General features: G+C 43.0%; 1 protein-coding gene and 1 long non-coding RNA gene across 12 annotated transcripts; one reads left to right on the top strand and one right to left on the bottom strand.

Annotated features, from left to right (window-relative positions):
* The first annotated feature begins 11,221 nt into the window (after positions 1–11,221).
* On the top strand, positions 11,222–125,125 carry PPP3CB (protein phosphatase 3 catalytic subunit beta). Of its 11 annotated transcripts, none has more exons than XM_084841395.1 (14): positions 35,997–36,071; positions 58,620–58,820; positions 61,447–61,571; positions 62,617–62,741; positions 69,061–69,172; positions 77,042–77,187; positions 79,624–79,763; positions 79,846–79,923; positions 80,022–80,116; positions 97,775–97,900; positions 98,906–98,983; positions 112,187–112,271; positions 113,974–114,071; positions 122,877–125,125. In XM_084841395.1, the coding sequence occupies exons 4-14, from the start codon at positions 62,652–62,654 to the stop codon at positions 123,053–123,055; spliced, it is 1,227 nt and encodes a 408-aa protein (XP_084697521.1). In that variant the 5' UTR covers positions 35,997–36,071; positions 58,620–58,820; positions 61,447–61,571; positions 62,617–62,651; the 3' UTR covers positions 123,056–125,125. The 11 variants fall into 11 exon arrangements, with proteins under 11 accessions (XP_084697513.1, XP_084697515.1, XP_084697512.1 ...); XM_084841393.1 differs by lacking the exon at positions 35,997–36,071 and adding an exon at positions 50,531–53,292; XM_084841387.1 differs by lacking the exons at positions 35,997–36,071; positions 61,447–61,571 and adding an exon at positions 11,222–11,487.
* Positions 13,365–36,044, bottom strand: LOC146350532 (uncharacterized). The gene is made up of 3 exons (XR_014788768.1): positions 35,619–36,044; positions 34,224–35,166; positions 13,365–29,822 (listed from the first exon to the last, which is right to left on the bottom strand). It is a non-coding gene; the product is annotated as an uncharacterized LOC146350532 (long non-coding RNA).
* Positions 125,126–129,262: the final 4,137 nt, after the last annotated feature.

Here is a 129,262-nt window from a genome sequence, read left to right as displayed (position 1 = left end):
CAAGAGGCAAAGAAAAAAAACATTTGTAGAAAAGAAGCGTGGCCATAGTTGCCCCCAGGGTAAATTAAAAGCAGCTGATTGTGCCTGGAGCTTATTACCTGGGGTAAAGTAGCCACAATAATGTAATAGTTCTTTAAGATGAAGAAAATGTAACTAGAAGGAAAAGAAGAGCCTATCCCAAATGTGTGTCATTGGGACTAGTGTAAGGCAGAAAGGTTTAAGTAAGTGAGTTTAACTTAAAAAAGACAAAGAGACAAGGCTGGTGCATGGAGCAGAAAGTTTTATATAAAAAGTTTGAAACATGATCTGCAATACAGGCAAATCAGCAAAAAGAAAGCAAAAGAAAGAGAAAAAAATTGTCTTCCCATACTAATGAATAAAAGTGTTATCAAGCACTTTGGGAAGCGAAGTTGTTTACAGGAAGCTGTGCCTGAGAACCAAACACTTCTAGCCTATGCTGAAAATGCTTGCTAGTGTTGTGTTGCCTCATAGGTAACATGTATGGTATAAAACCCATTTAGCCCAATAGTTCGTGGTTCAGAGAAGCTGTCTGATCCAACCATTAAGTACGCCTGTGTGCTGTAAGTTACCCAATAAAGTCTCCTTGTAAATAACCCCCCCCCCCCCCGCTGGAATCCCAAAACACAAGTGGGGCTAGAGCGCTTCACCCAGTATCAAACCCTGCTGTTAGAAGCCATGAAAGCAGGTATGAAGAAGTCAATTAATATGACCAAAGTGTCTAAAGTGCTGCAAGGTGCCACCGAGGCCCCAGAGCGTACTTGGAGCGTGTTTCAAATGCCTATCGCCAGTACACCCCCCTCGACCCAGAGGCCCAAGAAGACGTGGACGAAAGAAGAAAAGAAGACCCGGCAGAGGCAGAAGATTCTTAAAAAAGAACCAGTGTGCCCAGTGTGAACAAGATAGACATTAGTGGCATGAATGCCCAAATAAAATAAATCAAATACACAAAGGAGAAAACCAAAGGGGCCAGAATGGGCGAAGAGGGAGACAGCTTGAGAGGGGCCGTGACATTGACTGTGAGGGGCCGTGACATTGACTTCATGATTGACACTGGAGTGGCATCAAGAGCAAGCAAACGTTAGCCTTAAACAAGAAGTCCAAACACTGAGCAAAGTTCTTCAAGCCCAGCGTCGCTTTGTCTTAGAAAATAAGCCATTCCCATCACAGAAGTTCATCCTTTCCAACCAAGAGTTAAAGTATGAGTTAAAGAGGGAAAAATAACCCTTTGACTCCCAGATGGAGAGGACTGAAAACTGTCATACTTTCCACCCCCTATGAAAGCAGCTGGAGTTAAACCCTGGATACATTGGACATGAGTCAAGAAAGCGAGAGGGGGAAAGTAGACTGTAAACAGAAATCCTGAAAATCCTTTAAAAATCATTCTAAAAAAGCAGTAAGAAGACTCAAGCTAGACCTTACTGTGGACACACCTGGAGACTGTCCCCCTGCGTACGGTCAGACCTGCAACTGGAGAATTGAATAAGGGGACTAGACCCTACTGCAGCTTGCCAGGTAAATAGCTGCCCAGCGTACGGTCAGATCCCAAAGAAGTTCAAACATGCGTGTTGTAGTGTTAGTAGTGTTGTATTGTGTCTCCTTAATAAGGTGCAAAAAGGGGGGCCAGCCCCTGAAAGGGAAAGTTTGTCCCAGCGATTTGCTGATAATTACTGGCTTCACCTGGCTAACATCACGAGAGTAAAACATTTTTGTTTGCCAAGAGGTATACCTGCAAACAGGCTTATTAGCTCTTGCCTAATACCTGTCTGTAGACATCCTAGGAAAATTCAAGAAGATACCATGTTAAGAGTTTATGGTGTAAGTTTAACTTATTCCCAAAATGCTAATTGGGGCATGGTTGCAAAGATCCTACCCCCTACAGAGTTCACTCTACGCACCCCCATCATTGCTGAAACAAATGCTACGTGTGCACGAATGCTTGATTGTCAAAAATTTTCCAGAAAATATAAAAATATCCCTGGCCCCCTTCCACTGTAATAAAATTCAAAACATATCTTTTAATGATGCCCACATACTTTTGCCTCATGGATGGTTTTAGACATGTAGTTCCCGCACTTGGTCATTCATTCCTGCCAACTTGTCTGATAACCACCCATGTTGCCTCAGCCGCCAATTGAACTGGTGCCAATTCTTCCCCTGTAGCCCGAGAAAATCCGTCGACGGCAGCCTCGAGCACTCCAACTAACTAAAAATTGTAATAGTCATGTGCAGTTATATTCTGACTCAGAAAAATTGGCCTTAACAATGTCACTGGTTGGGGTTCCAGGTTTAGCCTTGGCTAATAGTCTGGAGATCAACCGGTTAGCTTGCAGCTTAGCCAAAAGCATAAATGCCACCTCACGAGCATTGTCATTGTTAAATAAAGAGTTGCGTGATCTAAGAGGTGCAGTTCTAGAAAATAGAGCTGGTATAGATTACCTCTTCCTTCTTCATCATTTAAGTTGTGAGACACACCAAAAGCTCTGTTGTTTTAACTTAACTGATAATGGAAATGCTGTAGATGAACAGATCAACAAGCTGCACAATATAGTAGCTGACAAAACAATAAGACAAAACAATTAGCTCAATTAGTTAACCCCTTGGCTTCCAGATCTTAGCTGGCTTAAAAGCATTGTTCATCCTAATTCTACCAGTGTTGTTCATAGAGATACTGTTATGTCTCTGCGTTCCTTGTCTTATGTGCTGTTTAACCAATCTGTTTTATGTCTCAGCTAGTAAAACTGCTGCCCTCTACGCTCTAATAGCCCAACAAGAGGCTAAGTAATATGTATGTCACAAAAAGCTTTGTATAGTTATCAGAAATGCTATAATTGTAATGAAATTATGCATTTAAGGGGGGAATGTAGCAGCCATATCGGGGGTCAGACTAAGTAGCCTCATGCAGTCTCATGCTTCATGTTCTTGCTGAGCTTTTTCTCCCTTCAATATATTGTTGTAAGCTGACGAGACACAGGAATTCCTTATCTTGTCAAAGGTCATACAATTGTATATCTTGTTCTCTGCTGTTCTCTTCTGTTCTCTCCTTATCATGGCTACCCTATAACCCAGTTCTTGTATTATAAACAATGGTGCTAAGAGAAGAAATGTTGAGGACTGCAACCCCACGCGGGAGGGGGAGGAGGAGCCGTTTCATATGTGTCACAATGTCTATAAAAACAATGTGCTGATGTATTTCGGGGCTTCTGGCTCTTTGGAAATGATTCCAGCGCGTTAAATAAAGAATCTCTTTTTCCTTCACTCCGTGGTCTCTCTGACTCTGGGTTCTGCAACAGATCCAGCTTCAGCACTGCAGTGGGCCTTGTAGCTTATAGCCAGGATTTGCTGAGAAGCATCCTGGAAGGGTTTGATTTGATGAGAAGCAGCCTGGAATTAGGGATGGGGGAGAATTTCTCCCCGAAACTTCGGGGAGCCGAGTGCCAACGTGTTCGGCCCCCCGAAGTAGTTTCGGGGAGAAATTCTCTGCACCCCCCCGCCCCCCGCACCCCCCCGGGACGGGACTTACCTTTCCCGAATGTCCCTCCCAGCGGCGGGTCCCGGCGGCGGTTCGTCAGGTCTTCGACAGGGGCAGAGGCGGCAGCCGGTCTTTCGACCGGCTTCCGCCGCCACCACCATTCCAATAAAAGTAAAAAAAAAAAAAACGCCCCCGTGATAGGCTACGTGATGATTAACATAGCCTATCACGGCTAGATTTGCAAAGTCAGCCATGATAGGCTACGTAAATCGTCACGTAGCCTATCACGGGTGACTTAAAAAAAAAAAAAAAGCGCGTATGGCTAATGACGGCCCCCATAGGGAGCCGCCATTCGCGTTCCTTATTTGGTCGCTGTAGTCTACGTAAATCTTTACGTAGACTACGGCGAAAATAAAGGCAACGCAAATAGCGTTGCCCTTATTTTCGCCGTAGTCTACGTAAAGATTTACGTAGACTACAGCGACCAAATAAGGAACGCGAATGGCAGCTCCCTATGGGGGCCACCATTTGCGTAAGCGCTTTTTTTTTTTTTTTTTAAGTCACCCGTGATAGGCTACGTGACAATTAACGCAGCCTATCACGGCTGACTTTGCAGATCTAGCCGTGATAGGCTACGTTAATCGTCACGTAGCCTATCACGGGGGCGTTTTTTGTTTTTTTTTTAACTTTTTATTTCACGGCCGGGCAAGGCGAGGCGCCTCCTCCCCGGCCTGAATTTCGGCCGGGCGAGGCGGGAAGCCTCCCCCGCGGCCTGAATTTCGGCCGGGCGAGGCAGGAAGCCTCCCCCCCCCAGCCTGAACTTCGGGGGGAGCAGCAAAGCGCCTCCCCCCCACCGCGAAGCAAGCTGCGAGACCAGGTAAGTGGCTTTCATGCACTCCTACCTGGAATGGAGCCATTCAGGCTCCAGAAGGTCAGAACCTGTGTGTGCTTCTCTATGCCAGTGTTCTTAGCTGGGGGGGGGGGCACTTTTCCAGGAGTGTTAAGCATGTTGCTTACCTTCAAATAAAAATGCAGACATCCAATAAAATATAGCATTTATTAATGCATTTACCATTTTGGAAGGTATTTTTAAGCATTAGAAGGTATTTTCATTTCTAAATTTAAGGATTAAATTACTATGGTTATTTCCATTATTAATTTTATGTATCAGTACAATACTTAATCGCTGTCATCCAGATCATCACGTGTAATTCCACTGCTGCATTCACCTTGGCAAGTGCAGAATGTTGTACACTTCACTGGACTTTACTGGACCCACATGCGCTGCCACCTTTGGTGCATAGATATCTGATGAGATTCTGTACCATGCTAGGCACTGGAGGAGTATCTCGTGGCAGTCTGCAGGGTGTGTACTCCTCTGTTGTGGGGGACAGAATCTCCTACCCCAAATCCAGAGGGCCCATGGGAGGCGAACCAATCAGACGGGCAGTCTTCCATGGCGCTGTTCGGAGCGTGCTCGTTCATAGTGTAGCTGCAGTGCCCCAGGCGTTGGAGGCAACTTTATGCAGTGTTGGCGTGTTTGCTACTGTTTCGCTGGCCATATGCTTCTTCCACAAATGAGCACACAAGCCTTCCGTTAAGCTCTCCCCTCAGCTGCGTAGCTCAGCAACAAAGGTGTCACACTGTTTCATTACAGTTGTTTCTTCTGAAGTGGGGTCACCAACAGCTTTAAGCATCCCTTTAAACTTTTGGAGAACATTCAGCATGTGGCCTTTATGAATTCCAGCAAGAGATGAGGTTGTGTCAAAATCAGAGTGTGGGCAGGTAGCATAGCTGTTACATATAGGTTGTGAGCTGCATCATTTCTGTTAATTACTGATTTGGACCCACAACATTCTTCCATTGTAATCGGTGTTAATATGCGTTGGGTATACACATGGTATGCCAGCAGCAGCAAGACTTCAGTGTCATCACACTTTACTCGTATCGGACGATCTGGGGCATTTGCCGCCTCCCACGCAGCTATATACACTAGGGATGTCGGAGAATTTCTCCACGAATCTCCGGGAGGCCGAATGCCAATGCATTCGGCCCCCCGAAACTGGTGGAGAAACGGTCCGCCACCCCCCCACCCCCCCCCCGGGATGGGACTTACCTTCGTCAAATGTCCCTGGCGGCGGCAGCTCCCGGCGGCGGTTTGGCGCCATTTCCAAGTGTAAAAAACAAAACAAAACAACAAAAGTGATAGGCTACGTAAAGGTTTACGTAGCCTATCACGGCTAGATTTTCAAAAAACACCGTGATAAGCTACGTAAATGTTTACGTAGCCTATCACGGCTGACTTTGGGGGGGGGAAAGCGTGTACGCAAATGGCGGTGCCCATGGGAGCCGCCATTTGCGTACGCGCTTTTTTTTCCCCCCAAAGTCAGCCGTGATAGGCTACGTAAACATTTATGTAGCCTATCATGGCTGACTGCAGGGACGCAAACAGCGATGGCTACAGCCGCCGCCATTTGCGACCCGGCAGGAGAAGAGGATTCGTGGCCGGAGGGCCGGGGCGCCTCCCCCCTGGCCAGAATTTCGGCAGGGAAGGATGGGGCGCCTCCCCCCCGCCTAGAATTTCGGGGGGAGGAACGGAGCGCCTCCCCCCCACCGCGAAGCAAGCTGCGGGGCCAGGTAAGGGACTTTCGTCCATCCCTAATATACACAATATTTAAGTCAGCTTCTTCATGTGTTGTTGATGGGCCTAATAACTCAACAATATCTTCCACTGGTGATGGCTCTGGACCAATTAAAATCAGTCTGTGGTTTTGTTGACATCAACATTCATTACTGCATCAACAATCAATGTAACCAATTGTGTTTTTGTCTTCGTAGAGTTCAGTACCACTTCTCTTTTTGGTAGTGGAGAAGCCAGAGTGAGTCAGTGGTGCCTGGAATTTGCTCCCTGTCGTTTCTTTCATGTAGGAGCTTTGATACTGTTCTCAGAGTATTTGTCAAACATTACATGCATGATGGGAGTTTGTTTCAGTTCTTGTTCTACCATTGTTTTGCATGTACTCACGGACATTTGCACAGTAGCTGGCTGCGCTGGCCACAACACACACCAGAGCATGGCACAGCCATCAAGAATAACTGTGTGGGGTAGAAGATGGATTGTTTGAGCTCTTCTCATGACAGCAACTTTTCCTGTGAGCACATTCTTAGGTGTCTGCCACATATCACCATCTTCAATGAAGAGAGCAGTAGGCATTGGGGCAAGTTCATGACTAAGTACATTGTCCACGTTGATGTCTCGAGATGATGTGAGCAATCCCATTGTATGAGTATAAATCAGAGTATGATCCACAACCGTTCACGACTACCTGCTGCACCTAGCTTCACGGATTTGGTGACTGCTGTTATAGTTTTAATTTGGGGGGTAATAGTTCCATGAAAACCAGAGGGCCAAGTTGCTCACAACTTCACTGTACTGACTACTCCCAACAGCAACTGCGTCACGCACATTTAATGAGCAATCTTTCAGAATTTGGCCACTGACTATATTTATTACATCGTTCATTGGGTGAGTGCTGTCATGAAGTGAATCGATACACATTGTTAAATAAACCCAGATGTTCATGTGAACTGCACAGTGGAATGCAATCTGATATGTGGAAGATACGTGATACCTTCATTGCGATAGGTCACAACATTCTCAACATTCCCTCCCTTCGTGTCTTCCAGATCTTTCAAAATCTGTCCAAAAATGTGTTGTGACAGAGCCCAAACAGTCAAAGTCTTTGGTTTCAGAGTGAATCCAATTATGCCTCCAGGGCCAGGGCCATTTCACATGTATGTTGTCTCAATAAACTGATCAGCCCATTCCAAATACCTTTCTTGTGCCAGACTGTGTTCACCTGCCATGAATTTTATAAACAGCTCTCAGTCAAGTTTTTGCATAGTTTTCAAGTAGTAGGACCCATACTGTGCATACCTGAAGGAAATCATAATATTATATTTGTATAAGAACTATCATCAAAATTATATAACAGTGTAAAAACCTTATATGATGTGAATATTGTAAAATTTCCACAAGGTTTAAATGTGATATTAAAATCAAGGTTTAAAATCAAGGTTTAAATGTAATGTGACATTTCCCCAAGGTTTACGGAGTGGCACTCTTCAGAGTCAGAGTCAGCACCTCAAACTATATAAGAAAAGTCAAAAGACATTCCATATGATGAAAAGCAAGGTTCAGCCTGCTCTCCCCTGAACTAGAAGGCAAATTAATGAGGCTAAAAGAAAAGTAACTTGCCCAATAACCTAAGTACAAGGCAGAGGTGGGGTAAGAGCCTCAAATGCTAAATCACATATTTGCCCCCACAAAACGCAACAAAATATGTTTCCCAGAGCCAAACTGGTGATGCTCAAAGAGAATGAAACACACCTGCACATGTGCACACACGCAAACAGCTAGCTCGTATCGTATATAAAACTAATAATTCCTATTAAATACAATGAACTCTAGTCAATCTTAAACATTGCATGCATACTTCATGACAACCCCAATTCCTAGAAAATATAGGAAATCGGTTTTTTTTACATGAGGTAAAAAAGTGCATGAGGTTTAATAGAGGCCAACGCTACTCCAAAGAGCCAAGCCAAGACAGATATCATCATACATACTAACAGCCATCTCAGTTATCTGAATGCCAATCTTTATGTAGCCAAAATGGTACCTCAAAATTTGTAGAAATACAAAATCATTAGAACCCCCCTCCCTCGCCCCAAGACAGCTCAATATGAATTGAGCATGGAATGCTGACTGAATGTTGTGGGGGAAATGGAAACTGATGTGGGAAGGGGAATTGGATACAGTATCTTGAACAGCATTTTGTTGCCCATCCCACTTGCAGGATAGAATTCTGGGCTGTGGGAGTTCTATTTCCCCTTCATGTGCTTGAATCAGCCTTCATTTAGAACCCCTGAACTTGTGTGTGAAAATGAGACAAATAGCTTATAACAGAATGGAAGTGTGTGGGAGTTTAAAAGAGGGAGGATTGAACTGGTATCAAAGAACATATGTATGCTTGTAGAATATAAACTGTTCCAGTAATATAAAGATACTTGAGCCTGACTGATGAATGGGTTCTTCCACACTACTCACAACACTGAGATGCGATGCCCAAATAATCTAATCCCTGATTGCTAGAAAAGTGTGCAAAAGGGACAATCAACGCCTGGGCCATAAAGTCACCCTCAAAATAGAGGATAATGCTAGCACTCTAGCTCAGAGCAAGTCAATCCATACATAGGATGTAACTTTGATTATCAGGTTCATTTTACCTTCATGCGTCTGAGTCAGCTTTGAAATGGGAGAAGCAACAGACTAGTATTTACATTTATACTTGTAAAATGCAACCTGATTATTAGTATACACTTACTCATCAAAACTGTTGGGGTAGTTCTCCACCAGCTAGCAATCTGGAGATTGGTACAGACACAAGTCAAGACAACTGTATTACTGGAAAAAACTAAATATAGGAGGTTGGATCCATATTTAGGCATGTGCAACTGGGCTGGTGGAAGCAGACTTCCCCACCCCTCCTCCCCATGACAGCTCCACCAGCCCCCTGAAAATGGTACACAGAGGGTCAGGGGACCCTGCTGAACAGGGTGAGCTTTGGGGCAGGATCCCCCCAAACAGGAAGGAGGCATCTTCAACAAAAGACAGATCCTAGACCCAACCCAGGATATTTATATGACTCTCCCATGAAACAGAATGTATTACAAGTACCCCCAAAATGATTATAGTACTTGCATACTAGCTAGAAGCTGAGATTTAACATATATGTAGTCCAAGACATGCTGGACTACATGCTGGGCTGAAAGCAAGAGTTTTTATGGTTAAAGGTCAAACATTTATCACAATAGAGATACAGAACAATCATGAAAGGCACACATGGGATGCAATGTGTGGTTGTAGGAGTTTTGTTCTCCTTTATATACTTGAATCAGCATCAGACTAGGAAGGGGAATTTTCAGTGGCAACCAGAAAAGTCTTTGTACTTGCAGAAGGCAAACTAAATTTACTAGTATATCTAGGGAGCAATCCTATGGCCACTAGACAGTGGCTAGACAGCCATAGGATATCTGGTTTTCCGGGAACCGACCTCAGAGCCTGCACTCTGAGGTCAGTTCCCAGAGAACTGACCTCCCCCTACTTCCATGCTGTCTCCGAGGCAGCACGGAACAGCCCCATCCTCCGCGCTTGCAAGAGGAGTGCAGAGCGGCCAAAAAGGGGCGTTCTGGGGAGGGCGGAAATGCCTGTATGACGCATCCAGTGTGTCGTACAGCAGCCTCCTCCCCTGCTCAGCCCTCCTATGGCTAGACAGCCACAATCAGCTGTCTAGCCGAAAACGCAGGGCAGGAGAAGCGCAGAGGGAACAATCCCCTCCATGCTTCTTCTGCCCTGCATTGGATAGGCAGTCACCTCTGAGTTCGGAGGCACCTGCCTATCTGAATGGGATTGCGCCCGTATGTGCCTATCTCTGTCAAAGCAGGTGGAATACATTATTATGTGGTCTGAAGTTTGTTTCCCAACAGATTCTTCTGCTGAATTTCTTTGGGATTTCACCTAGGCCAAGGATGTGCAGCATACGGATTTCATAGCCCGAAGTCCAGATTAATATTTTTTTAAAGTACGTGTCTAGTCTTGTAAAAGTAAATTTAAAGGTATTTCCAAAGAAGTACAGCAACTGTAAAAGCAAAAGAAGGCAAACAAAGGTAACTTATCTGTCAATGACTCCCAGGTACATCTATCAAGATTTTTTAATGGACTAGTTATAAAAGGCACATGAAAATTACATATAATTAAAAATGCTAATTTGCTGTTGCATTCTCTATGTGGTGGACAACCTATGGCCCTCAGCCCAATGTTCAACCTGCTCTGGATATAGTTGCATTTCCCCATAGAGGATCACGTTTGCAGCTTGGGGTGTGTGTCTGTTAGATGTGGCCCTGCCTCTTGATGCTCACATAGTATCTGTGGCATGAAGCATTTTTTACCGGTTGAGGCTAGTATGGCAGCTGTGACCCCTCTGGAGCAGAGACATGGACATCCATGCCCTGCTCCTATCCAGATTAGACACCTCCAGTGCATTGGAAATGGAACTGCCTTTTGAAGAGAAATTGGAAAGAATCTTATGACACCTTGAAGACTAACAGCTTATCTTGGCATAAGCTTTCATGGACACTGTCCACTTCATCAGATAACGTCCATGAAAGCTTATGCCAAAATAAATGCACTCGTCTTTAAGGTGTGTCGAAGAAAACTTCACAGCTTATTCTGAGCATTTACATCTTTATTCAAAGAAAACAAAAGACAATATAGCAAAACCACTTTTCAGATGACATTGAAACTTGGGGCTTGAAATTTTCCCCTTTTACCCCAATACTTCCTTTCACCCAGACACTTAGTTTGCTTGCTTTTGTTGAGTGCACTTTGGCACATGTGATAGAACCGAAGAGGCACCATCTTAAAGTATTGGCAGCCATCTGAGGCAGCCTCCTACAGTGGAAAGTCCCAGAGGAAGATAGTCTTATCAACTGCCTTGTTGACACCAACAGCAACGGTCTGTTTCATATCAGGTACAGCCAGAGGAGCCCCCCGCCCCTTGAGTAGCCGCCACTCCTGCAGCTGGTTAGAACCAGTTCCAGCTAGATTGCTTCCTGCCCAGCTTGCAAGGACAGGTCAGCCATAGAGACATGCCAACTACGCATGCTTAATGAAGTTCATGAATATTATGTGGCCCACCCCGCATAGCTAATGAGGTCATTATACTGAATGTATATAAGCTGTACCAAAAACATCTAGGGTGTGGTTCTCCTTTGTGGCGTTAGCCGCAAGAATCCACCCGAACAGCCCTGTTTGTCTCCTGCCAAATAAAACTGCGTTGGACTCAATCTCAGAGTTCTGTGTGTCTCTAAGGGGATACTGGCATACCCCTCCTAGAGGGAATGAACTTAAGCATAATTTGTGCAACACATGCAAGGTTAGTGAAGCGTGGGGTGAGAGCAAATGTGGGCCTAGTTAATGGCTCTTGGAATGTTCTTCCACAATTCCCTCCTTTTAGCCAAGCATCTCAGAAAAGTATGCTCCAGCCATTGTTTCAAACTCTGATGCTCATAAGCTTTTGCACTTCAGCTTCTTTTTCTTGGCTGTTTTCTAATTCTTTTATTGCTACTAGCTTTATTTGCACAGATTATACAGATTTACCAGTATTTCTAAGACAGAGCTTTAAAGAACATAAGTACATCTACACATGCTCAGAGATTAAAACTACACAGCAACAGCATAAGCAAAGGAAGTGTGAAAGTAGGCCTGACTAGGCCTTGTAAGTAGTTTGGTTCAGGCGAGGTGCCTGATGGGACCAAGTGTGTGTGTCTGACCATGAGAAGGTAATTGCAACTTGCTCATAAGCAAGAAATTCCTGTACACCAAAGTAACTCATCCCTAAAACAGGCTGCTGTGCTGATAAGACCGTTGCTGAGTACTAATTGGTTTCTAAGCACGTGTAGTGTTTTCTTTGTTCTCCAACTTTCAGTGTGTATAAATGGATCCTGTTTCTTTCATTTGGGAGAGACACAGTTTCATCTGTCTCTCTCATGGCCCTGATGTGCTTTAATACATTTCTGACAGTTCAACCTAAACTACTTAGGATATTTCCTTAACAATTTGGTGCCATGACTCAGATCCCAAATGCTGAGAATTGAACCAATTTGGACAGCCATTCACTGAACGTCCCAGAAGCGCACAACAAGGTAAGAGACTCTTTGAAATCTCTAAGTCTGGGTCTCAGTGTGAGGCTGCCCATGGGATGATTCTCCCTTGGTTGACTGGATACCGCGTTTAAAGAGACAGTAATTTAAGCACTTAGTAAGTTTATGTTTTGTTTTGGGGGGGTTACAGAGGTCCGTGGGATATGGCATCAGGTGAATGGGAGTTGCCTTGTGCGAATTGAGGAAAAAAGGAGCAGGGCAAATTATAGTCGCTGGAATGTTGTATGAGTGAGTTTTCCTTCTTCCCTCCATGGTATGTGCTGGCCAACAAGGCACGGACCTCCTGAATAAATAATTCCTAAATGAACAGAGATTACAGTGAATGACCCAACCTTTCCTTCACTCCCTGCCATGGTATGAGCTCCCTAAACCATGAGTCACTGATTGTTCCTCCAATTCAGTAGGAGTCAGCCTCTGACTGTACTTCGGAATTTGGCAGTGCCTTTCGTTTCTCGCAACCTGTGGAGACGTCCTGATTGTTTTCCTGTGTGTGTGCTCCTGTGTGAATTGAGGATGGGGCTGGATTCTTCCAAAGAAATTCCATAGCCCCCAAAAGGACGCCTTCAATGTACATGTACAGGAATTATGGACCTAAGACTTGCAAGTTTTGGACAAATGGAAATTGAACTTGACCTGTCTAAACAATTTCCCTTGGTTGGGATCTTTGATTTGGACAGAATTGTACATTTAAAGGGAGCCTTGGAATCTCGAGGTCCAAGGTGGCACAGGGTCAATGAGAATGCATTCTTTGATTGGTATGTTCAGACGTCAAAAAAAAGTCACCTAAGTCCCGGGGAGTGGAGTCTTAAGGAATCCCAAGAAAAACTGAAAGACCAGGTCAAATTTTGAAACATCAGAGAACAGCCACAGAAATTTAGAGAAGAATTACAAACACTTGTTAAAATCCTAACTGGGCTAGCATGAACCAACTCATGTGAATTATTTTGCCCCAAGAAGTGTGCACTAGATTAAAAGAACAAGCAAACTGGCCAAACCAAGAACCAGCTGATCTTAATACTTTAGACCAAGTGCGCATCAGATGCTGCAGAAAACTGATTAGGCTAAAAAAAAAAAAAAAGATAATCAATTGTATGCAAAACAAAAGTGAGACTACAGCAGACTACATGGATTGTCTAAAGACATTTTTGAAAAAATATTCCAGCATTGCTGCCACTTTTCTGTAGCCAAGTTGAGCATTAGAAAAATAAGTGTCCCCACCAGCCTGGCCAGCTGATGGAAACACTTCACGCCTCCAAGCGGCTTCCCCTTCCTCCCCCTCCTTCTCAGGACTTCTGGGACAGCCGAGAGGTTTGTAACTTTTTCTTTCTATTGACCAGAGACCTTTTGTGTAAACTTAGTTGTACTTGTACTATCTTTGCTCCTGGACAGAGTATATTCAGATATTCCTGAGCCACTTCCCTGGTCTTCCGAAGCTGAATCTGCTTCCACTGATCCAAAACAAGCACTGCTCTAAAACAACTTGGGCTCTTTTGTTATATAAAAAAATTCTTGTGCTCTTGGTGTGTTTACCTAAAAACATAGAAATAAGAACTAACTAGTAACACACTACAGTATTTTCCTTGATTCTGCTGTTGCTGCCCTCCTTGTTCAAGCCTCTGAAAATATTGTTAAAATTCTCCTTTAACTCTTTGTGTACCTCGCTCAGTAGCAGCTCTTCTACTTAAAACAAAGACTGAGCACCTACCTCAATCACACCTCTTCAGATATGAAATTTTGCTTCTATCAGTCATATTACTCTATACTCTAAATCCTGCTTCTTTGCTACCTACCTGATCCTTCTGAAAGTATGATTGTTTAGAACTGGCTGAGCACCTTGCAAAGCCATGTCCAGACTTATCAGATGAGCCAATGATTTAGAACAGAACAAATTATTTTGCCTAACTGTACTTCTGCTCAAGTGGCAGAACTTTTTGCCCTCTCTAGGGCTACTGCCTTATTCCTTTCAGCGATGGGCCAGTCTCCCATGGCAACTTTTGAAGATGTTGTACAACTTCAAAATCAGGCCCAAATGTTGAAAAAGTGGAGACTGGCTGGTTGTTCTCAGTACACTGACCATTTGTGGCGCTCCCTGGACGGCCACCTGGTAGCACCCATGGTCCTTCTTCCCCACCTTGTAGTAGCAGATAAGAAGGATGGAGTCGATTGAGTCAATCCCCTAAGAGGTGAAGGTGCCACAATGATTTAGATCAAGCAAGTTGCAAAAATGTGATAATGCATTCAATGTACTCAGTAACTTCGTTTTTGCTTTTAGAGAAAATGTCTTATATCTGTGTTTGTGGCTATTGTTTTTGCCATGTGGGAGTGGGAGCTTTTTAGTCCTCTTAGTCATCAAATGCCTAGCCCTTAGGTCTGCTAGACAGATTGTCCTATATGCCACCTAAAAGCTACAGCAGCAGCAGCTTCTCCCATGTAAAAATCAAGATGCAATGACTATGTGTGACCGGCAGTGGACAGTGAGTGTTGGCTGAGGATCATCTGTATGGTCGCATATTAGCTAGTGTGTTTGAACATGTATTGTAGCTTAGGCTCAACCTCCTGTGTGTAGCAGTACATGTTACTTCACAAAGAAAATGCAAGCTAAACTGAATGTTTGTTGAAGGATGCTGCATGTGCTAGAATGATGCTGTCGAGATGAGAATGAGATTTTAAAGTGGTCTAAGTAAGCGTAAACTTTTATTGAAAGTCATCGGTGAGATATATTTGTTGTTGTTGTTCAGTCGTTAAGCCATGTCCGACTCTTCGTGACCCCATGGACCATAGCACACCAGGCCTTCCAGGCCTCCGCTCTCTCCCGGAGTGTGCACAAGTTCATATTCATTGCATCGCTGATGCTATCTAGCTGTCAAGGGCTCCTTGGAGGCCTCTCTCAGTCTAATCCAGTAGCTAAGTCCAGACACAGACAAAGGGATTCCTTTCAAAGCTTTATTCTTCTTTTACAACTTAACAACTCTACCGTTTGCAACTAGATCTGAGCAGCACAGTACCTATGCCCTAAGATGGAACAGTTGGTCCCCGTTTGAAAGGGAATTACTGGCAGACCCCTGAACTTAAGGACTAGGGAGAATCCCTCCCCTTTTCCCTTGGATCCTCTGGGTGCAGCCGTTGTTTGCGTGCCAACCGGGCACTACGCCTCCTTTCTGCGCCCTCCATTTGGCGCCGCTCTCTGCGTCGGCGTCGCGTGTCCACCAAGTCTGCTATCTGCGCTCTGTCACTCCTGGGACTGCTATCTAAGCTAGGAATGCTGGTGGGAGGAATCTCCGTCAGCTGTTGGCCCTGGAAAAGAGGAGCGACTGCTCTCCCAGGAGCGACTGCTCTTCCTCAGAATCAGAACTACTTTGGGATTCTATGGGCTCAGTGTCCACCCTGACACTAGCCATCACATCCTCTGCCGTCCCCTTCTCCTTTTGCCTTCAATCTTTCCCAACATCAGGGTCTTTTCCAGGGAGTTTTCTCTTCGCATTAAGTGGCCGAAATATTTGAGCTTCATCTTCATCTGTCCTTCCAATGAGCAGTCAGGGTTGATTTCCTTTAGGATTGACTGATTTGACCTCCTTGCAAACCAGGGAACTTGAAGCAGTCTTCTCCAGCACCACAGTTCGAAAGCATCGATTCTTCAGCGCTCAGCCTTCCTTATAGTCCAGCTCTCACAGCCATACGTTGCTACTGGGAAAACCATAGTTCTGATTATACGAATCTTTGTCGACAAGGCGATGTCTCTGCTTCTTACTATGCTGTCTAGGTTTGCCATAGCTTTCCTCCCAAGTGTCTTTTAATTTCATGGCTACACTCACCGTCTGCGGTGATCTTGGAGCCCAAGAAAATAAAATCTGTCACTGTTTCCATTTCTTCCCCTTCTATATGCCAGGAAGTGATGGGGCCAGATGCCATGATCTTCGTTTTTTTAATGTTGAGTTTCAAACCAGCTTTTGCACTCTCCTCTTTCACTCTCAACAAGAGGCTCTTTAGATCTTCTTCGCTTTCTGCCATTAGGGTGGTATCATCTGCGTATCTGAGGTTGTTGATAATTCTCCCGGCAATCTTAATTCCGACCTGTGATTCATCCAACCCGGCATTTCTCATTATGTACTCTGCATATAAGTTAAATAAGCAGGGCGGCGATACGCAGCCTTGTCGTACTCCTTTTCCAATTTGGAACCAATTGGTTGTTCCATGTCCGGTTCTTACTGTTGCTTCTTGACCCTCTTACAGGTTTCTCAGGAGACAGGTAAGGTGGTCTGGTATGCCCATCTCTTTAAGAATTTGCCACAGTTCGTTGTCATCCACACAATCAAAGGCTTTAGCGTAGTCGATGAAGCAGAAATAGACGTTTTTCTGGAATTCTCTTGCTTTCTCCATGATCCAGCGAATGTTGGCGATTTGATCTCTAGTTCCTCTGCCTCTTCGAAACCCAGCTTGTACTTCCGGTAGTTCTCGGTTCGCATACTGCTGAAGCCTAGCTTGTAGGATTTTGAGCATCACCTTGCTGGCATGTGAAATGAGCACAATTGTGCGGTAGTTTGAACACTCTTTGGCGTTGCCCTTCTTTGGAATTGGAATGTAAACTGACCTTTTCCAGTCTTGTGGCCACTGTTGAGTGTTCCAAATTTGTTGGCATATTGGGTGCAGCTCTTTAACAACATCATCTTTTAGGATTTTAAATAGCTCAACTGGAATACTGTCATCTCCGCTAGCTTTGTTGTTAGTAATGCTTCCTAAGGCCCACTTGACTTCACTCTCTAGGATGTCCGGCTCAAGTTCAGTGACCGCACTATCATGGCTATCAGGGACATTCAGATCTTTCCTGTATAGTTCTTCTGTGTATTCTTTCCACCTCTTCTTCATCTCATCTGCTTCTGTTAGGTCCTGCCTTCCTTGTCCTTTATCATGCCCGTCTTTGCACAAAATGTTCCCTTGATATCTCCGATTTTCTTGAAGAGATCTCTAGTCTTTCCCATTCTGTTGTTTTCCTCGATTTTTTTTTTGCATTGTTCATTTAAGAAGGCCTTCTTGCCTCTCCTTGCTATTCTCAGGAAATCTGCATTCAGTTGGGTATATCTTCCCCTTTCTCCCTTGCTTTTCGCTTCCCTTCTTTCCTCAGCTACTTGTAAAGCCTCGTCAGACTGCCACTTTGCTTTCTTGCATTTCTTTTTCTTTGGGATGGATTGAGTTGCTGCCTCCTGAACAATGTTACGGACCTCCGTCCATAGTTCCTCAAGCACTCTGTCTATCAGGTCTAATCCCTTAAATCTATTCATCACCTCCACTGTATTTCATAAGGGATATGATTTAGGTCATACCTGAATGGTTTAGTGGTTTTCCCTATGTTTGTCAATTTAAGCCGAAATTTTGCAGTAAGAAGCTCATGATCTGAGCCACAGTCAGCTCCAGGTCTTGTTTTTACTGACTGTATGGAGCTTCTCCATCTTTGGCTTCAAAATACATAATCAATCTGATTTCGATATTGACCATCTGGTGATGTCCATGTGTAGAGTCGCGTCTTGTGCTGTTGGAAAAGAGAGTTTGCTATGATCAGCGTGTTCTCTTGGCAAAACTCTATTAGCCTTTGTTCTGCTTCATTTTGTACACCAAGGCCATGCTTGCCTGTTATCCCGGTGATTTCTTGACTTCCTACTTTGGCATTCCAATCCCCTATGATGAAGAGGATATCTTTTTTTGGTGTTAGTTCTAGAAGGTGTTGTAGGTCTTCATAGAACCAATCAACCTCAGCTACTTCAGCCTCAGTGGTTGGGGCATAGACTTGAATTGCTGTGATGTTGAATGGTTTGCCTTGGATTCATACTGAGATCATTCTATTGTTTTTGAGATTGTACCCCAGTACTGCTTTTCCCACCCTTTTGTTTTCTATGAGCGCTACTCCATTTCTTCTAAGGGATTCTTGCCCACAGTAGTAGATATGATGGTCACCTGAATTAAATTCACCCATGCCTGTCTGTTTTAGTTCGCTGATTCCCAAGATGTTGATGTTCAATCTTGCCATCTCATGTTTGACCACCTCCAGCTTACCTTGATTTATTGATCTTACATTCCAGGTTCCTAAACAATATTGTTGTTTACAGCATTGGACTTTCTTTTCACCACCAGACACATCCACAGCTGAGTGTCCTTTTGGCTTTGGCCGAGCCGCTTCACTCTTTCTGGCGCTACTTGGAAATTCCCTCTGTTCTTCCCCAGTAGTATACTGGACACCTTCCAACCTAAGGGGCTCATCTTCCAGCGTCATATCTTTTAGCCTTGTGATACGTTCCATGGGGTTTTCTTGGCAAGAATACTGGAGCGGGTTGCCATTTCCTTCTCCAGTGGACCACATTTTGTCAGAACTCTCCACCATAATCTGTCCGTCTTGGGTGGTCCTGCATGGCATAGCTTATGGCTTCACTGAGTTACGCAAGCCCCTTCGCCACAACAAGGCAGTGATCCATGAAGGGTATACTGTCGAGATGAGAATGAGATTTTAAAGTGGTCTAAGTAAGCATAAACTTTTATTGAAAGTCACCGGTGAGATATATTTGTACACTGAGGTAACAGTGGATTTGAAATCCTATGTGTTGTGCATTGTCCCATTGTTGTGTTAGTTGTTATTTTCTTGCTTTGTCTTTTTGCTTTGTATGTAGTCTAGCAAGCTTAATGATAAATAATTTGTTTTAATTGTTTAATAAACAACTGCATATAGAATCTGTGAAAATTCAAGGAGAGAGTGTATTAGATTTAGTTTCAGAAGACTGGCAAGCAGTCAGGTGTGAATTTGCCCAGAATCATATGCGCTAATAATGCAGTAATCAATAGCACAGGTATGCTGATTTGCTAGGAAGTTAGCAATTTTCATGATTTTAAAGTTTGTTCTCATTGCTGTATTCACATACAGTGAAAACCACGTGTTTTTTTTGCTACTAACAGATGCTAAAACAATCCATCATAATCACTCTTCACTCTCTGTACCTTCTAACTGATACAGAATGCTTTCTGTACTGTAAAAATTTTATTTTGCTGCCAAAAGAAAAAGGCCTTGGTGAAGGGGGAGGGGGGCAGCAGTGTGTATACTTTCTGACAGTTTTCTAACTTACTGAGACTTGCTCTATAAAATCCTGAGTGAATTAGCCTGTTATCTGTTCTGAGAGAAAGTGCACCATCTGCTCAGATAATCAGCCCCGAAGAAAGTTGAGACATGTAAGCTCTCTTTTAACATACAAATAGATTTCATTCAAATGAAGAAATGTTCTTTTAAATATGTATTAGTAGTTGTATGTACAAAGCTCTGCAAATTCAACAGCATTTCCAGTGCCCCTACCATCCCCAGCCAGCAGACCTAGTAGAAAAAAAAAAGAATGGAGTCTTGTAGAACAAATTAACCAAAATCTGTGCTAAAACTGGACTTAAATGGCGTGATGCTCTAACTTTGGCCCTGCTGAGCATATGTGCCACTTTGCACTGACAGACTGGACTCAGTCCCCATGAGATCCTTACAGGAAGACCCATGAGACTCCCATCTTCAGCACCTATTAAAGAACATCTTACTAACTTGCACTTAAGTGATGAGACTGTGTTGAACTATTGCCAAGCATTAATGAAGTGTGCGAAAGCTTTCCATTCACAGGTTGAAAAGGTGCTTCCAGACATTCCTACGATACAGTGTCACAACCTGTAGCCTAGAGATTGAGTCTACATCAAAGTCCATCAGAAGAGGTCTTCCCTTAGGCCTCATGGGAAAAGATCCCATCCGGTGCTGTTGACCACCCACACCACCATAAAGCTGCAAAGACAGCCTGCCTGGAACCCTGCATCCTACTGCAAGAAAGTGTTGCCCCCTGGAGATGACATACCCCAGAACCAGAGAACGCTGGATGTGCCCTAACACAGAGTTCATCAGTCCTTTGAGTCATTTTGGACCTGAAAGAGAAGAACATCTCTGGTGGCCATCGTGGTACTGGCTTGTTGCCCTTTTTCCTGCTATCACGTGAGATCTTCTTAGACTTCTGGCACTTTGGCCTCCTCTGGATTACAAAATAGCCACCTCTAAAGGACCAGTAGTGAGCCAAGCACTTGCTGGAGAGATGAGCATAAACCTAGCAGTGAGCCTAGCTCCTGCTACTGAAGAAAGAGTTGTCTCAGCCTCCACCAGAGGCACATTTTCATGATGTGGCCCACCTGCATCCTGCTCAACATCTTCGGTTGCATGAAATCAAAGAACACTTTCCTGAAAGTAGTGAACCAAATTCAAGTGGACTTAAATATATCCATTTGCTAGATCTGCAACCATGTGCCAGTCCATGCCCATAGAAGCACACCAATGATTCAAATCCCACTAAATCAGACTAAAATGATTAAATCTTATTACCTAGATCTACCAGAAACAGCCACCTAGCAAGATGTGCAATGTAATAAGCATAATTGTTGCTTATATTGTTTTGTTCCATGTGATCATCACTTTGATTAAATGTTGTATCAAATTCCTTACTGAAACTATACATAAAGCTGAACTGCGCCAGATGGTCAGTAGAATACAAAGAGAAATGTAAAAAGAAGAAAAAGAGAGAAGTAAGGAGACTGAACAACTGATAACAATACAAACATAGATGGTGAGCCTGATAGGCTCAAAGGGGGGACTGTGAAAGTAGGCCTGACTAGGCCTTGTAAGTAGTTTGGTTCAGGCAAGGTGCCTAATGGGATTGAGTGTGCGTGTGTTTGTGTGTGTCTGACTATGAGAAGGTAATTGTAACTTGCTCATAAGCAAGAAATTCCTGTACACCAAAGTAACTCATCCCTAAAGATAAGAAGGCCACTGTGCTGATAAGACTGTTGCTGAGTACTAATTGAGCATGCATAGTGTGTTTTCTTTGTTCTCCAACTTTCAGTCTGTATAAATGGATCCTGTTTCTTTCATTTGGGAGAGACACAGTTTCGTCTGTTTCTCCGACGGCCGAGATGTGCTTTAATAAATTTCTGACTGTTCAACCTAAACTGCCTTGGATATTTCCTTAACAGAAGCGATTCAGTATACACTTCTTGTAGACAAGTTTATCTGTGGAACAAAAACACATATTCTTAAGCAACTCACTAAATTGAAATTTTCCAGTTTAGGGGACATCTTGTCTCATCAACAATTTGTGGTTATCAGTTCTACATACAAAGCAACTCCTCTTACACTCTGTGCAGTTCTCTCTCGGCCTTCATTAGTTCACCATGCTTTGCAACATTTTTATCACACTCTGGTTTTGAGAGAGACTTTAGTTCTCGCTTCTGTCACTATACACTTTCTAGTCCTTTTCCCCACTCCTCCATAAGGTTCTACTCCAGCTTCCCCCAACTTGATGCCCTCCACACTTTCCCCCTTTGAGTCTTTCTACCTGCAACTCCACATACATCTGTCTACTTGCTTCTCACTGGGGACTTTCAGCAAAAGTTTACACTTGCTTTAACCATTTTAAAATCCCATTTTCATCACATACACCATCTCTCAACAAACATTCGGTTTTACTTGCATTCTCTTGTTTAAAGACATCTTTCTTTCTGGTAAACACACAAAGTTGAGCCTAAGCTACAATTTTGCCTTTTTCAAGCTGGTTGCATCCATCTAAGCTCATACTGTATGGTATATGCAAATCTTTGTTATTTTCACAAAGGTGACATTGCATTTGCATGAGGGTGGGGGTTTTCACATATCAAAACTTGCCAGCAGACCTTCTGTGTAATGGTTACATACAGGCAATGACAACTATTTTGTATTACCTTTAGGGTTCGGTCTTTCAAAGCTTTCTAGGTAACTCATGACTTCTCCTTCACATTATTAAGCAGGCAAGGTTCAAAACTGGTCAGAAGATTATCACATAACCACTGAGCCTCTCTCTCATTGATCACAAAAGGTTTCAAATAATTTTACACTAAGGAAAGGTTCCTCCTGTGCAAGCACCAAGTCATTGCTGACTCCTAGAGGGACGCCGCTTTCGCTGGCGTTTTCATGGCAGACTATAGCGGGGTGGTTTGCCATTGCCTTCCCCAGTCGTGACTACCTTTCCCCCAGCAAGCTGGGTACTCATTTTACCGACCTCGGAAGGATGGAAGGCTGAGTCGACCTGAGCCGGCTACCTGGGACCCGGCTTCCGCTGGGATCAAACTCAGGTCATGGGGAGAGTTTCCGTTGCAATACTGCCACCTACCACTCTGCGCCACACGAGGCTCCTTATAAAAATTAGGAATTTCCAAAGCATTCACCATAGCTTGAGTCTTTCATACATAGGTATTTGATTTTTATGTTGTTAGGCTAGTTGTTATGTGACCCATAACAATCAACCATGTCCACTTGGTCCACATATATGGCTTTTCTTTGTCTTCTGCCAGCTAGTGCTAGGCTCACGCCTGGCCTTTTACAACTCTGCCAGCAGGGTGGAACCTTACTTGTCTCTTTGGAGTGGCTTGGCATTATTATGGCCCTTTGATGGCACCAATGAACCGCAAAGTAGCCACTAGGATGCAAACAAGGAGAAGTCTAAACTTCCTCCAGCATGTATTGGGACATGATGACAAAACAAAAACAAGCAAAACTGTCTCCCTCCTTTTGGGAGTATATCATACAAAGTCTCGTGGTATTGCGGGATGAGGGAACACATTATCTGGACTAATTTTTGGCCTGTTTAATCAGTGCGTTATTACAAATTTCTTCAGTTGTGTAACCTTCAGTCATCAGTTCACTTAAAAGCATAAAATCTTCTAAGTCTTTTGAGTCTCCACTTGGTTTGACAGTCTTGGGATTAGCTGTCTGCATCTTGCTTTTGTCTGCTTCAGGGGTAGGATTGCCAGTACCTGCCCTGCAGATCTGGATCCTGAAATCTCCAGTTGGGTCAGCAATTTCGTCAGCTTCTGGGCTGGACAGCCTTGTGTCACTCCATTTGAGAGCCCTGTCTCTGTCACTTGAGGTCATTTCTTGAGGGGGTGGATCAGTGGCCTTGGTGCAGGTGTGCGTTTACACTGGGAAATGTGTATCCAGGAGTCTACTCCTGTCCTGCTAGCTTGACTGCAGTGTGGGAGACCAGCAGGAACTGGTATTATCTTTCTTGCCATGGTTCTAAAGTGGATTTTCTTTATGTAGACCCAGTCTCTGGCCTTAAGTGGGTAACACTGTTCGCTTACTGGGCTGTGGAGCAGATAGGGCAGCCAGTTTAGCATGGCGATCAGCCACAGAGTTACCTTTAGCTTCCTGAGTGGAGGCTTTGGAATGACCTTCTCATTTTTTTGATATCAAGGCAAGCAGGCAACAATAGAGCATACAAAAGAGATACAACATAAGGACCAGTTTTTTATAACTGAGTAAGAAAAAGTAAAAAACTCACACTGTTCGCACAGTTAAACAAAATCATGAACAATGCCAAAAGCATAACGGGAGTCAGTATAAATATTGACGGTTTTGGTTTCAGCTATGTAGCAAGCATGAGCAAGGACATGAGCTACTTCAGCAAAGCAGACATGAGGGAAAGGAGCTGATTCAAGGCACTCTTAGCGAGTTACAACAGCATAATCAGAAACCAAAGTCTCATCAGTGGCTCTCTGACATGAACCATCTACAAAGAGAATCAGATTAGGATTTAAAACCAGAGTGTCAAAGAACAAGTCTAGATCTCATAAACAAAGACATTAAGGCAACACAATCATGAGGTTTATCTTCATCTTGAAGAGGGAGAAGAGTAGTGGGGTCTAGAGAACTACAACAACGAACAGAAATACGAGGCACAGAAAGCAATAAGATTTCATAACACATCAACCTGGCACTAGAAGGATACTGATTTTTAAAGTGTAAAAGGAGAGATTCCACAGCGTGAGGGACTATGAGCTTTAAGGGTGAATAAAGAACAATATTTTCAGACTGCTCAAACCACTCGAGCTGCAGCTTTAATTACACAAAAAGAGGGAGAAAAAACTCGAGCAACTGGATCGAGAGAGACACTGAAATAGACAATAGAACGTTGTTTAGACCCATTGGGTGAAAACAGCAAGGGCACATCTATCTCATTCCTAGCAAAACAAAATGAAAAGTTTAAATAACTGGCAGCGTGAGAGCAGGGGTGGCTGCTAGAGCTTGCTTTAGAGTTAAAAAAGCATTTTCAACATCAGAGGACTAAAGAATAAGGACTTAAACAGGTTTGCAGGTTAGACCTTGGAGCAGTAGAGGACAACAGAAAAGAATGTTCAACAGACAAAGGCTCAAATAATATAGAGAGGGGCTGTATAACAGGGAGAGCAATAGGCTGACTAAAAAGCTTACAGCTGGAACAGTTTTATTTGTTATTGAATCAGGCTGTTAAAAACAGAAGGCTGAAAGACAGACATTGAAGCACTGGTGTCAACTAAAAAGGAAGCGGTTTGTCTATTTACCTGACCACAATCAGAAAGGGGCAAAACAGGGGCAAGAATAGCCTGTTCCCCTGTAATTTGATGCAGACAAAACAAAGGAAAAAGGTGTTAAAAAAAACCCTATTGGCTTTGTTGTTTCGCATCTGAGTAGGTGGACCATTTGTTTAGAATGCCTCCAGTGTGGGAGAGCCCACTACCTCCCTAGGTCATTGGTTCCATTGTCGTAGGTCAGGAAGTTTTTCCTGATGTTCAGCCAGAATCTGTCTTCCTGTAACTTGAGCCCATTATTCCATGTCCTGCACTCTGGCATGATTGAGAAGAGATGCTGGCCTTCCTCTCTGTGACAGCCTTTCAAGTACTTGAAGAGCACTATCATATCTCCCCTCAGTCTTCTCTTCTCAAGGCTAAGCATGCCCAGTTCTTCCAGTCTTTCTTCATAGGGCTTTTGTTTCCAGTCTCCTGATCATCTTTGTTGCCCTCCTCCTCCAGTTTGTTTGCATCCTTCTTAAAATGTGGTGCCCAGAACTGGACACAGTACTCCAGATGAGGTCTAACCAGTGCTAAGTAGAGAGGAACTAGTACTTCACGGGATTTGGAAGCTATACTTCTATGAATGCAGCCCAAAATAGCATTTGCCTTTTTTGCAGCCACATCACATTGTTGATCTACCACAATTCCAAGACCCTTCTCGCTTGTAGTATTGTTGAGCCAAGTATTGCCCATCTTGTAAATGTGCATTTGGTTTCTTTTTCCTAGGTGCAGAACTTGGCATTTATCCCTGTTAAATTTCACTCTGTTGTTTCCTGCCCAGCGCTCTGGCCTATCCAGATCACTTTGAATTGTGTTTCTGTCTTCCAAGGTATTAGCTTTCACACCCAAAATTGTGTCATCTGCAAATTTGATCAGCATTCCCCGCACCTCCTCCTCCAAGTCATTAATATAAATGTTGAAGAGCACCAGGCCCAGGACTGAGCCCTGCAGTACCCCACTCAGTACCTCTCCCCAGTTTGAGAAGATCCCATTGATAAGCACTCTTGGAGTCCGATCCTGTAGCCAACTGTGGATCCATCCACCTGATCATTGTTTCATCCAGCCCACTTTCAACTAGTTTGCTCATCAGGAGATCATGGGGCACTTTGTCCAAAGCTTTGCTGAAGTCGAGGTATATTATGTCCACAACATTCCCACAGTCCACAAGGGAGGTGACCTGTTCAAAAACTGAGATCAGATTAGTCTGGCAGGATTTGTTCTTGACAAATCCATGTTGGTTTAAAATCTGCTCCAGAATGTTCCCAGGGATTGATGTCAGACTGACTGGTCTGTAGTTCCCAGGTTCCTCCTTTTTATCCTTTTTGAAGATAGGGACAACATTAGCCCTCCTCCAGTCATCTGGCACTTCCCCCGTTCTCCATGATTTCTCAAAGAGAATAGACAGTGGTTCTGAGAGTTCTTCTGCCATTTCCTTTATTACGCTACGATGCAGTTCACTTGGCAGGGGAGATTTGAACTCAAAGTAATTAGGTGTTCCTTGACCTTATGCCTATCAATCTCAAGCTGCAATCCTGCCCCTTCAGCCTGTACTGCGCCTTTGCCAGGGGGAGTCATAGACCCTCTTTTGGGAGAAGACTGAGCCAAAGTAGGAATTGAGCACTTCTGCCTTTTCCTTGTCATCTGTTATCATTTTGCCATCCTTATTTAATAGTTGAACTACCATTTCTTTCCTCTGTCTTTTACTCTGCACATATCTGAAGAAAGGTTTTAGCATCCCTCGCTAGCCTCAGCTCCTTCTCAGCTTTAGCCTTCCTGATGCCATCCCTGCAATTCTGTGCTACCTGCCTGTACTGTTCCTTTGTAGCTGGGCCTTCCTTCCACTTCCTGTAAGTGTCCTTTTTTGTTTTCAGGTCATCTCTAAGCTTTTTGTGAAGCCACATTGACTTCTTCTGTTGTCTTCCCCCTTTCTTTCTTGTTGGAATTGTTCGTAAGTGTGCCTTCAGAATTTCCTTTTTTAAAAACTCTCACCCATCTCGGACTCCTTTTCTAGTTAGAGTCGCTTACCATGGGACCTTATTGATCATTGTTCTGCATTTATTAAAATTGGCTTTCCTAAAATCCAGAGTATGCGTTTGGCTACACTCGGCTTTTGCTTCCTTTATTTTATTTATTTATTATTTATTATTAAATTTATTAATCGCCCATCTGGCTGGTCACCCAGCCACACTGGGCGATGTACAAGCATATAATAAAACAGTTTAAAACAATAAAATTCTACAATAAAAACGTTTTCTAAAATACCCTAACCCACCCCAAATGCCTGCCTGAACAACCACGTTTTTAATGCATGGCGGAAGCTCATTAAAGAGGGGGCATCGCGGAGTTCCCTAGGGAGGGAGTTCCACAGAGTGGGGGCCACCACAGAAAAGGCCCTCTCCCTCGTCCCCACCAGTCTAGCTGTCCTGGCTGATGGGACAGAGAGAAGGCCATCCGAGGCTGATCTTGTTAAGCGGCCTGTCTGGTGTTGCTGGAGGCGCTCCTTAAGATAGGCTGGGCCGGAACCATATAGGGTTTTAAAGGTCAAGACCAACACCTTGAATTTAGCCCGGAAAACAACTGGTAACCAGTGCAACTCCTTCAGCACTGGAGTGATGTGATCTCGCCGGCAGCTGCCTTTAATCAGGCGAGCCGCCTCATTCTGTACCAGCTGCAGCTTCTGACCTGTCTTCAAGGGTAACCCCAACGTAGAGTGCATTACAGTAGTCTAAACGAGAGGAGACCAGGGCATGTACTACCGATGGGAGCAGATGATCGGGAAGGAAGGGGCGCAGCCGCCGTATCAGATGGAGTTGATACAGCGCTGTCCGGCTTTAGAACCAAGAACTCAAGTATAACATGGTCACTTTCCCCCAGAGTTCCTGTAACTGCCACTTTATCCACTAAGTCATCTCTGCTGAATAGGATCAAGTCAAGGATAGCCAATCCTCTAGTTCCTTCCTCCACTTTCTGTAGGAGGAAGTTATAAGCAACTGTCAGGGTAGACAATAAGCCCATAGAATCCCAGAGTAGTTCTGATTCTGAGGAAGAGCAGCCACTCCTGGGAGAGGAGTGTGCTCATCCTTCCCAGGGCCAACAGCTGGCAGGGATTCCTGCCACCGGCATTCCTAGCATAGATAGCAGTCCCGGGAGTGAGAGAGCGCGGGAAGCAGATTTGCTGGACGTGCGACACCAATGCAGGGAGCAGCGCCAAATGGAGGGCGCGGAAAGGAGGTGTAGTGCCCGGTTGGCGTGCAAACAACGGTTGCGCCCAGAGGATCCAAGGGAAAAGGGGTGGGACTCTCCCTACCCCATAAGTTCAGGGTCTGCCAGTGATTCTCCTTCAAACGGGGACCAACTGTTCCAACTTAGGGCATAGGTACTCTGCTGCTCATATCTAGTTGCTAACAGTAGAGTTGTTAAGTTGTAAAAGAGGAATAAAGCTTTGAAAAGAATCCCTTTGTCTGTGTCTGGACTTGGCTACTGGATTAGACAGTAACACAGGGCCTGTAACACCTGAATACTGTTTTAAAGACTTGAGCAAGTTTGGCCCTGTAAATGTATAGTTTCATCTCCTTTTTGTTAGCAGTTCTGAACAGCTACCCAGTCCACTTTAAGAGTAAAAGCAGTGGCTGTGGCTTGAGCCATTTGCCTGCATATAATCTGACAGGCACATGTGCTTCTGTAGGTGGGAGATTTCTGGGGTCTGGCAGCAGTGTCTCATTATGCTGCTTTTGCCCACTTCTTTGGTTGAGATGGGGTAGTAAAAAGCTGACACAGTTGATACAGATCAGACCAGCTCGGAATATTAGGTTTCACATACTAAAACAAACTCTTCCTGAAATTTCTGGGGATTTGCTGGTTTAGGAAAATACTTTACAATCGCACACAATTCAGCATGCATCTAAGGGCTTGCAAAAATTTGCTGTGGCTGTGCTGCTACTCTTGGCAAAGCCTGTGGTTGGCTTTGTTTCCTGCCTATTCTAAGCCTGATGGGACTGAAACAAGAAGAGGTCTTCTTCATCTTCGGAATTCTAAAGGACCTTTTCTCCACTAAGTTCGTTTGCTTTTACATGGGATAAGGGGTTGCTTTCTCTTAAGATCAGCCAAAACTAGGGAACATGGGCACCGGTCATCGGTAGTGCAACAAGTGGTATCTAAGCTTACATTCCTTTGCATTTTTCCTCCTGCCCCCCCGCCCACCCCACTTTCCCCCCAAGAATCTTCCCAGGACACTAGTGTTGCACAAAGTGCTAGTTTCGCCCCCTGGAGGCTAGTCCAATTTGCCCCAAAGAGGAGAGTCAACTTCAGGCTGGGCCCAACTCGATTTTATTGTTTGCAAACAGTTCGACAAAGGAGCTCACGCTCAAAGCAGAGTCGACCCTGGGCAACCTCCGCGCTACAGTTTTATCACTTAGCTTGCATTCCTTAGCCAGCGTGTTACTTTTGATTGGTTGCCAGCGGTTTGCTTAGCAACCTTATCTTAGGGTTACTGTCTGCTCATTTCAGGCATGCGCAGCTTTTACAGTACTATGTGCTGCTTAAGACACATACAATGGCTTTTAGGTTACATTTTTACTACAATTCCCCCCTCAAAAGGCTTTTCTCAAATTTATACTCTCTTTGGTCCCGCGGTGGACTATGCACTTAAAGGCGCAAACTATTATTGCTGTGGCATTGATGGTTTTCTCTAAACAGCAAGTGAGGCCTAGGACGCCTTTGTTCTAGCTACTAGAATGTTGACAACAAAAACACTTTTTTTTGAACTTTTGGAACTCAGTTTTGTTCCGTTCATCAGGAACCCTTGAAACGAGAGCGCCCCCTTTCTGTAGAGCTACTTGAGTCCTTTCAGGGGTTCATTATTCTAACGATGACCTTCAGGTGGGTCAGCTTCCGGTGTGACCCTCTCTGGTGCAGGTGATGCCTTTATTCAGTGTGATGAATCCACTTCTTTTCTTTGGCAACTTTCATAGCAATGGGAGTGGTAAGTAGGATCTGAAACAGACCCTTCTGCTTCTTGGTAGGTGGTTCATCTTTCTAGGACTGGATTAGCACCCAATCGCTGGGATTGAGATTATGCACTGGAGCATCTAAAGGCCAGGATTGGTGCGGTGTCGCAAACCTGTGAAAACAAAACAGACTGCAAAGCAGTAACATAACCTTGAATCTTAAAACTTTTACTTTTAAATTCACATTTAAGCTATCAGCCATAGGTAATATCTGAGGTGGGCACTTATGGAATGTTTAAAAGGTGTCAATTTAATACTTCCCTTGGGGGCGCACCATACTCGAGTCAAGGTGATTGGCAAGGCCTGTGGCCTTTCAACTTAATCTTTAAACAAATTTTAATGAGCATTGTCTTTAAGGTGCGGTTCATCTTCTCAACTTGACTTGTAGATTGAGGTTTCTAAGGGGGGTGTAGCTTCTAGTTAGTTTGTTATGCCTGGGCCACTACTTGCGTCACTTGTCCAACAAAATGGGGCCCCTGATTTGATTTACTCTCTTTAGGTAACAAGAGCTTAGGGATTACTTTTTAACAGGATCTTGGCTACTGTCTGAGCAGTGCAGTCAATTGCTTTTATCATTACTAGCAGGTACCGATAGCCATGAGTCTGGGGCAACTCTGAAAAGTCAATTTGAAATCTCTGAAAAGGATAGTAAGCGCATGGGCGACTTCTCATTTGAGCTGGGGGCTCAAACATTTTTGAATCATTTTTGAGGCACAAAGGGCAGTCAGCCACTGTTCTCAGGTCTTGGTCTAACCTGAAGGAGGTGCTATCTGCCTCGGGCGCACTCAAAATCGGGGTGTTAAAGGGGGATGATCCCTTTATTAACTAACCATAATTTCTGAACTTCTCAATGAGCGGCTTCAAGCCTGCACAGGTGGCTTTTTTCAGAGGATACTGCCTTACGCACACAGGGCTCTCCCTTTTTAAAGAAGATTTTAATTTGTGTTATGCATTTGGTCGGGCAGGGGTTCTGTCTGCCCACACACATGGATTAACATTCTTTAAAATTTCAGTCCCTTTGGCCTCTGACACAATCTTGATTGCTTGAAGGGCCATTCGATAATTTGAGCCCTGCATTGCTGGCAGCTGTACTACAATCTGATTATCACTGAAGAAGATTTTAGCTTGCAGTTTTGTTAACAAGTCCCGCCCCAAGAGGGCAACCAGGTATGCAGATGAAACTACAAAGGCACATGTTCCAGTATGTTATTTCCAGTCTTCGTGAGGAGGGGCTTACACATGGGCAATTTAGTTTGTTTTTTTTCCCTTTAATTTCTTTTATAGTTACATGCTTTCCACTTTCTCTTGCTGGGGGGCTTCACAGGGATCATAGAAAATGTGGCTCCAGTATCTACTAGGGCTTTACAGTCCTCGCCACCAACCCTTACTTTTACCTTGGGATTCTCCCGAGCGTTTGTTCGTAGGGTGGTGGCCCTTTAGCTAGACTCCCCCCCACTGGAGGACCCTGCCAGCATTTGGCAGCCTTTAGGGTGAGTCTCTTTTCTCTTTTCTTTCAGCTCTGGACAATCTTTCTTCCAATGTCTCTTCTCTCGGCAATACGCACATTTATTGAGCCCCGGTCGGCCCTTTCCTTTTCTCCCCCCCCCCCCCCCCGGTTGCTTCTGTGCTTTCAAGCTGCTGTTTATATCTCCGCCCATGGTGGCTGCCAGCATTGCCTTTTCCTTTTTCCAGGAATGGCACTTTTTTATGTGCTCTCATGTGCACCATAGCTCTAAAAACTTCATGATCTGGGGTCTGATAAGGCTAAAGCAGGCGGTGATATTAAGGCTTGCTTCAATTTAAGAAAAGCCTTTTTTATTTTAATTGTCCACTTCTAGTGGGTAATATTTTTGTTAAAGTTTCATACGGGGGCTTCACCCCTTTTTATGGCTACTATAGCCTCCTTCTTGTAACAGGCACACTTATCTTTTGGCTTGCCTGTTCTGCAAATCATGTTTCAAATTCTCTGTGCTATGCACCAGTTTTAACTCTGTTTTTTCTGCAAGTTAGGCTGTTTGCCATTGCTTCGACAGAGACTCGCTTGCTTAGATCTTTTTACTAATCTCAACGACACACATTTGGGATAAGCTTTCTTTTTTAAGCCTTTTTGTCTGCTACTTTCTTCTGCCTTTTTTTATACCTTTTTCATATCATTAAAATCTAACACCATGACTGGAAAACATTTGTTTTGTATAGTAGGGCATGGTGGAGCAGATCTAACCATTATACTGCTCCTCTGACTGCATGGTCAGGGCCCATCAAAATCAAGGGAAGGGTGTTCTCACATGTGGAAAGAGTTCCAAGCCACCATTTTTGCATCGGCAACTCCACACTGCATGAGTTTTGGCAGAGTGTCAGGTTTGCCTCTGAGCAAATGGAACGTCAGAACAGTTTAGATTTTGAGAAAGAGCTGGAACACATGGGGCAGGAACTTTCTTAGGCTTCAGAAACACAGCTGGGCTTAGAAGTATCACGGGAGAGTGGGGGACTCTCTCTCTCTCACCTCTTAAGTTAAGAGAATTTGCTGCCCCCCTTTTTAAAGGGAAACTATCGTAGTTTCTCTTTGAACTTTTTGAAGGCTGTTTCCTTTGTAGTCTATGAATCTCTAGCAATTTGTATCTGTATGCTTCATTAGGGTAAATGAAATCAAAGCCTTGGAAATCATAGAATCATAGAATAGTAGGGTTGGAAGGGGCTTACAAGGCCATCGAGTCCAACCCCTAGCCCAGTGCAGGAATCCAAATCAGAGCATCCCTGACAGATGGCTGTCCAGCCTCGTCTTGAATGCCTCCAGGGTGGGACAGCCCACCACCTCCCCAGGTAATTGGTTCCATTGTCGTATTGCTCTAACAGTTAGGACGTTTCTCCTGATGTTCAGCCGGAATCCAGCTTCCTGTCACTTGAGCCCATTATTCCGTGTCCTGCACTCTGGGATGATTGAGAAGAGATCCTGGCCTTCCTCTCTGGGACAACCTTTTAAGTACTTGAAGAGTGCTATCAGATCTCCTCTCAGTCTTCTCTTCTCAAGGCTAAATATACCCAGTTCTTTTAGTCAAATGCAGCTTTTTATCTGAGTGTTGAAATCACAAATCAAACTGTACACTGAGCTGATCACAAACAAACACACAATTTACAACAACGGGAGTTTAAGGCTATGACAAGCCTCACAGTACTTTTTATGGCAAGTCTTTAACTGTCTAAAGTTCCAGTCCATGTGCAGAGTGCCTCTAACAAAGAAGGCTTTGGGCCATAAAGAAGGGATGTTTTTAACAAAAGCTTTGTGTCTCTTCATCAGTTCGAATGGGGAAGGTGTAACCTTACACCTCTTCTAGATTCCTCCACAGATAAGAACAGAGCAGTGCTGCTCAGCTTTCCAGCTGTGATGCTTTTCTTGTTTTTTTTTGCAAATCTCACTCTTCTGTCAGGTCCTCACAGACACCTTCCAGCCTCTCTGCTTGCTAAGGCTAAACCAGCCACGGCGAAGGGGGGTTAGGCAAGTCCCCCTTGGCTCTGCTCTGAGTAGGCTGACAGAGATAAGCTCACACAGACCCTGATATTTTAAGAACTTGCTCTGTCTTTGTTTCTTGATTTTGCCACAGTCTTTAAGACGTCAAACAAATCTCTTTCTTCAGAAGTTGCAACGTTTTTCAACTGCTTTTGCTTCTTCTAACAAACTTGGATACGGTGGCAGACAAACTGTCTCTGGAGGGCCCCCTCCCTCCCCCAACAACCTCTCCTCCCAACCTAACAGACCGAATAAGACCGGGGGGAGCTCAGGGCACCTCGGGCAGGGTCTCCCAGTCTTCAAGCTCCTCCCGCGGGGCTTGAATCGGGGAGAACAGGGGCTTTGGGCTTCACCTCGGAGCATACCATCATGACTTTACAATATTGAACTTTATATTCAACCTTTTCTCGCCTTCAATGGATTTTGGTTGGCACTCATCCAAATGCTGATAACCTCACTTTCCCTGAGGCAAATTTATCTCTTACTACTTGATTTAGACACCACCCGGGGTCTCTTGCCCCTGTGGTCCTTTGCCAGTAACACATTTACACATTTACACTTCTGTAACTAAGGGGGATTCTTTCCGCACCAATTCAACCAACCATCAATATAGGCGAATTGATCCCATTGCCCATTATTCACCACATTTTTATATACAGCATTTACAAGATTTACACCAAAGGATCCTATGTCTGGCCAACTAATTCCAAATGCTGGCCATTCCAATTGACAGAGTGTAACCAGCTTGCCTTTCGACATCTTAGTACACGGAGTCTGACAAACCTCAGACGCTTGACTTTGCTAAAGTTCTTTAGCATGCATCCCAAGGGAGTGGCAGAGCTTTTTAAACGGGAGCTACCCGCCCCCATTGTGCCTACCTCTATTTGAAACCATACACGGAGCCTGACAAACCTCCGACACTGACACGGAGTCTGACAAACCTCAGACGTTTACACAGAGTCTGACAAACCTCAGACGCTCCGAAGGCAACTCAAACAGAAAGACAGAAGGGAAATCAAGTACTTACTCTGCCCAGCACCCTAGTGCCGTCTCTTCAGACCCGTTCAGCCTGGTTGACTCAATCAATGGAGTCCACGCCTTTAACCTCCTGGGTGTCCCGACCCCCGTTCTCTGGTGCCGTGGCAGACCTCAAAGGCGGTCCGGCGCACCCCACAGGCACCTTTGCCGGTTCTGTCGTTTGACCCCAGGGTGGTCCAAAGGACGCCTGGCTGCTCGCCAGTTTGTTGCTCAAAATGCTAGTTTTGCCCCCTGGAGGCTAGTCCAATTTGCCCCAAAGAGGAGAGTCAACTTCAGGCTGGGTCCAACTCGATTTTATTGTTTGCAAACAGTTCGACAAAGGAGCTCACGCTCAAAGCAGAGTCGACCCTGGACAACCACCGCGCTACAGTTTTATCACTTAGCTTGCATTCCTCAGCCAGCGTGTTACTTTTGATTGGTTGCCAGCGGTTTGCTTAGCAACCTTATCTTAGGGTTACTGTCTGCTCATTTCAGGCATGCGGAGCTTTTACAGTACTATGTGCTGCTTAAGACACATACAATGGCTTTTAGGTTACATTTTTACTACACTAGCTGGGAGTTAGTCTTTCTTTTGGAGGCCTCCTTTAACCAATTAAACATGCAGACCACTAGATGTCAAGTGTTCCATTGCTCCAGCTTCCTAAGGCTCCTCTGTGATGGACAATTTTGTCCATGCCAAAGGTTCCTTCCGTTGGAAACTGTTTATTGGGGTTGCCTTGGGTATAAAAATTCCAGCTTTCCAGAAACTTACAAATTTGCTTCCGATACTGTGTGCACATAAAACATGCTCAGATACCTTTGGGAAGGGCAGAAACAGGGCGTTCCTTTGAACCAGCAGATCCCATGGGATTAACTAGAGAGACCTTCAGAGACTGAGCAGGTCTCTGATCTCGCTCCTCTTCTTGCTGCTTTTCTTCTTTTCACGGAGGAAACTGAAGCAGAACACAAAGGGGCAATTTGATAGTTCATTATCTGGGATTTCTTAAAAACGGAATAAAGGGCATTTAGTGCAGGAGATGCCTTGAATGATCGTGGCGGCGTGTAAAGAGCCCACAAACTTCCGTGGAGGAGCAATCTGAATTTCAGGATAAAAGCCCGATGTGAAGGAGGCCTTAGGCACAAGACTAACATGCCTCAAGACAGCTGGTCCACGTAGTTAATTTATTCACTTGCCAGGCTTGTAGTGTTTAATCTGATGCTGATTATTTTACTTGCAATTTTGCTCTACTGCTGCTTTCATTGTATGCTTGAGAGTTTTAGTATTTCGTTTTAACTTTTGTGAGCTGCCTTGCAAATGTTTACAATTATAAGATGGAACATTATATATAATACAAAAGAAATAGGGAGGGTGCCTTTGTTAGTCTCCGAGTTTCTTCTTACTGACCGGTAGGTAGCTAAAATTCTAGAAGGATCTCATCATCCTAGAGCAAGAGTTTTTACGCATATGTGGCCGCATCGATCCGTTGCTGTTTTTATTCGGGAGGCTGGCTGCACCACTCCCAAGCCAAGCCGGAGTTGTGCGGCGCCCCTTAAGCCTCCGCGTGGCGGGAGTGCGAGGGCAATGCATGCCGGTCCTGAGGCGAACCCCCACCCCTCGGGACTAGTCTGCCGCTTGCGCCGCCATGTTGCTTCAGGCCCCGGCTCCTGGTGGCCAACCCTAATGTGCTGCCGCCCCCTCGTGCTGACCAGGCCCTGCGGAGGCGGAAGGAGAGCGCTAGCCACGCGGGGGGAGGCGACGGAGCGCTCGCCGCCACGGCTGCCCGGGTCATGTCTGGCAAGGAGGAGGCGCGGACGCTTCTAGGGACGCCTCGCGGTACCGGTGAACGGGCCGTCAAGGGTGAGTGACAGGCCGGGCCCAGCCGCTTTCTAGGCCCGCCTCCAGGCGCTGGGCTGGGCGCTCCTACGCTCCGCCGGTCAGTTCCCTCGCCTGGGGCTACGCGGCGGGGCTCGTTCCTGCTTGGGGGGGGGGGGGGGCGTCTCGCCTTCGGTGCGCCCTCGTTTGTTTCTCCTCCGCGCCTGGTGCGCGTGGGAGGGGAGGGCGAACTCTGTTGACGTCTGTTTGTTTGTATGGTGCTTGCAGTATGTTTGGATAGTATTCACTGGTGGGATTATCGTTTGTTTGAATAATGAATGTAGTCGGATCATTTATGATGTTCTTTCTGCAACGCCAGTTCCCATAACAACAACCCTCTGAGGTAGGTTAGGCTGAGAGAGCGAGTCTTGGGCAAGGCTGTCCATTGAACTCGTAGATCATGACTGAGCAGAGATTTGAGGCTGGGTTTTCCAAATACAGAAACAAGCCACCTGTATGGAGAGAGGGAGAGGAGGAAAATATCTAAAGGCTCCTTGGAACGTACTTATGACCCCACTGCATATTGAGTCACTGCTCTTTATCAAGGATTGTTGTTCTGTCGTTAAGTCGTGTCCGACTCTTCGTGACCCCATGGACCATAGCACGCCAGGCCTTCCTGTCCTGCGCTCTCTCCCGGAGTGTGCTCAAGTCCATATTCATTGCATCGGTGATGCTACCTAGCCATCTCATCCTCTGCTGTCCCCTTCTCCTTTTGCCATCAATCTTTCCCAGCATCAGGGTCTTTTCCAGGGAGTTTTCTCTTCGCATTAGGTGGCCAAAATATTTGAGCTTCAGCTTCAGTATCTGTCCTTCCAATGAGCAGTCAAGGTTGATTTCCTTTAGGATTGACTGATCTGACCTCCTTGCAAACCAGGGGACTCGTAAGAGTCTTCTCCAGCACCGCAGTTCGAAAGCATCAATTCTTCGGCGCTCAGCCTTCCTTAGAGTCCAGCTCTCACAGCCATACATTGCTACTGGGAAAACCATAGCTTTGATTATACGAACCTTTGTCGGCAAGGTGATGTCTCTGCTTCTTACTATGCTGTCTAGGTTTGCCATAGCTTTCCTCCCAAGGAGCAAGTGTCTTTTAATTTCATGGCTACAGTCACTGTCTGCAGTGATCTTGGAGCCCAAGAAAATAAAATCTGCCACTGCTTCCATTTCTTCCCCTTCTAGATGCCAGGAAGTGATGGGGCCAGATGCCATGATCTTCGTTTTTTTAATGTTGAGTTTCAAACCAGCTTTTGCACTCTCCACTTTCACCCTCAACAAGAGGCTCTTTAGATCCTCTTTGCTTTCTGCCATAAGGGTGGCATCGTCTGTGTATCTGAGCTTTTTGATGATTCTCCCGGCAATCTTAATTCCGACCTGTGATTCATCCAACCCGGCGTTTCTCATGATGTACTCTGCATATAAATTAAATAAGCAGGGCGACAATATACAGCCTACTCATACTCCTTTCCCATTTTGGAACCAATCGGTTGTTCCATGTCTGTTTCTTACTGTTGCTTCTTGACCCTCGTACAGGTTTCTCAGGAGACAGGTAAGGTGGTCTGGTACTCCCATCTCTTTAAAAATTTGCCACAGTTTGTTGTGATACACACAATCAAAGGCTTTAGCGTAGTCAATGTAGCAGAAATAGACGTTTTTCTGGAATTCTCTTGCTTTCTCCATGATCCAGTGAATGTTGGCGATTTGATCTCTAGTTCCTCTGCCTCTTTGGAACCCAGCTTGTACTTCCGGTAGTTCTCGGTTCGCATACTGCTGAAGCCTAGCTTGTAGGATTTTGAGCATCACCTTGCTGGCATGTGAAATGAGCGCAATTGTACGGTAGTTTGAACACTCTTTGGCGCTACCCTTCTTTGGAATTGGAATGTAAACTGACCTTTTCCAGTCTTGTGGCCACTGTTGAGTGTTCCAAATTTGTTGGCATATTGAGTGCAGCTCTTTAACAGCATCATCTTTTAGGTTTTTAAATAGCTCAGCTGGAATATTGTCATCTCAGCTAGCTTTGTTGTTAGTAATGCTTCCTAAGGCCCACTTGACTTCACTCTCTAGGATGTCCGGCTCAAGTTCAGTGACCGCACTATCATGGCTATCAGGGACATTCAGATCTTTCCTGTATAGTTCTTCTGTGTATTCTTTCCACCTCTTCTTCATCTCATCTGCTTCTGTTAGGTCCCTGCCTTCTTTGTTCTTTATCATGCTCGTCTTTGCACAAAATGTTCCCTTGAGATCTCCGATTTTCTTGAAGAGATCTTTAGTCTTTCCCATTCTGTTGTTTTCCTCGATTTTTTTTTGCATTGTTCATTTAAGAAGGCCTTCTTGTCTCTCCTTGCTATTTTCTGGAAATCTGCATTCAGTTGGGTATATCTTCCCCTTTCTCCCTTGCTTTTCACTTCCCTTCTTTCCTCAGCTATTTGTAAAGCCTCCTCAGACAGCCACTTTGCTTTCTTGCATTTGTTTTTCTTTGGGATGGATTTAGTTGCTGCCTCTTGAACAACATTACGGACCTCTGTCCATAGTTCCTCAGGCACTCTGTCTATCAGGTCTAATCCCTGAAATCTATTCCTCACCTCCACTGTATATTCATAAGGGATATGATTGAGTTCATACTTGAGTGGTTTAGTGGTTTTCCCTACGTTCTTCAATTTAAGCCGAAATTTTGCAAGAAGCAGCTCATGAGCTGAGCTACAGTCAGCTCCAGGTCTTGTTTTTACTGACTGTATAGAGCTTCTCCATCTTTGGCTGCAAAGGACATAATCAATCTGATTTCGATATTGACCATCTGGTGATGTCCATGTGTAGAGTCGCCTCTTGTGCTGTTGGAAAAGAGTGTTTGCTATGATCAGCGTGTTCTCTTGGCAAAACTCTATTAGCCTTTGTCCTGCTTCATTTTGAACACCAAGGCCATGCTTGCCTGTTATCCCGGTGATTTCTTGACTTCCTACTTTAGCATTCCAATCCCCTATGATGAAGAGGACATATTTTTTTGGTGTTAGTTCTAGAAGGTGTTGTAGGTCTTCATAGAACCGATCAACCATAGCTTCTTCGGCCTCAGTGGTTGGGGCATAGACTTGAATTACTGTGATGTTGAATGGTTTGCCTTGGATTTGTACTGAGATTATTCTATCGTTTTTGAGATTGTACCCCAGTACTGCTTTTCCCACCCTTCTGTTGACTGTGAGTGCTACTCCATTTCTTCTAAGGGATTCTTGCCCACAGTAGTAGATATGATGGTCACCTGAATTAAATTCGCCCATGCCTGTCCATTTTAGTTTGCTGATTCCCAAGATGTCGATGTTCAATCTTGCCATCTCATGTTTGACCACCTCCAGCTTACCTTGATTTATTGAACTTACATTCCAGGTTCCTAAACAATATTGTTGTTTACAGCATTGGACTTTCTTTTCACCACCAGACACATCCACAGCTGAGTGTCCTTTTGGCTTTGGCCGAGCCGCTTCACTCTTTCTGGCGCTACTTGGAAATTCCCTCTGCTCTTCCCCAGTAGTATATTGGACACCTTCTGACCTGAGGGGCTCATCTTCCGGTGTCATACCTTTTAGCCTTGTGATACGTTCCATGGGGTTTTCTTGGCAAGAATACTGGAGGAGGTTGCCATTTCCTTCTCCAGTGGACCACATTTTGTCAGAACTCTCGACCATGACCTGTCCGTCTTAGGTGGTCCTGCATGGCATAGCTTATGGCTTCACTGAGTTACGCAAGCCCCTTCGCCACAACAAGGCAGTGTTCCATGAAGGGGTTATCAAAGATACTACAAAGTAAAAATACAAGTATACCCAGTAAGATTGGGAAAAACCTACTTCAGTTGTCATTATAAATAACACATCCAGTACATGTGTAACCAACATATCTCTGTTATAATATTCATTCCTAAAGAAACTATCCCCTTTAAAATAAGGTGTATATCCTAAGTATTTGCCTTAAAATCTGACTCCAAATCTACATTGTAATTTACATATATTTTATAGTATGCCTAAAACTGATACATTGCCTATGAGAAATAGAGATACATTTTAAAGCAATGAAGTAGTCTCTAAAGCTTCTGTAGATATGAACAGATTGCAAACAGTAAAATACTGAATGGAAAATATATTTATAGCAGAATTCTATGTATGTTTAGTTGCAGTTAAGCCTCCCTGTGTTCAGTGGGGCTTATTCCCATGTAAGTATGTATAGGATTGGAGTCTCAGTCAGTTCCTAAGGAGACTGATAGAGCAATCTTATTCTCACATTACACCAGGACCAGAGATACACCACTGCCATGTCAGTGAAACAGCTGCAGTGGCCAATATTTTCTCAGCTCCTGGGAGGGACAAAATACAGAAGTAGAAAATACAAATATGGTGTAAAACACCCAGCATCCCAGGAAACTCTGCCAAAGCCCACCAGTCAGACTGTGCTGATGACAGCATCCACATTCCATCTGCCCACAGAAGGAGCCATGAACTCATGACAATGGGGGCACACACATAACATGCAAGATGATGCCATTGTGCGTCTATTGCATCAGCCCCAGTGGAACAGCCAGCAATGACCTCCTACTTCTGTTCCCCAGGCATCCCTCCAGGCAAGAGTTAAAATCCCTTTATGTTTCCCACAACCACTGTTTTGGAGCACAGCACACAAAGGGAAGGAAGGAGAAATTGCACAATACAGCATCCCTGGCCATTGGCCATGCTGGCTGCAACTGAAGGGAGTTGTGGCCCTCCAGATGTTGCTGGGCTCCATGTTCCCCACCCCTGTTCTAATGGTTGCTTGTTGTTCGTAAGTCACTCCAGGAGCCTTTTTAGCTGAAGAATGGGATAAAAATAATATAAATAAATGAAATAAATAAACAGTAGCATATGTGCAGGTGACTATTGTAAAACATCAATATTGATAAACTGTTTAATAACGCACACACAATTCACTTTTAACTCCCCTTTCATAAGGGGCAAGTTGTCTTCCTTTGTTTTCTATCCTTAGAGATTTCCCTCTATAAATAAAGCAGTTGAGGAGAAGTAAGTTTGTAAGTTGTTCTCTGAGGGTGGCGAGATGAGCAAGGAGAAGATAGTTGTGGATATAAGACCACTCATCACTCTTGCCATGGCTAGTGTGGCACTACCTACTCGCAAGTGTGATGAATGGTCAGCCTTCCTCCCAACTTTGAAGCTGGAGAGGTTGGTGGGAATTGTCCGGGCAGTTGCATGGTGATCGCACCCCCTCCCTAGCCAAAGTTGGAAGGAAGGCTGGGGAGTGTTTGGCATCTGCATGGCAAAGAACCTTGCCCATATAAGGCCAAACAGACACACACACGCCCCACTGGCCTTTCCTACTCTGGAGCAAGAAAGTAATGTTTGTGCCAGGTCAGCCTTCTTGGGGAGGGCATTCTATAATCAGGGAACCACTACGAAAAAGGCCCTCTCTCCTGTCAGAACCTCATCTGCTGTCTCAATCAAAAACTGATTTTGCTCTGATCCATAGTACCTAGCTGTAGAAAGCTGGGACAGGGACACACTTACTTTGGTTCATTATCACACCAAATTAGCAAATAGTATCAACCTGGTTTTGCAGATACAGCATTCTATGCAAATATAAGGACATCAGGGATTCTTCATGATAACAACTGTGAGAGTGCTCTCGCATTAAATCCTCAAGCCTAAACTTGAATGAAAATCCCATGCTACTACGAGGTTATGCTATTGCACAGCGTAGGAAGTGGTCCTACTTTAACATCTTTGATATCAGTGGATGGGAGCAGAACAGGGAGCATGAACTTAGTATCTATAACCTACAGATAACCAAGACACTGGATAGTTAGGTAGTTGAAGCCGATGACCTCATCTTGTCCAGTCATTTCAGATCAGGGATAGCACTATTCACTCCTGTCCAAGTTGAACCATCATGGAAGAAACTATCCTACCTAAAATCCCTAGTTCTGGAGAAAGAAAGCTTTATCTTTATTTATTTATTTATTTATTTCTATACCCCCCAATAGCTGAAGCTCTCTGGGCAGTTCACAAAAATTAAAACCACAGAGTGCAGCATAAAACAATATAAAATACGAAAGCTTGAAATCACAATATATAGTCAGGGTCAGAAATATTGGAGCAAGGATAACTGTTTTGGCAGTTGGCCTCTGTACACCACCACATTGAAGCTGAAAGGAAACACACCCGGATGGGAGCGAAGTCAGGACATGACCAAATGCTGGGTTTCCTCCCTCGAGATGCTTTGCCAGGCCTTTATTGCAGCTGCCTTCAGCTGCTGCTTGTTTGTGGGTCTTTCTGCCTTCAGTCTTGTCTTCAGTAAGTGGCAAGCATGCTCTATTGGGTTGAGATGAGGTGACTGACTTGGCCATTGAAGAACATCCCACTTCTTTGCCTTGAGAAACTCTTGGGTAGCTTTTGCTGTATGTTTTGGGTCATTATCCATCTACAATATGAAGCAGCATTCTATCAGTTTGGCAGCATTCAGCTGAATCTGAGCAGAAAGTATAGCCCTATACACTTCAGAATTCATCCTGCTGCTTTTATCAGCAGTCAGGTCATCAATAAACACCAGTGACCCGGTCCCATTGGCAGCCATACATGCCCACGCCATAACACTGCCTCCCCCATGTTTGACAGATGAGGTGGTATGCTTTGGATCATGAGCTGTTCCTTTCCTTCTCCATACTTTTCTCTTCCCATCATTCTGGTACAAGTTAATCTTGGTCTCATCAGTCCCAAGAATCTTATTCCAGAACTGGGCAGGCTTTTTTAGGTGTTTGCTGGCAAAGGCTAATCTGGCCTTTCAGTTCTTGAGCATTACCAGTGGTTTGCACCTTCTTGTGAAGCCTCTGTATTTACCTTCATAAAGCCGTCTCTTGACTGTAGATGTTGACAATGACATGCCTACCTCCTCAAGAGCATTCTTGACCTGGCTAGATGTTGTGAAAGGGTTCCTCTTCACCCTGAGCAGAATTCTGTGGTCATCCGCATTTAGTTGTCTTCCAGGCGTTTTGCTGTTGCTGAGCTTGCCAGTTAATTCCTTCTTTTTCAGGATGTTCCAAACTGTTGTATTGGCCACTCCCACTGTTTTTGCGATCTCTCTGATGGGTTTATTTTGTTTCCTCAACCTAATGATGGCCTCCTTCACTCACACGGACACCTCTTTGGACCTCAAGTTGGGGATTCCAGTGAACAGCTACCAAATGCAAATGTAACACTCAGAACCACCTCCAGGCCTTTTATCTGCTTGATTGGTCATGGGGTACCCATGAAACAGGCCACACCTGGCCATGCAGCTGCTTGTCAGCCATTCATTCCATTACCTATGAGCCACCAACGATGGGTGTGTGTGTATGCCACTGGGGGCGGTATGCCACTGGCTGTCCTTCCTGAATGGTTAGTGCCCCACTTTTGTCAAACCCCTTGAATTACAGCCGAAAGTCCTAACTTCGCTCCCATCTGGGTGTGCTTCCTTTCAACTTCAGTGTGGTGGTGTACAGAGGCCAACTGCCAAAACAGTTATCCTTGCTCCAATATTTCTGGCCCTGACTTTATCTTCACCTAACACAGCTTTCTGTTGGAGAATGGGATTAAGAAGAGATGTATCACTTCTATGTCCGGATGGTAAGAATCCCAAAGGGACTGTGTTTTCCATCTGCATTACACAAAATCTTCTAGATCCCTGGCTGATGAGAGCAAAAAGCCATCTTCTCACTTGGGACTTGATTTATCAGGAATAAATGGAACCTTGATATCAATGGTAGTGAGGAAAGGACAGAGTTGTCCATATTCTTCCAAAGCATTCTGATACATTAAAGCAATTAATTATGATGATGGAGCCAGATGACAAATAAAAGACGACAAATAAAAGACAACACCTGTCAGTCATAGACCTACCACAGAACTGCATGGTCCAATAGTCCATCCAAGCCAATGGACTTTGTATTTTTGCACTTTCAACCCTGGTTGGCAGTAGCAAATCTAAAACCAACTTGACCATTTCTGAGACAGATATTTTCTCAGACTCAATAAAGGATGATCTCCTTAAATGAACATGCCAGGTATTATAAATGCGAACTGTACAATGATTCATGCCCTCCACTAAAATATCATTAAGGCATGTGTTTGTCATACACATACCTTCCAAAACCATCTCCCCATCCTCTATATACCCTTTGCAACTAACATCACCACATCCAAATTCTCTGCATTCACAGCCATTGCTGGATAAGAGGAGGAAAAGAATAAATGCAAATAAGAATTATACCTGAGATCCTTTGCAGTGTGAGTGTGTGAAGGAAACTCTCCAGGTTATCCTGCTGCTAATACCAAATGTGGATGAGCAACCTTTGGGTTATCCCACCTACATCCCCAAATGTGGAAAAACCACATCGGGTTTTCGCCACTGTTCCCTTTTTAACATTTTGAGATTTGGGTCTAGGGAGCTCCCTGCCGCAAAGCCATCTCACCTATAAACACTGTTACCCATAAAACTGCCACCAAAATAAACCTTGTATATCTTGTATACCTCAGAGCCTGGTAACTAAGGCATAGGATTGACACCACCACTAGCGATAAGCGAGCCAGTGTGGTGTAGTGGTTAGAGTCATAGAATCATGGAATAGTAGGGTTGGAAGGGGCCTACAAGGCCATCGAGTCCAACCCCCTGCTCATTGCAGGAATCCAAGTCAGAGCATCCCTGACAGATGGCTGTCCAGCCTTGTCTTGAATGCCTTCAGTGTGGGAGAGCCCACCACCTCCCTAGGTCATTGGTTCCATTGTCGTATTGCTCTAACAGTCAGGACGTTTTTCCTGATGTTCAGCCGGAATCTGGCTTCCTGTAACTTGAGCCCATGATTCCGTGTCCTGCACTCTGGGATGATCGAGAAGAGATCCCGGCCTTCCTCTCTGTGACAACCTTTCAAGTACTTGAAGATCAAGTGTTGGACTGAGACTCAGGAGATCTGGGCTCTAGTCGCTACTTGGCCATGAAGCTCACCGGGCGGGGTGGGTGCTTTGGGCCAGTCACTGACTGTCAGCCTAATCTCCCTCACAGGATTGTTGTGAGGATGAAATGGAGAGGAAGAGGACCATGTCATTCATCTTGGGTTCCTTACAAGAAGAAAAAAGCCAGAACAGAAATGTAATAATTTAATAAAAACCAGAACTAAGAGGGTTATGGATTGGGATGCTAAAGTAGGAAGTCAAGAAATAACTGGGATAACAGGCAAGCATGGCCTTGGTGTACAAAATGAAGCAGGACAAAGGCTAATAGAGTTTTGTTAAGAGAACACGCTGATCATACCAAACACTCTTTTCCAACAGCACAAGAGGCGACTTTATACATGGACATCACCAGATGGTCAATATTGAAATCAGATTGATAATGTACTTTGCAGCCAAAGATGGAGAAGCTCTATACAGTCAGTAAAAACAAGACCTGGAGCGGACTGTGGCTCAGATCATGAGCTGCTTCTTGCAAAATTTTGGCTTAAATTGAAGAACGTAGGGAAAACTACTAAACCATTTAGGTATGACCTAAATCATATCCCTTATGAATATTCAGTGGAGGTGAGGAATAGATTTAAGGGATTAGACCTGATAGACAGAGTGCCTGAGGAACTATGGACGGAGGTCCGTAACATTGTTCAGGAGGCAGCAACTCAATCCATCCCAAAGAAAAAGAAATGCAAGAAAGCAAAGTGGCTGTCTGAGGAGGCTTTACAAGTACTGAGGAAAGAAGGGAAGTGAAAAGCAAGGGAGAAAGGGGAAGGTATATCCAACTGAATGCAGAGTTCCAGAGAATAGCAAGGAGAGACAAGAAGGCCTTCTTAAATGAACAATGCAAAGAAATTGAAAACAATAGAATGGGAAAGACTAGAGATCTCTTCAAGGAAATCAGAGATCTCAAGGGAACGTTTTGTGCAAAGACATGATCAAGGACATGATAAAGGACAAAGAGGGCAGGGACCTAACAGAAGCAGATGAGATGAAGAAGAGGTGGAAAGAATACACAGAAGAACTATACAGGAAAGATCTGAATGTCCCTGATAGCCATGATAGTGCGGTCACTGAACTTGAGCTGGACATCCTAGAGAGTGAAGTCAAGTGGGCCTTAGGAAGCATTACTAACAACAAAGCTAGCGGAGATGACAGTATTCCAGCTGAGCTATTTAAAATCCTAAAAGATGATGCTGTTAAAGAGCTGCACTCAATATGCCAACAAATTTGGAACACTCAACAGTGGCCACAAGACTGGAAAAGGTCAGTTTACATCCCAATTCCAAAGAAGGGCAATGCCAAAGGGTGTTCAAACTACCATACAATTGTGCTCATTTCACATGCCAGCAAGGTGATGCTCAAAATCCTACAACCTAAGTTTCAGCAGTATGTGAACTGTGAACTACCGGAAGTACAAGCTGGGTTCCGAAGAGGCAGAGGAACTAGAGATCAAATCTCCAACATTCGCTGGATCATGGAGAAAGCAAGAGAATTCCAGAAAAAGTCTATTTCTGCTTAATTGACTACACTAAAGCCTTTGATTCTGTGGATCACAACAAACTGTGGCAAATTCTTAAAGAGATGGGAGTACCAGACCACCTTACCTGTCTCCTGAGAAACCTGTACGAGGGTCAAGAAGCAACAGGAAGAACCGGACATAGAACAACCGATTGGTTCCAAATTGGGAAAGGAGTACGACAAGGCTACATATTGTCGCCCTGCTTATTTAATTTATATGCAGAGTACATCATGAGAGACACCGGGTTGGATGAATCACAGGTCGGAATTAAGATTGCTGGGAGAATTATCAACAACCTCAGATACACAGACGATACCACCTTAATGGCAGAAAGCGAAGAGGATCTAAAGAGCCTCTTGTTGAGGGTGAAAGTGGAGAGTGCAAAAGCTGGTTTGAAACTCAGCATTAAAAAAACGAAGATCATGGCATCTGGCCCCATCACTTCCTGGCATAGAGAAGGGGAAGAAATAGAAGCAGTGACAGATTTTATTTTCTTGGGCTCCAAGATCACTGCAGACGGTGACTGTAGCCATGAAATTAAAAGACACTTGCTCCTTGGGAGGAAAGCTATGGCAAATCTAGACAGCATAGTAAGAAGCAGAGACATCACCTTGCCGACAAAGGTTCATATAATCAAAGCTATGGTTTTCCCAGTAGCAATGTATGGCTGTGAGAGCTGGACTCTAAGGAAGGCTGAGCGCCGAAGAATTGATGCTTTCGAACTGTGGTGCTGGAGAAGACTCTTACGAGTCCCCTGGTTTGCAAGGAGGTCAAATCAGTCAATCCTAAAGGAAATCAACTCTGACTACTCATTGGAAGGACAGATACTGAAGTCGAAGCTCAAATATTTCGGCCACCTAATGTGTAGGGAAAACTCCCTGGAAAAGACCCTGATGCTGGGAAAGATTGAAGGCAAAAAGGAGAAGGGGATGGCAGAGGATGAGATGGCTAGGTGGCATCACCGATGCAATGAATATGGACTTGAGCACACTCCGGGAGAGAGCGCAGGACAGGAAGGCCTGGCGTGCTATGGTCCATGGGGTCACGAGGAGTCGGACACGACTGAACGACTGAACAACAAATACACAAAGGAATAGAGTGTTATTTTTTCAAACAATAGGATGGGAATGCTTAAATGTACTTAAATATCCTTGCTTACTATTCATAATAAGAGGGTCTTTCCTGCTGATAGCTTTCAGCAGCCTTCCCCTTAGCTCAAATTCCCCTAAACTCCACCCCAGGTAATTGCTAACAACCAGGAACAGAGGCTGTACAGCAGTCTTCCTCTGCCTCCAGCTCTTCCTGTTGCCTTTAGCTTCTGGGATTATTTTAGTTTCAAAGGCTCACTGAAGTCCCCTCTGCTCAGACCTCTGACTGCATCCCCTTGGTGCTGGGCTCTGCTGCCTGCCTGAAGTTTCACCAGATCCTCAAAACATGGCCTCCTGCTCTCCACAGCCACGAGCTCTGGATTCCACATCTCCCTCAAGAAGAGTTCTTCAGACGGGTATCCTCTTTTCCCACCTCTGAGCGCAAAGCTATCTCCTCCCTTCAGTAATCAACTGCCCTATCACCAAATGACACTTACGGAGCAATACTATGGCCCCTAGATACTGTCTGAGGGGACATAGGATAGTGGGGATTCCCCCCTCCAAGTTTAGAGACAGTGCTCTGACCTTGGAAGGAGGAGTCAGAGATGTGACACACACACACCTCTCAATCACACAGAAAGAACCATGCCAGCTACCTTCCAGAAAATTGACCTCGGAGAGGGGGGGAAAGGGGCATTCCGGTAGATGGAGAGGGGAGGAGACCGGAGAGGTCAGGATACAAGCTATCCTGAGCTTTTGCCGGCCTCCTTCCCTCCCCCTCCAAAGTGCCATTGCTAGATAGTCTAAAAAAGGCTGTGTAGCAAAATATGCAAGGCAGGAGAATGGGGAGGCAAGGATTGTCTCTGCTGCTCCTCCTGCCCTGCACTGGATGATCAGAAGCCTCTGAGTTTGGGGATTTCTGATCACCGAGGACGCATTCAATAGGACTGTGCAGTAACTGTCTGTAACTGACCTCTTTTCAAATCTTCTGGCCAATCGTGTTCCGTATGGAAAACCTAACTGCAACTACCTTGGTTGACCCAAGCAAAAGTATCTTTTCCCCTGAAGTCTCCTTTCATAAGCCACCATAACCAAGGCAACCACAGCTTTTAGGCCGAGTACACAGTAACAGAGCTAGGCCTCTGGCCTACTCAATTACATTATAATATCACCAAGGTCACACAAAGTATATAAACATAAGCAAACAGGTGAAAAAGTGTTTCTTCACAGTGGGCTACAATATTGTGTTTGGACATGAGAAATATATGGCTACGAGATTCAAAAGAAGACAGCAGGCTTTTGGTGTCATTAATAATTGTGCAGAGAGAAAATTCTTGCAGGTACAGCTTTTCTCCTCCCTTCCCCATCTGCTAAGTAGGGGTGCAAGAAAAGAGAAACTAATTACACCTACTGTAATTTGTTCTCTACAGGGATCCACAGACCAGCCTGGAATCCCCCTGCCACCTGGCATTTCCCTGGGGATAGGCCCAGGAGGAACCTGGGAACTACAGACCAGTCAGTCTGACATCAATCCCTGGGAAAGTTCTGGCACAGATGATAAAGCAATCCATCTGGAAGCACCTTGGAAGCACCTTGAAAAGATGATAAAGCAATCCATCTGGAAGCACCTTGAGAACAATGCCATGATTACTCAAAGCCAACATGGATTTGCCAAAAACAAGTCCTGCCAGACAAATCTGATCTCATTTTTTGATCAACTAACCTCCCTTGTAGACCATGGGAATGCTGTAGACATCATATACCTCGACTTCAGCAAAGCTTTTGACAAAGTGCCCCATGATCTCCTGATGAGCAAACTAGCTCAAAGTGGGCGAGATGAAACAACGATCCGGTGGATCCACAGTTGGCTACCGAATTCGACTCAAAGAGTGCTTATCAATGGGACCTTCTCAAACTGGGGAGAGGTAATGAGTGGGGTACCGCAGGGCACAGTCCTTGGCCCAGTGCTCTTCCACATTTTTATGTATGACTTGGAGGAGGAAGTGCAGGGAATGCTGATCAAATATGCAGATGACACAAAATTGGGCAGGATAGCTAATACTTTGGAAGACAGAAACAAAATTCAAAGTGATCTGGATAGACTGGAGTGCTGGGCAGAAAAGAACAGAATGACATTTAATAGGGATAAATGCCAAGTTCTGCACCTAGGAAAAAGAAACCAAATGTACAGTTACAAGATGGGGGATACGTGGCTCAACAACACTACAAGCGAGAAAGATCTTGGAATTGTTGTCAATCGCAAGCTGAACAGGAGCCAACAATGTGATGTGGCTGCAAAACAGGCAAATGCTCTTTTGGGCTGCATTCATAGAAACGTCACTTCCAAATCCCAGGAAGTACTAGTTCCCCTCTACTCAGCACTGGTTAGGCCTCATCTGGAGTACTGTGTCCAGTTCTGCGCACCACACTTTAAGAAGGATGTAGACAAACTGGAGAGGGTTCAGAGGAGGGCAACAAAGATGATCAGAGGACTGGAAACAAAGCCCTATGAAGAGAACTGAGCATGTTTAGCCTTGAGAAGAGAAGACTGAGGGGAGATATGATAGCACCCTTCAAGTACTTGAAAGGTTGTCACAGAGAAGAAGGCCAGGATCGCTTCTTGATCATCCCAGAGTGCAGGATACGGAATAATGGGATCAAGTTACAGGAAGCCAGATTCCGGCTGAACATCAGGAAAAACATCCTGACTGTTAGAGCAATACGACAATGGAACCAGTGACCTAGGGAGGTGGTGGGCTCTCCCACACTGGAGGCATTCAAGACAAGGCTGGACAGCCATCTGTCAGGGATGCTCTGACTTGGATTCCTGCATTGAGCAAAGGGTTGGACTCGATGGCCTTGTAGGCCCCTTCCAACCCTACTATTCTATGATTCTATAAGTGCACCCCATTGTGCTCTGCTCTCTAAAGATGAACCTTTACATGAGCCTGGCACACCCTGATGGAAAGGCCAGGCTCAATTAACTGTCATTACTGTTTCATCAAAACTGAGAACTGTAGTTAATCTTAACTGTGGTTTAGGGAAACAAGCCAGGATCACAAACAATGGTTTGAAGTTGATTCATTTCCCTGAACCATAGTAAAGAGTAACCACAACTTGTCTGGGTTTGAACCTAATGAATAACCTTGGTTATTTGAAATGAAAGCTTCCAGTCTCCTCGTGTCTGTGCACGAGGAGTAGAGGGCATGAGAAGTGCATTTGCTCTGAGCTCACACATGTAGCACTAGACCTGTATTCCTATTATGGTGGATTATTGATTTGAAATGGCTTGTTATATTATGTTTGTACAATTTCCATGTAATTTAAGAACTGCTGCTTTAGTGCATATGTGCTTGTACATTTTTAACCCATTCTGAAAGCACATGTTCTGAACTATAGTTTTAATGCAACTACCACATCTTAGTGCTTGTTTTCCTATTATGGGCAAGTTAGAGAAATTATTGGGGGTGTACACAATACACTTCAGTGGGGTTTGTTTCAGGGCCAAAGTCATGGTAGATAGAGCCATGTGCATTTTTTGGGCAAAAAAATAGGTTGCAGAAGAGATAATTACGAGCAGAAATATCATAGGGCAGGAGATAGTTAATCAGTGCTCCCCCTGCAGCTGTCCCTCTGCTAGAACCCATAGCCAATAGGCTTCTTCAGGTTAAAAAAAGAAAATGTACTGTGCCATCTGGCCGGAAGATACGTAGGGTAGTTGGGGGGCGGGGGTATAAATTTTTAAAAATTACAATAACAAAAATGTGGCTTTTCAGGTACAGAAAGGTTTACCAAATCAACATATTCAGAGTCTACCAAAATCAAAGTGGAGGAAGGTTGCCATTTTGGGACACCATAGAACTCAGCAGACTCTCAATTGGTACTTCTGTTTCCTTTTATAAGCTGCCTTCCTTCAGCTCTCTTAAAGGTAGATGCTTACAACATCACCACACATAGCTGATTTTTATTCTGACCAACAGAAACTTAGAAAAATGCCCATCACTGGACTTTCAATAGAATCAGAAAATCATAGAATTGGAAGGGGTCCTTGGAAATCATCTAGTCCAACCCCCTGCTCAGTGCATGCTCTGTACTGCAGTGTGTAGCTACAGCATCCCTGACAAATGATCATCCAGCCTCCAGCGAAGGAGAATCCACCACCTCCTGAGGCAATCTGTTTCATTGCTGAACAGCTCTTACTGTTAGATTGTTTCTCGTAATGTTTAGCCAAAATCTGCTTCCCTGCAATTTCCACCTCTTGGTTCATAGAATCATAGAATAGTAGGGTTGGACGAGGCCTATAAGACCATCGAGTCCAACCCCTTGCTCAGTACAGGAATCCAAGTCAGAGCATCCCTGACAGATGGCTGTCCAGCCTCATCTTGCCTCCAGTGTGGGAAAGCCCACTAGTCCTGCCTCCTGGAGCAAGAGAAAACAAGTCTGCTCCATCTCCTGCGTGACAGCCTTTCAGATATTTGAATACTGCTATAATGTCTCCCCTTAATCTTCTTCAGGCTAAACATACCCAGCTCTCTTAATTGTTCCTCATAGGACTAGTTTCCAGACCCTTCATCATCCTGGTCGCTGTTCTGTGGAGATGCACCAACTTGTCAGTTCTTAAAAGGGGACACCTGGAACTGGGCACACTACTCCAAATGCAGCCTGACTAATGCAAAATAGAGTGCAAATAATACTTTGTGTGATTTGGACACTGCTTCTGTTAATGCAGTCCAGGATTACATTAGTTTTCTTAGCTGCCATATTGCACTGTTGGCTCATATTCAGCTTGTGATCCACTAAGACACCTAGGTCATTTTCAAATGTACTGCTGCCAAGCCAGATCTCCCACATCCTATACTTTTACCTAAATGCAAGATTTAACATTTATCTCTGTTGAATCTCATCTTGTTAGACTCAGCCGAGTGTTCCAGCCTGTCTAGATCCTTTTGCATCTTTGAATCCTGATCCTGTCTTCTATGGTGTTGGCTGTCCTTCCTAGCTTCGTGTTATCTGCAGTTTTGATAAGCGACCCCTCTGCACCTCATCCAAGTCATTTATAAAAATGTTGAACAGCACAGGGCCTACGCAAGAGCCCTGCAGCACTCCACTGGAGACCTGTCTCCAGGAAGATGCCAAGCCGTTAATTAGTACTCGCTGAGTATGGTTGCTCAACCAGCTGTGGATCCACCTAATTGTAGTATTGTCTAACACATATTTTATCATCTTGTCAACAAGGATATAATGAGAAACGTCATCAAATGCTTTGCTGAAATCAATATAAATTATGTCCACAGCATTCCCATGACATACCAAACTGTATTTTAAAAAAGGAGATAATGTTGGTTTATTCCTAACAAACGTATTCCTAACAAACCCATGTTGACTCCTAGTAATGATTGCATTATTTTTTAGATGTTTACAGGTTGTCTGCTTAATCATCTTGTCAAATAATTTTGCCTGGTATTGATGTTGGGCTCACTGTTCTATAGTTTCCCAGCTCTACCTTTTCCTCCTTCTTGAAAATGTGGACAACATTTGTCTGTCTCCAGTCTTCCGGCATCTCACTTATTCGCCAGGAGTTCTCAAAGATTGGCTCTGAAGTAATGTCCACAAGCTCCTTCAGCACCTGGGGATGTAATTCATCTGGTCCTTGAGACTTGAACTCATTTAAAGTAGCTAAGTGTTCTCTAACCATGTCCTTACTTATTCTGGGCTGCAGATCCCTCTGTATTTCATGTATTCTGTTTGTCCCAAGGTTGAATACAACTCCTCTTTCAGGAGAATACAGATGAAATAGTTGAGTAACTCCACCTTCTCTGCATCACCTGTGAACTATACACTATCTTCCCTAAGCAGCAGGCCTACCCCTTCCTTGATCTTCTTCTTGCTCCTGGCATAGCCATTTTTGTTGTTTTTAGCATCCCTCATCAGCTTCCACTCATTCTGTGTCCTCACCTTCCTGACACCATTGTTACAGGTTCAGGCAACTCTACTGTACTCCTCCTTGGTAATATGTCACTCCTTCCACCTCCTATACAAGTCCCCTTTGAGTCTCAGTTCATCAGAGAGCTCCTTGTGCAGCCGCACAAGCTTCTTTAAATGCCCCCCATTTTTCCTTCTCATGGGAATAGTTCGTGATCATGCCTTCAGTATTTCAGTTTTGGGGATCTCCCATCCCTCTTGAACTTTTTTTTCTTCAGGATTTTCTTCTGGATTTCTAGCCATGGGATCCATCCAACCTTCCCTGAGCTTTATGAAATTGGCTTTCCTAAAATCCAGGGTACATGTCCGACTATGCTCAGTTTTCAAAGCCCTCTCTATCACATATTCCAAGATGACATGGCCACTTTCCTGTAAGGTTCCTGCCACTTATCATCTACCATTTCCTCCCTGTTGGTGAAGATTAAGTCCAGAACAGCCAATTCCCTTGTTCCTTCTTCCATCTTCTGAGAGATGAAATTATCAGAAAGACTAATCAAAAACTTATTGGATGTTCCATTCTTTGCAGATCTAGACTTCCAGCAGATGTCAGGATAGTTGAAGTTGGAATCCCTCATTACTACTATTGCTTGCATCTGTGAAAGTTTTGTTGCCATCCATGTCTTCCGGCTGGCTGGCTGGTCTGAAGTAAACCTCTACAACAACATCACTCTTGTTTCTCCCTCCCTCTATCTACCCAAATGCTTTCAACAGGGCTTTCATTCTCAGAATCATGAATTTCCACACACGTGTATACGTTTCTTACATATAACGCTACTCCCCTTCCCTTCCTGTTGCGTCTGTTCCTTTTATATAAGGTATACCCGTCAATAGCTATATTCCAGTCATTAGTTTTATCCCACCAATTCTCAGTGATACCTATCAAATCGCACTTGCCATCTTTTATTAGGATTTCAATTTCATCCTGTTTGTTTTCCATGCTTCATGGATTAGTATATAGCAGGTGTAGGGAACCTCTTTCAGCCCGAGGGCCAAATTCAATTTCAGAGAAATGCTTCAGGGTCACATTCTAGTGGTGGGTGGGGACAAACGTAAAAGGGGCAGGGCCAAAAATACCAGCCTATTTTAGTTCAAATCAAATACTCTTTATTACGGTCATTTCCATATTTTCGTTTAAAGCTCTTGCTGCCTTAGCAGAGGCATTTCAGCCTGGAAGAGGGGCGGGGCGGGCAATCAAAAGCTGGAAAACCACCAAATGATGGGTAGTCAGGGGAAAGGGGGTAGATTGGGCTCAACCAGGAAGGCTCAAACCAGAGAAAAAGAAGCCTTCCAATAAGTTGCAAACAACTCAAAAGCAGTTAGATGACTCAGATGACTCAGCAGCCTGAACAAAGAGAGAGAGAATAAAGCTCAAAGCGGAGAGAAAGAAACCTTCAAGTAAGCCCCAAATTCAGTTCAAAAACTGCAATTCCACATTTCCTTCTTTAGAGCAGTCCCATGCAAAATTCCCATGTTTACTCACCTTGGTTACTTGCTCCCAGGAACCAGTTTCGCTTATCATGATATGCAAACTGGCCCAATGACAAACCACAGTTTGTTGCTGCAAGAATGAGCAGCAGCAAGCCTCAGACTTGTTTGCTCCCACTTCCCCTTCCTTCACATGTGTTATGCTCCAGACCAGAGCAGGGTAGAAAATTAAACTTCTTTGTTTGAAACATTCTGAAATTCCACAGATTCCTACACAAACTACCACACTTTAACATAACTGTCTTGGAGTGAGGTTTTCCCTGCCTTTTCACAGGGTTCCACTCGGTTTCACTTAAAGTGACAGTAGCATATTAACAGTCAATAAATGCAAAGTAGACTCATTACTTTTCATACATACAGGAAGAGGAGATTGGAAGATTCTGCTTCTTGTTCATGGCAAATCATATTTTGCCCTCAAATCAGGATCCCAAACCATAGTTTGCAACATTTGGATGAACAGCAAAAGATGGTTTGTTGCAAACTTGAGGTAGAAGTTTCTTATCTCCTTCCATCACACAAAAAAGGAGGGGGTGCACACTGCTTGTTCTCATAACCATAATTTATCTGTTTGTTTGTTTTTATGTTACTGAGTTGCATGATCAACTAATAAAAGGGATTTAAACAAAATTAAGTTTGTGCAAATCATTTATCTGTCCACCAAATCTAGTTTGACCATTATATCTAGTCCTTCAAGAAAATAAGGCACACTAACATCAAAAAGCCTTGGAACCTGAGAACTGTGAGCAGAAAGAAGCTCATAGAAGGGGACTCTGCCTGCACAAGCTGCCTTGGCTCAATTTGGGGCAGTTGTCATCCAACTGAATGCAGAGTTCCAGAGAATAGCAAGGAGAGACAAGAAGGCCTTTTTAAATGAACAATGCAAAGAAATCGAAGAAAACAACAGAATGGGAAAGACTAGAGATCTCTTCAAGGAAATCAGAGATCTCAAGGGAACGTTTTGTGCAAAGACGGGCATGATAAAGGACAAAGAAGGCAGGGACCTCACACAAGAAGATGACATTAAGAAGAGGTGGAAAGAATATACAGAAGAATTATACAGGAAAGATCTGAATGTCCCTGATAGCCATGATAGTGCAGTCACTGCACTTGACAGTGCAGTGACTGTGCAGTGACATCCTCGACAGTGAAGTCAAGTGGGCCTTAGGAAGCATTACTAACAACAAAGCTAGCAGAGATGACAGCATTCCAGCTGAGCTATTTAAAATCCTAAAAGATGATGCTGTTAAAGTGCTGCACTCAATATGCCAACAAATTTCGAACGCTCAACAGTGGCCACAAGACTGGAAAAGATCAGTTTACATTCCAATTCCAAAGAAGGGCAACGCCAAAGAGTGTTCAAACTACCGCACAATTGCGCTCATTTCACATGCCAGCAAGGTGATGCTCAAAATCCTACAAGCTAGGCTTCAGCAGTATGCGAACCGAGAACTACCGGAAGTACAAGCTGGGTTTCGAAGAGGCAGAGGTACTAGAGATCAAATCGCCAACATTCACTGGATCATGGAGAAAGCAAGAGAATTCCAGAAAAACGTCTATTTCTGCTTCACTGACTATGCTAAAGCCTTTGATTGTGTGTATCACAACAAACTGTGGCAAATTTTTAAAGAGATGGGAATACCAGACCACCTTACCTGTCTCCTGAGAAACCTGTACGAGGGTCAAGAAGCAACAGGAAGAACCAGACATGGAACAACCGATTGGTTCAAAATTGGGAAAGGAGTACGACAAGGCTGCATATTGTCGCCCTGCTTATTTAACTTATATGCAGAGTACATCATGAGAAACGCCGGGTTGGATGAATCACAGGTCGGAATTAAGATTGCCGGGAGAATTATCAACAACCTCAGATACGCAGATGATACCACCTTAATGGCAGAAAGTGAAGAGGATCTAAAGAGCCTCTTGTTGAGGGTGAAAGTGGAGAGTGCAAAACCTGGTTTGAAACTCAACATTAAAAAAACGAAGATCATGGCATCTGGCCCCATCCCTTCCTGGCATATAGAAGGGGAAGAAATGGAAGCAGTGACAGATTTTATTTTCTTGGGCTCCAAGATCACCGCAGACGGTGACTGTAGCCATTAAATTAAAAGACACTTGCTCCTTGGGAGGAAAGCTATGGCAAACCTAGACAGCATAGTAAGAAGCAGAGACATCACCTTGCTGACAAAGATCCGTATAATCAAAGCTATGGTTTTCCCAGTAGCAACATATGGCTGTGAGAGCTGGACTCTAAGGAAGGCTGAGCGCCGAAGAATTGATGCTTTCGAACTGTGGTGCTGGAGAAGACTCTTACGAGTCCCCTGGACTGCAAGGAGGTCAGATCAGTCAATCCTAAAGGAAATCAACCCTGAGTGCTCATTGGAAGGACAGATGCTGAAGCTCAAATATTTTGGCCACCTAATGCGGAGAGAAAACTCTGGAAAAGACTCTGATGCTGGGAAAGACTGAGGGCAAAAGGAGAAGGGGATGGCAGAGGATGAGATGGCTAGATAGCATCACTGATGCAATGAATATGGACTTGAGCACGCTCCAGGAGAGAGCACAGGACAAGAAGGCCTGGCGTGCTATGGTCCATGGGGTCACGAAGAGTCGGACATGACTGTACAACAACAACAGCCTCCTGTACCTCATCCCAAGTTTGAGAGGCCCTCCAAGTTCTGGAGAGGCTTTTCAAGGGGAAAGGGGCTTCAGGGCATAGGAATGTTCTCTTGCATGAGTTTCCTTCTATTATGGTCCTCAAGATCCAAGCTTTAATGTTTTATAGCACCAAAAGTAATGAGTTATACTGAAATGCACTTCAGAGGCTGTTATAACACTTACTCATTTTATATGACTCATAGTATTGATTTAAATATGTTTTCATTTAAAATGTAGTTTCACTGTATAGTTTTCTTTTGGTGTCAGTCAGTCGATCAATTTTATGTGCTAGCCATATGAACCTACCTGGCCCCTTGTTAAGCTTCCTGAACTTTTATTTGGCATGATGTCTGAACCGAACCATTATATTGCACATTAGACCAAAACACCAGAACCAGAATACTATCCAAAAATGCACAGATTTTATTTTTCTCAATAAGTGGAGTCACTAGAGGCAGGTAACATGTTTAGCTCAAACCTCAGTGGTATCCGTAAGTGCACCCTTTATTTTCTCTCACATGAATGACTGTCTGCCATTCACTATAAATCCCTAACATTGGGTGGCCTGGACCTCACTGCCAGGGAAACCACAGGGAGTGCAGTGTGTCTTTAAACAGAGCACACAAAGATGCAATGTACTTCCAGCCCATTATTTTGCTATCCTACATATAACAATTTGACTAAGCCAACTGCATTTCTTTAAAAAACAAAAGACAGTTTTTTCTCTCTTGTATCAAAATTGTACTCAGAATATTTTTCCAGTAGTTCATTGTAAGTGACGTTGGTGTTATTTCATTTTCAGCTGTCCCCTTTCCACCAACAAATCGATTAACTTCAGAAGAAGTGTTTGATACAGCTGGAAAACCTCGGGTTGATATTTTGAAGAACCACCTAATAAAAGAAGGTCGGGTAGATGAAGAAATTGCACTTAGAATAATCAATGAAGGTGCTGCACTTTTAAGACGAGAAAAAACCATGATAGAAGTTGAAGCCCCCATTACAGGTGCAAGCTTTGGCTAATGTTTGTCATGTTTAATGCCGTAAATGCATGGAGGAATATCTCAATAGAAGTGCTTTGAACTAAAATAATTGAGGCTAAGCGGTTGAAGGCTTTGTATATTTTGTATTAATGACACAAAAAGAAAGGAACAATATGTTGAGTCTTGCGAGATACTGGGCCAGTTATTATCCCTTTTCCTTGTCTTCTGCAGCTGCAAGATTGGAAACCTTCGTTTCCATTTGTTAAATTAACTGCAGCTTAGTGTTACATACTATCCTGACAAACTATGGTTAATCTTTATTATGGTTTTGAAACAATTCAGCTTCACAACTCGTAATTTGAAGTTGGCTTGTTTCAATCAAACATAGTTAAGATTAATCATAGTTTGTTGGATTTGGAGGAAACAAGCTGTTGATAATCAAAAAGAGAAATGAAAGCTTCTAATCTTGCGGCTACGCTGGAGGAGAAGAGGAAAGGGGGGAATGTGCAAGCCTGAGACTCATTCCCATTATGATAAACCCGGGGAGGGCAACCTTTTTGCCCCCTACAGTCACACAGTATTGGGTGAAGACGGCACATGCAAGCGTACAAGCATATCTGTGTATGCACACATGCATGCATATAGATTCTGAGCAGGATCATTGGGAGGGGGGGCGAACATGTAACAAATTCCTTGGATCATAGGGTGAGATACAGACTGAGGGTCAAAAGCTAAATGCAATTTTTAGAACACCTCTGTTTAGATAAAATGCAGTTAAATTCACTCCATTCACACTTTTCACATTGACTCAGATAATTACCAATGTTGGACCAACAATCTGGTGGCCAACCCATGTTGTATACTCAGAAGCATCGCTGCTTCTTTGGTGTCCGTGGCTTTTTCGGAGTGGTGTCCGTGGCTTTTTCGGAGTTTTGCTGGTTTGGGGGTGTTTTAAAAACTCTTTCTTCCCAGGTCTTTGCAGGATGTGAAAAAACATATCTTTTGGCTGCGTGTCCTATCTCTTTTGGAAATTTTTCTTTCCAGTGTTAAATGACATCATCTTTCCCTTACCTTTACCTGCTGGCAACATTCCTGAATTATATGATCTTTGCCTCAGGTTTTGGGCTCATCTTGGAATTTCCTCTGTCCAGTGTTTTTCTCAAACTTAGTTTGAAGTTTGCTGCATTTTTTTCCTATTCCACAGTAAGATTTGCATGTGCACACACCTGTTTTTCCAATTCTTCAGCTTCTTCCTTCTGATAACTTTGCATGTTTCTCCTGGTAACTTTCCTCTTTTCAACCCTCAGGAACTGTTTCACCCTAATTATAGGATCTTGTGACATACTTCAAGGCTCCCCCCTACTCTAGCAATTTTTAGCAGGATCACTGGGATAGGGGTAAAATTAAAGCCTCTCTCTCCAATCCCAGGTATCCTGCTCAAGATCACTGGGGTGGGGTCAGGGTTAAAACTTTCCCACATCCCAGCTATCTTGATCCAGATCACTAGGAGAGGGGAGAGGCTTTAACCTCACATTTCTCCCAGCAAGCCCAATCCTGTTGGGAAAACAAGGCACATGGGGATGACTCTCCTTGTGTGTCCACTTTCCCAGCATGATCAGGCTGACTGGAGCCCTCATGCTGACAAAGAAGGTGCACAAGGGGAGTCATCCCTGCACACCCTCTTTCCTAAGAACTATCAGGCTCCCAGCAGCCCAGGAGCCCAATCACGGTGAGAAAGAAGATGCTGTTTGACAGGCTGTCAGGAGCCAGATAGCACTGGGTAGGACAGCAGCAGGGAGAGTCATTCCCGTGTGCCCTCATACCTAGCAGCAGTGGCCGGTGTGTGTGTGTGTGTGTGTAATTTGGGGTGGGGTAGGATGGCACATGCAGTGGGCCACACAGGTGGCCTCCAAGGCCATGCAGGCCAAGGGTTGCCCACTTTGTGATATACCATGGTATCTTTGATAAACCATAAATGTGCATGGCGTTTTTTTGTTTTCCAGCATGCTAAAAAGGACCAATAAAAACTAGAGTGAATCTTTCTGAAATTGTATGACTTTCGCTTTTAGCAGCAATATCATTTAAATTTTTGAAACAGCACATTAACATTTTCTCTAAGACTTGGTCTTGTATTTGTGTATTACAAGTTTGGGTACATGTCAAGATACGGGTTTTTATAACTTTTCATATCTGTTTTTGGGATTAAGTACTTTGGATTATGACATTAAAAGGTTGTATTCCGTATTTTTAGAATTTCCCTGAAGAAAAATGAGTAAGAAACATGTTATAATAAACATCTTCTCTTTTTTCCCTCTTACATTCTCATCCTTTCTAACCTGTGTCTCAGTGTATGCTGCACTTACTTTTGCTATACATGTGCAGTGCTGCTCACCCGAAAAAGGTCGAGGCTTGATTTTTTTGAGAGTAGTCAGTGGTGGGTGGTCACAAATGGTCCTCTCCCAGCACCTGCTTTTCCATGTCCTAAGGCCCAGTAAGGTACCTTGGAGCAGGAGAGGGGAAGGTGGTGGAGATGCCTGGCACTCCCCTCGCCACAGCGGAGCATCTTTTCATGGTGGGAAATTGGACTGTCACTCCCAGAATCCCCAGTGGGAAACTAATGATATGCATGTCATCTCTGCCTGGGAGAAGGCACTAGGACACTCGGCTGCGTCCTGGGGAGCACCCACCACCTCTGCTGCCTTACCGTGGAGCAGGACAGAGAAGTTACTACATTGTGGGCCAGGGAAAGGAAAGGTGGCACTCACAGGATTGAGGTAAGCATGGAGCCTGCCTGCAGCAGACCTTCTTTCTCAGGGAAATGATGTGCATAGTATCAGTTTCCCACCAGGGATTCTGAGATTGGTATTTTGAGTCCCTTGTGGGAAAAGATGCTCCGCCAAGGCCTCTGCCACCTTCTCCTGTCCTGCCCCAAAGTAAGTTACTAGGCCTTGGGGCAAGATAAGGAGGAGGTGGCAGTGGTACTCCCAGAGTTTTACTTTGATGCGCTTTTACAAGCATCCCCTCTTCGAATGCTTGCTACACCCCTACCTGTGACATTTTGAAAATGTAATTAATGTGGCATACTTTTTTATAGACCAGACATTCCTTCATTTGATGGTAATGTGGCTTAGAAAGCTAATAGATACATAGGCAGTGGAGGGGAAAACATAAGGAAAACGGTTCTTTCTTCCATTCAGAGGGTACTGAGAGTACTGGGATCTAGGGAGAAAGAGGAAAAGTTTGCTTTAATACAATTAAAAGCTCCTAGTTGCCATTTTTATACTTGGAAAAGTTTGATCTTCCTTTAGGGAGGCTTGCTATGAACTTGTTTGAGAGCGCCTGGACTATACAGGCAACATTATGAACAGCCCTTCACAGTTTATATGTCCTTAACACATAGATATTTTTGATGGCACTAGGAATATTTTAAGCTGTGGAGGGCAGTCACTGATACCTTAAAATTAACATACATTGACTGGAAATGCTTCCAAATGAGGGTTTTATTGTGCAATTCCACTGCCTCATTCACGGAATTTTACAGGGGTGTCCAGACAATAACATCTTCAGTTTGTAGTCCTCCTGTGTTTTCCCACCATTTCTCCTGTCTTTTTTCTTACCAGAAAAAAATCTGTTAAGGAATAAAAGATGGAATAGCTGCACAGTGCCTTTTGATTGGTAGCGCTAGGAGCCCCATATCTGGAAGCACCGTAGGTTCTTGCTTTGGAATTCCGATTGACTGGGCTTAGTTTTGGATTTGGCTGTTTTTCCCACCAATAAAAATTCACCTTGGTTCTTTAATCAGCAGCATTTTCATTGCAGTGTGTGGTGACATTCATGGCCAATTCTTTGACCTCATGAAGCTATTTGAAGTGGGAGGATCACCTGCTAACACAAGATATCTCTTCCTTGGTGACTATGTAGACAGAGGATATTTTAGCATAGAGGTAATTGAACGTGTGTGTCTTTGTGTTAATCTCAATAATGAGAATTTATTTGGGTATGTAAGTGTGTGTGTGTTTATTTTGTTATTGTAATTACGCTCTTAATTTTGTTTCACTGTGGTAACATTTTCATTGCTCTTTGGTGTGTGGGAGGCAACATTTGACACAGGGGCTTCATTCACCCTGCCCAGGCCTCTCCCTGGAAATATTTCTCTTTCTCTCACTGCCCCCACAGTGTTTCCTTCCAGAATGACCAGCTTGCAGAGAAGTTGCTTCGTTGCAGCTATATGCAAGCATCCACACTTCCATTTGCCAGGGGTGAGTGCCTCCTGCTTTCTGGCAAGCAGGGCACCTTGCACACAATTCCCTACCCTGTAGGTCTCCGTCTCCACCGGATTTTTCAAATAGATGAGAAAAAGGATTCTCATCTGCTTCCCTTTTCCATATCCTGCACAAATAAGAGAAGGCCCAGTTTCTCTCCGAAGACCTTTGTGCATGTCAGAGGATGCATATAAGCCAAGCCAACATTGTGGACCCCTGCCTGTATGGACCAGTAGTATGTGCTCTCTCAGCTTTATGTTACCTGCTTCTGTGATAATGCAAGAGGAATACCAGTAAATGAACATGAAACCTCATCTGAGAGGAGGCAAGCATTTCAGAGTTCCATGAAGGCAATTGCCCCTTACCATTGTGAGCAGCTGTTTATCTTAAATAAAACAAGGAAGGTGCTTTCATTATCTTTAGAGAAATGTGCATAATATGCCATCCCAGAAACAATTACGTGCTCTTATGTCAGAGAGTTTACAAGGGTTAGGTACATGGCTGTGTGTGCAAGAGCCTCTTAAGGCTATACCATTGGCTTGAGGAAAAGACTGGTTTTCAAACTCAGTGTGGCTGGTTCTATAATACCAGCGCAAGGAGAGTTCAGCCAAAAGCTGGTCATTTTCTCTGTCACTGTGCATAAGAAATTCTGCATAGAATTTGATACTATTGATACATAGAATTTGATACTAGATACTCAACACTACTCAGCTAAGTGTTGAGTAGTGAATGGCTTGCCAGATAGACAGTCTTTACATGCTCTGAATTTCAGGCTACCACCATATGTGAACTCAGTTTCAGTCACAGTAGAACATATGAATGTGGAAATGAGACAGTTGGATTGAATGATCAGGTGGGCAGTTTGCGTAATGTTTCAGCATGCCAGCCAGTTCTCATCTGCAACTCTTTCCCCCATGCTGCCCCCCCCTTAAGCAGGTGTGTTTCTTATTGGGGGAAATTAATGAAAAAATGAAAAATGTTTGGGGGAAGGGGATGGAGGGTAGAGAGCCAAATATGCTATTCCCACCTGCCCTTGCCAAATGCCTTCCCCCTTCAGCAGTATTAGAAGGCAAACTAATTCCAGTCTGGGAATTCCATTTGTCTTGTAATATGCCTCTTCTTGCTAAATCACCTTGGGTAGCTTCATATATGCACTACCCTGGGCTCCCTGGATTAAGGGTGGGATACAAATGTGATAAATGAAATTATGAACTTTATGCTGTACATTAACTAGACACTATGCTGTATTCCTTACAATGTGGCTTCTTCATTGTCATGTTCCAATCCATGGCCATTATGGATTAGATTCTGTCTCCCATGCTTTTTAACATCTGTATGAAACTGCTGGGAGAATCCATCTGGAGGCTTAGGCTGAAGTGTCATTAATATGTGGATGACACTCAGCTTTACCTCTCTTTTCCACCTATTCATCCCAGAGGGGCTGCTGAACTCCTGAATTGGAGGTAGTTTGGGGTTGGATGAGGGTGAACAAGTTGGAGGTACTGTGGCTGGAGAAACCAACTGCTCCAGGTGGAGATTTGCAACCTCCATCTAGGGTTGCATTTCTCCTCAGAGACCAAGTTTCTAGTGTTCTCCTGGACTCGGGGTTAATGGGGGAAGCTCAAGTGGCAGTGGTGGGTGCTTTTTACCAACTTAAGCTGGTACACCAGCTGCGACCCTGTCTGGAGAGGATGGACTTGCCTCAGTTACTCTTGCACTGGCGACATCCATGCTGAAGTAATGTAATGCACTGTATGTGAGGCTGCCTTTATAAATGGTTCAGAAACTACAACTGGTACAAAATGCAGCTGCCTGGGTATTGGTGGGTTCCATTCACTGGGAACATGTGACACCTATTTTGTACCAGTTACACTGGTTGCTAGTGCATTTCCTAATTGAAACTATTGGTATTGACCTTTAAAGCCCCCAAACCCTTACTGGGTTTCTTGAAGGATCACTTATATCCATATCAGACTGCCGACATATTGAGAACCATTTTCAAGGCCCAGCTTATGTGCCTGTCTATGAATGCAATTAGGCTGGTGGGCAGGAGAGGGAGAGCTTTTTCAGCACTGGCCACACATTTGTGGAATTCTGTTCCATTTGGGATTTGACAGCCTCCATCATTACAGGCTTGTAAGTGAGCATATAAAACTTACTTGTTTACCCCTTTTTTCATAATTTCAAGGATTGTAATTGGGCTGCCGTTACTGTGATGCTACTTTATTTTGTGATATCTGGTTTTATTGGGCTGAGTGCTGTTCAGTGATGTGGGTTTTCCAGAAAATTTTGAATTGGAAATTTTTCCAGTGCAGATTAGGGTTATTTGCACAGGGCAAACATACATTGGAAAATTTTCAGTTTGTATGGGGAAAAAACTGATTCCCTAGAGAGTGATCTGGCATGTTTATTTTACTTGTATTTAATAACAAAGGTTAAAAAGTTCCCACATTAATTTTTTGTCCCAGTATACCATTTGGGACAAAAAATTGTCCTAATACACCATTTGGGATTTGACCTGAAATATTTAATGGGAAAAATTAAAGCACACTTAATCTGTTTTAGATGTTATATTATGTAGATATTTCTATTGGAATACCTAAGAACATAAGAAAAGCCATCCTGGATCAAAGGGTCCATCTAGTCCAGCATTGGGCTCACACAGTGGCCAACCAGCTGCCCACAGGAAACCCACAAGCAGGATATGAGTGTATATATCATACATCCTCAGGGATTAGACCTGATAGACAGAGTGCCTGAGGAACTATGGACGGAGGTCCGTAACATTGTTCAGGAGGCAGCAACGAAATCCGTCCCAAAGAAAAAGAAATGCAAGAAAGCCAAGTGGCTGTCTGATGAGGCTTTACAAGTAGCTCACGAAAGAAGGGAAGCGAAAAGCAAAGGAGAAAGGGGAAGATATACCCAACTGAATGCAGAGTTCCAGAGAATAGCAAGGAGAGACAAGAAGGCCTTCTTAAATGAGCAATGCAAAGAAATCGAGGAAAACAACAGAATGGGAAAGACTAGAGATCTCTTCAAGAAAATTGGAGATCTCAAGGGAACGTTTTGTGCAAAGACGGGCATGATAAAGGACAAAGAAGGCAGGGACCTAACAGAAGCAGAGGAGATTAAGAAGAGGTGGCAAGAATACACAGAAGAACTATACAGGAAAGATCTGAATGTCCCTGATAGCCATGATAATGCGGTCACTGAACTTGAGCCGGACATCCTAGAGAGTGAAGTCAAGTGGGCCTTAGGAAGCATTAGTAACAACAAAGCTAGCGGAGATGACAGTATTCCAGCCGAGCTATTTAAAATCCTAAAAGATGATGCTGTTAAAGTGCTGCATTCAATATGCCAACAAATCTGGAACACTCAGCAGTGGCCACAAGACTGGAAAAGGTCAGTTTACATTCCAATTCCAAAGAAGGGCAACGCCAAAGAGTGTTCAAACTACCGCACCATTGCGCTCATTTCACATGCCAGCAAGGTGATGCTCAAAATCCTACAAGCTAGGCTTCAGCAGTATGCGAACCGAGAACTACCGGAAGTACAAGCTGGGTTTCGAAGAGGCAGAGGAACTAGAGATCAAATCGCCAACATTCGCTGCATCATGGAGAAAGCAAGAGAATTCCAGAAAAACGTCTATTTCTGCTTCATTGACTACGCTAAAGCCTTTGATTGTGTGGATCACAACAAACTGTGGCAAATTCTGAAAGTGATGGGAGTACCAGACCACCTTACCTGTCTCCTGAGAAACCTGTACGAGGGTCAAGAAGCAACAGTAAGAACCAGACATGGAACAACCGATTGGTTCAAAATTGGGAAAGGAGTACGACAAGGCTGCATATTGTCACCCTGCTTATTTAACTTATATGCAGAGTACATCATGAGAAATGCCGGGTTGGATGAATCAGAGGTCGGAATTAAGATTGCCGGGAGAATTATCAACAACCTCCGATATGCAGACGATACCACCCTAATGGCAGAAAGTGAAGAGGATCTCAAGAGCCTCTTGTTGAGGGTGAAAGAGGAGAGTGCAAAAGCTGGTTTGAAACTCAACATTAAAAAAACTAAGATCATGTCATCTGGCCCTATCACTTCCTGGCATATAGAAGGGGAAGAAATGGAAGCAGTGACAGATTTTACTTTCTTGGGCTCCAAGATCACCGCAGACGGTGACTGTAGCCATGAAATTAAAAGACGCTTGCTCCTTGGGAGGAAAGCTGTGGCAAACCTAGACAGCATAGTAAGAAGCAGAGACATCACCTTGCCAACAAAGGTCCGTCTAATCAAAGCTATGGTTTTCCCAGTAGTAATGTATGGCTGTGAGAGCTGGACTATAAGGAAGGCTGAGCGCCGAAGAATTGATGCTTTCGAACTGTGGTGCTGGAGAAGACTCTTACGAGTCCCCTGGACTGCAAGGAGGTCAAATCAGTCCATCCTAAAGGAAATCAGCCCTGAGTGCTCATTGGAAGGACAGATAATGAAGCTGAAGCTCCAATATTTTGGCCACCTAATGCGAAGAGAAAACTCCCTGGAAAAGACCCTGATGCTGGGAAAGACTGAAGGCAAAAGGAGAAGGGGACGGCAGAGGATGAGATGGCTAGATAGCATCACGGATGCAATGAATATGAACTTGAGCACGCTCCGGGAGAGAGCGCAGGACAGGAAGGCCTGGCGTGCTATGGTCCATGGGGTCACGAAGAGTCGGACACGACTGAACGACTGAACAACAACAATCATACATCCTTCCACCCATGTTCCCCCAGCAACTAGCTTGCTGCCTCTGATACTGGAGGTAGCATATAACCATCAGGACTAGTAGCCATTGATAGCCTACTTGTAAACATTTAAAGACAATGGGCCACTTTGCATGACATGACAGCCCATCTAGGGTTATTTACCTTCAAGGAGTCATGGTGTGTTACGAATATCATTATGAATATCCAGTACCCTATGGGGGTTTGTCAGGTTGTCGTGTTCTGTGAACCCTGCCGGTGAGGGTTATTTGGGGTTAAACAACCCTCACATAACCCTACAACAGACTGCGGGTTATGAGAAGGCTGTTTAACCCTCAAATAATATCTGTTGGCCGGAATTACACAACGTGACAACCCCCAGTGAGGGTTTGCATATTCATAATGGCAGCCAGCATGTGCCGCAGCTCTTCGAGGGCGAATTAACCCTTGATGGGCTGTCGTGTTGTGCAAACCAGGTCATTAGCATGTACTTCCCTTACACGGTAAGAAAAAAAACAAAGGTACTGAAAACTGTTGACACATTAATTCAGCCTTCCCCAACCTGGTGCCCTCTAGATGTATTGGAATAGAACTCCCAGCACCTCACAGTCAGCATGGTTGGCTGGGGATGCTGGGAGGTCTAGTCCTACACATCTGGATGGTTGCGGGTTGGTGAAGGATGTACTCATTAATTATAGGAAGCCAAAGAACTGTGGATGATATGCTAATACCACTCATCTGTTTCAGTCAGCAGACATCAGCTCTCTTCCATTAAGATGCACTTACAGTTTTGCCATTTCACTCTAACACATATATGAATTTCAGTGGGATATATATTCCCTCAGATACTTGCTAGCGATAATCACCTGAAAAACAGTAATTACAACTTTGAAACTGCCAAGCACGTCTAATAATGTATTTGTAATTGGCATCCATCCATCCATTGTTACTAATGAAATGGAAAATTTGACACCCAACATCACTGGTGCTTTTTTATTATTATTGCTGGCTGCCATTGTTTAATATTGTTGCGATTGTTTTAACTATTATGTTTTTCATATCATAATTTTGTAACTTATATTTTATTGTAAGCTGCCTTAGAAGAAAGTTTTTCTAAAAAGTGGGATATAAATTTATAAAATAAATGATGTGACATCATTGTTAACATTCTATACCAGCAAGTGTCTTCACTGCTAACTATTTTATTAAATGTTTTAATTCTTAATCACATATGACTAGGTATTCTTGTTTTTCAACAGTGCGTCCTATATTTGTGGGTCTTGAAGATCCTGTACCCAAGTACATTATTTCTTTTGAGAGGCAACCATGAATGCAGGCACCTCACAGAATATTTTACTTTTAAGCAGGAATGTAAGTATTAATAATATAAGCCATTGTTTGCTTCCCCAATCAACCAGTTATCAACTCTTTCTTTTTATATGTGTTTAAGTTACTTCAAATGTGTTTGAGCGCCTGGTACAACCTTGTAGTGTTCACTTAACTAGGACTGGACTGTATACTACCTTGTACAGTTGCACATAAAAGTACCAGGAAAGGACACATCAGTGTGGTAGAGAGCCTTTAATGAGATTATTGTCTTCTTGTGCTTTCATCTCAACTGGCTGCCAGGATGGCAGTCCACCTTGCTATTAAGCTCATGGAGATCCCATTTAGTGATTTACCCCTATCTTCACATCTAAATTGATGGCTTTCCTACAACTCTTCTGATTGTGCTAAACAATAACATACTCTTTGAACTGAAACCAGTACTCTGACCAGTACTCATGGTCAAATGCATCTGTCAAGAACTAAAGGCAGGAAGTTATCTTGGTTCACATCTGTATTGGCTGGAAGCCCCATCTGTACACATATTTTGCAGTCTCCTTATCTTTAGACATATGTTGATTGGGTGTCTACATTTCTTCATTGCTCACCAAACTTGACTGTAAAGTCAGCTAACTAACATTCAACATACCATCATCATCATCATCTTTATCACGGTCACTGACCACACTTTGAACATACAAAAATACAAAGAGTCTACAAACACATTCGGGAAATATACAGTAAAATCAGTTCTGAAGAGATCTTATTCTCATAGCATTCAAGAAGAATTTAGCAAAAGCCTCGATTGTATCCCTATCCTCTGTTGTCCTAAAACAGTAGAGAAGTACATTTATGTCTGATCTAGTATCAGACAGTAATTTCTCTCTAATCGCTATATAAAAGGAGCAGCAAAGTAAAACATGAATAACCGATTCTATTTCATTCCTTCCACATGGGCATTTATGATCTAAAAGCCTAGTTTTCTGAAACCTCCCTTGTAACAGAGCAGAGGGTAAGACATTAAATCTTGCTAAAATAAATGCATGCCGATATTTGGGAATGTTAAGGATTGAGAGATATTTCATTTCTACCAGCCCATAACTCAGATTTGTGCCCCAAAACAGAGGAGAGCAAGTTCTATCTGCCGCAGAACTTAAAGCTTGTAGATCATAATCCCTGACCCTTTGAGACAGAAGAGCTGGCCTGCTTAGCTTCCATCATTAGTACAGACTCTGGGCATAGGCCCAGAGAATTGATCTTATTCCAGATCAATTTCATCCACGCAGAGACGTAAGGGTCATTGCATATCTTATATAAATAACCTGAGGATCCTGGGCCGTACAAACGGATCCAAAAATATAATGTGCTAATTCAAGCTTTTGAGGTGATTGTCTGTAGGCCAGTTTGCAACAAGAGAGCAGGGGTTGCCACACATTTTGGAAGACCAAGGATGGAGTGGATGAAAGCTGCCTGCACAGATTCTATTGAAAAATTAACAGCTTTGATCCAGATTGCAACGCCATACGTCAGTTGCGTAAGTGACTTAGCCTTAAAAACTTGAAGTGCAGCAGGGACACATTGTGACCCACTTTGGTATAATACAACCTTATTGTTGCAGCAGCTGTATTGTTAGCTGTTGCTCTAGCCCTGTCTCTCTCCAGACACCAGTTGAGAGTTTTATGAAAGTATATACCCAAATAGCCTGAAATTTGTTCAATACGATTCCCATTCACAGACCATCCAGAGGTCCTCCCGCGTCTTGAAAAAACCAGCACTTTAGATTTATTGTAGTTAGTTCTCAACTGATTTAATTTTACAGCAGCTAGTGAATGCTGCCAGCAGACTCAGGAGGCCAACCTTGGTCTGTGATATTAAGACAGCGTCGTCTGCAGAAAGTAAAATGGGGATCTTTGTATCAGCCAGTTTTGGAGGATGAGAATCTGTAGTATTCAAAGCATCAGGTAAATTGCTCAGGAAAATATTAAACAAAAATGGAGCTAAAACGCAGCCTTGTCTTACACTCCTAGTTGATACTACTGGAGCCAACGGGCTACCACTGGGATTACGTCTGATTTGAACTTCCATCTGATGATAAAGATTTTGAATCAGAAGTCTTTTATCAATACCCAGCATTTCTAATTTTGCCCATACCTTATTTCTCGAAACTGAGTCAAAAGCGGATTTCATATCTATGAATGCAGAAAATAATTGGCCCCCTTTTGGTTTAGAATACTTTTCAGCTAGATGGGCCAAAACAAAACAGTGGTCTAAAGTTGAGCAACCAGGAGTAAAACCAATTTGTTCATCTCCTATCACTTTGGAGTTTCTCATCCAATTCAGAAGATGTTTACATAACAATTTTGTGTAAATCTTCCCAACTATAGACAAGAGGCTTATGGGATTATAATTCTTGGGATCCTTCCTTTCACCCTTCCTGTATATGGAGACTAAAATTGCCTTACGCCAAATATGTGGGAGACGACCTGTCCTGTTGCATAAAGTAAAAAAAGGGGCTAAAAAAGAAACCCACCAGCTTGCATTGCATTTTAATGCATTTGAAGGTATACTCTCAGGTCTAGGAGCCTTATTGTTTTTAAGTTGGCTGATTAATTCACTGATCTCTTTTGGATGGACATCAAGCCACTCAGGGAAATCATCTATCCTCCCAATTACAATTAGATTTGCAGAGTCAGGGTCAAGAAAAATTTCAGTGAAATGTTTCTCCCACACCACTGTTGGAATACAGCAGTCAGGAGCCTTACTATCTGATAGTCCACTAGACACCAGATTCCAGAAACGCCTTGTATCTTTATTCAGAGTTGCCTGATACAACAAACTCCATATCAGCTTGTTTCTTGGCCTGGATAGTTGCCTTATAAATTTTTTTAAGTTGAAAGTAATTTGCAGGAGCACGTTTGTCTTGCTACTTCTATAGTTCTTATATATTTTCTGAATTTGTTTCTTAAGAGACATGCACTCACGATCAAACCAGCCAAAGCGTTGTCTGTGTTTTTGAATTTGTGATTTGGGGTTCTAAAATTGTACATAAAACTATCCATCAACTCTCCATAACGGGAAATTGCTTCGTCTATATTGCTAGAGGATATTATGCATTCAACATATGGTACTAGCTTTGTTTCTTGGTGAAGGAATAAGTCTGGAGGCTGTAATGGGCTGGATGAGGGCCAATTAACTGAAGCTTAATCCTGACAAGACAGATGCTCTGTGGATTGGTGGTTCCCAAATGAATGGAGTTGCACTCCCCCTGAAGGAGCAGATGTCAGTGGAGCTCCGGGTGGACTCCCTGGCCCAGAGAACTTGGGGCCAGCTTCGGCTGATCTGCTACCAATGGCCTTTCCTGGACAAGGATAACCTAGCCACAGTAGTGCACACACTGGTAACTTCCCAATTAGACTACTGCAATGCACTTTATGTGGGGCTGCCCTTGAAGACAACTCGGAAGCTGCAGCTAGTGCAAAACGCAGCAGCTAGACTGTTGACTGGAACATCATGGAAAGATCACATAACACCAGCCTTAAAGGAATTGCACTGGCTGCCAATACACTTCTGGTTAGAATTCAGGGTGCTAGTGATGACATTTAAAGATCTAAGTGGCTTGGGACCTCTCTATTTGAGGGAGTGCCTCCACCTATATATGCCTGTCCAAGGATTGAGATCTGTTGGAGGAGCCCTCCTCTGCATCCCACCAGTGCGAGACATACACTATGGTGGGATGTGGGAGAGGGCTTTTTCTGCTGGGGCACACTGATTGTGGAATACCCTCCCCTTGGAGGCCCAATTGGCACAGACACTGGTTTCATTTCGGTGCCAAGTTAAAACATGGCTTTTTACCAAAGCCTTTGAGGGCTAATTGGATTCCCTGAGTTTACATGCTGTTTTAACTGTTTTAGGGTTCAATCCCATGGCTGCAAGTCAGCGGCTAGACGGCCATAGAATAGGTCAGTCTTCATCCCCTCCCACGCTGCCTCATAGGCAGTGCGGAACGGCCCTGCGCTCTGCGCTCGGAAGAGAAGCGTGGAGCAGCAAAAACGGGGTGTTCCTGGGAGCGTGCCAGGGCGGGGAACTCGGAAATGCTGGTACGACACATCCAGCGTGTCATTCGGCCGCTGCTTTCCTAGCTCCAACTTCCTGCGGTTAGACAGCTGAAATCAGCTGTCTATCTGCAAATGCAGGGCGGCTGAAGCACAGAGGGGACAATCCCCTCCACACTTCTCCTTCCCTGCATTGGATAGGTCGTCGCCTCCGAGTTCAGAGGTGGCTGCCTATCCCAGTAGGATTGCTCCCTTATTGTATTAGTTTTTAAATTGGTGTTAGCTAGCGTAATGATTTAATATATTTTATCTATTTAAATTCTTTATTGTTTTATACTGTTTAAATTGATTTTATCTGTATGCGGCCCTGAGATCTTAATGATATAGGGTGGGATACAAATGTTCTAAATAATGAATAAATAAATAAATCTGCATCCTGTTTTCATATTTTTTTAAAAAAAGATTGGCTGGTTGTCCTTCTCTTAAGACTTAGGGAATTCTCAAAACACCTTGGGAACTAAGGGTTCTTTTACCCCCCAAAGAAACGTCCAAATAAAAAAAGACTGGGAATTAATGAGGACCGATTGCTAGCTGACAGAATAAAGTGCATGCTTGAACAGAATGAAAAATTAGAGACAACTGCTTACAATATAATTCAATGTTTGGCACAATATGCCCTAGCTGTTGCTGTATGCCCTAATCTGTGTACTACCACACTCTCACATATCTGCCTATTCTGTCTTTATGCCCTTGACTGGTCTGCTTTAGTGCCATCTTATCATTTTTTACTTGGGTAACTGGAGAAACGCTGTGACTAACTTCTACAGAAGTATTTATTTAAAATGTATCCAATTGTTTGGGTAAAAGCTGGTTTGGGTAAATTGTTTGGGTAAAAGCTGGTTTGGGTAAATTGTTTGGGTAAAAGCTGTTAACAAAAATTAAACTAATAAAGACATTAAAACATCACAAAGCAACATAAAAGAGTAGCAGCAGAGAATATTCATAAACCCAATTAAAACAATATATAGACACTACAACTATTGTTTGCACATGCTGTAGACCTGGGGTGGGGGACCTCTTTGCAGCCAAGGGCCAAATTCAATCTTGGAAAAGTGCTATTGGTGGGTGGGTGGGGCCAAAGGTAAAATGGGGAGGATTCTAAAAAATGCCAGCATATTGTAGCTTAAAGCTTTTATTGCTGTTAACTAAACGTTAGGAGAGGCATTTCCACCTTTAAGAATGGGGAAAATGCACAAAAGCTGGGAAACCACCAAATAATCAGTGGTTGGGGGGGTACTGCCCCAGCCCTGGGCTGCTAAGGTTTGGAGGTGCCGAGATAATGATAAGCCAAATCCAGGTTGCTTACAAGGAGACTTTATTGAGTACTTACAGCACACAGGCGTACCCAGTGGTTGGATCAGACAGCTTCTCTGAACCCAGAGCCATGGGTTACAATGGGTCTTATACCATACATGTTAGCAGTGAGGCAGCATGACAGCAGCAAGCATTAATTAGTGTTCATCTGCAACTTTTCCAGCATAGGCTAACAGTACTTGTTCAGAGGGAAAACAATCAGAACTTTCCCAGCACAGCCACCTGTAGCTTGGCATAGTAAACATAGCCTCACTTCTCAGGTGCATCCTAGGCCCTGATGAGATACTAGCCTTCGTTAGCATGGAATGTGCTGAGGCCGCGCTATCGACCTTTGACTCATCTCACATGCTCAGAGGCCCACTAGCAAGGAAATTGCACTTATAATGAACCTAAACCAAGCATTATGGATCTCTAGGCCCCTCTAAAACTACAGGTGACTTGGTTGCAGGCCTGGGGCCATTACAGGGGGGAAGGTGGTAGAGCTGGGGGAAGGCAGTGTGGCCATCTGGGGAACCCCAGAGGTCCAGAGGTTCCCCACCTCTGTCATAAACTATTGAATGATGCCTTATGGATGTGCAAACTTTCAGAGATGAAAACAGACAAATGATTCTTCTTATAGTAAGGAAGGATACAGGACTGAAGCTTGTGAAATAATTATAATTCCAGCCTAATAGCAAAGTGTGTAGACCTGTTCTGATCAGTTTGGAAGCAAAACCAGTCTACCCAGGAACAAAATGGATTTCTATGTACCTGGTAAAACAGACACTCCAAAAAGCCTTGTAAAAAGAACCCCTCTGAAAATCAGAACTGTTCATGTGTGGTCTCACCTGGTGATGGGAGGCGGTATTTCTGGAAGGGATTTTGGTGGCTTCTTGGAAATGTAGAAATATGACATGGTCAGGGTTCATTGGCCAGTTCCATCCTTCTCTCCCTCCACCCGTCAGACATGCTTCCTAAACGGACAGTTGGAGCCTCTTCTCAACTACTGTGAGACAGAAGCCAGTTGAAGGTGGTTGAGAAGGGGGAGAGCATGTTTCTCTTGCTTCCTGTGCACCTGCAAACAGAATTTCCTTCTGTTCCTAAGCTGAATCAGCTAGATGTGTGGCTGACCTGACTCTTTTCTTCTTCCCCCTCCCCCTCCCAGCATCACATCAGCAGGAGTCGGGGGAAACTACTGGCACTGCCTCTCTCTTTCCCACCTACTTTCATGGCCATTCTGGTTTTACCTGCTAGGCTAGGAGACTTAGGGATGAGAGTGGGACAAGGGACTTTTTTGTGGAGGGGGGCATGTCTTTCCCTCTCCCATTTTTTTAAAGTAGAGTTGCTGAAAGGGGTAGCCTTTCCCTCATTTTCCCAGCGAGGGCCAGTCCCTTTAATACTAAACTTGGGAAGTCCAGTGCCTATCTGTTTGGAAGTCAGATGTGGCCACCCAGAAATAATAGTGGTTGCTGAATACTTGAGGGACTTACCAAGTATGTAGAAATATATTAGTTTGTAAATTAAAATGCCTTCTTTAAAAAACAGTCTGACAAAGACCAATGTTTAGTGACGTCCAGGACTTAGAGAATGTTCAAGGTAGTTGAGCAACGGGATGTTGAAGGTGTCAGCTGGGGAGAAAGGGCAGGTAGGGAACTGGCCTGCTTGAGCCCTTAACAGCTTCTAGTATCCTGGAGGTGAGCATTGCAGTTGGAGAATGTTACAACTTTTAGAATTAAATTAAAGTGAAATGCCAAATCTTTATGCATAAATAGAAACAAAGCTCTGAAATACTGGAGTGGGAGGATACAACTAAAGAAAATGTAGTGGGAAACTAATGACGGAATTGATAAAAATATTTCAAGTTCTTATGTGCCATCATTGGAGTTTAAGATAAGAAACAGATAGGAATTTTGTGTGGGCAGGTGGGCTAGTACTTACTTTATGGACTAGCAATTTTTGTGCACTTATGTGCACAGTTAGTGTACATGAGCAGCAGCTTCCTTTCACGTATGTTGGGCTCATGTCAGCTACTGTTCATATAGTAAAATGTGCCTTGCCAGAGAGTTTGCTTTGTTTTACATTTAAAAAAATCATACTCTTCAGATTTTCAAGAAATGAGCATAATAATAAGTTGAATAAGCCGATATGTAGGCGATGTGATGCACATGACACAGCACTCCAAAAACAAAACAAACAACCAATGATAATACCACTTACAAACCAAGCCAGAACCAATCAGGAACAGGCCAAGCCTCAATTGGGAGAAAAATGTTTATAAGTAGTATTGTAGCAAGCTCTGACTTGTGGCAGACTGGCATTTTATGCTGCAACGTTTCACATTTTTAAGAATCTGTTAATATTTTTTTTTAATTATAAATTTATAAACTGGGTCACTATCATTGGTTGATTGTTTTGTTAATAATTATTTTTTTCAGATACTTTTACAATGTAAGCCCGCTTTTTTAACCAAATGTTTGGAATTAAATACTAGGTTTTCCCTCTTCTATAGGTAAAATAAAGTATTCTGAAAGAGTCTACGATGCTTGCATGGAAGCTTTTGATTGCCTCCCTCTTGCTGCACTTCTAAACCAACAATTTCTTTGTGTCCATGGTGGACTCTCTCCCGAAATAAATACAATAGATGACATTAGGAGGGTGAGTGTTTCAATTCTACAGGAATGGAAGTATGGAGGGTTTGTAATAGCCTTGATGTGTCTGTCTTGAATGTTAAGCTAATTCTTTTCTTGTCCTTTGTTAGACATCAAAAAGAAATTCATTCTTTTGATTTTGAAAGGGAGGTTTTTCAGTATGGGAAGATAACTGAGAGGGGAATTCTGTTTTGTGAGTTAATAAAAATTCATGGATTATCAGAAAGGTTCTTTAAAAACATAAAAAACAGAATCTAGGTATCCCAAATATTTTTATATTTAATAAAACCTCCCTGTGATGGTAGATACCCTGAAAGGAGAGATAGAAATGTTTCAAACAAACAAACTATATTATGCCAGCAGTGTACATTGGATTCTGTAGTGGTACAGAATGTGGACTGTAAATGAGAAGGAGTGTAGTAATAGTATCACTCTTGAAAACATACAGCAAATATAGGGAGAAAGCATTTTCAGAGTATTTACCCATTAATTGCCTCTTGTTATATTTGATCTGTATCTCAAATCCGTAGGGGCAATTGGGCCATTTTAAAGATTGGAAACACAACGTTAATTTAGGTCTTGGAAAAGAGAAGACTGTTTATACATGATAAAATATGGGAATGGACAAGCTGCACTCGCTGCACATTTCCAATACTTCAGTTATTATGTCTAATTAAAACATCTATTGCAATACAATACTTGGTTTATTTGAGACACCCCTTAAAGTCCCAAAATGATCTGCTTTTTTTAATTATTTCATCAACAAGAAATTATATGAGATAGTCTCATTAGACAATTGTCTTGACTACACATACATTCCTCTTGTGCTACACTTTCTTTTTGAGTATGAGACTCTTCCCTAGCAGTTTTATTGTCTCATAATATACACATAATTGAGTCTACATGACTATTTGATTGTCTTTGCTGCTGTTGGGTTATGTGTAGATAATATAAGGCAATTGCCTCTTTTTTATAAACTTATATCTTGATTTTTTTTTACCTCACTGAAATGCTTTGACCATAAATAGTAAAAGTGAAAGGCAAGTTTGACTGGTATGGCAAGGTCTATGCATATCATGACTGCTGGCCCAATTCAGGGTGCTTTAAACTAAGGCCTAAATGGCTTGGGATCCAAATCCCTGAAGGAGTACTTACTGACATTCTAACCTGCCCTTGCTATAAGATTTTCTACTGAGGCCCTTCTTCATATGCCTCCTTTAGTGGAGGTCCATTATTCAATAACAAAAGAAAATACCTCCTCAGCAGTGGTACCACAGGCTCACCTGTCACCTATGTTACAATCTTTTTGTTACCAGGCAAAAACATTCCTATGTACCCAGGCATTTTAACTCATTTTACTTCTTTCTAGTCTTAGGGTGCAATCCTGTGGGGATAGTAGGCCGCCTCTGAACTCAGAGGCAGCTGACTATCTAATGGAGGGTGGGCAGAGTGCAGAGGGGATCTTCTCCTTCATGCTCTGGCCACCCTGCATTTGTGGCTAGACAGCCAATTTCGGCTGTCTAGCCAGGGCACCTCGGAGCAGGGGTGGGGGGAGAGAGAGGTGGGACGACATATAGGAAGTGTTGTACCAGCGCTTCCGTGTCCCCTCCCAGGAATGCCCCCTTTTTGGCTGCTCTGCACTGCTCTTCTGAGCGTGGAGCCGGAGACAGCCTGCGCCTCCTACGAGGTGGTGGGGGAGGGGGAAGGGAGTCAGATTTCTGGGAACCGAGCTCAGAGCGCTGGCTCCAAAATCAGTTCCCATAAGCCAAAAAATCCTGTGGCCTTCTAGACACTGTCTAGCAGCTATAGGATTGTGCCCTTACTGTTTTAAGGATTTTATTGTTGGTTAGAATCATAGAATAGTAGGGTTGGAAGGGGCCTATAAGACCATCAAGTCCAGCCCCCTGCTCAGTGCAGGAACCAATGCAGGTTATTGTCATATTAAGGTTAATTGCATACTGCCCTGGAATTCCAAATGGGATGAATGGTGGTAAATAAATGTTTTAAATAAATACATAGTGGGACACCTGGGCTAACATTCTTTTTTATTGTGTTTTTTCAAAAGAATAATAAACTAACAGAACAACAATAACATAGCAAAAGGAAAAAAGAGAGGGGTATAGTACAAAACATATGGAAGAAGGGAGAAAAGGAAAAACAGTGTTTCCAGTCCTTGGTAAGAGAAGGATTAAGATGAACTATGTATGGCTAAGATTCTTGGGGTGTGCAACCAGAAAAGATTATGTAGCCTGGAAATGTGACTTCAGTACAAACCTCTCCCTTACCAACTGCATGCTGTTGACCAAAGTTTAATAAATAGTATCCTTTTCTTTCTATAGTAGTTGCAATGGATATTTGTAATATACAAAGGAGAGAGAGAGAAATAAAATAAAATAGACATAATTGAAAATGAAGATCACCATGGTGTTTTTCTTTTAAACAGCTAGATAGATTCAAAGAGCCCCCAGCATTTGGACCAATGTGTGACTTGTTGTGGTCAGATCCCTCTGAAGACTTTGGAAATGAAAAATCACAGGAGCATTTCAGTCCCAATACAGTCAGAGGATGTTCCTATTTTTATAGGTAAAAAAATAAATTAGGATCACATTAATAATTTTTTTACAAGAAAGCAAACAGTTATACTCATAGTTGTTTTGTTTCACAGCTTTCCTGCAGTTTGTGAATTTTTGCAGAATAATAATTTGTTGTCTATTATCAGAGCTCATGAAGCACAAGATGCAGGGTAAGTATCTTGCCCTTCTATGGCAGAAATATTCAGTACTTAAAATTTAGAATCACTGATTCTCTTGTGATACAAAGTTAACTGTTCTTATTTTACAGTTATAGAATGTACAGGAAAAGTCAAACAACAGGTTTCCCATCATTAATAACAATTTTTTCAGCACCTAATTACTTGGATGTCTACAATAATAAAGGTAAGGGTATATTGCTAAGAAAGGTGTAAACGCTTTTAAAAGTAAAAATGTCTAAAAAGCAGAATAATCAATCCATCTTCAGATAACATCATAAAAACTCTGCATCATTGAGATGGGCCAATGAATTATACAACATTTTCCTTTGTTAAAAACTCAAATGCTCACAGTAACTTGTATAAAAGCCATCCATTAAGTTCTTCAAGACACTAAGTGTAATACTTTATATGTATAGTATTTAGTTCAGTAGGGCTTACTGCCAGGTAAGTGTGTATAGGATTGCAGCCTAAGGACTGGTTCTGCTTTATGGATTTTGTGCAGTCCTGCATAAGGTGCCACCTATAGGCACATTCCCATAGACAGGACTTTCTGGATTAGGAGCACTGAACCCCCACCCACCCACTCATGCGCAGTTGTGTTCCATGTTTGCAGGCTGTAATGGTCAGAGCCAGTGCTTTTCCATTCAGTTCCTTTCTGACCATACACAGAGCAATAACAGAAAGGGACCTCTTTAAGTATTTGTCAACGTTCAGTTAGGTATTTATCCAATGTTTGATAATTTCCTTCCTTTTTGAAAACCCCACCTCACCTGTGTCAGGTTGTCATGGACAGCTTCCAGCCTCCCTGCCTGCCAAGGCCAGATCAGCAGGTGGACAGGGAGTTGGGTGACTCTTTCTGGCTCTGCCCTGAGAACACTGAGAGAGATAAGCTCACACAGATTCTGACATTACAGAGTCTGAATAGGCCCAAGCCCTTCCAGGCGACTTCTAATCAAATCCTGGCTATAACCTAAAAGGCCCTGACCACCATCCCCCACCCCCCCAGAATTCATAGCAGTATGACTGTGTTTGTACTTGGAATCATTTGGGAGCCGTACCAGAACTGGGCATCACATATAGAGCTTTGCAGATGCCAGAGTATCGCCAGAGGTGCTTGCCACCTTGGCAAGCCACTTTGACGAACAAGGCTGAGAGAAAACATTATTTGTGGAGATTAGCAGCAGCAAGATTTGGAAGGCAATGTTTGGAGTCCATGTGAGTGTGATTGCCTTCCAAAATTTCTCAAGATTTGGAAGAGCATGTGCAGTCTCAAGTGTGATATTGCAGACAAAGCTTAGTCTTCCACACCGGCCCACCCATGAAGCAGGATGATATATCCACATGAGGCGGTGGAGCCGGAGGAGTAGCAACTTGTGCTGCTCCCCTACCCCCAGCCAGCAGAGCCCACCGCTGCTTCCCATGAGAGGTGCTACAGTGAGAGAGCAGCCGGCAGGGCTTGCTGGAGCAGCCGGCAGCCCTCTGTTGGTGCGGGGCTCCAGATCTCACGAGATCTCATCCATGTCCCGAGATATCTCCTGAGTGGCTGTGGGGCTCTTGTGAGATCTTGGCTGGGTCTCACAAGATCTGGCCAAGATCTCACAACAGTGCTGACCGCAGGCACTTATTTATTTATTTTTATTTTAAATTTTTTGAAATTAATATATATAGTTGATACAAGTTTATCCAGATCTTTAAAACAACAAATATGCAACTGGTTAAGCAAACAAGTGAATGCATAGCATATAAACATGTAAACCAGATATGCCAAGAGAATAAAAATCCATTTCCAAAAAGAAAAAAAAGGCAGGGGAAACACATGACGATACAAAGTCTTACTGTCCAGATTTTATAGAGCTGAGTAGACCTGTCCATACGTCGCCATGAGTTGCTGGAGCAGTCCAAAATCCATTGCCTTCTCGATCAATGAAATTAATGAATGATGACCACGTACGTTCAAATGTGTCGATGTCTGATTGATCTCTTGAATACCTAGCTTGCTGAGTCAGTTTCTCCAATAATGCCAAATTCCACACTCTCCTATACCAGTCACTGAAATTAGGAAGCCTAACACATTTCCAGCTTTCAGCAAAAAATTGACTAGCAGCCAGCAAAAAAAATGAAATTAAATATTTTTGCAAATAATTAGTATTACATTTGTTATATAGATTAAGAAGGGCAAGACCTGGGTCAAGGCTAATTGATTGAAAATGAAATTAACAAAACTACTAATCAATCTCACCCCAAAAGATTTGAATGAATGGGCAAGTCCACCTACAGTGTAATGGAGATTTAGTTTTGCTTATTCTTGAGAGCTTCGCTAAGGTGAGATGCCATCTATAAATCACCTTGATTGAGCTCTCTCTAGTATGGGCTGACATTGATTTCAATGGGTAAGCAGACCAATTTTTTTTTGCCAGTTTTTGTCATTTATTTCATATTCTAGATCTTGCTCCCAGGCTGTCTTCAAACCTCTCATATTCTAATTGATAATTAGAATATCGAGAAGGTATTTATAAAGTTGCGAAACTATTCCTTTAGAGCTCAGAATATAGTTAACTAAGTACTTTTCAAAGTGTGAGAGTGGCCTTAAAGCCTGCTGCTTGACTGATAGTACATTTAGAAAGTGAATTATTTGGTAGATTTGAAACCACAAATTAGGGGTATTTGGAATTCTGTCTTCAGTTTGTTGTCCTGTTAAACATTTGCCCTTTGGGAAGAAATCCAACATCCGGAGTAAGCCGCTTTCTTCCCAGCCAGCGAATTGTGCTCTTTTATCAGGATAAGAGAACAAGGGATGGATTATAAAAGGTGTGAGAGGAGAGATTTGGGGCATTAGATATTTACACCATTTATTCCAAATCTGTAGGGTAAATGTCAAGAAAGGGTTAGTTAATGTGGCTATATTTCTATTCTATTAGCCAAAAAAAAATACTTGAAGAGGTTATCTCCAGGATGTTCTATTTCTACCCAGGCTATATCAGAATCTTTATATGATAATGAAAAGAGTTGGTGTAATTGAAATGCATCATGATATTTAATAATATTGGGAACACAAAGACCACCCAAGGCAGACTGTTGATATATGATACTTTTGGTAACTCTTAGCTTTTTTCCTTTGAAGATATATGAATTAAACTGTTTTGCCATTTAAGGAGATATTTCTGTGGTAATTTAGTTGGTAATGTTTGAAATTAAAAAAAAACTATTTTAGGGAGCACTGTCATTTTAATGGCAGCTATTCTCCCTAACCAAGACAAGTTAAGTTTAGACCACTGTCGTAAATACTGTCTTACTTTATACATAGCCTCATTGTAATTCAACTTTTTAAGTTTGTTTAAATCTTTAGGGATCAAGATTCCCAAATATTTGACAATCTCACTTTGGGTCTTTAGGCCCGTGTCATTGTGTAATTGTTCTTCCTCTTGTTTAGACATGCCTATACAAAGTGCCTCAGCTTTACTAAAATTAATTTTTAATCCAGTGATTGCGCCATATGAGCTTAGTTCTTTCATGATTTCTGTTGATTGTTTAGGTTTAGTTATAAATAAGGCAATGTCATCCGCAAACAAACTGATTTTATGATTTGCATCCTGGATTGTAGCACCGCTAATAGTTAAATTATTATGTATCCTATTAGCGAAGGGCTAATAATGCAAGGGCAAATAAAATTGGATATAGTGGGCATCCTTGTTTAGTACCTTTATTAATTCTAAGTTTTCTGAATCATATCCATTGATTCTGAGCAAAGCTTGAGAATTTGTGTACAATCTTTGAATCAGTTGCATAAAAAGCTTACCCATGTTCATTTTTTCTAACACCTTATATAGAAATGGCCAAGTTAAATTATCAAAAGCCTTATGGGGTCTAGGGAAAGAATGGCTAGAGGTTTCTTACAATTTTTATAATGGTGAATAATATTCAAAACTCTACGAATAGGATTAGTTAATTGCCTAGATGAAATAAGTCCAGATTGGTTTGGGTGAATATAATGGGTAATAAAATAATTCAGTCTAGAAGCCATGATGGATGTCAGTAATTTAGAATCGAAATTCATTAACGAAATGGGCCTTTATGACTCAACTTCAGAATGATCTTTACCCATTTTGGGAAGCACAATAATCTGAGACAGCTTCCAGGTCTTTGGTATTTGACCCCCTTTAAGCACATCATTGAACAGTACCACTAATTTTGGTATTAGAAGTTCTTTAAATGTTTTATAAAATTCCACAACAAACCCGTCGACACTGGGAGCTTTATAATTCTTTGCTTTTTTAAGAGCAGCTTCTGTTTCATCTGAAGTTATTTGGGAATTCAAGGATTCTGTGTTGTTCTGTAAGTGTTTTAAGTCGTGAGTCTTCTAAATACTTGTCTATCTTAGTGACATCAAGATCTGGGTTAGAATACAGTTCTAAATAACATTGCACAAATTGATTACTGCTCTGTCTAGTCCCCCAAACAAAGGAATTTTGATTGTCTGTAATTGAGCAAACCTAAATTTCTTAGGTTGCAGTGTTTCAGCTCATATGCTAGCAATTTAGAGCTTCTATCCCCAAATTCATAGTATTATTGTTTAAGGGGAGTGATGTCAAAGTCTTACCTACTTCAAGGGCTTTAAGTTCCGTTCTTTTTTGTGAAAGAAGGTGGTAAATTTTTGCCCCACCTGATTTTTGGTGTTTAATTTCCAGAAGTTTTATTTCTGACAAAGGTGTGTCTTTTTTCGTATTGAAATCTTCTTAATTGCTGCCAATTCACTTATACAAATGCCCCTTATAACAGATTTCATTGCATTCCATATTACTGCATGTGGCAGTCCTACTTGTTCATTTGTATGGAAATAATGTTTTATTTCAGTTTTAATTTTCTCAGCACATAGTTGGTTTTGTAGAAGAATAGGATTGAAGTGCCACGCCTAAGTAGAGGATCGGTCTAAACAAAAGTTTATGGTTAGACTTATAGCTGAATGATCTGATACCATTTTTGATAGATCTCTGTGCTTATGATGGAAGAGGCATGGGTCAAAGAAATTAATAGATAGTCTATTCTGGTATATGTTTGATAGCGAGGGGCAGATAATCTCGGGCTCCTACATTTATAAATCGTCAAGGATCTATTAATTTAAATGTGGTCAAAAGGTCACCAAATTATGGGATAGTGGTAGTCTTGCGCTTATCCCCAAAGCAAGTTCTATCCAGAATTGGATGACTTACTATATTGAACCCCCCACCCCTATAATTGTTACACCTTGTTGAAATACCTCTAATTTCTGCAAAGTATCATGTAAAAAATTTGAATTTGAATTTGGTGAGTACAAAATGGTGAAGGTATGAACCTCCTATGGCACCTTTAATAAATAGGTATCTTTCACTGGGGTCTACCATAGTACTTTCTACCGATATAGGAAGGGAGGTTGCAAAAAGCATAGCCACACCACAGGCTTTTGAAGAGCCCAAGGCAGTAAACTGTTGTCCAAACTATGGGTGTTTTATACTGTCTTATGTCTCTTAGTTAGATGTGTCTCTTACAAAAATATGACATCAAGAGAGCGCTTTTTAATTTCTGTTGTAACCCTTTTCCTTTTAACAACTATGCCTAAACCCCTAATATTACGGGAATAACATTTTAGGTCACCCATTTATATAGTATTAGATACCTTTGACAATATACCCTCAATATATAAGAAAATCCAAAATGGCTAGAAGCAATGCAAAACAAGTTGACTTGAAATAAATAACACTTTCGACAAAAACGTGTAACTCTGTAAATTGTACCAGAAATAATCCCTGAGAGAAAACTACTCGTGAAAGGATTAAGTTGCCAATTCACAATGCATCACCATCCTATAAAAAACACAGAATTATAGCAAAGCCTTATATTGGAGTCATTAACTCTAGTCTGTCACTAGAGTAAGCAATTGCCCCATTTGAATCCACACAATTCTTCCTTTTTAAATGTGTTTTTTCTTTGGGGACCAGTATGTTAATTTCTGCCTGTATCTGCCCAGTGTTAGGACCTGCTGACAAGTTGTTCTCTACCTGGTCCTGAGTGACTACATCTGCTCTAGCCTTCATTAATTCTGTGCTACGTAGGTGGATAGCATTTGATTCAGGAGAACCCAATTCATTTAAGTTTAAATATCTAAAGGCCTGCTTGCCTTCAGGGCTTGATTGCTTTGGCAGCAGCAAAGCAGAGGGCTGTGGGGGGGGGGACTGGAGCAAAATCGGTTGACAGCTTCAAATTCACTAGCTTCTTAGAGGATTGAAATGTCTCCTGGTCTTGAACGTCAACTGAATGGCTTGGAGAGTGCCTAGTAGAAGGCAAAATTTGATTAACAACTAAAGTTCTATGCTTATTCTCCAAAGTTGATAGTCTATACAGAATGTCCTTCTGTGTATTCAGTGGAAGGACTTCATAAAGGGTCAGCAACTTTTCCTCTGTAGACTTCGTAAAATTGTCAGTTTGTAATACCACATGATTTTCCACCTTAATCTGCCCTAAGGTAAATCTTTCTACAGACTTTAAAGAGTGCTGAGTTGAGGGGACAGTAGCTGGTATATCCCAATTAATTACATCTTCCAAATCTATATTTCCTGAAACATCACTTACTGTCTGTGGAAGTGACTTTTCGCCAACTTTCTGGGGACAAGCATTCAGAGAAATAAGCTTGTCATTTAGCAAGGGTTCTTTTATAGTATCATAAAATGTGCATGTTGGAACCACACCATATATTTTTTAATACATGCCTTTTTTTAGAATTAAGGCTGAGAATTTTATCATTTTAAAGGTTAGATGATACTTCTTTCCAGGAGATCTGCCTGGTAGGCTCCTTGATTCAACGAGATCTATTTTATATTTGGGCATCTCAAAAAAGTAGCTTAAATGTTCAACTGCCAACGTTCCCATTATAAGGGAAGATGATCAAAGCCAATTTGGTCTCCTAGCTGAGCAGAGCCGAGGAAGCTGCTCCAGCTGGTCTTGGGGCTATACAAGCATGCAAGCTCCCAGAGCGCGAGCAATCAGAGCGAGCAAACGGGGAGAGCAAACAGGAGTTGACCAGGGGAGTTGCAGTGGAACAGGAGACAAAGGCAAAGTGGTGAGTGGGCTGGAGTAAGCCCAGGGAGCTGCCCTTTGCATTCTGAGTCACTGTGTGCTCACCATGTGCTCCTGAGAGCTCCAATTGAATTGAGGGGGTGTGGCCTGAGTAATCCCAGCAGCTGTGTGGACAGGAAGTTTCAGTCTGTTTCCCGCGTCCTAGCTGAGCAGAAGCTGAGCTGAAGCTGCTCCAGCTGGTCTAGGGACTATACAAGGAAGGAAGCTCCCAGAGAGCGAGCAATCAGAGCGAGTGGAGAGCAAACAGGAGTTGGGCAGGGGAGGTCAAGGGGGAGGCCCCTAACATTTTTTTTCATTTTAAAAAAAAGTATTTTTCTTGTAACACACACTTCCATAGCAGTGGAGCTGTGTTTTTAACCTCCAGTGAATAGAGGACAAAGCACAGGCTACTCCAGTACAATCAGAAAGCTAGAAACATAAAGGGAATAGAGACTATGGAAGGAAAAGACTCTCCAGTGGTGGTGACCTGCAAGGTGTGTGCCATATTTGTTTTCTTGCCTGAGAACAACATGGCCTACACGTGCAACAAGTGCAAGTTGATCACGCTGTTGGAAGAAAAAGTAAGAGGACTGGAGCAGCAAGTGTCAACCCTGCAGGGAATAAGAGAAAACGAAGAGTTCTTGGAAAGAATGGTGGAACTACAGCAGCAAAGTGAAGAACAGCAAGCTGAGGCAGAACATGAAAATGCTGAGGTGTGGAAAAATGGAAGTAGAGGATACTCCTTGGAAAAGGGTGACAGTTAGGAGCTGAAAAACTACAAGCCACGGTGCACCACTGGAACCATGGAACTAGAAGCCACTGTGCAACTATGGAACCATTTCCAGGTACTTGAGGATGAGACCGGAGGACAGCCTGCAGAGGAAGAATTACAGGGGAACCTGCATGAGAGCAAGCAAGAGGCTGGAGGTCAGTCAAGCAGAGGCAATAAAACCAAAGCCTACAACAACAAGAAGAGAAGAGTAGAGCAGTAGTAGTTGGAGGCTCCTTGCTGCGTGGGATTGATATGCAAGTATGTCACGAAGACCCATTGACTCTCCAGGTGTGCTGTCTCCCAGGAGGACGGATTACAGACATGACTGAAGGGTTGCCTACACTCATAAATCCCACCAACAGGTATACCTTTCTCCTCATCCATGTGGGAACAAATGATACTGCCAAGCAGAGCTACAAAGAAATTATGTCAGACTTTTAAGCTTTGGGAAGGAAACTCAAGAACTTTGGAGCCCAGATAGTTTTCTCATCCATCCTTCGAGTAGTTAGAAGAGGGATAGAAAGGGAACGAAAAATACTCTGGGTAAATGACTGGCTACGAAGGTGGTGCCGACGAGAGAGATTTGGATTCTGGGACCATGGGCTATACTTCCTGGAAGATGGGCTGTTGGCAAGGGACGGGTTGCACCTCACAAAGGATGGGAAGAATGTGTTTGGCCACAGCATGAAGAACTTCATCAGGGGGGTTTAAACTGAATCCTACAGGGGAGAGAAACGTAAAGTTGGGGGTAACAATGGACAAAGGCTCATGCACCACAACGGAGAGAACAGCTCTAATAGCACCCAATAATAGTCTTCAGACACATGTAGGAAGAAAGCCAGACTATGAAGAACAAAATTCAAAGTGGTCTTGATAGGCTGGAGCACTGGGCGGAAAACAACAGAGTGAAATTTAATAGGGATAAGTGCCAAGTTCTGCACCTAGGAAAAAGGAACCACATGCACAGTTCCAAGATGATGTGATGTGGCTGCAAAAAAGGCAAATGCTCTTTTGGGCTACATTCATAGAAGCATCGCTTCCAAATCCTGGGATGTACTAGTCCCCCTCTACTCAGCACTGGTTAGGCCTCAACTGGAGTACTGTGTCCAGTTCTGGGCACCACAATTTAAGAAGGATGCAGACAAGTTGGAGAGGGTTCAGAGGAGGGCAACAAAGATGATCAGGGGACTGGAAACAAAGCCCTATGAAGAGAGACTGAAAGAACTGGGCATGTTTAGCCTTGAGAAGAGAACACTGAGGGGAGATATAATAGTGCTATTCAAGTACTTGAAAGGTTGTCACAGAGAGGAAGGCCAGGATCTCTTCTCCATCATCCCAGAATGCAGGACACAGAATAATGGGCTCAAGTTACAGGAAGCCAGTTTCTGGCTGAACATCAGGAAAGACTTCCTGACTGTTAGAGCAATACGACAATGGAGCCAATTACCTAGGGAAGTAGTGGGCTCTCCCAGACTGGAGGCATTCAAGATGGGGTTGGACAGCGATCTGTCAGGGATGGTTTGACTTGGATTCCTGCATTGAGCACAGGGTTGGACTTGATGGCCTTGTAGGCCCCTTCCAACCCTACAATTCCGTGATTCTATGATTCTAATTTGGAGCGCTGTAATGCTGAGTTGCACTGTAAGCTCTTAGGTTGCTGGGGTATCTGCTTTGGTTTCCCCATCTCAAATATCTCCCTTCTGTTTTAACTTCTGTTTCCTTCCCAAATACTTCAGATTTCTGAGAATGGTATGTTGTACTTTTGATATGCTCTTCAAGAGGTTTCAATAATGTAGTTAAACTCTCAAGTTCTCATCAGTGCTTTGGCATGGCAGCAGAGGTAAGGGGGGACAGGTATGTGTGATGGTGGCAGAGAGGGAGGGGCATGTGGCGGCAGCATGAGTTCTATCTTGCATCAAGTGACAAGAGAGTTTGTGCCAGGCCTGCTAGTCTTATTGGCATCTTGAGTTTTCATAGCTTTGTTACCAAACCAAGTAAACTGCCACTTAGCTATAGATGACTGCCCTTTTGGATTTATAATTCAAATGTAATTGGACAGAGATTTTGGAGAGCTTACGTATCCATCAAGCTGATTTTCTAATTTTTTTTTTAATTGTGGAATCCATCATTTAAAAGAAGTGTAACACATCTTGATAGTGAATTAGAAGAGGGATATAAAAAACTGGAAGATAACATTTAATTTATCTCAGAAAAGTTAGCTAAACTTGAAAAAGTAATGCAGGGAATGGAAGATAATTTGGAGCAACAAAGAAAAAATGTTCCTAGAATTAGAAAGTACTCAGGAAAAGCATTTACAATGTGGTCCTATACATATCTACTCAGAAGTAAGCTTCATTTAATTCAGTGGGACTTACTCCCAGTTACGCGAGCATAGGATTATAATTTAAGAGAGTTAAAACTTTACTAGAGAATGCGAAATAGAACTAAATAAAAATAAAGATACATTTGAGGACGACAGGAATTCCGTAAAAAGAAGTATCCCAGAACATTGTAAGTCACCTTCTCCTTGAGCCAATGAGGTTATCAGCCCTTCTTATCTGAACGATAGGAGTCACAACACCACAATGCCGTCCCTGCTTCCTAACCATCTTTGGCCTCCATTTCATATTCAGCAGATTTTTTGGATCATCCTTGTACCTCTCAAATAGGTATGTATAGAGATTCATCTCCACCTTCCAAGGTTTATTTATTTATTTATTTTCAGGTTTATATACTGGTCTCCAGTGAACTATCAAAGTGATTAACAGTAATAATATAACCAAAAATCTAACAATAAAATACAGTAAAAGAATTACTAGTTGGCAAATAAAACTATAACTATACAGGCTGGATCACACCTCAGGGAAAGCCTGCATAAGAGGTGGGTTTTAATCAGACATAGAAAGGTAAAAACTGAGGACACCTGTCTAATGTCAATATGGAGCGTGTTCCAGAGGGCAGGTGCTGGAACACTAAACACTGTACTATATGTACTCCTGAGGCAAACTTCAGGACCATGCAGCACCGTCAGAAGTGCTCCTTCTGAGGACTGCAAGGACCGGGCAGACACATAAGGGGTGAGGCAATCTTTAAGGTAACCTGGTCTCAGGTTGTTCAGGACTTTATATGTTAACAATAGAACCCTGAACTTGGCTCAATAGCTTATTGACATCCAGTGTGGTTCTTTTAGCACAGGTATTACACTCTGTTAAAAAGTGTTCATTAGCTTGCAGCTGCATTCTGCCCCGCTGCAGCTTCTGAACTAGGCACAAGGGTGGAACAGCTATAGCTGGCAAACCAGCCAAAGCTGGTAAAATGTATTCCTAGCCATCTGAGCCTCCAGTGACAAAGATGGATCTAGGAGCGCCCCAAACTATGTACCTGTTCCTTCAGAGGGAGCACAACCCATCCAGGAAAGGAAACACCTATTTCCCAGACCTGTGACCCACCTATCCACAGTGCTTTCATCTTATCAGGATTCAAGTTCAGTTTATTGGCCCTCACCACTACATCTAAGCACCAATCCAAAGCCTGCATGGCCACACCTGATTCAAATGTTATGGAGAAATCAATCTAGGTGTCGGTTTACTGAAGACAGCTCACCCCAAATCCCTGGATGACCATTCTCAACAGCTTTGTATAGATGTTATAGATTGGGGACAGAATAGTGCCCTGTGGTTTCCTGTAGTACAAGTGCCAGGGGGCCGAAGTGTACCTCCCCCAACACCACTCTCTGAGACCAGTCCCATAGGTAGGAGCAGAACCACAGGATTACAGTGCCCCAGTTACCTGGACAGAGCTGGTCGAGGAGGATAATATGGTCAATAGTTATCAAAAGCACAGAAAGATGGAGTAAGAGGAGCAGCGTTGCTCTCCCCACATCCCTCTCTCAATAAAGATCATCCAACAGCATGACCAAAGCCAATTCAGTCCCAAAACCAGGCCTGAACCCAGATTGGAATGGGTCTAGATAATTAGTTTCATCCAAGAATATTTCTAGTTGCCACACCACAACCCTCTCAATCAACTTCCCTAAAAATTGGACATTCACTATCAGGTGATAGCTGTCACAAATCTTGGGTCAAGGGAGGGCTTCTTCAGGAGCACACTCTACCACCTCCTTCAAGACAGCAGTCACCATTCATTCACACAATGATGCATTAACTATCCCCTGGACCCACCTGGCCATGCCCTGTGCTACCCTGCAGTGTTTAAACAAGTTTGTATTTGTTCAAAAGTTCTACATATTGTTAAGACATTCTTCAGCTGTTAGAAAAAAACATGTTTGTTTCCGTAAGCATAAAAAACACTCTTTCATGTCACCATAACACAGAGACATCACTGGTTTCTTCATTTTCAATTCACAAACAACTCTTACCAGAACAGAGTATTATGCTTCATTTTGCATCATTTTCTATGAATGCATTATCTATTTCTGATTACACACCTCTGTCTTAAAAGACTGCCAGGGCTTTCCTTATCTAGATGGCTTCTGGCAGATTCCTCCCGAAACAACTCCAAGCCAATGATGATACCATTATTCTATCTCTGTAGGTTGCCATCAGTTTGGAGAAATCACATCACACGTCTGCCTACCTAATCAATCACCCACTTTATCAATCACTTTCATCAACATTGACATACTCTCAGTTCTAGAGATCGCTTCTTGTCGTCGTCGTCCCCCAGCCCATGGCACTCAAAGCACTGTGCCATTTGGCTTCAACAATAAATCAGTATGTCTTTCAACTTCCAAAAGTAGATGTCCTCTTATCCATGGATGCCTTAACACTAGGATGGGGTTTATTTTGCTTGGGCTTGTTTGCTCAAGAACTCCACCAGGCATGATTCCATAACCTGCTGGAGCTAAAGATAGGGACCACCTTTTGCAATTTTTCTCAGCATCATGATGGTTCAAGTAATATTAAAACAATTTTTGATCTAAACAAACAAGAGAGAACACATTCCCTCTTGCTGCTAGTTGACCAATAAGTATCTGACAGTGGGCTCTCCACCATATGAGGGTTGGAGCTGTTTATGTCTCAGGGATGGACATCACTGTAGTGGACTCTTGCAGCAGGTCAGAGCATCCCATTCATCACTGATCTCTGCATTCACAAAAGATGGCCTCTTATACTTTGGGATCAGCCCAATTGGGGTTCATCCAAACCTGTTCCTTTCCATTCAGAGTGGGTCTGATCTCCCACTCTGACTCTTTTTAATCCAAACCTGCAGCTTCTAAACTTGGACTTGGCTTCTCCCTTCTTATTAGGGGACAGAGTTACAGAAATCCTGGGCAATGGAAGGCAGCTACTCAAAAATCCAGTGCTGTTATTGTGAAATATGGATTTCAATTTACCCAGGACCACTCAGTTGAGTGGTCCTGGGTAAAAATCACTCTCTACAACCCTCCCCCTCTTCTACCAGATCCCATTCTTGACTATATTAGAATTTACCTTGTCTTGGGCATGTGTATGCAAGAATACCTGCAGCATAGCATAAAACATAAGCCACTTGCACATTTCTCTAAAAGCCATATGAGATGTTTGGTTTGAAGCAGCAAGAACAGTCACCTTGGGGTTTCTGCTATTGCTGCTTATTCCCAAGAAACATGAGAGAGAGAGAGAGGTGAGGAAACAGAGAAAGCGTGGATAAGATCTTCAGGCGTTTTCACCTAACCCCTTTCCTCTTCCCTCCTGCTCACCCCTCCCATTAGCTTCTCTTATGAAGGCACATCGGAATTCACTTTTGAGTGGGATGGTGGTATATAAACGATTCCACTTCCTTTTCCAATTAAATCTTGGGTCCCATATAAGCACAGTATTATGAAAACGATCTTCTACCCAGGGCAAGTCAGGAGCTTTCCAGCAAGTTATTTTGTTTCCCTTTTCTATGCGGACAACGCAAAAGGGCCACTTATAACATTTGCTGCTTCCTTCTCTTCTCCAGACAGTGACGCTAGTCTCTTCTGACATCGTGTAAAACCGTATCTCCTGCACCAATACATGGCGAGTGTTTCCGTGCGGGCTGTCCCAGTCTGAGTATTCTCCTATCACTTCCTTTTCTGGATCCCCTAGGATGATTTCCTAAGAAGGCAAAGACATTCCTGATACACCATCTGGGAAGGAGAATATGATTTCAATTGATTAGCGTGTGCCCCCTTGTTTTGTCTCTGAGCTGGAATACTACTGAGGTACTTTTATCTGTACAGAGAAAACATCAGTAATTGTTAACAAGTGCTTTATGAACACACACACACACACACACACACCGGTTTCGCCCAAGTCTCCATTCAGTATATAAAAACAACAACAAAAGCATTTCACCTACTCCCATGTGCCTTTTCATGTATAAAGTCCTGACAGAAGAGCAGGCACCAGGATGAGCATTGCCTTGTGGCTTGAATTTCAAATGCAAATTAACTCTTGGGAGTCTGAAATTCCTCACCCCCTCTACAAAGCAATGCTAGTAACACATTCAGGAATGCGTAAACTTGATATGTAACAGCCCAGAGGTGGGCTATTACCTCTTCCCCCTGTTTGGGAAGAGAAATCTCTCTCTGACCTGCCTATTTTGCAGATCGTGTTTCAAACTTCCTACATAAAACCTTCTTTGCCATACACCAGCCTTCACTTCTCTTCTCTGCAAGTTAGGCTGTAAAGTCATTTAGCCTTCTTGCTATACTTCCAAGCCCTCAACAGAAACTCACCTATTTAAACTTTTCTGCCCTACACCAGTCCCAATGACATCCATTAAGATTGCACATTTGGGATAGGCTCTGCTTTGCCTTTCAGTCACTTCCTCCCACTTTAAGGAGTCCTTTAACTGGACTCTAAATTCCAGATATCTGTATTCTTGCTTGCACTTCACCATCTTTTAAGCTGCTTTCCAACAGCTAGATTGGCAGGCATCCCTGTTTCTAGATGCTTAATTTGCATCCCCACCCCCACCCCCATTTTAAGACACACATCTAGGGATTGAGCATTCATTCTTCTCAAACTCTTAATTATTCACACACTGCAGTGCTGCTTTGATTTCACAGCTACCAGGTCAGGTTTAATATTTAACAAAGTCCTAAACAACTTGGGACCAAGATACTTGAGAGAATGCCTTCTCTAACTGCTGCAGTCATAATCAAAGGCCCTCCTAGTTGTGCCATATTCTGCAGGTGTCCATCTGGCAGCAACTAGAAAGAGGGCCTTTTCTGTGGTGGTGACCACTTCCATCCCACCCCAAAATAAAACATGCACCAACCCTGATGCAGTTTAGCTTCATGTTGAAGACTTCTTTATTTGCCTTGGCACTTGATGATTTGTGGATGCCTGTCATTTTGAATTTTAGCTAATGGCCATGGATTATGTTTTAGTTATTTTTCTATTTTCTATTTGTATATTTAAAATATATTTTTTGTTGTATGCCACCTGGATACGTTTTAGATGATGACAGGCATTATAGGAATATTTTCAGATAAATCTGTCTGGAAACAAACTGGTAGCCAGGGTAGACTGAATAGTACTGGAGTTAATATGATCTGAAAAGCAGGCCCTGGACAACACTGTCCACCACATTTTGCACCAATTGAAGTTTCCAAACATTTTTCAGAGGCAGCCCCCAAATAGAATGCATTGCATTTATCTAATCCAGATGTGACCAAGGAATGTATAACAGTGAAACTTGTACTCCTGAATGTATCTGTGAGTCAGATACATAGAACTTTTCTAAGTAGACATCCATTACAATTATTTGTGAAACAACTGGAGCTAATCATTCCAGTGTACCCACTGGTTAAGGGTGGAAAGAGTTTACCATCACATAGGATGATTTGTACCCTATATTGGGGAGTATCAGATATTAGAGATGCTATTACCCAGCTTCCTACCCTTTCCTGCATGAGCACTGGCTAACACCAGTTGGCAAGGCCATAACTCTACTTGATGAAAAGGACCACAAAGGACACTCGAAGTGCACTGTGATTGCAGTGGAGACACAACCTTGAGTCTTGAGACAGCATCTATGCTGTTACAGCTGTGGGGGAGATCTATGCTAAAACCCAAAGCAGTGGTTGTGCATGAACCAGGATTCAATTCATCTTGACCCATCTATATCCTTCACTGGCTTTTCTACCACTGTTTGCATCTTTCAGAGAGAATGCTCACCTTTTGAAAATTCCTGCTATGATCAGATAACTAGCTTGACACCTCAGTAGTGTGATGCTGCTTCCTTCATTGGCCATATTGGACCACATCCTGCAAGCTCCCCTGTGTGCCAGCCGTGGTTGTAGTTCTTGAATACGAGCTATTCAGATGTAAGATCAAATCCAACTGTGGATGAATAGGTGGAAGCCTCTTGGTCTCTCCCCCTCCCTCCTCCCCTGCTCAGCAGTTAGTGGCTGTGTTCAGATGTCACTTTAAGCCATGATGGCTTAATAAGGTATTCACAGTAGCTTAGTTTTGAAATAGTCCACAATGCTCTACCACATGACCGGGCTAATAAGCGACTGTGCGTAGCTTATTAAGCGACTTTGCGTAATCTGAGTCATCCCCCCACCCCCTGTCCCCCTGCAGTCCTCCTGCCTGAGCAGTACTGCTGTTTCACTCATTGACAACATGGCAGCAGCCTGTTTTAACCTTCCACAATATCCCAATGGGAGGGGAGAGTTCTGGGGCAAAGTACAGGAGCTTAATTCAGCACTTCCAGCATCACCCCAGCAAAGGGGTGGCGGCTCTGAAGCACTGGAAGTTTTCAGGACCAGGACCAAACTTCATACACAGCCTTCCCTAGTCAGGAGGCACCCGATGCACCAACAAAACCCTGCATGATTACTCACAAAGGAGAGGAAATACTGGGTGCAACAGAAAGGGGGTAGCACAGATCCTTGGGGGTTTGCAGGATTGGAATAAAACCTTTAATTGTGCATTTCCCCCCATAGCCATTGCTGGCATAAACACCTTCATTGTCAAAAATCGACAACAGTGAAGTGGAGTTGTGCATTCTCCCCGCCCAAGACATTGCTGGCAGCCATTTTGCTTCTTCATGGAAAAGTGACCAGAGAAGGAAAAGGGGGACAGCAGCTATAACTCCCTTACAGTTTGCTAGAATGAGGTGAAATTGCTCAGATGGGGTGCCCTCACAGGGAGCCTCCAGATGCTGTAATAGATAATTGCGGAACTGTGCTTCCTCATGGAGAAGTGAGTAGTTCTTTCTCTTTTCCCCTATTTCCCAAGTTGCACAGTTTCAGAGTAGCAATCAGGGAAGCCTGTCATTGTGTAACTTCAATGTAGTGCGATAGCGTGAGGCTGTCATTGTACTCAGAGAAAGCTGTCTTTCTGTAACTGTAGCACGCTATCAGGGAAGGCTGTACTTGTTTGGCAGTGGTTGTCCCTTGGCTGCTTGTCAGATCTCGAAAAAAAGCTCTGCAGACTGAAGCAGAGCAGCCACAACAGTTTTGACTGCTCTTGCCAGGCAACTCTGTCTGCAGTTGGAATAAGCCATGCTGTGCGCTAGATGACACGATAACCCACAGGGGGTTAAATAACCCTTAATGCAGACCATGGGTTATAAGAGTGGCTTATTTTAGCCAAATAAGCCATTGTGGATTAAAACATTCCCTACAGACGACACGATAACCAATGGGTTAAATAAGCCATGGTGGCTTTTTAACTCATTGTGGGTTATCGTGTCATCCGAACCCAGTCACTAACTTCTGATACTTGTTTGCAGGAAACTAGTGTTTACCATTTTCTTGGACCAAGCAAATTATGGGTATAATTCAGGCTATAAGTCAGGCTCCCAAACCAGAAGCTTGTGCCTGCTTGACCTCATATCTGAACAGTCCCATAGTATCTGTAGATGACATAACCACAGGCTGCTAAGAATAAGAACAACCCTCACATTGGTAGGGCATTGGAGTTAATGTGTTTAATAAAAGGTTTGCCTTTATTATTAAATGAGATAAAACCTAACCTAGTACCTAAATCTGTTTTGCAGCTGCTGTATTAAAATATGAAAACAATGTTATGAATATTCGGCAGTTCAACTGTTCACCACATCCATATTGGTTGCCAAATTTTATGGATGTCTTTACGTGGTCATTGCCATTTGTTGGAGAGAAAGGTATATAATCTCATAAATGAAACCATAACAGTTTAGTACATTGCTCAATCATTACTTGTCAAGTGTTGCTATTACAGTTATCCAAAAAGGATTAAATATATTATTTCAGTTGATGTCTCGTCTGTGCCATATTGCCACACCTGCACAACTTGTGAACCACCAAACCAAATGCAGTGTACCAGCTGCGCATTGTGGCCTGCCACATGTTTGATAACCACTTTGTTTTTGCAGGGAGTTTTTATTCCCATGCTGGGAGCAAAACCGGAAGCTTAGCCCCTGCTGAGTTTTCTGGTGGGCTGGGTACATCACACATTGTACTATAGCTTGGCTTTATGTTGATGTGAAGAGTTATAAAAAAATATTGCACAGAAACCTTTCCCAAGATTTTAACTGAATGCTAGAATAAGCATCCATCATTTATACATTGACTCTGATTATCCAGTGCTAGAGAGAAACAAGGAAGGGCTGATGCCTTCATGTCCTGTTTGTGAGCTTCCCAAAAGCATCCAGATGGCCACTGTTGGTAGGACTGCACTGGATTATCTGGATCTTCAATCTGATCCAGCACTGCAGTTCTTATATTAAATAAATTATACTAAAGGGCTAGAAGTTGACCAATCGTCTTTTCAAACCTTTTGGCTTGGATCCAGAATCATCATTCTGCCAGCTGAAGGATTCTGCTAGTGGAACAGGATTTCTATGTCCTCTCCTCTGCCCTGCATCCCCCATTCACCCTCCGAATCTTCTCTGGACATTTGAGGAACAAGATTTGGAGAACACATGGGGGTTGCAGTAGGGAGGAGAGGACACCAAAGTCCCATTCTGCTTGTAGTATCCTTCCATTGGTAGAACAACAGTTCTGGATTCAACCGTTTCTCTCTTCCTCTCACATACACTCAAATATCACTATGAAGTCTGAGAGCTTGTATTTTGCATTTTAACAGTATTTAAACTGTGCAGTCTGTAATGAATTGTGTAATTTGGTTTGTTTGTTTTTAAATTTAGTGACAGAAATGCTGGTGAACGTTCTGAGCATTTGCTCTGATGATGAACTAATGACAGAGGGTGAAGATCAATTTGACGGTAGGGCTACTTCTGTGGCTTACAGTTCTGTACTGTAATTAATGTACATTATCATTTTCTGATATGATGCTAGATTTACAACATAGTAAAGCTTTCTAATATAAAGGATTCTCATCTATTAAGACCTGACAATTTAGTGTGCTTGTATTTTCTACATTAAAATGATTTCTTAATATAAAATATTATATTGCATGACATAGACTTAATCCATATTAGTCCATGTTTCACGTATCTGCTTCTTTATTCATTTCTGATTCATTCATTCACTCATCAGGGAAAGTATAAAGTCAGATTTTTAAAAAGACCAATAACGGAATTTGCTCCCCCTGTGGTTCAGTAGCTGCTTCTCCTACTTACTTCTGACTTTTTGGTATCCTTTTATACTATATACTTAACACTTTGTTTGTATATTGTGTTGATGGAATTTGTGTCTTGCCTCCACTTGGTATCATCGTATCAATAAACTGTATCATCGAATTTTGGACAGACATTCTAAACACTGAAAAATGCACTCAACAGTATGCAGTATTCCATAAGAGTAGCACTTTTCCATTTCCTCCCCCATTTTTCTTTCAACTTTCATTCCATATTATCACTGCTAACGTAAAAGGTCTTCCTTTTAGTTTGCCTCACTCACCTTTTTCTCCATCATTCACTTTCTCTTTTTCTGGACTCTCCATGTGAAGAACGACTCATATACGGTAATAAAATGGTACAGATCAGACAGACTAGTATTGTTTTGAAATATGACTTCCTTGATTACAGTTATCTGAGCAGAGGCACATTTACATATTGTTCTTATTTGTTTTATTGCTAGTCTTTCTGCAAGGTTTTACAGCATCTATTTTTCTGTGCATGAAGTTTTCTCCTTTTTTCCATTCATCTTTTTTGGTAGAACTTCCTATTTTACCTAGAGTGACCTATTTCTAACACACACACACACACACACACACACACGCAGATCATGCATGTATAGGGAAGTTTTCTATTGTCTGTCCTTTTTATGATTTTACTGTAAGCATTTTACATTTAAATTGGTGCATGAAATGTGATCTATGTTTTATTCCCTTCCACTAATATTTACATAAGAAAGTCTTACATCTCTATTGTGCCAGTTTCAAACTGATGTGTTTACTCATATCTGTGTATACAAATATTGCCTTTTCTACAGCCTTTCTTTTAATGACTGAATTGTCATAAAATACATTCTCTAGGTTGGTGTGAGGATGGCATCCCACAATGGGTTAGTTTCCCCTATCTCCCAGGAAAAGCAGGGACCCATGTGACTGAGTCTATTGGTCGAAAGCTCCTCCTAGCCATTTCATCCTTGCTTTTCACCCAGGACAGAGCTAACTGTCATCTCCTCCTGTCTCAAGCCTATACTTATCTTTAGTTCTATAATTTCTTGAACTCCTTACTTCTTTGCCTTTTTTTCTCATAACCAGCCTTTTATGTTTTCACTCTCCCTTACCAAAAAAAAAAGAGCTTTTCCTCTAAGATGAACTTGCTAGGAGAAGCTTCCAACCAGTAGAGTATTTAAAACTTAGTCATGTGGGTCTTTCCTGGACTTGCCTATCACTCTCCGTGACACCTCAGGCAAAGAAACCTGTTTCAAAGCCTGAAAAGAAAAAGAAAACAGTGACTCATGTGAGAGTTGAAGCCATCCTCAGACAAAAGAACAGATTGGCCAGGACAACCAGGGAGATCACCAGGATCAAATAAGAGATCACCAGCCTGGAGGCTGTGGGCTCTTGCTGAGTCTTTTAGATGCCCTGATCTCAGCCTCAAAAGAAGTGGCTGAGGGAGTTGGGGAGAGGGGCACTGCAGGCCACCCTCTCCACTCAGAACAGGAGGAGGAAGTAATGGAACAACAAAGGCTAGATGCTCCAACAACATCAAGGGTGAGATCGAATCCATTTTTTCTCCCCCATGCAGAGGATTCCCGCCAAACAAAGTGGGTGACCACTGTAAGTTGTAGTTTTGAGACCAACTTGCAAAGGCCACCCCCTCCTCCCTCCACGTCCTCCATTGCTCAGACAATGAGATAGCCCCCACCACCAATGATGAGCATGGCTCAATTAGATAAATCAATCTTATCCCAGATCGCTATGGCAATACTGGGCAATCTGACTGACCATTTATTAAATAAACAAACCTTGAGATCAAGCCATTCTGCAAAACGCACCAGATGCTTTCACACTTTCGAGTCTTCCTGCTCTCCTCCTCTGCACTTAGAAAATACAAAATGGCCTTGTTGTTGTTCAGTCGCTCAGTCATGTCCGACTCTTCGTGACGCCATGGACCATAGCACGCTAGGCCTTCCTGTCCTGCGCTCTCTCCCGGAGCATGCTCAAGTTCATATTCATTGCATCGGTGATGCTATCTAGCCATCTCATCCTCTGCCGTCCCCTTCTCCTTTTGCCTTCAGTCTTTCCCAGCATCAGGGTCTTTTCCAGAGAGTTTTCTCTTCGCATTAGATGGCCAAAATATTTGAGCTTCAGCTTCAGTATCTGTCCTTCCAATGAGCACTCAGGGTTGATTTCCTTTGGGATGGACTGATTTGACCTCCTTGCAGTCCAGGGGACTCGTAAGAGTCTTCTCCAGCACCACAGTTCGAAAGCATCAATTCTTTGGCTCTCAGCCTTCCTTATAGTCCAGCTCTCACAGCCATACATTACTACTGGGAAAACCATAGCTTTGATTAGACAGACCTTTGTCGGCAAGGTGATGTCTCTGCTTCTTACTATGCTGTCTAGGTTTGCCATAGCTTTCCTCCCAAGGAGCAAGTGTCTTTTAATTTCATGGCTACAGTCACCGTCTGCGGTGATCTTGGAGCCCAAGAAAATAAAATCTGTCACTGCTTCTATTTCTTCCCTTTCTATATGCCAAGAAGTGATGGGGCCAGATGCCATGATCTTCGTTTTTTTAATGTTGAGTTTCTAACCAGCTTTTGCACTCTCCTCTTTCACCCTCAACAAGAGGCTCTTTAGATCCTCTTCACTTTCTGCCATTAGGGTGGTATTGTCTGCATATCGGAGGTTGTTGATAATTCTCCTGGCAATCTTAATTCTGACCTGTGATTCATCCAACCCGGTGTTTCTCATGATGTACTCTGCATATAAGTTAAATAAGCAGGGTGACAATATGCAGCCTTGTCGTACTCCTTTCCCAATTTTGAACCAGTCGGTTGTTCCATGTCAGGTTCTTACTGTTGCTTCTTGACCCTCGTACAGGTTTCTCAGGAGACAGGTAAGGTGGTCTGGTACTCCCATCACTTTAAGAATTTGCCAGAGTTTGTTGTGATCCACACAATCAAAGGCTTTACCGTAGTCAGTGAAGCAGAAATAGACGTTTTTCTGGAATTCTCTTGCTTTCTCCATGATCCAGCGAATGTTGGCGATTTGATCTCTAGTTCCTCTGCCTCTTCGGAACCCAGCTTGTACTTCCGGTAGTTCTCGGTTCGCATACTGCTGAAGCCTAGCTTGTAGGATTTTGAGCATCACCTTGCTGGCATGTGAAATGAGCGCAATTGTGCGGTAGTTTGAACACTCTTTGGCGTTGCCCTTCTTTGGAATTGGAATGTAAACTGACCTTTTCCAGTCTTGTGGCCACTGTTGAGTGTTCCAAATTTGTTGGCATATTGAGTGCAGCACTTTAACAGCATCATCTTTTAGGATTTGAAATAGCTCAGCTGGAATACTGTCATCTCCGCTAGCTTTGTTGTTAGTAATGCTTCCTAAGGCCCACTTGACTTCACTCTCTAGGATGTCCAGCTCAAGTTCAGTGACCGCACTATCATGGCTATCAGAGACATTAAGATCTTTCCTGTATAATTCTGTGTATTCTTTCCACCTCTTCTTCATCTCATCTGCTTCTGTTAGGTCCCTGCCTTCTTTGTCCTTTATCATGCCCGTCTTTGCACAAAACGTTCCCTTGATATCTCCGATTTTCTTGAAGAGATCTCTAGTCTTTCCCCTTCTGTTGTTCAAATGGCCTAGCCCTACCCATAATCTGCACTCATCAGCTGGCTTTGGGGATGACTCTTCAGACCCACGCTTCACAGCCACAGGTTGCACTAACAGACCCAAGACCACCGTGGCTAAGCCCCAACCTGACAGTGATTCCTCCATAATTTTGTTTCAGAAGTCCATTTCAGAAGGGGAAGGGGGTGGATGGTCAGACAAAGAGGTTACAGAGCATTCCTCTGTATGGATTATTTAAGAAAGAGGACCTTTTACCCTTATTGTCTAAAGCAATTGCCTCCCTAGCTAGCAACCCAGCACCATCTGAGGAACAGCAGTCATTATCTAGAGGAGTGGCGATGTTTCTAGAACCCAAGTGGTGGACCACCAGAGAGATACCTTTTCCTAATTCCTTTAATAAACTAATGAAAAAGGAGTGAAAATTTCCCCTCTAGGGAAAAAAGGAGTCAGCATTCACCTTAAGGGCCTCAGCAGTATCATGTTATTTCGCCAAAGCTTCTATCTTATGGGTGGAAGACATAGTACACAATAAGGAATTAGATCAGACCACTTTATACAGAGGACTGAACAAACGTGCCACACAAGAAGTGCTTTCAGCCCGCTCCATGGCAGCTACTAATGTAGCCAGACGTCCATTTGGCTCAAGCACTGTAACACTGATCTTTCCTCAAGGGGAAATCTTGCCACCGTAACCTTCGCAGGGGCACACCTTTTGGGGGGAAAGGCCTTAAAAATGTGTTCATACAAAATATGGATAAGAAAAAAGTTACGCCTTCTCCTTCCATCAAGGAGAAGATTAAAAAAAACTTTGCCCTGTCTTATGCATCCTTTCCAGAACACTAACCAGAATTCCTTTCAATCCAAAAAGGATCGACTACTGGTACCAGCATGGTTCAGATCCCACTTTCAACCCAGAAGCACCAACTCCTCTAACTCCTCTGCCAAACTTTCTTCTACTTTCCAGACCTCGAGATCCAGATAACAACATTGTAGGAGGGAGACTCCAGGATTTCCTCCCAGCAGGGGAGAAATCCACAGAGGATCGCTGGGTTGTGGACACCATCTCCTGCGGTTATCTCATAGAGTATGGAAACACCACCACCCCCCCGGGTCATCCCATTCCCAACATCACAACCCACTGCCAAGGATCATGTCATATTTACTGCAATGCAGCATCTACTTCAAATAGGAGCGATAGAACCAGTATCATCTCATCTCCATAAATATGAAGGTATTTATTCCATCTTCTTTCTGGTTGCCAAAAAAGGCAAAGGCTGGAAATTTAGGCTGGACCTCAAACACCTGAACAAGTTTGTCACATACCAACAATTCCATATGGAGACACTCCAGACCATCAAGGAAACCCTTCACAAAATGGAATATCTGGCATTAATAGACCTCACGGAGGCCTATCTGCTTGTTCCCATCTCGGAAAATTCCTATGCTTCACCTACCAGAATTGTCATTACCAGTACAAAGCGATGCCAATTGGCCTATCCTAGAGTAATAAAGGAACTGGCAGAAGAACTCTCAGAGCCACTGTCTATTATCTTTGAACAATCATGGAGAATGGGTGAAGTGCCAGATGACTGGAGGAGGGCTAACGTCCCTGTCTTCAAAAAGGGTAAAAAGGAGGCACCAGGGAACTACAGACCAGTCAGTCTGACATCGGTCCCTGGGAACATTCTGGAGCAGATTCTAAAGCAATCGATCTGTAAGCAACTTGAAAACAATGCAGTGATGACTCGAAGTCAACATGGAGTTGTCAAGAACAAATCTTGCCAAACGAATCTGATCTCATTTTTTGTCCCTTGTGGACTGTGGGAATGCTGTGGACATCATATACCTCGACTTCAGCAAAGCTTTCAACAAAGTGCCCCATGATATCCTGATGAGCAAACTAGCTCAAAGTGGGCTAGATGAAACACTGATCTAGTGGATCCACAGTTGGCTACAGAATCGGACTCAAAGAGTGCTTATCAATGGGATCTTCTCAAACTGGGGAGAGGTAATGAGAGGGGTAGCACAGGGCTCAGTCCTGGGCCCAGTGCTTTTCCACATTTTTATGAATGACTTGGAGGAGGAGATGCAGGGAACGCTGATCCAATTTGCAGATGACACAAAATTGGGCAGGATAGCTAATACTTTGGAAGACGGAAACAAAATTCAAAGTGATCTGGATAGACTGGAGCGCTGGGCAGAAAACAACAGAATGGCATTTAGGGATAAATGCCAAGTTCTGCACCTAGGAAAAAGAAACCAAATGCACACTTACAAGATGGGGGATACTTGGCTCAACCACACTACAAGCGAGAAGGATCTTGGAATTGTTGTAGATCACAAGCTGAATGTGAGCCAACAATGTGATGTGGCTGCAAAAAAGGCTAATGCTCTTTTGGGCTGCATTCATAGAAGCATCGCTTCCAAATCCCAGGAAGTGCTAGTCCCCCTCTAATCAGCACTGGTTAGGCCTCATCTGGAGTACTGTGTCCAGTCCTGGGCATCGCACTTTAAGAAGGATGCAGACAAGCTGGAGAGGGTTCAGAGGAGGGCAACAAAGATGATCATGGGACTGGAAACAAAGCCTTATGAAGAGAGACTGAAAGAACTGGGCATGTTTAGCCTTGAGAAGAGAAGACTGAGGAGAGATATGACAGCACTCTTCAAGTACTTGAAAGGTTGTCCCAGAGAGGAAGGCCAGGATCTCTTCTCCATCATCCCAGAATGTAGGACACAGAATCATGGGCTCAAGTGACAGGAAGCCAGATTCAGGCTGCACATCAGGAAAAGCTTCCTGACTGTTAGAGCAATACGACAATGGAACCAATTACCTAGGGAGGTGGTGGGCTCTCCCACACTGGAGGCATTCAAGACGAGGCTGGGCAGCCATCTGTTGGGTATGCTCTGACTTGGATTTCTGCATTGAGCAGGGGGTTGAACTCGATGGTCTTGTAGGCCCCTTCCAACCCTACTGTTCTATGATTCCTGTGCCTTCACCAAGATAACGGTGTCTCTCATAGCTCACCTCTTGCTAAAAGGTGGGCATATTTACCCATATTTGGATGACCTTCTTATCCGGTCCATTTCCAGTCACAAAGCCTCACAGGATCTGCAGACAACTGTTGAATGCCTAGAATGATACAGCTTCATCATAAACAGAAAGAAGAGGCAGCTAATGCCCACCCAGGCCCTCCCTCATCTAGGAGCACTCATTGACACTGCCAGGGGTTTCATATTCCTCTCCCTGGAGAGAATAGTCAAGTTTCAGGACTGTCTGAGGACAATTCATCATCAACGAATAACCAACTTAATGGACGCAGCACATCTTCTGGGTCTGATGATCTCTTGTCTCGGCATTCTCCCGTGGGCCAGACTGCACTCTTGCCCCCGTCAATGGTTCCTACTGCCCTTCCTAGCTCAAATAGGAAAGAGGTATCACCTCCGTGCACATCTCCCTCAGTATGACACAGACTCCCTCAGATGGTGGCAACACTTCCAAAATCTACAGGCGGGCAGCCCCTTCCAGGAGCCAGGCAGGATCACACTGATGACAGATGCCAGCCTCGAAGGATGGGGAGCCCGCTGCAACTCCCTCCTGGCCCAAGGAAAGAGGACACAGAGGAAACGTCCCACAGCATCAACTGGCTAGAACTCGGGGCAGTCCAGCTGGGTCTGAAATCCTTCTCACACCAGCTGTTATATTCTCATGTCCTAGTCAGAATGGACAGCACAACGGCATGAGCACACATAACATTTCAAAGGGGTACCAAATCCCACTCCCTCCACCTGGAGGCCCAGAGCATGCTGTTATGGGCCAAGTGGAACTTACCCTCCATATCAACTCAACACATCAAAGGGACTCTGAACCATGCAGTGCAGTATCTAAGTTGACAACTAATAGAACTGCGGGAATGGAGCCTACATCCAGCAATCTTCCAGGAAATCATACACTGCTTCGGCCTACTCACGCTGGACCTGTTTGCATCCAGACACAACCACAAGCTGCCAAGATTTCCCTCCAGATTCCAGTCTTACTGAGCTGAAGGAATAGATGTGCTGTATATCACCCTGGCCGAAAGAAAGGCTCTATGTATTCCCTGTTAGCCAGAGTTCTGCAGAAAATCAGAAAGGAACAGGTGACCACAGTCCTAGTAGCCCCCTTCTGGCCGTGACGACCCTGGTTCTCTGAGATCCTATCCCTAGCAGTGCAAGAAGCATGGTTCCTGCCCCAGAAGTCTTGTCTCTTCAGTACTGTTCTCTCTTGTGTCAGGGAACAGTACTCCACCCAGACCCAAATTGGCTCAAATTAGCTGCCTGGAAGCTGAACGGTCCATCTACTTGACCCTGGGCTATTTTGAGGATGTCATATGCGCTCTGCTGGCAACCCACAAGGACTCCACCACCAGAATCTACGAAATAACTTGAAAGACCTTCTGCAGATGGAGTGAAAGGGAAAAACTCAATCAACCAGTGGCAGGCATCAAGGAACTCCTAGCCGTTCTCTAGAAAGGCCTCCAGATGAAACCAGGCACCCTGCACAAACAAACCTGGAAACTACAGACCAGTCAGTCTGACATCAATCCCTGGGAACATTCTGGAGCAGATTCTAAAGGAATCCATCTGGAAGCACCTTGACAACAATGCCGTGATTACTCGAAGCCAACATGGATTTGTCAAAAACAAGTCCTGCCAGACAAATCTGATCTCATTTTTTGATCAAGTAACTTCCCTTGTAGACCGTGGGAATGCTGTAGACATCATATACCTCAACTTCAGCAAAGCTTTCGACAAAGTGCCCCATGATATCCTGATGAGCAAACTAGCGAAAAGTGGGCTAGATGAAACAACGATCCGATGGATCCACAGTTGGCTACAGAATCGGACTCAAAGAGGACCTTCTCAAACTGGGGAGAGGTAACGAGTGGGGTACCGCAGGGCTCAGTCCTGGGCCCAGTGCTCTTCAACATTTTTATGAATGACGTGGAGGAGGAGGTGCAGGGAATGCTGATCAAATGTGCAGATGACACAAAATTGGGCAGGATAGCTAATACTTTGGAAGACAGAAACAAAATTCAAAGTGATCTGGATAGACTGGAGCGCTGGGCAGAAAACAACAGAATGACATTTCATAGGGATAAATGCCAAGTTCTGCACCTAGGAAAAAGAAACCAAATGCACACTTACAAGATGGGGCATATGTGGCTCAACCACACTACAAGCGAGAAGGATCTTGGAATTGTTGTCGATCACAAACTGAATATGAGCCGACAATGTGATGTGGCTGGAAAAAAAGGCAAATGCTCTTTTGGGCTGCATTCATAGAAGCATAGCTTCCAAATCCTGGGAAGTACTAGTTCCCCTCTACTCAGCACTGGTTAGGCCTCATCTGGAGTACTGTGTCCAGTTCTGGGCACCACATTTTAAGAAGGATGCAGACAAACTGGAGAGGGTTCAGAGGAGGGCAACAAAGATGATCATGGGACTGGAAACAAAGCCCTATGAAGACAGACTGAAAGAACTGGGCATGTTTAGCCTTGAGAAGAGAAGACTGAGGGGAGATATGATAGCACTCTTCAAGTACTTGAAAGGTTGTCACAGAGAAGAAGGCCTGGATCTCTTCTTGATCATCCCAGAGTGCAGGACACGGAATCATGGGCTCAAGTTCCAGGAAGCCAGATTCCGGCTAAACGTCAGGACAAACTTCCTGACTGTAAGAGCAATACGACAATGGAACCAATTACCTGGGGAGGTGGTGGGCTCTCCCACACTGGAGGCCTTCAGGACGAGGCTGGACAGCCATCTGTCAGGGATGCTCTGACTTGGGTTCCTGCATTGTGCAGGGGGTTGGACTCGATGGCCTTGTAGGCCCCTTCCAACCCTACTATTCTATGATTCTATAAACATCAGCCCTGTCATTGGTCCTTTCCAAGCTGGGTAGGCAGCCACTGAGTTCACACCCTCACATCAAAAGATTCCTCTGTGGAGCAGCTTTCAAGAATCCTCCAATAGTCCATAGGTTGCCTTCCTGGAGCCTACAAATTTTACTTTCCACATTGACTAAACCTCCCTTTGAGCCAGTTAGATCTATCCCACTATGAATTCTGTCACAAAAAAGTTCTCTTCCTTGTTGCCATTATGTCTGGTCACAGAATTGCAGAGTTATCTGCCATCTCAATCAGAAAAGGCCTCATCACCTTCCCTAGGGATTCTGTCATCCTTCGAACAGATCTGACCTTTATCCCTAAGGTCAGCACACTGTTCCATAGTCACAGGAGCTTATTCTGCCCCCTTTCTGCCCTAAACCTTCTCATCCACAGGAGAAGGCCTGGCACAAGCTAGATGTCTGCAGAGGTATTGAAGTTTACCTAAGAAGAACAGAGTTCTTTGAAAATCTGACTCACTGTTTGTTCCCTTTCACCCTCTTGTTATGGACAAGAGGGTTACCAGATCTACTTTAGCTAGGTGGTTAAAAGCATGTATTTTTTCAGCCTGTGAGGCTTCACGCCTCCCCAAGTCGTTAGGAGTCACAGCTCTCTCCACTAGAGCACCAGCTACATCAGCCGCCTTAGGTACTAATGCTTCCCTGGCAGAAATCTGCAAGGTGGCCACCTGGACAAGTCCTAATTCCTTCATAAGGCATTACAAAATAGACACATACGCCTCAGCGGGCACTTCCCTTGGCAGGAGAGTCCCCCAGCAGGTAGTAGCAGTACTTGGCCTCATATTTTCTACACCTAATAAAGGTTTCAGCTTTAGCATGTCCCCTTGTGGGATGCCTTCCTCACACCAGCATGGAGAACGGAACATTGATACTTATCGAAAAGTTTCCTTCTGAGTTGGTGTGCGGAAGGCATCCCAACCACACCCTGCAACACCACCATGTCTATTTGCATAAGTAATCAGACCACTCGTCTCTGCACTTGGCTGGCCAGACCTTCTCCTAAGGATCCTCAAAATTTGTTTTGTCAGATTGGTTTCTGTGTTTTTACTAATAAACTATCTGTTCCTCTGTGGTTCTTCCTTACCTAAGATACAAAGAGATGTTTTCTTCCTCAATTTTTGAATTTTAGCCATGCATGGAACTGGTTAGGAGGAGCTTTGGGCTGATAGAGCTTGCTTTTCCTGGGCAATAGTGGGAGCTAACCCATTGTGGGATGCCTTTCACACACCAACCCAGAAGGAACCTTCTCAGTAAGTACCAATGTTCCATTTTAATAGCTTTGAAAGAGCATACTCCCCCCACCCTGGGTGGGAAAGCAGCTGCGGGAGGCAAATTTGAGTGAGCAAGCTGCCTGAGGGAAGAGTCTGTCTGCTCCATTCCCCTGAAGAAGGGCTGCCCCACACTGCCCCAATGTGATGTCTGAACAGCCATATAACTCTGTGGACCTGTTCAGACATCACACTAAGCTATGATGGTTAGGAGTTTTGAGCTAACCATGTTGGCTTAGCGTAATGTCTGAACAGGCATCTGTTTCAACCATGGTGGTTTATTAACCACGGACTGACCACATTCACTAACCACTTGCTTCAGAATGGTTAGTGGGCTCTACCATGGCATAGTGTGATGTCTGAATAGCTTCTGTGGTTAATTGAGAGCTGCCATAGAGCTCTGTGGCAAGAGCAGCCAAAGAAGGAGTAGCTGCTGAGCACCAGAATGGCCGACAGCACCAAGCACCAAAATGGCCAACAACGCAAAGGCTGCTGGGATGCATGGCCACCACCTGGAGGACTGCAGGTTCCTGCAGGAGAGAGGGTGGTTAGAGAATGGTTAGTTTAACATATTGTGGAACATGGTTACCAGCACTTGCAGTGGTTAGCGGTAACCACCATACACCATGGTTAGCCTAGCCACCCTTCCCCAAGGTGTGTCTGAACAGGGCCTGTCCCTCAGCCTACTGATCTTCCATGACTTCAAACTGTATCAACTGCAAAACTATGTGTTAGGGAAATTTGTCACCTAGTGACTAAAGATGTAACTGCAGGCTTCAAACACAAGCGCACATTTAAATTAATTAAAATTAATTAATGCATTTTAAAAACCAAAGAACTTCGAGTTGTACACTCCTAAGATCCCCTTAGTATGCATGCCAAGTTTTAGGTGTCTAGGTTTTACGGTCTTATCACTAAAGTGCTAAAATACAGATTCTCTTTTATTATTATAGATAATATGGCTATTATGTATATTAAATGCAATAAAATGTTCCTGGGCCTGAATAATTTTTAGAGCTTTACAATTAATTACTAGTCACTGGGACATTACAAAATTGAAAAATAAAAGTTTAAGGAGAAATTACACTTACCTGCAGATTAGCACATGAACACCATTTTGAAGTGCACATTTGAGGGTGTTCCCATGCTTCAATTCTAGAAGATTTTGGATATGTTAATTATCATTTCTGTGTGGAAACCACTTTCAAACATCTTTGTTACAATTTTTCCCATGTCAAACTGTATTTTTCCTAGACTAAAAGGTTAAGCAGCTCCCAATGCTGCTCTGCATGGGAAAAAAAAAATGGGGTGGGGGTAAGAATCATCCAACAGAGTTTCATGTGAAGTTTGACCCTATGATGTGAGCTTTGTACTGTAAGAAACCCAATATGTATATCTGGAGCAAGAAATAGCTATTACAGTTTGGCACTACTTCATATGTTCAAATTTCCTACAGCCTCTGTAGACCACATCCATGAAGAAATATCATGTTCACCTACGCGCATGAGGTCTATGTGCATTTTCCCAACATAGAAGTTACATTTTGTGTAGAAAATCCTTGCATGTGAAGCAGCCCTTAGCTGGAAGGAACTTTAGGATAGGAAAATCTTGTGTGAGTGTGTTAAGATGGTTGTGCTGCTTTGTGCTCCAAAAAGCTTGTTGATTTGGAGCATATTTAGATTACCTGTTGTCTGGATAATTTAAATATCAGTTCCTATTTGTGTCTCATACCCTTGTAATTTAAGGCTGGGAATAAAACATAGTCACGAAACAATTGCAAACATTTCATGCTTTTAATGTTTGTCAATTAATATTTAGAACAGTTTGAAAAATCTGTGTTTTTGTTGTTGTTCTATGGACAAAAGGGACTTGCCTTTTAACATTCCATCATTTCTAAGTTCCAGGGTGAAGGAGAACCATTATGTTGTCAAAGCTTTGATGATGGTTGCAATTGTAGGCAATCCCTGTCGTGTGCTTCATGAACTTGATACTCTTTTTATTCCATTGAAAGTAGGTACAGCTGCAGCACGAAAAGAAATAATTAGAAACAAAATCCGTGCAATTGGCAAGATGGCAAGAGTCTTCTCCGTTCTCAGGTAATTACTGTTCTCAATTTGCCTAATCTGTTTATGTGAAGAGACTATGAATTAGCGACTTTTTGATATCATCAAGCACGGTATCCTTCTGGATAGGTTGTCTGGGTTGGGAGTTGGAGGCACTGCGCTGCATTGGTTCCACTCCTACTTGGATGGCCAATTCCAGAAGGTGGTGCTGGGGGATTATTGCTCTGTGCCATGGCAATTATGCCATGGTGTTCCGCAGGGCTCTTTTTTGTCCCCTATGCTGTTCAACATCTGCATGCAATTGCTGGGGGAAGTTATCCAGAGGGATTGGCTGAAATACCATCAATATGCAGATGACACTCAGCTATACCTGTCTTTTTCATCAAAGCCAGGTGAGGCAGTGGCAATTCTGAATCAGTGCCTGGGCATGTTTTTGGACTGGATGAAGGCCAATAAACTGAGACTCAATCCAGACAAGATGGAGGTATTGTTAGTCGGTGATTCGTCTGCTCGAACTTGAAAGGTTGTCAGAGAGAGAAAGGCCAGCATCTCTTCTTGATCATCCCAGAATGCAGGACACTGACTGTTTGAGCAAAACGGCAGTGGAACCAATTACCTAGGGAGGTGGTGGGTTCTCCCACACTGGAGGCATTCAAGACGAGGCTGGACAGCCATCTGTCAGGGATGCTCTGACTTGGATTCCTGCATTGAGCAGGGGGTTGGACTCGATGGTCTTATAGACCCCTTCCAACCCTACTATTCTATGATCATAGAATCATAGAATAGTAGGGTTGGAAGGGGTCACTGTTTGGACAGGTCATAATAGGATGTACATGTGAAAAAAAAGTGCTGTATAGATGTTCTGTTGCAGCAGAAAGTGGAATTGTGCCCACTGGTTAATGCTAAGAGCCATTCCTTTGGAAGTGCCTAGACAACCAGAGAGCCAGGGGCTAGAGTAGTAGATTTGGATATGAGAAAACTCAGGTTCAAAGCCTTGTTTAGCAATATAGCATGATGGAGGGTTTGTATGCCAGTTGGTAACTCTCAATCTCAAAGGGTTGTTCTGATGGTAAAATACTGCTCTCAGCTCCTTGGAATGAATGGCATGTTACAAAGATAATAAATAAAGCATAACCTACATGTCTTATGTCCCAAGGAGAGGTTCAGAAATGTGCAAACCTTTAGGGGGTACATTTTCTGAGAGCTGAGATTGGGATGCTTCTTTAGCCCGAAGTACTCAGTATTCAGTGTTGTATTCTTATGTGTATCAGATTTTTTGTTAGGGCAGGATCTGGACTAGTGATCTTTGTGTTCATTCAGTGCGATGATTTTTCTAGACTTATAATTCTGTGATCTGGGTTTTTGTAGCCCTGCTTTTGCCTTCAAGGAAACATTTTTTTCAGATAATCCTTTGAGGGTATGTGCATGCTGTTCTGATTGAAAGGATCAAATGTACTTACTGTTCAAGCAGTCCAATGTCCACAATAAATGTGGTCAAAGTGCTTCTGCTCTGATATGTCCACCTGGCCTCTGGTGATAAATGCAGCCTGTACAATGTGCAACAATGTGTGTATCTGGGGAGGGGGAAAGTACTCTCTTTTTCTCAACATGTTTTTCACATTCCCAGTTGTGCACTACAGCAGCAACAACAAACTGAGGGTGTGTCAATTGCACGTCTAAACGTTCTCTCTTTGAGTAAAATGTAATAATGTTTTTCTTTGTCTCCTTTATCTAGGGAGGAGAGTGAAAGTGTTCTGACCCTCAAGGGTTTGACTCCCACTGGAATGTTACCTAGTGGTGTATTGGCTGGAGGACGCCAGACCTTGCAAAGTGGTAATGATGTTATGCAAGTTGCTGTGCCTCAAATGGAATGGGGCACATCTCACTCTTTCGCTAACACCACACACAGTGCATGCAGGGAATTTCTTATGCTTTTCAGTTCCTGTCTTAGCGGTTGATGATAAACCATAACTTTATGTGTTAATCAGGCAGTGTAAAACCAGTACTTAATCAGGGTATAAAACAACAAGCAAACAGTTTTGATCATGCTAGTCTATCAGTCTTTGAGCTTTCCTTGATGGAACATTTCAGATAACACAATTTGATTGGCGGTGTAAGTCAGAAAATGAAAAAGCCATTCTTGTATCAAATACAGAATGTGACATTATCTTTTTACTTCTGTGGACAATTTTATTCCAGATGTTAACAAGTTCAGTAAATGTCAATTGCCTTTTGGAAGTTAGTATTGATAGCCCCATGTTTCCAAGCTCAGTTTTGCATTCCATTGATGAAAAATGTGCTGTTTTGTACCCTGGTGACTGAAGCCAAAGTTTGTTCCTTCATGTTGTTTGTCATTGTTCTATGTAATACTGCTGACCTCCCTGAATTGTCCTTGTAAGTTGCTGTTTCCTTTCTCTGCAGATGTAGCTGCTTTTTAGACCTGTCTGTCTTTCTCTAGGTATCGCTCTATGTCTGAATAAATGTGTATAAAATTAAATTACTATCTCAGACATGTGTCTGTCTCTTGATGTACAAGCAACTCTGTAGCACCTTGTTTTTGAGGTTGGCTGCATTTGCTGCTGCACACCATGCATTTTGATTGCTAATGTAACTGAAAAATATCCAGTTAACTGTTATAAAATCAGTTAATAAAGGGACTAAATGAATATTTTGTAAATAAGTCAGAATCAAAGGATGTTTAAGTCTGCTTATATTTTCTGCATGAAAATAAAAAGAACTATACACAAAATATACCTGTAATCTGGATCATTGAATATTTTATAAAAGCTGATTGATTAGTTGTTGCCAGAAGAATATTGTGAAATTCTTTTTTTAATGTTTTCTGAATATAGAGTTCACATTTTTGTGATGGATGTCAAGACATAAAGTGGGCTCCATACCATTCCTAAGCTTTATTTACAGAAAACGTTTTAGTTTTATGTGTTATTTCATATTGTTTCAATCTGCGTAATCTTGAGTGCAGTTTTATAGCAGATATTTAGTTAATAATCTCTGTTGCATTTTTCTTGTCAAATATAGCTACTTTTGCCATTTAAAGTAATCACATTTTAACACTCAAATATTTTATATAAATTATGAAACTTGTCTGCTACATTTTCAGTTTACAAGAGCTTTTTGTTTGAGTAAACTTTTAATTTTTTTAATTAAACTTTACATTTTATTTTCAAATTATCTTTGCCCTCTTTTGGATGTATAATTCGTACAAATTAAGTTTTTATATGTTTCTATATATGTATGTGATTTATGAATACCTATAATAGGAAATAGTGTGTATGTTCCTTGTTTCATCCAGTTCCCTTTGCCCTCCCCATTACTTTTGGATTGAATATTCAGTACCTAGGTTTTCTCTAAGTGTTACATAATCTGTAGAGAACAGGAACATACTCATATTATCTGACTCCGTAATTCTGTTTTGTATTTAATTTAAAACAAGTCAACGGGGCTATGTTGATAGACATGCTATTTAAAACTTTATGTTCACTATGGCCACAACTTTAGAATTTTAACATTTATTTTCACTATTTGAAAATATAAATGCCTGAAATGGCAAATTTTTAACAGGAAAATGTTCTGAAATACCATAGAATTTTAGGGTGCTCACACAATTTGTAATGTTGTTGGTAGCGTGACTCAGATTATCCTTATTGCAAATTAGAATGTGTAATAGAAAGTTGAAATAAAGGGACATTATAATAATAAGAGTTTAACTGGACAAATAGCAAAAACTATTATTCAGGAGTCATTTTGTTTTTTATCAGAGTAATTGTGTGAATTAAGTAATTGTCTAGAATTAAGTGTAACATAAAGATAAATCAAACAGCTTCTCATGGTGGAAAATTTTATTGTGTCTCTTTGCTTTAAAAAAACCCCCAGCTATAAACGGGATTGGCATTTTTAATAAAGACCTTATTCAGCTCCGTAATGTAGTCTGTGCCTGACCTGAAGCAAGCTGAATTGTAATCAGTTGACATGATTTTCGTACTTAAAATTAGATCTATGATTAATACTGTACTCGCAATGGCAGCTTGTCCAGGTATGTATTTGTTCTTGCATTGCATAGTCACCCCATTTGTGCTGCTGTTGTAGCCTGGGATTTAACAATTTTATGCACTTGTAGATGGATTGGTCTTGTACCCTTCATGGCAGTAAAATGGCTGAAGGTGAGCTCTGTGAGTTCTTAACTTCATATCCAGACCAGCACCCTGATCAGTGTACTTTTTTCCCTGAAGAAGCCAGATTATCCAATTTAGTATTTCCCTGTCATTTTTGGAAAGTCACAGACTGGATTGGATTAGTAATTTTCAGAGGAGGGCAATGACCTTTTATGTCACTAGATTTTCAATAGCCTAGGACCTACGTGGTTATACAAGGGTAGTTTTTGAAAAGATAATACCTGTGGGTTTAAATGATGTACCATAAGAACAGTCCAGACTTTGTCTACCATCCAGGAAATTCAGTAACTCTACAGTTGCATTCAGATGTAATAATAAGCTATGGTTTATCATTATGAGAATGAACCTAAGTGATCCTCAGGCTTGTGTGCTCCTCTCTCCTGTGGTGTGGCCAGAAAGAGGAGATCAGAAGCTTCCACTTCCATTTTCAATTAATCACAATTTAGTTTTATGTCCAAATGGTTAATCTTAACTATTATAGGAGTAGGCAACCTTTTGGGCCCTGTAGGCACATTTGGCAATTTGAGAATCTGCCCTGCACCACCACAAAATGGCTGCCATGAAAGGCATGGCAAAGGACAAGTAACCTACCCAAAAGTCTGAGCATCAACACACTAAACAATTCCTTTGAACCCCAGTTTTCAGCACCAACAGAAAACTATTCTACGGAAGACAAACTCTTTTACTCTCCCCACCCCCTCTGCCAGCCAACCCATTCCCCCTGCTGTAGTATCGTTTGCTCTGTCACTCTGAATCACCACCCGCATACTCTCACATGCTGGCTCATCGCACATGTATACACACTCTCCTTCTCCCCCTCTCACATGCACACACACACTCCAAATGCCCCCAGCCAGCCATCCTCTGTCCATTCTCACACATTGATAACAAGAACTCATGTATCTGTCATGCATGACAGTGTGCATACATACATACATGCATGTATAGATACACATTCCTCCCTTCTCATTGCAAGCACATGAGAAACACATACTCACTCTTCAGGATCCCTCTAAAATCCCCCCTAAAACTTTTCTTTCTGCCTCTCTCTTTCTGACACACATGCATCCCCCATCCATTCAGACACGGTAGCGCACAACCATCCCTGCCCCACCAGATTGCTCCCAATCCCCACTGGCTTCCTACTGCTCTCTCTCCCTATTCCCTGCTGGCTTCCCTGACCCCCCAGTTGGCCTACCACTGCACTTCCTAGCCCTCACTGCTCTCTAGCCCACCCCCTTCCTCCCCAGCTTACTAGACAGAAGTGACAGGAGTCCCTTTTTCTGTTTTCCCTTTTTCTTGGTGACTGAACACACTGCAGAGGAAAGCAACAGTGACCTCAGAATACTTGTGTTTTGTTCTGATTATGATTTATGAAAATACCCTGATAACGTGATCTTGAACATTTACACTAGGCTATTTGCATGGAACAGATAAATATGATGCTTTCTCTGACACCGTGCTGATGTCACAAGTATTTTTTAAGTGCACCTTAGTTGGTGCAGCATTTGCCTACGATCAGGCCATAGTTAATATATGGAGTAATAACATAAAACATGATCCACATTGGCAGTTCCCTTGGTGAAGAACTGCTTTAAGCTTTTGTGATACCTGAGAATGGTCTTATGCAAGAAATATCTTCAATGTTCATAGTCACAAATCATCAGGGACCTTGGCTGTGGAATCTGTATTGGCAGAATGAAGAACTGTGCAAGAATATCTGTGGCCCCTGCACAAATTGTGCTTCTTTCAATTAACTTTGTGCAGAATTGACTGGTACATTATTCTCTGGTTTTGCTTGTGAATATAAAGGATATCAACAATGAGCCATACATAACTTCCCATGTGAAATAGTGTTTGCTAATGCGAATATTAAAAGATGTGTTCAAAAACATGCTAAGTTTTCTGTTTCCGCAGCTATTTTAAACAGGATAGTTAGTCAGAAGAGAGCCCCATATATATCATTCCCAATCTACCTGCCCATGAGGAAATTCCGAACTCTCATTCCTAAGAGTTCCCTTTCAGGCAGAATGCCACATTGATGCTGAGTTGTTTTTCTGAGTTCCTCCATCCCATATCATTCTTCTCTGGTGTAGCTTCCAGAGGAGTGCAGACTGAAACTTCCTTTTTTGTTACATAAAATAAGTCATAAACAAAGTACAGTATACAACATTCCCCAAGTACACAAAACATAAAGCAGGGTCACAGCCTTATTTTCGATTACCCTATTACCCATAACAAAGAAAAGAAAACAAGGTTGGATATTACCATGAAACATCTCATTAACAAATACTGATGATTTTGGTATAAACATATCATTTTGTGGATTATGTTGGCCTCTGGAACACCTCCTTCTTCTTAACTGAGAGTGCAATGCAGATATTTGTTTGGCTGACCAGTTGAATGAAATGGGAGTGAAGGGATTATTATGCAGATTACACACATTAATCATCTTGTGAGAAATTGTTCAATGTTTGAAATTTTTGAATAGAAAGTATTCCCCAGTTTCTTTGAAAATCCAGAACCTTCTCCTAGATTTGTATGAATTAAAGTTGACCACTGTACTCCTTCCCCACCTCTTTAAAAGTTCTGTGGGGCTGGGTTTTTCCATTACCACCTGCAGCCCAACTATAAATGTGCAAAATTTTGTCCTCCTAGTTTGCATTGGGTAATGGTTACATTTTGGTATATCATCATCACTGTACATACAAAATCAGTTACCGATGATGATGATGATGATGATAAAAAACCCTTCTTCCTCAAATGTGGTACCCTTAAGCCTTTTCTATGTTATCGGGAATGCATGTCAATTGTGTTTTTGATTTATTAAACGGTAGTATCAAAGCCAAAAAAGCAAGAATATAAAATTATTTTAAAAAGAACTTCATAAATCAAACTATTAGTCATAACTTTTCTGCTATGTGATAATACACTCTTCATCTTTCTCATTCATTTTGCATGCATCTACTCACTTCTGTACAGCCACAGTAGAGGCAATTGAGGCTGAAAAAGGTATGGTCTCAATGTCCTTGCTATAGGCAGGGAACAGTGGTGTCTGGGAGGGAATTTAAAAAATTGCTCTGTGGGGCATGTTTTCAGTTTCAGCTTGCACAACCAGAGATGAATCGATACTGATTCATTTGTTGTTCTATGTAATATTTCATCTTGTCATGGTGATGACTGTTGCCTTTACTGTTTGGGGGGTTTTCTTTTTCTGACTGTGAAGTATATGTTTTTCTTTGTTAGTGTAACAGCATGCTGTGCTTATGTACTGTCTTTTAATTTGAAACACTTGCAGTGATAATGCCTTTTAAACATTGTTTCCAATCCAGCAGGCCTCCTTTAAGTACATTTATGGACACAAAGCAGAAATGTTAATACTCTGATGGTAGCTTTCCCCCATTGTGAACATGGCTTCTCAACAACCCTGCCCAGACTTCCAGGAGCAGCTTCCAGGGCCGCACAAGGCATTGAGAAAATGATTCAAACCTCCTCCCCTCCACTGCACACAGAGATCTTCCCATGTGGTTTTCTGGATCGGGGCTTGTGTCTTTTCATTACTTTCCATAACACATCTGGTAGTGCAAGATTTATTATTAGTGAACAATTAAGGGAAGCAATCCTATCTAGATAGGCGGCCGCCTCTGAACTCGGAGGTGACCGCCTATCCAAGGCAGGGCAGGAGAAGCACGGAGGGGATCATTCCCTCCACGCTTCTCCTGCCCTGCTTTTTTGGCTGGACAGCCGATTGTGGCTGTGTAGCCATGGGAGGACAGAGCGGGGAAGGAGGCTGCTGTACGACACGTAGGATGTGTCATACAGGCAGCTACACTCTCCCCACCCTGGAACGCCCCCAGCCACGCCCCTTTCTGGCTGCTCCACGCTCGTTTTGCGCACACAGAGGACGGGGCTGTTCCACGCTGCCTCAGAGGCAGCACGGAAGTAGGGGGAGGTCGGTTCCCAGAAAACAACATGTCTAGCGGCCATAGGATTGCTCCCTAAATGTTCCTTTTTATTAAGTGTAATCTTGATTTGTAGGTTGTATATTATGTACCAGGATCTGGCAAAATAGAAAATTTATCACTGGCTGATCCAAGTAGTTACTTAGACATACCTAAGGGCCTGCATGTGACAGATGAGCTTTTTGACTTTGGACCAGCAGACTCCCATGCTACATTACAAACTGCTTTTGTTACTCTGCTCAGTTCTAAATGTTGTTCGTTATGTGGTGTGATTAGAGGTTTCTGAAGCTTCCTTTAGTATGTAAAATGCTTCTTTGGATCCTGGCCATAATTTGGTCTAATAGTATTGCTCTGCTTAACAGTTGCTCTGTATTCTTTCCCTTTTAATATTGCTGTAAAAACCACTTTTTCCTTGGCAATGCAGGAGTCATATTCTTTCTACATAGTATCAAATTATGTTACCTTATGAATATAAAATGTTTATTTGACCAAATCTTTTCAACCAATTAGTATCTCATAGCTTGCCATCCAAAAGCCCATGATGTGTAGGCAATGGCTCTGTAATTTATGTGTATAGGGGTTGCCAACGGACCTTGGATTCAGAATCAAAGGATTCTACACTGCCTTTAAGCCCAAGACTTAAAAGCCCTTCTGAGACCTCAGTGGAGGCTGTGACTGTGATATCACAGCAGCCAAGCCAGAAGTGGTAGGACACACACAGGCCAAACCAGATCCACTGTGACATCAGAGCAGATGCAGGCTCAGAGGAGAAGACAGTCTGAGCTATAGATTGCACAGGTGCAGGCAAAGTTTTGATCACTCATTGTACAACTGTAGAGGAAAACCATTGGTTAATGCGAGTAATGATGCTGGGAAAGATTGAAGGCAAAAGGAGAAGGGGACGGCAGAGGATGAGATGGCTAGATAGCATCACCGATGCAATTAATATGAACTTGAGCACGCTCCGGGAGAGAGCGGAGGACAGGAAGGCCTGGCGTGCTATGGTCCATGGGGTCACGAAGAGTCGGACATGACTTAACGACTGAACAACAACAACAAAGACATGGTTTGCTTTGGTTGGAGAGCAGATTTTGCAGTATAGGAAAATCAAATTCTTCTTTCAGATATACTTGGGTTCTTTTTGTTTGAAGGACAAGATTTGTAAAGGAACCTCACAAGTCTAAAGCAATGTTAGCGATGTTCCTTAAGGGCAACTTCCTTTGCAACTTGTTTCATTTCCCAAGAATAGATTGGGAAAGAGATGTTTCTCTGAGGGTTTTTAAAGAGAGGAAGGAGAGCTGTTACTAGGTATGGTTCAACTTTTAGGGCCACTTCAACATCTTAGGAGAGGAGCAGCTATTTGTTTAAAATTTATTATGTATTCACTTCTGTCCTGTTATGCATATTTTAAACCTCATGTACTCTGTGGAAGCATGTGTTGCAGACCCTGGCTCTGGCTCCTGGCCATGTGTTTCTGGGTAGGAAAAGACATATAGCTGGCTTATGTGCTGCTAGAAGAATAGGCACATTGGGTGTATAAATAGCCACTCCCCTTGTCATTTGCAAGCCTTCAGGCCACCAGCTTTTACAAATTATACATTTTTTTCTAGTTTTTCAGGCCATTGACATGTGATAAAGTAGGAGTATGGGCAAGTGAATTAGTCTACAATTTTGTAGGCTAGTAATGTCTGTAGACTAATCTGCAAGGTTGGGGTATATGCTATTTTTGTTAATGTGTTCCTACAGTCTGAAGACTTGAACTACACCTGAAAGTGGCTCATCGAGCCAGCCTCTCCTTTAAAATCTGGGTTGCAAGTTCCTTAGACTAAAATGTTGAAGGCTTTGTCTTTTCAAAGCATAGGGTGGTTGTGGTAGGAAATGGAACAAGTTGCCTGGCACAGTTGCAAATCCCCACAACTCCATAACTTTTGTAGTAATGTGTGCACATGTCATTTTTATTCAAAACTGAACAGTTTTCTTGGCATTGTTCAAAATAAAATTGGTTTCTGCCTGCTATTTAAAATGATCTATAGAAGTCTAGCAACTATCTTGGTTTTACAATAGTACTGACTGGGTGATTTACAACGTTGCTTTGGTTATACCCATTTGTTTAGCCTAGATATTCACAGCCATAACCTGCCTTTCTGCTTGTTTCAGATTTTGATAATTTTTGTGTTCTCAGTGATTACCACATCTGCTTGGGAAAGCCCAGCAACAGTCAAGTGGGCTTAAACTGAAATTAGTATTGATACACAGGAAAAAAGTTAGAGATGAAGAGTATAATCCACCTGTACAACTCCCATTCATGATAATGAGGCTCTGGGGGACTGGCCCTACTTTTAATAAGAGAGATGTAAAGGCATAAAACCACATTTAATCTAATTTGCTTGTCTCTTGTAATCTGTTTTTGATTATTAAGAATATGTTTAAAATGCTTAGAGTGCTTCCCCATTACTGACATACGAAATTTGCATTTTGTTAAGCAATACGAGGATTCTCTCCACAACATAGAATTTGCAGTTTTGAAGAGGCAAAAGGTCTGGATAGGATCAATGAACGAATGCCACCTCGGAAAGATGCTCTTCTTCAGAGTGTCATTAATTCTGTGAATGAACCAAATGCCAATGGAAACAATGGGACTGGCAGCAACAATGCACAGTGACTGCCACATCTGCTTACTTAACTTCTGTCTTGCCTACGAATTCATAGAAGACTACTTGATATGACAATAGCCAAAACATCCGGGTCCACATGCTTTACACAAAGTAAAATCATAACTTGATCTTTTGAAAGAGAAGTCACTTCTTTTGTTGTGGAGATGATGATCACTCTCCTAAAAGTGATGACTCAAATGTTAACAGTGTGTTGTCAAAGTTGACCTATGGAGAGAGATCCGGGGACAAGATTTAGCTGTTGTCACTAGCGTGTTACTTTTTTATCATTGTCAACACTTTTTATGTTTACAGTCTTTTTAATGTAGGGTGGTAGTGTTTTTTTCTTTTAAATCAGATCTTCTGATGCATCCCTATTTATTTAATGATCTTATGAACTGTCTTTAAATTATAATTTTACAATGGTCTTAAAATAGATATCTGAGGTTGCAGACAAATTTTCCTTTTAATAAATGAAAAATGCCCAAACTCTTACAATTATGTAAAATGCTGATATTAGGTGTACTTCTGTTACTAATTCTGTGTAATGTTCAACATATTATTTTTAATTAACACTTACCAAAAGATTTCTATATAGAAATGTTCATTACTTGAACATAGGTTCTAAAAATATTTTCATTTAGGAATGTTTTTGCCCAACTTTTGAGACTTCCCATTTGAATGTTAAAGAAGTCTAACAATATAAAAATAATTAAGTTACTTCTACATGAATTTTGTACATTGCGTTTAAAGTAAATTTGATTCATACCAATTTGTAAAGCTTGGCTTTGTATTTTGTGCACACGTGTTTTCATTTGGAAGTATTTAATATATAGACCTATGATGTATAGGAAAAACATAGGCTAAGCAGCTGTTACGGATACTTTAATTCATTGTATTAAAGTTGCTTAAATAGCTAATGATCATCGGGCTGAGTGGCTCCAGATGTGTTCTTTTAATTCTGTAAAAAAATGAATTTTTGGCATCCAATGCATAATTATTCTGTTGGACATTGAGATGACAGTGGAAATATAAAATGAAGATGCATGTTATGTTTTTGCTAGCTCCTGGACTGTTTGGTTAAAATAAAATCAAAATCACGTGCTGATATAACAGTGAACTGTAGTCAAATGCCACTTTACTTTCATTCTTCTTACGATCTGCTACTTGCCTTTCTCATCCCATGGAAAACAAATTTAAATTTATGTTAATAGATTTCATCTCCTATTTGTCAGTGCCACAAAGTTCAACCTGTAATATGATCCTTTCTTAAGATGGCAACTTGGTACATGTTTTAAACCATGCAAGTATTTTATTTTAAAAAGTGCAGACTGTTGTGCATGGCCACATCTCGGATTGGTTTGTTTGGCTTTCTTTGAAAAGTTAGTTGTCTCTAAATGACTTTATTAGAAAACATACTTAATGGGAATATAAGGGTTAGGTTTCACAAATCATACCTGGGTAAAGTTAGCAGACTCCTCCTGAGTCTTGTCTGTCATATCAGTTAGAAAACACAAGCGAGCCACTCCTTGCTGTCTAATAACAAACCTCACCTGTGCCAAATGTAGCGCTGCGGTAAGACATACACGCAAACGTTTTACCAGAATAGTGAAAAATATATTTGCATCCACAGTGATTAAAGAGGAAGGTCTATAGTTACTGCACCTCAGTGGATGCTTGCCGAGTTTCAGATTCAGAGTGGTCCATGACTTGTTACACAGAGTAAACAAAATGTGGCGACAAGGACAATCCACACGGCCCAGGTGCCCCCATCACTCATTTGCTTTATTTAGGGAAACCACAGACTAATAGAGTAATAAAAATGTTTTTATTTATATCCCACTCTTCTCATGGATACTCTGAGCTGTGTACATGGCCATAAAAGCACATAATAAAATTATTGTTGTAGAATCATAGAATAGTATAGAATAGTAGGGTTGGAAGGAGCCTACAAGGCCATCGAGTCCAACCCCCTACTCAATGCAGGAATCCAAGTCAGAGCATCCCTGACAGATGGCTCGTCTTGAATGCCTCCAGTGTGGGAGAGCCCACCACCTCCTTAGGGAATTGGTTCCATTGTCGTATTGCTCTAACAGTCAGGAAGTTTGTCCTGATGTTCAGCCGGAATCTGGCTTCCTGTAACTTGAGCCCATGATTCCGTGTCCTGCACTCTGGGATGATCAAGAAGAGATCCTGGCCTTCTTCTCTGTGACAACCTTTCAAGTACTTGAAGAGTGCTATCATATCTCCCCTCAGTCTTCTCTTCTCAAGGTTAATATGCCCAGTTCTTTTAGGCTCTCTTCATAGGGCTTTGTTTCCAGTCCTCTGATCATCTTTGTTGCCCTCCTCTGAACCCTCTCCAGTTTGTCTGCATCCTTCTTAAAGTGTGGTGCCCAGAACTGGACACAGTAGTCCAGATGAGGCCTAACCAGTGCTGAGTAGAGGGGAACTAGTACTTCCCAGGATTTGGAAGCTATGCTTCTATGAATGCAGCCCAAAATAGCATTTGCCTTTTTTGCAGCCACATCACATTGTTGGCTCATATTCAGCTTGTGATCGACAACAATTCCAAGATCCTTCTCGCTTGTAGTGTGGTTGAGCCACGTATGCCCCATCTTGTAAGTGTGCATTTGGTTTCTTTTTCCTAGGTGCAGAACTTGGCATTTATCCCTATTAAATGTCATTCTGTTGTTTTCTGCCCAGCACTGCAGTCTATCCAGATCACTTTGAATTTTGTTTCTGTCTTCCAAAGTATTAGCTATCTCGCCCAATTTTGTGTCATCTGCACATTTGATCAGCATTCCCTGCATCTCCTCCAAGTCATTCATAAAAATGTTGAAGAGCACTGGGCCGAGCACTGGGTACCCCACTCCTTTCCTCTCCCCAGTTTGAGAAGGTCCCATTGAAAAGCACTCTTGGAGTCCGATTCTGTAGCCAACTGTGGATCCACCGGATCGTTGTTTCATCTAGCCCACTTTGAGCTAGTTTGCTCATCAGGAGATCATGGGGCACTTTGTCGAAAGCTTTGCTGAAGTTGAGGTATATGATGTCTACAGCATTCCCATGGTCCACAAGGGAGGTGACTTGATCAAAAAATGAGACCAGATTTGTCTGGCAGGACTTGTTTTTGGCAAATACATGTTGGCTTCGAGTAATCACTGCATTGTTTTCAAGGTGCTTCCAGATGGATTGCTTTATCATCTGCCCCAGAATTTTCCCAGGGATTGATGGTCTGTAGTTCCCAGGTTCCTCCTTTTTACCCTTTTTGAAGATAGGGACAACATTAGCCCTCCTCCAATCATCTGGCACTTCCCCTGTCCTCCATGATTTCTCAAAGAGAATGGACAGTGACTCTGAGAGTTCTTCTGCCAGTTCCTTTATTACCCTAGAATGCAGTTCATCTGGCCCTGGAGATGTGAACTCATTCAAAGTAATTAGGTGTTCCTTGACCATATGCCTATCGATCTCAAGCTGCAATCCTGCCCCTTCAGCCTGCACTTCGCCTTTGCCAGGGGGGTCATAGACCCTCTTTTGGGAGAAGACTGAGCCAAAGTAGGAATTGAGCACCTCTGCCTTTTCTTTGTCATCTGTTATCGTTTTGCCATCCTTATTTGATAGCTGAACAACCATTCCTTTCCTCTGCCTTTTACTATGCACATAGCTGAAGAAAGCCTTGTTGTTGTTTTTAGCATCCTTCGCTAACCTCAGCTCAGCAGTTGCTGTTGTTAGCAAGCAGAGGAAAAGAGAAAGCTATAGACAATATGAACAGCTTGACAATAGTGAAAAAGCACAAGCCTCTGCCTCTTGCCACAAAGAGGTATTTGAGGAAGCCAGGGTGAGTTGAGCAACAAAGGAGGCAGCCAGTATGCACAATAAGGAAGACTTGCTCTCATTGAAACATGCATCTTCCCCTCCCATTGCCTGAAATATCCGTCTTTGGCTAGTGGAGGAGAGAAACTTGAGTTGGGTAGCTTTGGGCAGAAGCATGACGGGATTTGGCCCCTGTTACCATCTTCAGATTGGGGCTTCTGCTGATTTAACATTTAAGCTCATGGGTTCCCTATCTGAAGTGCATCACGCACATGGAAATGCAAGGTCAGATGAATACATTAACCTGAGATGGTGCATTTAGCACTACTATCTTTTTTAAAGGGCAGTTTTGACCTGTTTTGACATGGGCACTGATTTACAGGAAAAATGAACATATCACAGGCAGCTCAGCGCACGTTATGACCACATTTATTTTTAATTGATCTTTTAATTAGTGCTAACACATTTCCAGCTACATTTTTAATGAAAGAGAGGTATAGCACCATAATGCTATAATATCTTTGCTGTTGTTATATGTATGCATTGATTGCCACTACAGAAAGCAGTCTCCAAGCAAATTATACACTACAGAAATCCTTGATAACAGAAAAAAAGCCCAAATCAATATCAACCATCATAGAATAGTAGGGTTGGAAGGGGCCTACAAGGCCATCGAGTCCAACCCCCTGCACAATGCAGGAATCCAAGTCAGAGCATCCCTGACAGATGGCTGTCCAGCCTTGTCTTGAATGCCTCCAGTGTGGGAGAGCCTACCACTTCCCTAGGTCATTGGTTCCATTGTCGTATTGCTCTAACAGGAAGTTTTTCCTGATGCTCAGCTGGAATCTGGCTTCCTGTAACTTGAGTCCATGATTCCGTGTCCTGCACTCTGGGATGATCAAGAAGAGATCCTGGCGTTCCTCTCTGGGACAACCTTTCAAGTACTTGAAGAGCGCTATCATATCTCCCCTCAGTCTTCTCAAGGCTAAACATGCCCAGTTCTTTCAGTCTCTTCTTCATAAGGCTTTGTTTCCAGTCCCCTGATCATCTCTGTTGCTCTCCTCTGAACCCTCTCCAGTTTGTCTGCAACCTTCTTAAAGTATGGTGCCCAGAACTGGACACAGTACTCCAGATGAGGCATAAGCAGTGCTGAGTAGAGGGGAACAAGTACTTCCCGGGGTTTGGAAGCTATGCTTCTATGAATGCAGCCCAAAATAGCATTTGCCTTTTTTGCAGCCACATCACATTGTCGGCTCATATTCAGTTTGTGATCGACAACAATTCCAAGATCCTTCTCGCTTGTAGTGTTGTTGAGCCACGTATCCCCGTAATCAGCACAGTAATACTGTGAAGCGAAGCTGGAACTAGTTCAGCTAGTAGGACAGGCCACTTCAGGACTTAAATTCCCAAGAAGCGCCCAGTAGCCACCCACCCTGGCCAAAAGACACAGAATTAGCACTGAGCTTACCCAGAAGGTAGCACACCAACTTGGAGTAAGTAGATGTTGATTTTAAAAGGGAAGGGTAGAGGGAAAGAGGTGTGAGGTGGTAGATTGTGTAGAGGATTTTAAGTCTAAAAACCCTTGTGAATAGAGAGCCTTTTCACAGGACACCCAAGCAAACTAACAAAAGCTGGCTAACCTATCTTCATACATTAGAAGTAAGGGCCTCCTGCAATAGAGCCCGGCAATCCAAACAGGTCCAAAGACTGCCATAACAAGGGGAGACACCCCCACCTTTGGTCCAGCTCCTTTTAAGGCATAGCCCTGGCAACCCATGGCAGATTTCACTCAGCCAATCAGCTCAGTACCTCACCCCAGAGGGACACAGGATCTTCCCACCAAGCCCAGCTGTTACCTCTTGCCCAATTAACAAAGGCTGAGCTTGGCCTTGAGCACCAGGACCGAGGAGCTACACAGATAACACATTCACAGGTGGCTGTATCATACATGACAGCTGGGCCTAGCTTCATGGTGGGAAAAGCTGGCCTGTATTCTTGACAAATACAAATAAAAATAAACATTGTAAAAGCATAATCTGAAAACAATACATGAAAAGTACACAATACATGTCCACAGTTTGTCCCCAACCCCTCGCCACCTAGAATGGACACCACAAAAGCAGCTCACAACAATGGAAATATAACTAATATGCAAATGCCTGAGAAAATAAGTACGTCTTTGCCTGGCACTGAGAAGATGACAGTGTCAGTACCAGTGTCAATCTGGTACTAAAAGGGTTAACAATGAGTAAAGATGGCTAATTTGATCTGGAATGGTTGAAGAACCTGAGTGAGGGTTTTGGGGAGACCTACAAGAAGAGCCCTTAAAAGATCCCAGACTTGTAACCAGTTTTATATTCCAGACTGTTGCACAAATTGCTAATTTGGTCCCCTGGAGGCTAGTCCAA

This window comes from Heloderma suspectum, chromosome 3 (genome assembly GCF_057233095.1).
Source record: "Heloderma suspectum isolate Gila_16-S chromosome 3, 16-S_ref, whole genome shotgun sequence".
NCBI classification, from domain to species: domain Eukaryota; kingdom Metazoa; phylum Chordata; class Lepidosauria; order Squamata; family Helodermatidae; genus Heloderma; species Heloderma suspectum.
Note: the sequence above shows the minus strand (reverse complement) of the source record. Positions and strands in the feature narration are given on the sequence as shown.

Excerpts from the sequence above, each read along its gene's own strand:
- PPP3CB (XM_084841384.1), top strand. The coding sequence starts at position 36,002 with ATGTCTGGCAAGGAGGAGGCGCGGACGCTTCTAGGGACGCCTCGCGGT. Across the intron at positions 62,742-69,060 it reads GAGGATATTTTAGCATAGAG|TGCGTCCTATATTTGTGGGT; the intron begins GTAATTGAACGT and ends GTTTTTCAACAG. Across the intron at positions 69,173-77,041 it reads TTTTACTTTTAAGCAGGAAT|GTAAAATAAAGTATTCTGAA; the intron begins GTAAGTATTAAT and ends CCTCTTCTATAG.